A 121,135-nucleotide genomic window follows, 5' to 3' on the forward strand; every position below is an offset into this window, starting at 1 on the left:
AATCTCACGCTAGCTGCTAGCTAAACTAGTCTTAGCAAAAGCTGGCAAATACTGTCGCTGTGTTAGTCTGTTTTTTAAAGAACCTCTGCAGCATTGTAAGGCTTTGTGATTACTCACAGTATAATAAAGTGATTTGGAGGAGAATAAACCCAGATTCCCTAGACTTGTTGCTTTAGTGCTGAGCGAGCAGCAGCTGTTACTGGGTCTGAAGTGCAACACAGCTTCTCTCCTTGCTCTGCTGATCCCCACCTCCCTCCTGGGTGTTGCATCTCCAGACTGGGGGCAGGATTTGTCCCACAGTGCTTGGCTCACTGTGCTCTTCAGTGATGGAAAGGCTTGAGAGCTTCTCTGGTTGACTTGAAGGAAATTAGCAACACATGGCTGTGAAGCAGCAGAGAGCATGTGGTGCAAATTCCCTGCTCAGGACCTGCTCCAAAGCTTGTGGAGCAAGTGGAGATCTCTTTGTGGATTTCACCAATCTGGGGCATGGTCTGCTAGACTGGATTTGCAGCAGGTGGGATGATGTGGGGAGACACCACAAGACCATGGAAGTGTTCAAGAACATGTAGATGTGGTGCTTAGGAAGATGGTTTAAGGGTGGACTTGGCAGTGCTGGCTTAAGGGTTGAACTTGAGGATCTTAGAGGTGTTTTCCATTGCTAAGTGTTCTTTGATTCTGTGGGGGTGGAATGGAGCAAAGGGGTGCAGAAGATGCCACAGCACAGAAAGCTGAACACTGCCAGACCACAGAGCTTCTGGCAGTGGGACACATAATCCAGTCTCAGCACCCTCCTCTGCAGAGCTGGGGCTGCTGCACAGAGGGCTAAGACCATGCAGAGCCATTGCACCTAAAGAATAAATAGAAACCTCTCTGGAGCAGTCTTCCTGCTTTTAAATAGCAAATTTAAAGTCTTCTTGGTGCTGTGTATAAAAGTGGTGCAGAGACCCACTGAGGAAACTGCCTCCAGGAAGTTGCAATGCTCCTGTTCCTCCCAAGCCCAAAAGAACAACGGCATCTTCCACCCAGGCAGGCAGACTTGCAGGCTGCCTGGAAGAGGCTGTTGGTTCTTCATCATTTCCCCAAAATGCCCTGTCCTTCAGGGTGGTGTACAAGGTAGTCAGATGATAGCCTGGGATATGGCCCAAGCAGCCAAGGCCAAATCTTGCTCATAGAACTGTTAGGGACTGAAGGGGAAAAGCCACCACCACCAGCCTTTAGAGATGACTGTTCCTCTGGTATCCACCACAAGGTTGTGACCATGAGGCTACACCACCACACCCCTTTAGGGTGGAGTCACTTCTGCCCTGGGGTGTGGGCTCAGTCAAAGTGATGGAGAATGTCCTCCTCTCCTGGGGAAGGACAATCTCTTGGGGCCCATGGGTCTGAAGCTGTATTCACCTCCTTGTGGATGCCCCACATATGTGATGCTCCAGCACCGTGTTAGATCTTGTCCCTCCCTGTATTTCTTTGCCCCCTTGTCTTAACATCTTATGTTGCAACTACTTTTTATTCATTATTTAATTAATGACAATTTATTATTTCAATTATTGTTAATTGAAATTAACAATAATTTACTAATTGGTGATAATTATAAAAATATGTCTTCAATTATTATTTCTTATTTAAATAGCCTTTCCAAAGTCCTTTGAATGGGAAGAAACAGGCAAGCCTGTACCAGCAACATGAGCCCCCACATTTCCCATGTATGCCCCCTCTGCACCAGCAGGACAAAACCACCTGAAACAGCTCTGATGTCCCCACAGAGGAGGGAGGAGACATTGGGGCTTTCAGGCTTGGGTGAGTTAAGGGGCCCTCATTCAAGCTTTCTGTCAGCTTGATAACACGGTGATGGACGCCTGATGTCAGGCACCAACAGCCACCCGTGCCAGGAAAGCCGCCCAAGGCAGAAAATCCATCCATGCCAGGAAAACCATCCCTGCCAGTAACACCAGCCCAGATTGGTTAGCTGCAAGCTCTGGCTGAATCCACAACCAGCTCAGCTCTGCAGCCACATGTGTTTGCTCTGGCAAGCAAGATGGGCATTTTAATTACAGGCTCAACATTTTTAGAAGCAGGAAAACCTCAGCAGAGGCTCGGCAATAAGGCTAGGCTGCATAAAGGAGGAGGAAGAAGTGAGTGAGCTTGCATTTGCTTGTGGTGTTTTGTCTGCTGGAGAGTTATCAGCATCCCATCCCTCCTTTCCAGCATATGGGGAAAGACAGTGAGGATCACTTCCTCCCATCTGCCTTGTGCCCAGGGCAGCACAGGACAGAAATTCTTCTCTTTATTAGAGAACATGCACCTCTCAGTACCCAAAAACTCACATTTTCTTCTCATCAGTCTGCTGGAACCATTTCTCCTGGCAGTCAGCTGTCAGCCCACAGAAGTCCCTTGTTGACTGATTATGTGGCTGCCTTCATAACAGCAGTAGGTGCTGTCCCTTTTAAAAATAGCTGCTCTTCTGTACATTTTCCATTTTGCAGAAGGTTTTTATTTCCAGCACGTTTGTTTCACACAACCCTGGCTTGGTCAGGCGGGAAAGCATGGATGCACTCTTGCCACGCCAGAAAATAATGCTGCATGGCTGGGCATAACCTCTCTGCCTGTCCTGGGATCTGCCTCCTAGAAAAATTTTGGGGCAGCAAAACCCTCTGACCCATGCATGTTTATAGAGTATTATTCCTGCTTCATCACCCTGAGATTTCCTCTTCCTTCCCTTTACGAGTGGACAAGCAGACCCAGGAACCTGATTAAAAGGTGGAAAATTGGAGCTGAAACTAGGCCATCAGATAAATCCTTTCCTGTAATAAGCAGGGAGCTGGAGTACCAGCCCTTAATCACAGCCTTTGTCTCCCAGCATTTGTATGCCTGTGTGCACCCATCCTCACCGCCAAAACAAACCCACCCCTCCTGCCCCATCCCCACCCCTGCACTCACCGCCTTTCATTAATGGGATTAAAATAAAAATGGTTCGTGCTGCCACAGAGGAACACCCTGGAGAAAGCAGCAGCCCGCTGTGCCAGGCGCTTGCATCCCTCGAAAAGCCCTGCCAGACGCTGAAGGGTTTGGGCAGGGGAATGTGCTGCCACTCTGCCCAGCTCCACCCATCCCACTGGTCTGGCCTCTACTCTGGGTGCACTGCAGAAGGGTAAATCAGCCTGACAAAAATCTTGGTAACTTTCCCACCACCCTGGTGATGTCCTTTAACCCCCGCTGCTGCCTGTCTGGACCTCTGCTCCACATGCTCCCCTCCCTCCTCTTCCTCATTAGTAGTAGAAGTGTCACAGCACTTGCTGATAATTGACTGGGGTCGTGCTGGGAATTTGAACCTACATTTCAAAGAGATTGTTAACCTCTTTTTCCAGCTCTTTGAACTGCTTTCCTTTATCGTAGGTGAAAGGAAACACACGGCTTCCTCCTCTCAGAGCTTCTTTTGATGGGAGCTTGGCACATCAGAGCTGGTGGGTTTTTACCAGAAATTATGTTGGTAGCATGGTGCTGCTAAGTGGCATGTGATGATGTGTTTGGGGACAATCAAGCTGCCCCTTGAATTCCGAGGGGATTAAGCACAAAGAAATGGTCCAGAGGTGGGCAAGAGACTGGCAGAAGTATGTGACATCTTTGTCCTGACATGACATGGAGCCAATGGAGAACCTAGCAAAGGCTACAGGTTATTGTTGCTCATCCAGAAACTAGATTTAAGCACCTCTACCATGCCGGGCTTTCTGGATGGGCATGGATACACAAATGACACTTTTTATAAGGTGTGTTTGAATGGGTGTTTTAAGTTACCCTGTGACTGCAGGGCAGTAGAAAGCGGTTGTCCTGACCTTCCCTACATTACATAAAAGCTGGAATTTGTGTAGCCCTTCAAAGTATCAAAAAAAGATCAAAAACCACCAGTTTTCAGGCAGATCAGTGAGCTAAACCATGCTATCAGGCCATGCAGTCACCAAAAATGTGCACAGCCAGAAGAGGATGGTTGTCTGCAAAATGAGCACTCTTCCCAATAGTCCCTCTTCCCAATAGTAACTGGACTCTAAGACTGATGGCTGCATCCATCTTAGGTTCAAAACAGGTGTTCTGAAGTACCCCTCAGCATCTCCCAAGTACCTCTCAGCATCTTGCCTACTTATAACCTAAAACTTGGCCCTGGCTGGTCTGCTGTGGAGGTAAAGGTGTGTAGGACTGTGAGCTGTTGGACTGTCCTGAAAGACAAGCTCTGTGTCACCAGACTTGTCACCTGCATTGGTGGCACTCCGCTGACCATGGGGGTCAGCCTTAGGCCTGTGGTAATGCTCAAACCTGTTTATCTGCTCTCTGCATCTACAGTAAGAAGCTTTTGAAAAGGGCACAGCTTTTCCTGTGAGATTCACTGCGGGAAACAACTTCTGGTTTGGTGCTCACCTGCAGCCTCCTTTGTGGGAACACAAGGGGCAAGGTTTTCCCCTATTTTGCTCCTAATCCTAATCACTAGTGTAAAAATTCTTCATTTTCCCCAGAAATATCCATCCATGGAATTTTTCGCATTTCAATTTTAAATGAAGTGATTGTTTGCCTTTGAAACCCACCCCCCACAGCTGCCTGTTTGTCGGAGTGCCATCTGGGACCTGCATGCCAGAGACTACAGAGGTGAAAATCCCCTTGAATAAACAGGAAAGGGGGAGGGCACGGAACATATACCTATGATATCCCATGGGAAATGCCTGGATAATCGATGGTGGCAATCATGTCACAATGCTATTTCTATAGCAGTTTGTTAAATGTCCTGTGGCAGCATCCTCAACCTCCCAAGGCAAATGCTACACCATGTCTAAATTGGAAAGGATCCTGCCCCAGGGATCTTGCAAACAAAACCCAAAAAGAATATTGTCACAGAAAATATGAGACTATTAATACTGTGTTTCAGTTAGTTTTCCCCAAAACTAAACACAGTGTTGCACATTTCCCTTGGTCATTATTGGAACCCGCAATGATTGCATCAGGTCCGTATCTATTTGCCTTAAGACTGCCCTAATGGCGTGCCAAGCCTTTTGACAAGTGAAGTGGGCTTCTGCCCTAGGAATTTGTTTCCCAGCTGGGTTTGTATTCCCCAGTGAGACACCTTTTCAGCCTAAAACATTCCCCACAGGAATATTCTTGTCTCTACTTCTGTTCCTCAGCTCCTCAGCACGTAGAAGTCTACATTCATATGCAAATCCCTACTCCTTAGAAAAAGTGCAGACACTTGGTGATGCCAGGGACAGAGATGCTGTTCTGGAACAGAACACTGCCAGACTCACAATGGGTTTGGGTTCATTGTTTTGTGGGAAAAATAGTGCTTTTCCAAGGTGATCCTGCAAATACAGTTTGCTGGGTTTCAGCACCCCAGAAAAGCAGTGGTAGAGTCATAAAATCATAAAAGAATGGTTAGAGTTGAAAGGGCCCTTAAAGATCAACTAATTCCGTGGGCAGGGACAACTTCCATTAGACCAGGCTTTGAGTAAAGCCCCATCCAACCTGGCTTTGAACATTACCATGAGATGTCCACAACTTCTCAGGGCAACTTGTGCCAGTACCTCACACCCTTATATCTTCCCCCTCCCTGAAGATAAAGTCAGAGCTATAAAGTATGCATTTTTCCAGTATCCCAAAGCAGAGTGGAAGCCCCACAGCTGGCAGGGATCCCATCTGAGTGTCACCAAAGTGATATGGAAATTACAGTAACAGCCCCAACAGCATAATGGAAATGAGGTGGCAATTTCTTTCTTTTCTCTCTGCAAGCCACAGCAGAGAAGAAAGTCCTCAGGACACAATTCTTGTGTCCTTGTGTCCATTTCAGTGCCACAGACCCCTGTATTATCTGCTGCAGAGAAGTTGTTAGTAGCCCAGTCTGAAGCAGCAGTTTCACATGGCAGAGCAGCTATGCAGCTTCCAGCAGAGCTCTGGAGTCAGCCAAGCACCATTAGCCTAGTTTTTCAGCCAAGCAAGGAAGTCCTGGCTCCTGGCAGGCTTATTAGCTTTGGCACTGAGCTCCTCTGATACCCAGCCAAGGCATTCTGGCTGCAGCTGGACCCGCCTGGCTTCTGTCCCACAAGCTTGGGTCTCTCCTCATCTACACTCTTGGTTCAGCTTGGGAAGTACAAGATTGTGTTCCTGGCCACCTGAGCAATGGGGATGGCTACAGACTTGGGATTGGAGAGGCTGTTCAGACTCCAAACCTCTTGTATATCCAAAGATCCCTGAGGTTCAAACATTTCAGAGGAAAATACTTGCTTTTCCAAGAACAGAGACTTTCCTTCCATCTTACAAAGGTGGTGCTGAGCATAAGCAGGGATGAATTTGTCATATTTGCTGTTATCATTTTGCTTCTCTCCTTCAAACTCTCAAGACACGATTAAAAGCCTAAATAAAAGCTGCATGGCTCTTCCCAGGGATTGAGCTAATCTCAGAAGCAGTTAGTTGGAAGAAAGGACAAAATCCCTGAAGCTGACAGGCTCTGGAGATCTACTACATACTAGATCTTCCCTGATGATTGTGAAACTCTACACTCAACATTGACTCATAGAGTGATAGAATGGTTTAGAGTGGACTTTTGAGATCACCTAGTTCCAACCTCCCTACCATGGGCAAGGACACCTTCCACTAGACCAGGTTGCTCAGAGCCACATCCAGCCTGACCTTGAGCACTGCAGGGATGGGGCAGCCACAACTTCTCTGGGCACCTCAACACCCCTATAACAAAAAAAAGTTTCCTTATGTCTAATCTAAATCTACTCCCCAGCCTCTAATCTGAATCTTCCCTAGCCTCAACCTGAGCAGGCAACTTCTCATCTTTACCCCTGCAGATGTGGTAAGGAGGTCACAAAATTAATGACTGGCATGGAACGATGCTGAGTTTCAGCTACGTGTGAACTGCTGAGCCCCTGCTGAAGGCTGGTTCCCTCATTAACCACCTTCCAGCCCCAGGCACAGCCTGGGATGCAGCAGATAGCATTTTTCTCAGCTTTGCAGAAATTAACTGGGGGATCTGCTCTTCTCCCAGGCACCTGCTACATGCTGCAGGTAAAACAGGGACCAGACAGCATGCACAGAAAACACAGGGGATGTTCTGCTGGGAAGAGATAAGAACAGAAATTGCTCCATGATGGTGACCTAGGTCACAAGTTGCCCCATCACCAGGTAAATAGTGCTGGCAAGAGTCAGACCTTCTGCTAATCTCCTTGTACTGGGACAGGCAGAGTGAGATTCTGGAGGGTATTAGAGTCTGGTTAGGGTGGCAGCCTCTGGATCAATTCCCTTCACATCAGAAGGGGTGCTGCCACTCAATGAACTGCTAAGAGGGATGTCAGGGTGACACAGGTTGTCACTGCTTTCTCAGAAGTTGCATGCATTCAAGGAGGAAAAAAATTATTAGATATCACTTCTTTTCATAAACAGTGAGACTTCTTCTGTCCTTGAGATGACTTTGTTAGGAAACCATGACACTGCATGTCCTCCTGGTGGTGGGTGCCACTTTGCTGCCAGGAGGAGGGTGCAATGTTAGCATCATCAGGAATGCAAGTCATTGCAAAATACAAAGCATGGCAAGTCTCTGGGCATTCCCAGAGCAAAAGCCTGGAGGTCTCATATGGCTATTTGCATATCACTTGGTCAGGCAGTGCCTATCAATTTCCTTTAATATCTATATTGACAAGAGTCAGCCAGACCTCCAGACAAGTAGCACAGCCACCAAATTCATCCATGCAAAGATATGGCACTGCACCAGAGAAGAACATATCTATCAGAGCTGAAGTCAATGGCACTTGGATGGGAATGGGAAATGAAGGGGATCATCCACATTCTTTCCATCTCAACGACAGGCAAAAGCCCTTTCCTTCTGATCTACCAGTCCAAGGAGGGCTGATTTTGCTGGGGACAGGGGATGATTGCAATGAAGAGTCAGCCTTTGCCTCAGGTTAACTTCTTTCTGGCAGAAAAGTTTAGGTGAGCATGAGTGTAAATAGCTTTAAACCCAAGCTCATTCAGAAGATCCTTGATGGGGCAAGGCTGGCTGGCTCAGGCTCTGAAAGCTCCAGGCCTGAGGTTCAGAGGCATATTTTTAAACCTTTCATACCTACTAAGGGAGCATAAGGTCAGGATTAGGCTGATCACTGGGTGTGCTCTGCAGGATCACAGGCAGTCACTTGGAAATCCCTGACAGACCCCTCTAGTCCTTGCTTGGAAGAAGGCAGCATGACAAGGTGGATGGAGCTGAGAGCTAATGATCTGCAGCAACGGGGAAGTGTCTGCTGTAATGGCATCTGTCAGATCAATAGGCCTGATAACTCACTGCCAGGAGCCATCAATGAGAAATCTAACAAGCTTTGGGGAACCCCAGGGAAAAGGAGTGGGCTGGCACAGGGCTTAGGTCATGGCAGTATTGGCAGTGTAGAAGGGGACAACCAGAATGGTGAGCACCATCAGTTCTTAGCAAAACAGTAGTGTGGTTAGTTAGGGATTTCGTCAAAATATGCTTGCAACCTGGGCATATGGCTATGAACAGTCAGATGGCAGAGCAGGAAACCTTCATCAGCATTCATCACACTTCAGCCCCTGAGCCTCTGCTGATAAAGGCAGCTGTGGCAATGTCATACCCTGCTGTTCCTCCAAGGTATTCTGCTTTTCTCTTCTAAACTGCATTAGATAAGATTAACAAAACATGCATTAAATGGTGTCAGAACTGGCCCCTTGACAGATCTTGAAACGTGTCTGTAAGGGGATGGGGTTGTAAACCTTTTCTTTATAGAGAAGGCTGACTGTGGACAGCCATGGAGAAGCAGACAGAAGCAAGTCCACGCATGGAGGATTAAAGGGTTCAAAGCCCAGAGGCAGACTCAGGAAGATGGGCTGGGAAAGAGGCACAGGAAGGAGGTGCAGAAGGACTTTAAGAGGACTAAGAAGCAGATGGGGTTTGCAGAAGCAGTTCAAAGGTCTGTGGGATAGAAAATGTACTGGGCTGATACACAGGTACATCCAGGGAAGGAGAGAGAGTCAAAGGAGCGTCAACCTGGTAGACAAATATCCTGACAGAAGCTAAAGAGTGAGAAGCTGCCTTGAACTGCAGTGAGTTTGGGATGGATGAGTGCCAGCCAAGCTGACATGCCAGAAGAGGCTGACAAAGATCTTGGGGCATCCAAAACAAAGAAAGGTCTCACAGAAAGGACTCCTTCTTGCCTTAGTAGGCAGCAGGCAAGGGCTGCTGGGAAGTGAAGGATCAATTCTGCTGGCCACACACCAGGGCCTAGGGAAGTCACAGAGGGCCAGAGATTAGCTGTACACATGTCAACATAAAGGTTTAGGAACATAACTTTATTCATCAAAGAGAAGGCTGAAAGGGATCACTACATATGGGTATTTACTCAGGGAAAAGCTGTTTGATAGTGAGGCAGAGAAGGGGAGGTTCTTCAGCCGTGCTGATAACAGGGACAAGACATGATAGGTAGAAGATAGAACTAGATTAATTAGTCTTTGAAGTGGACACCAACTCATTGCCATGAAGGTAATTAAATATTGGAAAAGCTTATCAGGGAGGCTGCCAAGTCACTAGGGCTTCCTGTGTTGAAATAAAGATTAGATATCTTAGATATCTACAAAAGGAGATGCTCTAATCCAATTTCTGGGAAAAGTCTATTTTCTGTATACATAAGGTCAGATAAGATGATCCTTGTGGTGCCTTTTGACAGTGCAGTCTGTGAATTCAGAAAGCAAAATTCCCCTGTGTAAGAACCCATCTTCATCTGGTACATGACGTGTCAGGCCAATCAAGGGGAAATACATAACACAGGCTGAGATTCCAGCACATAAAGCCAAGAGCATACAGCCAACGCTGGGAAGAGAGCTCAGAAATTCCTGGCTCTTTTCCATATCCTACTGGAAGACAGATAAGCCTCCATATTTCTTCAAATCTCATATGAATTGCAGAACTACCTAGAAGGGGATAGTTTTGCCTGGTATATATATTGCAACAGCAACAAAGAGATGCAGTCTGACTGTGCTGAATCGATAAATAGGAAATAAATAGGTCCTCTATCTCAACAAAATTTAAAATCTTTCTGAGGAAATGAGCAAGAAAGGACTCACCTTTGCTACTTGGGAGGGACAGCATCCAAACATAGTCCCCCAACAACTCAGTGGCAAAATGTAGCAGAGGAAGGAACTTCTCAAAGTGTGCATGTTTCTTCTGCCTAACTTTGAAGGGAGTCAGGAGTGGTTGCCACACAGGGTGACATTAATATGTGAGATGTCGAAAGTCAGGTGAGATGAACTCCAAAGAGCCAGACTGAAGCAGTCAGAGAAGACAGATATTTTTTCTAAGGCAAAGAAAATTACAGAGAGAGTGAAACTGCCTGCAAAACCAGGTTGCTGTGTGGCTGTCTACACTGTCTGACTGGAGAGGATCCTAAAACAACCCAGTTCAGCAGTCACAGATGAAGTGTGTTAGCCAGGAGTCCAGACTGGTGTTTTTCCCTTTTTTGTTTATTTCTTTTAATGATATTAAAAGAGAGGGGAAAAAAAAAAAAGGGAGGGGGGAGGCAGGAGTGGGGAAGGTCAAGGCAAGACATGCTAAACAATGCAAATTAAAGCCAAAATGTTTGATTATGGACAGAAAGTAAATACCAAGCATTAAGCCACAATGAAGTCACTTTCAGTGGATTCTATTATTTGGTAGATTTTTTTAATCATATCACTGAAACCCCCTTGGAAGACCCCTCTTGCTTCAAACAGAAGGAGGTTTTTTTAATCTTTTTGATATCAGTCAGTGAAGCACAAAATCCAATTTCAGTTCAGGTCTCTCAGACAGCCCTGGGCACTGGTGGTGCAGAGGCCCCTCTTCACTAGACAGCTCTGTGCAAGCTGGAGCAGGGAGGGGATGGAGCCCTCCCAGTGAACACACACACTCTTACACACTGCAGGAGTGGGTTTGCATGGCTTCAACCTTTCCCTCCTCTTCTGCTGTTTCAGTTCCCTGCTCCCAATGGGAATGGGATTCTTTTAGCCCTCTCCTGCCTGACTCCATGCAGATCCCTCTCCCAGGGGCTGAACCGACAGCAAGGTGACCCTGCTGCCAGTGGGGCCCAATCCAGCTCTGCAGTGACAGGACAAAAGGGACTCTGCAACTGTCAAGGGCTGACCATGACAGACCCCCAGGGTATGGGAGAAAGGACAAATAAGAACATGTATTGGCCAGATCAAAAGCCCCCCCTGCCCACTCAGAAATGCCCAAGAAGAGGATTAGTGCTGTTTCCCGGAGTGATTTCCTTGATTCCAGACACACTCCTGGATTCTCAAGAAGCTCCTAAACTGGGAGTAGTTTCTAGCAGGCCCTAGTGAATTTAGATCCATGAAGCTAACCAGTTTCCCTTGGAATTTATGTGACTTTGTCACGATACCATGGTCCTTCAGCAGGGAATTATTCACTGCATGAAGAACCACCTGTGTATGAGAGAGAGAGAAGTAATGAAGAGACAGGAGAGGGAGGGAGGACAGAAGGGAAGGAGGAAGGGAGGAAGGAAGAGAGAGAAAGAAAGAAAGAAAGAAAGAAAGAAAAAGAAAGAAAGAAAGAAAGAAAGAAGAAAGAAAGAAAGAAAGAAAAAGAAAGAAAGAAGAAAGAAAGAAAGAAAGAAAGAAAGAAAGAAAGAAAGAAAGAAAGAAAGAAAGAAAGAAAGAAAGAAGAAAGAAAGAAAGAAGAAAGAAAGAAAGAAAGAAAAGAAAGAGGGAAAGGAAGGAAGGAAGGAAGGAAGGAAGGAAGGAAGGAAGGAAGGAAGGAAGGAAGGAAGGAAGGAAGGAAGGAAGGAAGGAAGGAAGAAAGAAAGGAAAAAAAAAAAAAAAAGCAAGCCCCTGTCACTCACTTTCTCTGTCCAGGGCTTTCTGCCACAGCAGAGATGAAATTACAGCGCTGGAGGAAACTCAATGAAATAATGATTACCCTTTGGATTTAATTAGCACAGAGCTGAGGCGGTGTTGAACAAGCATGTCTGTACATCAAAACATTCCTCGTGGCGCCAGGGAGCTCAGACCCAAACCACTCATGCCTGCCAGGCTCAAACCAGGAACAGAGGGCAGACCCCTGGCTGTTTGTTCCCTTCTCATGGTGCCAAGCCAAGGCACATGCCTCACCAAGGACATGGGGTCAGGGATGGCCCTTCAGCCATCAGAAGGGTCTGTGGCCAGAGGACCATGGCTAATCCTCCAGGAGCACTTTGTCATGCTGCCCACTGCAAAAACTTACCAAGGGTACCATCCCTTCTCCCAAAAGACTGGGTGGTGCTGAAGGGCAGACCACCTCATCACAGGGCTTCATGTCCCCTATCCTTCAAGCTACAGCTCCCACAGAGAGATAATTCCTCCCCTGCACAAAAAAGCCACCTGTTATTTACACTTCACAGGGAATTAGTAAGTGTGGCAGTAATTCCATGCCTGAGACATGGGAGAACCATCTCTGAGACATCCAACCTTCTCCAACAACTGGGTGGGGAAAGGACAGAGGGACTGGGAGGGCTGGGAGAAAGCCTCAGAAATGGAGCAGGGCTGTAATGGAGGCTCAGGAGTTGATTACAAACTCACCTCCTGTCTGATTTAATTCCAAGAAAGGCACTACTAAGAAACCTGATTTCCCTCTTCTTTTGGCCACAGGCTTTGTTTCTAGTGCAGGAGAAGAGCTCAGGTGAAGAGTGCTCAGGGAGGCTGAGAAAACCCAGCGTGACCAGGGAGTTCACAAAAGCTGCTGTCCCCAGGTGCTTGATAACCCATGTTTTCCAAAGCCAGTATCTTCCTTTTCCCATTGGGGAAACTATGGCAGAAAGCACAGAGGTAGGATCATCATGCACCCATAAGACTTCCCACTGCACCAAACAGCAACAGGAATAAGATCCTGCCTGTTCATGTGCAATGGACACCTTGCAAGATCAGCCCTGCAATTATAAGAGCCAGTGATGGGAAGATGTTGGAGGTGAGTAAATTAAGGCAGGATTGATTCACTTGCAGACAGAATACAAACACTCAGAGGGAATGGCCGATCTGGGGTTTCTCAGCAAGGTTGCTGAGACCAAGAAGAGAAACACAGCTCTTTTAATTTTAATGAACTCTTTTCATTTTAAAATATTCTTTTAATTTTAAAATATTTCATGCTAATAGCTATACTTACACCAAGAACCTCTGCTCAACCACAGTCATTGAGACTTCAGAAATTGCTCCCTTCACACCTGTGGAATAGGAGCTCAGCAGTGATGTGTGAGCAGCACTTTGACACTTCTGTCCTGATTTTCTGTCCAGTCCCAGTATCATAGAATCACAGAATCATAGAATGGTTTGGATTGGAAGGGAGCTTAAAGATCATCTAGTTCCAACACGTCTGCCATGTGCAGGGACACCTTCCACTAGACCAGGTCACTCAGGCCCTCATTCAGCTGAGTGTTCCCTTGAACACTTCCAGGGATGGGTCTTCCACAGCTTCCCTGGGCACCTTCCTCTTCCTTTTTATTACAGCTGCATCTACCCTGCATCTGTTTGGCTTTAACCCTAGAGGTATTTGTGGTGATTTGGGCAGCAGTGTATGAGCACCATCCCCTAAATCCAAAAGTTCCCTGCTCATCCTTCCATCATCTGGACATATTTGTAAACAGCTTGGCAAGGTAATCACAGTATAAATTATTCTGCTTAGCTACATGTGCAGCCCTTGAGATCCTCACACCATGATGACAACACCAGACAAAATCCACAGAATGCTGAAAGACCTCTTCATCCCTCTTACCTAGAATTTTCCTAGGAAACACAGAAAAAGAATTTGGTGGTTCCCACAGCTTATTACCAGGGGGCTTACAGTAACAAGGTGTATACTCTATTAGGTCTAAACGAGTAACATTGTTGGCTACAGGGTCTGCTGAGCATTGGCAGCTGATCTCAGATGGTGTGTAGCTGAGGTCTTAGAAAAGATCATTTAAAAAGTGTGAAAAAAATTACAGCTAATTGCATTGTCACAACATTAGCACTGTAGTTTCCAAACACGTAAAACTAAAGGTTATTGTCACTTCTGGCAGCATTGATCATCATCAGACAGGGCTGAAATTTCCAAATTTTCCTATTTAATGGGGCTCTGTGGAGTGTTTTCCATGGCCTGGCCAAGCATGACTCTTCTGCTGGCTCGAAATAGCCAGGGGCCAAGTGTGATTTCTTGGTTTTTGTTGCCAGGGAAGATATTCAGCCTTATTAGAGGGAAGACAGCCACACTCAGCTCCAGGGAAATTAAATGAGCCAAAAATTACTAACTTTTTTACTGATTTTAAACTAACAGATTAAGGAACACAATTCATTGGCCTCTTACCGGCATGTCCAAGAGTTGAGCCAGTCTATTAAACCCTCCTGTAGAAAGATGATTTTTGCTCTGTCCCATGGTCTGTAAGTGGAGGGATTGGAGCTGGAGCTGCTACTCTTCTTTCAGCCAAGAGAAGGATTTTATTCCTTTAAAACAAACAGCTGTCTGTCTTATTTTCCGGTTTGCTATGCCCCCTCCCCTCTAGAATAAATAGGATTCCACCCTTGTCCAGGATGGATCTCAACATGCCACTCCTAGTCAGAAATGTGTTCAAGAGAAAAGAGAAGGCATTAACTTCCTCATCAATCATTTGCAATGAATGGGGTGGGGAGGCCAACAATTTTAAATGGATACTTTAGCTATTCCTTTAATGAGAAGGAGGAGATAATTATGTTGACCTTGAAGATCACATTCTCCTTGAGCCACAGGAAAGAATTTATGAAGGATTGCCTCAGTTCTTGCTGAGCAAGGGGTGAAGTAACTGAAGACTGACACAGTCAATAGCTAAATAGGTATTTAATGATAGGTAATATCTAAATGAGGAGTTTGCTGTGTTGCCTGACTCATTTCCTACCACTAAATGAAACCTAAAGTCATAGAATATGCTGAGTTGGAAGGGACCCATAAGGATTATCAAGTCCAACTCCTGGCCCTGCACAGGATCACCCCAAGGATCACACCATGTGCCTGAGAGTATTGTCCAAACACTTCTTGAACTCTGGCAGGAAAGTGTTTGTTCTTGTGCCTGGTTTTCCTTGTCTTTTATTTTATGGATAGGTTAGGGGCCCTTTGTTTTGATTGCCATTCCTTCTTGTGAAGGCAACACAATGGATTGGAGGTAGGGATTTGGGTTGTCTTTGCACCCAGAATTTTATCCAGAAGCCAGTGGGCCTTGGTGAGAGCTGCACAGTGCAGAGCCACAGGAGTTATGCCCTCAAACCAAGACGATCCTAGAAATCAGCCTTCTGTATTTTCCCAATGGAGCAAAGTAGAGAGGTCCTCAAGGTTCACATCTGAGTCTGCTCCAATGCCTCATGTAATCCCAAAGCTGAGTTACAGTGAGCAGAAGAGTTTCTGATTTAAAGCCATTCTGAGTTATTTGAGAAGATATCCTGCTATGATGTTGAGGGTCTCTACATCGTGAGAGAGCTGAGCATGTTGGACCAAAAATAGAGATAGCTCAGGAGCTGGGACAAGAAGCAACTGCAGAAAGCAGGGATTTGTTTTATCCTATGTAGGTATCCCCAGTCAAGCTGGCAGCCCAGACTCAAGGGAGGGGACTGCTGTGTGTGAATGAGTTCATCCAGGGTTGAACATCTCAAGAGGGAGGATCATACCAGAGAAATATTTCTTCCCTCCACTGACTATTAAGGAAAGCCATAGTGACCAGCTCCATGATGATCCAGAGAGATGAATCTACTAAGTTCCACCATGGGACTGTTCAGAGAAACAATTTCATAGCAAGTGCTCTGAAAAAAAGAAATCACTCTTATTGTCCTGATTCCACATAGTTTCCAGACATTTTACTGTTCTACCTGTTTTTCCCTATGGAGAAAAGACACAGGCAAAGAGGGAAATGGGAATAAAGCTATGAGCAAACCCAGTCTGTTCTCTCCCAAACTGGTCTCTTTGCAACAGCTACCAAATGAGGCAGACTGGAGAAAGAAAAATTTAAGAATTGAAGAGAAGCTGTGCAGAATCTCACTGTATAATTGACTGTTTCAGAGACTGATGCTCTGGGCAGGCACTGTCAGACGTGTCTGAAAGGTTAGGATGAAATTCTCCTCCAGAAGAGCTGATTTGCAACTTGTCACACTGAGTTCCGCTCTTTCCCCTATCACCTGGAAAAGGAGACACACATCAGCATCATCTGTCACCTCTGCTCATGAAAGTAGCATCCAAATGAGGCGGAATAGTTGGGCAACAGTAAGGTCACATGGTAAAAGGTTGAGGCTCTGATGGAAACAGTATCTGCTACAAGCCCATAGAGCAGGGTCACACACAAGCTTGAATGCCAGATACGCCTGAGCTGTAATAAAGCCTGCTGGGAAAGGTACGTGAGAAGAAGTAGATTCTTGCTCTTCTGCCATTTATTTTCTCCCAGGTTGCCCCATTTATGCCAGAAACTTTCTAGAGAAAAATCCAGTTCAGTCTGGCACAGACAGATGTTATGATAGTCCACCCAACACTTGAGTTTTGTCTAAATTTGCCTGCTGATCCCTCACATCTCCATCCAAAAAACTTCATTCCTTGCTACCCAATATCCCAGTGGGAACCACTGCTTGGCATAAATAAAGCCCAAAGGAAGTTGTTTAAAAACTAGAAAGAGAAGGTTAAATAAAACTATGCCATTTGAAGCTTGTGAAAGAGATTGTGGGTTTGATGGGGTAAGGAGCTGCTGTTCTGTAGTGTAGGTGGAAGAGAAGACTTGGTTCTGTGGGAATGTGAGCTTGCCATTTTTCTCTTTTCTTTTTCATTCACACCAACCAAAGCTCAGCGATGTTGCTGTAGGAAGATCCCACTGCCAGCTGTCAAAATATTGAGCATTGAAGACCCAGTAACACTGTGCTCAGGTCTTTGTCCAAAATATGATCTCTGAGAAGTCTACAGAAGAAAGAGGGGGCAGAAAAACTGTGATAAGCGAAAGCGTAGGAGCCTGAAGCAGAGAGAATTGTAAGCACACAACCAGCTCGTTCATACTGTAACAGCTTCCTTCCTTCTGGGTTGGACATAGTCTGAAGAATGGCTTTGCTGAACCTGGCCATAGTCCAAGGTCATTTAATTGACTGTTAACACAATTGCAACTAATAGCAGAAGGCATTTTTTGGTCTGCCCTTGAAGGTCCTACAGCTCTCACCCATCTTACCCTACCTATCATGGCATCTGGTGGTCACATCAGCCTGCAGCCCCCCTCCAGAGGTCTCTTGCAGCAGAGCTTGGAACAGGGAAATTTCCCCATGAACCTCATTGTTTGCAAGCATTTTGTTGATCAAACTTCATCCTAACAGGAAAAGAGCCCAAATATGAGATGGAGTCGAACAGGAGGGCAGGCTGTGAGCAACAGAACAGACTAGACTCAAGAGTTGTAAGAGAGGAGCAGAAACGGTGTGCAAAGGTGTGATTTGTTCATGATAGGTGGGAAAGATATGTGGGAGAGAAGAGTGAGAGCAAACACACAGCTGTGGGAGGGAACAGCACAGAAGCATGTGTTTGAAGGAAAGCAATCCCCAAACCCCATCCCAATTTGTTTCACACAAATTTCTCCCCACGCTTGTTAGAAGGGAGCTGCCCTCCAGCACGCAGTGGCAACCAGCCACTTATACTGAATCTGTTCAGCAAGCCACCAAACAACTCCCCCAGGGAGGACAATCATTGTGGATCTAATTAAAGCTTGTCACGCTGCTCTGCTCTGCTGACCAGCCTCTGTGTGAATGAGATGACCTCCATTAATTTTATCTGACAGTGATCATTGCCTCAGGGCCAAATCCCTACATGGGACTTGACATCCGCCAAGAGATGGACAAAACAGCCAGAGCTCTGGAGGTTTAGGAGGGAAGAGGGAGATGGAAGCACCAGTTATGCACTGGATGGGTCTGTCTGTCTCCTGTCCCAATGGGCTGAGGACACTCCCTGATGCCACACTGGTGAGACAGCAGGCTTCCAGAGCAGAGCAGGCAGAAATGTCTGGAAAACTGGGCGTCCTCTACACAAAAGCATCATCAGCCCTCTTCTAGGAACATGGGACCAGCTCACACTGTCACCAGAGCACTGTTTCAGAGAGCAGGTGGTTATTATTAAATTATAAATCCATTTAGATGTGGAACAAAAATCTAAAGGTATTACCTACACTTTGTTAATAATCACTAGGCAGATGTTTCTATCTCCCTACCAGCTCTGGGAAAAGATTTTGGGGCAGATCCTCTCCATCCATGCTCCAGGGCCTCAAGGAGTACAGCTGTGTTCCTGCACCTACCCCCTGCACAGAGTTGTGTCAGGACTCAGCACTGTGCTAACCATGTCCTGGTGACAGCTTGGAGCACCAGGAGAATAGCAAAAGGCTGGACTAGGAAGAGCTGTCCAGCATGACAGAGAGATAAAGAGACACCATGCTACAGCCCCTGCATCTCTGCTTGTGCTCCCTAAAGGTCAGCAGATGGGGGGTTGAATATCACTGCCCTCATCTGCCTATTGGGAATGGTTCCTGCCCCATGTTATCCCTTGAAACCTGCTCAGAAACTGAGCAGAGATGTGAGCTAAGCCACTGCCCAATCTGGTAACACAGCAACAGATAATTGAATGGTGCCCCAGGCCCCTGAGAAAGCCCTGGCACTCGTTAATTGATTATCATGGAAAAATGGAAGCAGATCTTTGATCAAATTGTCCTTCATAAGATCTCTGAAGGAATGAGGATTGTGAGAATGAGAGAGGAATCTCATTAAGCAATGTAATTTGTTAGTAACATTTAAATAATCCTTGTGAAGACACATACATCCCTTAGGAACATCAAAGAACTGGGAAACATCTTCAACTTGTGCATTTTCATGTGGCAAACATGGGCTGGAAGACCTCTGGGAGTTTGATAGTTCCACTGTGTATCTAAGGCTGAACCAGTGTGATTGACTTGAAAATTCTGTAAATTCACAGGTAAATAACCAGGAACAAACACACAAAACCACACACATTGCTCTGTGTGGCAGCAAGACCAGAACTGTAAACCTCTAAGTAAACCTCTAAGAGACTCTGACAACATGAGATCTCAGCTTGTTATTCTGTTAAATCAAATTCCATTTTAAATATAAATGCTTTTAAAATAATTTTCTGGTCACAATGTGAAGCCTATGTAACTCTCTCAGGATCAACCTCCACACCAGAATCCACAGGTCTCTCCAATCCAAACAAAAATATGCATTGCCAAAATCCAACATTCTGATTAGCATGAGCAGTTAATCATCACTTATGTCCCTGTGGTTAATTTAACAAGTGTCTGTTGTACAGCAAACATTCCACCTGCTCTGATTCCTCTCTGCTTGCAAAGTCCTGTCTGTGGAGGGGCTGGGCACAGGGGCCAGGAGCTGCTATCCTGGCTCACAGGTTGCTTCTCCCAGCCATTCTGCCAGGAGGGCACTCAGGTGATTTGTGTGACATCCTTGGCCTGGGGATTTACAGCATAACTTTAAGTGTGAGAAACTGCAGCTGAAGCTTGATTAAATTTGCTTGTTTCTTCTCTGTGTCCATCTCTGCCCTCATTGCTGAGGGAAACAGTTTGAAGCTACAGCATATGGGGTCATTACAGATCTCTAGTCTTGGAATTCAAAATCTGTGAAGAAATGTGGGGCTTTTCCTTTTCCTTTGAGCAGACACTCAGAGCAATTTGGTATTGTAATCCAGGTTTCATCTGGTGAAGCAGCAACTGATCTCATCAAGACACATGCATCAAACTGTGGGGTCCTGCCCATCTAGGATGTGAGTGAGTGATTCCTTGAGCTCATTTAAGATGGTACAGAAGATGAGAGCTGTGGGAATCTTTCAGAATTACACGAATAAGACTTTAGAAAACCACAAGGCAAGAGGAAATGTTCAGTTGCTCAATTCAGTCAAAGTCACTTGACTATAGCAAGAGTTTTCTGACTCCTGATAGTCTGTCTGAGAGTCAAATAATGAAATATTTTAGAGTCAACCAGTCTGAGATGATCCTTTTGCAGCCACACAAATCCTGGTGTTTGTGAGGCAGAGAACAACGATTAGTGGGTGCTTTGATGCTTCTGAAAGGCGTTTTAAGAAGACATGAAAAACCTGTTATTGAGGAACGTTTCCTGAGAAGCCAGCTTCCAAGAAGGTAGACTTAAAGCTCATTCCTTGGTGATGGTGATAACCAAGACATAAGACACCTAAGCTGAGTGTTTGATATGAAAACAAGTAAACAATAATTAAAGGAAAGAATTTGTGAGGGAGGCAGAGGGTTGTTTTGTTTTTTTCAGGCTGCTGCCTAGGAGTTGATCTCAGGCAGAAGATTCAGGGTTGCCACATTTTTAGTGTAAAGACTAAGGATTCAGTTAAGTTTCGTCTTTTCTAGTAGCACCACTGAATTTCTGTTTGTCTCCCTGAATCTGAGGAATCTGATTGCTTTTCCTTGGGCTAGTTTTTTTTCCTAGCACCTCTGCATTGTTTATTGCACTAATTGTCACCTGTGTCAGGCAGTTTGATTCTAACACTGATGATGTGCTGCGTCACCTCAAGATAACTTTACCAACAACAGTGGGCTAGATTTTTTTGTTTAATGAGAGCAATAGCCCGTTTAAACCAATAGCTGTAGCTTTCACCTTAGTGATAAATCAACCAACTTACCCCATCTGCAGATCCAACCATATGATGCTAGATGAGGCACCAAGCCACAATACAGCAACGGAAAATCAAGGCCACTTAATACTATCAGGTTTTATTACAGAAAAAAAAAAAGTTCCTTTGAGTTGGAATTACAACAAAGATATTCATGTTCTGATCTGACTCCTCCAGCTCAATGTATTATCTTTGGAAGATACAAAGGTAATAATTCTACGTGTAAAGAATGTCTGGCAAACTGCCAGTGGTTTTTTTGGATTGTTTTTTATTTTCCTTTTAATTGCTGGAAAGTAAGATGGGGAGCTGGCTCCCTACCTAAGAACTGGAGCTAAAAGCATTTAATGATGAGAAATAACTTAAGCAAACATCCTTCCCCTACCTCTCTCAGTTCCTTTAGGCTCATTTTGATTTATTTTTCTTCTTAATACCACATTCTGTATAGTTAATAAGCAGAGTGATAAAAAGAAAGCAATGTTCCGTATCCAAACTGATGTATTTCTGCTCTGAGCACAGTTTTACTAGCTTATCTCCTAAGGCGTCTCTGAACTTATTTCTCTGTTTTTATTTCCTTTGGTAGCTGCACATCAAATAAAAAGGAGAAAAAAGAAAATCAGGCTGAAAGGTGGGATGTCAGATGTGAAGATGTAGAGAAGGAAAGGTACATGATATGGTCCCTGTAGACAGGCTGAGGGAGAGGCAGCAGTGGTCTGCAATTGGCATTGGTTTGACAGTTTAAGAATTTCACTGTCATTGCATTTAGCTCCTATCGCAGTCTTGTCCCAGCATTTAGGGTCTCAACCTGCCATGACTTGCCCTTGGGGTGAAGAGGTGTTTTATATCATTACTGTTGCTATTGATTGAGCCCTGCACATTTCAACTTTGAGTTCCTATGTCTTATCAGTACTTGCATGAATTATACTTCCCCTAGGAGCAGTAAGAGTGTCCAGGCATAAAGGGATGAGCTCCTACATGATGTGAGGAAATCACCCCAGTTTGCTGCTGTCTACCATGAAGGTTCCCACAAAGCAGTTAATGGTCTCAGAGCACATGAACTAGCACATGTCCCTCTACATGGGGACTTGACTCCTTCTTTTCTTTAGCTTTCAACACCCAAATAAACAAGCAGCCACAGATGTCCTGTTCCTAATGCCTAAAGACCTGAGCACAAGGTCACATTACACTGTCTTGAGATACTGCTCATCAGCAGCCTGCAGATAATGAGGGGTAATCTAGTTTAGGCTCATCCTCTCCACTTGTGAGCTAAACTGTGCTTTTGCCTGGCAATGAGTTTACATCCAAGAATTGCTGTGGCTCAGCTGGTTTGTTGTAATCTGCTCATGCAACAAGCACTGACTATTTCCCAGGCTGCTGTAACAGCTTGCTCCAGGGACAGGGGTTACAGCTTGGCTGTGAGACCATTTAGCTTTAAAGCAAAGGCTCCTGGAAGAGCACCACTGCCTTTCAGGCTGGAAGCAATAGGCTCTTGACCTCCATTTGGTTCAACAGCTATTGCTAAGAAGAAATAGGACTCTGCAGCAAGGATGTTTACAAAGCAGGGGGTAACACGTGGAAATGTCACCCCTAGTTTAATTCAGACCATAAAACCAGCAGATTCCTTCTTGTATTTTTGTGAGCAGGCATTCCTGACTCAAGTGAATTAATGAGTTTCATCTTGTTCTCCTGCATATTTGGTATTCCACTGTCCTAGGGCATTTAAAGGAACTAGGTTGGGTGGTTGTTTTTTGCAACCTATGACATTTTCTTTATCTTTCTTTATCTTAGATTTCACCAAAGGTTTCCATTTGTTCAGTCTATTAAACCCACCAAAGAGAGACATTTGAAAATACTGTTGTGCCATGCAGAGCTCAGTCACAATGGATTTCACAGGCCACACTGCCCCTATGAAAAAGGAACGGGATTTGGTCTCACAAGAGCTTGCTGAAATACATCAGTTTAATTAGGGAATATTTTGCAAGGGTGGAATATAATTACTCTGCATGCAAAGTGGAAATGACCAAAACTTGCCTCATTAACATTGATTCACTGTAGCCAGCACACAGTGAGTAGAGGCTGGAGCCCCCTGATGAATGGCACTCCCTTCACACCAATGTACTCTGCATCCATAATGGCTGAACAAAGTTAATTTTATGGAAACAGTAATGTGGAGAGGAAGCAGGACCATGGCCTCACAATCTGTACATAGACCAAGATCTCTGCAACCCCAGAGGCTGGAGCTTTGGTCATCACTAAGGGGATTGCTCTTCCTACTCAATGACCCCAAGACCTTCCTAGATTCTGCTCTGGGAATCAGGCAAGAATGGCAAACTAAGGGGAGGGAAAAATTTGGGATTAAAATTTGGAATCATCTTCAGTGAGGTTTTGGCTGCCCTTTTATTGCCACTGGTCTCAAAGCTTTCCCCTAGGTCAGGTGTCTCCAATCACACTGTGAGTCTTGGCCCCTGGTGCAGGAATGGCACATGATCCATGGCACTTTTCAACAGCAGACACAGGTCACAAGGGAGAGACACAACCCCATCCCACACATGCTTCTCCCAGTGGACAAATCAGTGTGTCCCTGCAATGACAGGGAGAACCAACATAATGGAATCTGAATCCTGAGGAGGATAGGGTTTTCTGTCATCAACTGACTTTGTTGTCAGGGCAGCCCAGAAGAGGACACCTCTGAGAGAGGTACTCAACCTGTACAAGACAAATTCCTTCATGGAGCTACAGACTTGTGTGTAACAGTTGAGATGGCTAAGCCTGTTGTTTCTAGTCTCCAACAGCCCTTTGGGGAGGTCCCATGGACTCACAAACATCAGTAGACCAGATGATTCAACTGTTCTTCTTGTATACCACATACAGGTGTGATCTGCAGAGATAACCAAAATACTGCCTATCACCTCTGGGGTTAATTGTTGTGCTAAACTGATTTTTGTCTACATTCTTAAATACTTGGGAGAAAATCCTCTCGCTGCTTTGGCACATGAGGCTTGGTGAGGTTTTGGTGGACTGTATCTCAGTCCTTTATAACAGGCATAGGCAATGCAAGTCAGCGAGGGGATGTCTCATTTTATTTAGAGCCACGATACATCATCTGACTTATCCTAAGGCAGGCACCTAAAATGTGTTGGGAAATGACATTAGCAGTGGCCATTTCTTTTATGTGACTAAAAATAGGAGCTGAGGGTGGGTCAATCAAATGGAGGGGAGACGCTTATATTTAGATGCGTGAAGGAAAATCAAGTTAATCCCACCTGCTGGTGGATGTGGCTTGCATATAGATGCACAAGGATGCAGGAAAAGGAGAGCCTTGTATTGTATGTATATGTCACAGAAGAAGATGGAGATTGTGTTAAGAAAGCAGAGGAAGAAGCAGGAAAGAAGAAAGGAACAAAGCCTGTGCCCTAAATGACCCAATGAGTCAACAGATCATTTTTGGAGCCCTTTGCCGTTCAAATCATTGCATCAGAAATTCAGTCTTAATAACAACCAGGGCATCCTTATGACCCTTAATCAGTGGTTGTTCCTTCATTGTGTGAAATAGTGTCACCTTCTGCTGCAGCACAGAAGGAAACATCTCTATTGCAAACTGGCTTACTGGGTACCAGTTTTCGTCCCTTCTTTCTCCTGAATTTAATTCAGCAAGAGACATCCCAAATAAAGACCTGCACAAGCCTTGAGGACACCTGAAATAAGCAGTGAACTGTACTCTCCTCTCAGTACTGAAGTTCATCACACTCAGAAAAGGCAAAACTAGAGGGACAATTTTTCCCAGGGACTGAGTGTGATCTGAAAGACTAGATCCTTCATAAACCCAAGGGTTAGTAAATGCCAGTCCATTCTGACATTTAGTAGTAAAATCTTTAGTAGTAAAATAAAATCTTTCCTGAGCAAAATGTTCCCTATCCAAGGAGAGAATGACTAATTTTCAGTCTGGTGGTAATTTTTTTTTTTTTTTTTTTTTTTTTTTTTTAGGAGGAGGAGGGGCTGTTATATGTAATGGAAAAGAAGAAAAGAAGAATAAAAATAGGGAGAGCTTGGGAGCTGCGCTTACAGTTAGAAGTTTCTGATCAGCTCTCTGTCTAGCGGCCTCTTCAGATGGATATGCCTTTTGGATAAAGCTACTTTTTCACTTAACTCCAAGGAATTAATCCGAACAGAAAATCCACTTTAAATCAAGTTCTTTCTAACTTCTTTCCTGTGGAGAAAAGGAAACCAAATTCTTTGTGTAGGCAGTGATTTCTATACACAGAGACATCCAAAGCAGCAAACAGTAACTCGAGCATCTCTAGTTTTCAGGCTCCACATATCACAGTCATGTGTTCAAAGGTATCCATAAAAAATAACAGTTTTCCATCTTAGAAAGGAGCTCTCTTTCTGACCTGTTGGGAACCACGTGTTGCTGGCAGGCCAGCGAGACCCTTTTCATCTCAAACATCTATGTTTCCATCACTTTGCACATGCAATTTTGCACCTCATTGCCCCTAATTGAGTGGTTTTGAAAACCCAGCCCGTAGAGCTATAATTCTCTGCCATGGCCACAGTGTCAGAGAAAATAAGCTCTCAGATACTTCTGTTTATAAATAATTGTGCTGCTATGGGGTTATCCCCAGGGAGTGTTGACAACTATCTCATTACTAGTGTATTTCTCCTTTTGCAATCAAATTGCTTGTTTCTTGCCCCATCCTCTTCCCAAAAGCAACGGTGCAGGATTGCAAGACTTCCTAAACACCATTTTCAGCATCTTTTTCCTCCCATGATGGACACAACAGCTGTTGCAGGAGCTGTCATCTTCAGGGTGAGACTCAGCAATGAGACTCATGTTAACCTGAAATCATTCACAGCAATTTTCTGGAGTGAAAGGATGTCAGGTCTAGGTCTAGTCACAAAGCCAAACTCCAGCTCAGGTAATTATACCCTGCTAACCTGAAGTCCCACTTACAGTTTCAGAAGGACATGAGTCTTCTTGCTAATACTCTGCTCTGGTTTATCTCAGAGACAGATGTATTTTGTTGAGGAAGGTGATTTCTGTAGATCTGGCCATCAAAACCAGTTGTGAGTTTTGGTGCAAATACCATAATGTCTGCTTTTCTCAGGTGAGCACCAACAGCCTGGTTTTCAGCAAGGAAGAGTTGTTACTGAAATGGGAGCTTGGAGCAACAAATAATTCAGGTATTCACAGTGATTTCTGAAGAGGAAGCTGAGAGTGGGTAGATTTGGATTGGATATTAGGAAGAAATTCTTTACTACGAGGGTGGTGAGGCACTGGCACATGTTGTCCAGAGAAGTTTGTGGATGCTCCATCCCTGGGAGTGTTCAAGGTCAGGTTGGATGGGACACTGAGGTCTAGTTGGCAGGATGGTGTCCCTACTGGAGGCAAGGGGGTTGAAATGAGATGATATTTAAGGTCCCTTCCAGACCAAACTGCTCTATAAATCTATGATTCTATGCTTCAAGGTCACAATATTTACTGTCTGACCCAAGCAACCATGCTTCAGGCACTGCAGGCAAACCTTCACCTCTTGCTGTCCCTTCCCCACAAACTATCACCATGAAGCAAATAGTATTGCAGCACAGATGTAAAGGTTCTGCACTGCTTTTGTGCCAAGTCATCAAGTACTTGCATGCTCTGGTTTCTACCACCTTTATATTTAGTCCATAATTAAGCAAGGGACATAAATAGCTGACAGCTTAAAAGCACCATCTTACACTTTCCCTTGCTTTATAAACACAGACCTTACTTCTCCCATAAACTACAGAGCACAGCTATAAGTCACTCTCCCCAGCGCTGCTGGTTTTTGCCTGAGTCCAGCGTATATTATAATCAGCTGAAATGCTTTTAATTTTTTGCCTTGAAATTTGTCTTTTTAAGTCAAAGAAAGTGGCTTTGCCCATCCTGAGGATTGCTGGGTACATCTCTGAGGTGGAACAGAGTCTTATCAAAGCACTGTACTCAGGTCAAGGTAGTACAAGAATTTTTATTCCATATGTGAAATATGGAATAAAAAGGATGTGAGCCAGATTTTTTTATGAGTAAGTTAGAGGAAAGAACTAGTTGACCTTCTCCAGAACAGATCAGCTCTGTTGAAAGAAGTCAGTATGTTTGTCTTAGCTTGGACATCCCCCCTGCCAAGGAAAAAAATCTGCTGATACAAAACGCCCTGGAGGATGGAAGGATAGATGGAAGGAGCTGAAAGATGTGAAAGTGCACATCTAACTTTGAAACTTTGTCTTGAGCATTTGGCCCCACAGAAAATTCAACATGCAGTGCCTAGAGTGGGAAAGGCCTGACTAACCAGGTGCCCCTGCCAAGGTGCCCCTGCCTTGGGATATAGGGCCGAAAACCTAAATTTGGGGTCTTTGAGCACCATCTGCTGGCACATTCCCCAAGAAGAAGCTGGGGCAGGCTCGGAGATTTCACCATGGCCAGGTCTGCGAGCAGAAAAAGGCTGCTGAAGGAACCCCAAGGTCTCCTTTGAGCCTCCATAGGGGAATGGAACAAGGGATTCCAAGATCTAGATATCTAAATTAGGTGCCTACATGTGTTGGCCTTTAGGTGCTTCATAGCAGCTCATTCTCCATGAGGCATTCTCAGTCATTATTAACTCAACCATCTTTTCACTCCTTTGTTGCCTTTCCATACATTTTTCACCTGTATCCTATCTTTAAAATCATGATCCCACAGGCCATATTGGCCTTGAAGAGTAGCTTGGCCCATAAGTCCTAAAATAATCTCCTTTGGGGCAGAATAGATAGGAGAGATCTGTATAGGGGATTCTTGGCTGCTGGATCCCATCTTGTCCCCAGTTGTGGATCTCATCTGTTCCACCACACCTCTAGGACAGAGGTCCTGCAAAACCTTACAGGTGAGCTGTACAGTCAAAATTTGATTCTCTGTAAAGTCATAGAATCATAGAATCATGGAATATCCTGAGTTGAAAGGAAACCACAAGGATCAAGTCCAACTCTTGGCCCTTATACAGGACAACCCCAAGATCACAGCATGTGCCTGAGAGCATTAACCAAGTGCCCCTTGAACTCTGTCAGGCTTGGTGCCACGACCACTTCCCTGGGGAGTCTGTTCCAGTGCCCAGCTGCCCTCTGGATGAAGAACCTTTTCCTAATATCCAACCTAAACTTCCCCTAACACAGCTTGATGCCATTCTCTCTGGTCCCATCACGGTCACCAGAGAGAATAGGTCTGTGGAACTAGAAAGGATATCTTTGTCCATGGGGACCAGTACTATCTTTTCTTTCATAAAACCTTCCCTTGCACCTATAATTTAGATGGAGACACAACATTGGAGCACTTCATATTCATGCAGAAAATAGTGTTTTGCTGGAAGGAGGTAAACTATCTGCATATAATAGCAGAGCAGAAGTGACTGAGATGACAGAGATATGTAAGTAGCATATCGATTTTTACGTGCTGCAAATAGCAAAAGGCAGTTGTCTCTTGACACGCTTGGATTAACAAAGTGCAGCATTTGGCACTGGAACTGTTGCTGCCATAAAGCAGAAGATGGAACCATAGTCTCTAGGACTTAGACACAAAGCAAGCTGAAGGACTTAAATGCCTGCAGTCCCATGGAAAGCTGGCTGTGAGGCATTCATCAAATATGAGTCATCAAATCATCCTCTACTGAGTCTTTCACTGTTTTCTGTTATCTCTGTGCTACCATGAATCTAACACTGTGGGAAAGTGAGGAAGCAGTGCTGGAATTGGGGTGAGTCCCAGCTCTTGAGATTCTTCAGTACAGGGAATTATTAGTCTGAAGTTTTAGCCACATTTCTAACTGTCTTAACTTGGGAAAAAAAATGAATTCAAGAACCTGATGCATCTCTTTCAGGGAAAAGAAAAAAGACGAAAAGTCCCAAATAGTTTATTGGCCCTAAACCAGAAAGGGATAATGACGAGGAGGAATGCATGTTGGAAATCACAGCCTCATCAGAGAATCACAAAATCACAAAAAATGGCTGGGGTTGGAAGGGATGTTTGGAGTCCAACCTTGCTGGTGAAGCACCCAAGAAAAGAAAGCTCTAGAGATGCAGAAGACATCTCAGGATGTGAAAGATGCCCTGAGATGCAGAAGATGCCAGGATTCAAAACCTGATGTCTGAGATGAACCAGCCCTGCTCTAAACTATGCATGCTACAGGGTCCTCCTGCAATATGGATAAGACACTTGGAGTTCCAACATTGAAACGAAAGCCCCATACAATAGGAACCTATTTTCCCGGGTACCAAGCAATAGAACATGAGGAAATGGTTTCAAGTTGTGCCAGGAGAGGTTTAGATTTGATATCAGGAACAATTTCTTCAGTGAAAGGGTTGTCAAGCATTAGAACAGGCTGCTCTGGGATGTGGTGGAGTTAGCATCCCTGGAGGGATTTAAAAGATATGTGGATGTGGCACATTGTTTCATGCTGGGTTAACAGTTGGAGTTGATGATCTCAGAGGTATTTTCCAACTTTAATGATTCTATGGAAATAAGGTCCACTGTGGCAGCTCCTTGTTAGCAATGGCATGTGCAGCAAAAGGAGGAATTTGCAGGGCATTGTTCTTAATTTTAGACACCCATGTGGCACAGAACAGAAGCTTGTCCTAACTACACTTTCAAGAACTTCATGGAGGAACTAGTGATCCTATGAAGAAGCACAAAGACACAGAAGAGCAGATGGAATTGGCAATGCTGGACTAGCAGTTGGAATTGGTAATCTTAAAGGTCTTTCACAACCTAAATGTTTCTATGATGCTATGAATTGAGTCCTCTTTTCAGACAGCAAGCACAGCTTAGAAACTGCTTCAGCCTTGCAGCCAAACTTGTTGAGCACCACTCAGCACAGCTAAAATGAGTGCAATGGTAAGAGAGGTATGAAATAGAGAGGGGCCAGGTTGGGGTGTGATGCACAGTGGTACCTCTTTGGTTTGTACAGTGCTGTCCCACCTTTGAAAAAGAAGTAGGTCTGTTCATCTGGGGCTCTGAGCAACCTGTTCTAATGGAAGGTGTTCCTGTCCATGGCTGTGGGATTGGAATAAGATGATCTTTAAGGTCAATTCCAAGTCAAACCATTCTGCCATTTAGGAGGACATTATCTTTTTGAAGGGGCCATTGCAAACTGCAAGATAATCTATTTTCTAATCTTCCCAGAACCCCTAGAGAATAAATCTTACATCCTAGATTGCTGAAACAGGAGTTTTCCTACCTGCTGGCAGCTATCTCCTTCCTCTTTCCCTCTCTCTCTTGGCCAGTCCCTCTGGTACAATAAGTCAGTCCCACTAAGAAAATCCCCAGACTCTGCTTCCTTGAGTCCTGCTTGGTCGTGTAGGTGGGCCCTAAGTCCCAACCCCCTCCTGCTCAGTTGAGGGCAAACCCTACTGTGTCTGAGCTGAGGCAAAAAGTAAACCCAAGTTTTATGCCATGGTTTTGCCTTTCCCCTGCCTCCCTGTACCCGAGGTTCCTCTCTGCACTTTCAAATTAGGAGGTATGTCAGGCTTGTGGAACCAGGCCCAAACTTTCCTCTGAAAACACACCAGAGTCAAAGGCATGTTTTGAAAATAAATAGCAAAGCTGGCAAGCAAGGCTGATGGAAGATGGAAACAGCATTGTTAGAAGTTGGTAGGAGTAAACTAAGAGGGGGTCTGCATGGTAATTTCACACAGGACTCAGCCTCCTGCCAACAATATCTGGGGAATATTGCTTGATGACCAAAAGAATGAGCTTTGAGTCTTGAGAAGGAAAGAAATCAGAAGTGTCTGTCCTGGCCACCCCAATAACATAAGGAAAAATAGTAAAGTGGGGAAAATAAGTGTGCAGTGAGGGTTAAAAAAATACAAGGAGAAACTGGGCAACAGAAAAGCACATCAGAGTTATAAAAAGAGACAGAGAAGGGAATTTTATTCATGAGCTTTCCAAACATATTTGCCATTATCGCAGGCATGAGAATATTATTCTGCTGCTGTCAGGGGGCATGTGATAGGGCTCCAGCCGTCAGAAAATCACTGCCAGCTGTCAGAGGGCCAAGCCATTAAGGGCCATGGGCCAATACCAATCACGCTGTCAAGAAATACACTTGCTTGTCCAAGGATTAGCAGTCTGGCCTCCAAAGACTTCAGAGTGCATTAGCTTCAAAACTGGAGACGGTCATGTGAATAGCACAGTCCCTGACAATGGAAGCAGTAGGTAGAAATGCCCCTTTTAAGTATGGGAGTAAGGAATGCAAGGAGGAAGGCATTCAGCTGTTTCTGGTTGGCTCTGGTACATAAGGAGCTCTGAGTAATAAAGACCATCTTTGAACTGACAGCATTTAAAAAAACAAATTCATCCAGAAGCACTGCTTAGCCTTTGACCAAATGGGCTGATGCATGACAGTGACCTCTGAGTGCACTGCAGCTTTCTTTGGGAGGACTGGCATGAGAGACCAGAAAATCCGTGCTGGAGTCTCACTGAATTTTATTCCTCTTTCATTCAAGCATCAGCACCACTCTAACCTATGATAGTTGCACCTCTTCATGAACAGGGCACCTGATTTGGGTAGCAAAACTGATGCAGATAATTCAGTCCCCACCGTTGTTCCAGCAATGGTCCCAGAGAAAAGCCAGTCCTAGAACCAGCAGGGCTTATTCTGTGGGTGCTTTTCTTATTTTACAGGTGATGAGACTAGACTTGGCTTTTGAAATCTAGCCTGCAAAGAAGTCACTGTATCAACTTCCTTGAGACAGTCACACTCAAAATTTTACCAGAAACCTACAAAGCTATATTAATATAGATCACAGAAATCACAGTGTTCATGGAGGATGTTCTACGGTTTGTGTTAAGCATATTGGGTCAAATTTAAACCATACATAAGCATTGCCTAACTTTTAGGTCACACCTACTGTGGCATTTGAACTTAACTACTGAGTGATTCAGACTGTCCACAGCTGCCATGCTCAGCAGTCAGTGCAAGGAGAAGTTGTCTGAGACAGAAATTCAGTATGATATTATGTTGACTTTCCATTGCGGTCATAATGCTTTAACACAGGCAGAATTCAGTATATGATTTGTGCCCATTATGTAGCTTCATATCTTATAATCAGGTAATTCACATCACAGTTAAATAATTATATCACACTTGTGGATGAAACTTTTCAGAAAAGCGTGTCATGATGCACCCACTCTCACCTGAAGCTTTGATGTGACATACCTATGAATTTTGATGTGTTATAGAATCAAAAAATCATTTAGGTTGGAAAGACTTCCAACATCGAGTCCAGCCTTTGACCAAACATCACCATAGCCACTAAACCATAGCACTGCATGCCACATCCTGTGGTTTCTTGAACACTCCCAGGGATGATGACCCAACCACATTCCCTGGGCAGTCCATTCCAATGCTTGACAAGCCTTTCAGAGAATAAATTCTTCCTGATGTCCAAAATGAACTTCCTCTGGCACAGCTTAAGGCTATGTCCTCTTATCCTGTCACTAGTTGCCTGGGAGAAAAGGCTGACCCCACCTGGCTACAACCTCTTTCAGATCATTGTAGAGAGCATAAGATCTTCTCTGACCCTCCTTATCTCCAGACTGGACACTCCCAGCTCCCTCAGCCACTCCTCACATGACTCACTCCCTAGACCAAAGGTTCATTGCCCTTCTTTGGACACATTCCAGCATCTCAGTGTCTTATCCCAAGGGGTTCAGGACACAGGATCCAAGGTGTGCACAAGTTCAAGGGGACAATCACTGCCCTGGTCCTGCTGGCCACACTATTTCTGATACAGTCCAAGATGCCATTGCTCTTCTTGGCCAGCCAGGACCCCACTGGCTCATGTTCAGCCAGCTGGTTGTCAAACAGCACCTGCAAGTCCTTTTTTACTGGGCAGTTTTTCAGCCAGTCTGCCCCCAGCCTGTAGCACTGCCAGGGGTTGTTGTGATCCAAGGGCAGGACCCAGCACTTGGCCTGGACCCATGGATCCAGCTGGTCCAGATCCCTCTGCAGAGCCTTCCTGTCTTTCATCAGAACAACATTCCCACCCAACTTGGTGTCATCTGTGAACTGACTGAGGGTGCACTTGATCCCCCTTATCCAGATCATCAATAAATGTATTTAACAGGACTCTCCCCAGCCCTTTCTCCTGGGTTACTGGGGGTCTCTTCTGCTCCCCCTCCCTATCTACCAGGTCAGGGGGCCAGTTGTCCTAAAGATAATTTGCCTTACTGCTAAAGACTGAGGTGAAGAAGGTATTAGGTACCTCAGCTTATCCTCATTCTTGGTGACAATGTCCCTCTTTGCGTCCAGTGAAGAACGGACATTTTCCTTGACCGCCCTTTTGTTGTCAATGTGTTTATAAAAGCACTTCTTATTATCTTTCACAGCAGTGGCCAGATTGAATTCTAGCTGAGGTTTTGCTTTTCTAATCTTCTTTCTACATGACCTAATGGCATTCTTGTACTCTTCCTGAGTAGCCTGCCCCTTCTTCCAAAGGTCATAAACTTTTTTTTTTCCACAGAGTTCCAGTGAAAACTTCTTGTTCAGACAGGCAGGTCTTCTTCCCCAGTTTAGACTGGATATCAGGAAAAATTTCTTCACCAAAATGATTGTCAAGCTTTGGAACAAGCTACTGTGTTCCATCACAGGGAAGTGATGGAGGCACCATCCCTGGAAGGATTTAAAAGACAAATAGGTGTGACACTTAGGGACATGATTTATTGGTGGGCTTGGCAGTACTGGGTTAGTGGTTGGGCTTGGTGATCTTAACAGGTCTTTTTGTTCCTAAATCATTCTGTGATTCTATGACTCACTCCTCTGACTTCAGCTCCTTGATAGTTGATGCCACAATAAAGTAAGGTCCTTGGTAGAAAAGCTCCATAAAATGTCCTTCTTTCCCTGTCTAGTAATGAGCTGTCCTACTGAGGTAGCTCATCAACAATTCACTGTGGAAATGGAGGGACACAAGTCATTCCAGAAGAAAGTGGGAAGTGGAAATGTATTATTGTATTTCTTGTGTTTCTTTTTATCCCCCCTTAGTTTATAGGTCTGAAATATCCAAGCTATGCTAATAAAATAAGTTTGAATTGTCTGAGCAGCCTCTTTTATTAATGACTTGTTAAAGAAAAGAATCTGGCTGAGGTGTAAGTTGATTAACTCACTGGTAATTAACTGATGCCCAGAAAAATAACAAAGGATTTTGTCAAGTAAATAATAACTTGATCTTTTCTTTCATCCTCCTTCCTGCAGTAAATGAAAGAAATATAATGTTATATGAGCAGAATGCACTTTGTTTCCAGGCTGAATAGAAACATTTGCATATGCTTGGTGTAAATATGCCACTTTCCTAGAGATCAAGAAAAATAATAGCAGCTGCCTTCCCCCCTGTTGGTGCAGTACAACTAAAAATATTTCAAATTTTTAAATTTCTTTTAACATTTAACATTTTAACATATGTACATCTGCTTACCACTGAGATTTTGCTTGTTCCTAGTATTTTTCTCCTTTTGTTCCAAAGATTTTTTTGAGGGTAGCAATATAAGGAATTGCTTTTACCATCCATGAGACCAAGTGACAAGCATTGCACAATTGGATGGACAGGGTTTATAGAGTATGATAAATCACCTTCCATGTTCAGACACTAACTGATTAATTACACAAAATACAGTGATGAATGGTTTATGGGTGCTTTCTTCCTTCAATTGAAAGTTACAAGAAAAGGGGAAACACTTGCAACAGCTAATTATTCCAAATCCATTCCTACTGCTGTTTTAGGATAAAGAACGTTTCAGGCTTTCTCCCTCACAGACCAGATTAGCCTGTCTTCCAACCAGTTTCTTGCTTCTTGACAATACTTTTTCCTCAAAATTTGCCTTAAGTAACCCTTATATCATTGGGACTTCCATTCCTGCAGTAGGTTGTCACTGAGCCGTCCTTGACCAATCTCCAGTTGATCACAAGACAGCTGGGCAGGGACTTTTTACAGGGGCATGCAGTGATAGGACAAGGGGAGATGGCTTTAAGCTGGAAGAGGGTAGGCTTAAATGGATAGTAAGAAGAAGTTCTTTAATGCAAGGGTGGTGAGGCACTGGAACAGGTTTCCCAGAGAAGCTGTGGATGCCCCATTCCTGGAAGTGTCCAAGGCCAGCACGGAGTAGGCTTTGAGAAACCTGACCTAGTGGAAGGTGACCCTGTCTCCCATGGCAGGGGGGTTGGAATGAGATGATTTTTAAGGTCCTTCCAACTGTAACCATTCTATGGTTCTATGATTCTGTGATCATACACTCAAACTGATATGCCTGGGAAAGACAGATACACACCAGGAGTTCACACTTGTAAACAGTGATACCAGAAACTTTAGCAGTATGAATGTAGATGGGAGAAGGCCTTGGCTTGAAGAGCCTTGGCAGGACAGGTTAGCAAACTGATGCTGACACCTCAAAGCTTGCTACTGATGGCCACCTGCCTGCACAAGGTGGCCACCTGCCTGCACAAGGTAGCCACTACCACAGGAAATTCCTTCCTAATCCACCCAATGGCTGTGAACACTGTCAAATCACATAAATCATGAACATTCCAAAATATTTCCTGCAAGGTTGAAAACATGTTTGCTGGAAAACAACTCTCTTACCTCTGTGCCACAGCAATATCACAATATTAGGTATAGATTCTTAGCTTAACTGCAAGCTGCCAGTGACCTCCCTTCTCTTTCCCAAAAGGAGCTGATTGCAAGAGAGAACTAGTGATGTGTTTTCCTCCATGCTTTTTCTTGTCTCCATTCATGGGAAGAGAGGTTAGGAACAAAAAGGAGGAGCACTGCTCCTGTTCTCACCATCCAAAAAGTGCTACTGTCATTTTGCATCCCAAATGGATGCAGTGCTGCCTGTTCAAGCACTGTAGAGAGCCCATGTTTCATGGCTCTCATCCTCCAGGATATCTTTCCTCCCAGATTTCAAATAGGGAATTCATAATTTGTCCTAAGGACAGATGACTCCAATGAATGGTGTAATATATAGAAGCTACAGGCTGCCCAGGGGAGTGATGGAATCACCATCTCTGGAAGCGTTCAAAAAACCTGTGGATGGGGCACTGGGGGACATGGCTTAGTGGTGAGCATGGTGGTGGTAGATTAAGAGTTAGACTCAGCAATCTTAGAGGTTCTTTCCAACCCAAATGATTCCAGGATTCTATAATTCTAAGTGAGACTGCTTTCCTTAAATGCCTCAATTCCAGCCATCTCAGGTCAAAACAAGTCCAAGAGCCAATTAGGTATGCACCTTCCAATGGTGCTGTGAGTACATAAAACCTAACTGGAGCTTCATTGACCTCAAACCAAAGCAGAGCTCCTTTTCAGAAGAGAGTAAGGACCTGGGGGTCATGACCGTACCTAACCTCAACCACCCAAAAAGCCAGACATCCAAACTTAATTCAGTTCATAAAATCATAGACATTTAGTGCCCTTGGAGACAAAGCAGCTGAGCACATACAGAGTATGACACTGGATGTAGACAAGTTCCAGTGATCCCAGGGCATCCTGCCTGGCCTTCAGCTGTTGCTCTGAAAGAATCTCCAATGGCACAAGATGCCAGCATTTAAGAAAGTGAACTGAGCCTGTAAAGCAGGATTCAAACTGAAGTAACACACTTAAATATTGTTACAAACTTTGTGTGAGTCTCTTCATTTTGAGATCTGGGTATGTAAATTAGCAGGCAGGAAAAGACAGCTTGCTATGTTTTTTTCCTAAAGAAAAAGCTGTTTACAAGTGTAAACAATGAACTGTTATGGCATTTGCTTTTGCTATTTTAAAGCACAAGAAGAATTCCAAAGCACAAAGGCAAACCAATTCCCAGACTCCTTTGAGAGTCAATGAGATAGAGGCACATGCCATTCGTGCTTTTGAAAATTCTCCTTCCCTTGACAGATTTTCATTTGATGTTTCAGCTTAAACCAATGTACATTTATCGTAGACATTTTGCAGCTGGTAAGGGCTCTGATTCACATACAAAGGTGAATTAAGCTCTGATAAGTGGAGAAGAGCTCTCCTTCCCCAATTCTCTCTGCGTCAAGTGCTTCTCCTTTGGGAATGGATGAACAGCAGGTTTATCTCCTCCCTTACCAATTTCAACCCTGAAAATTAGTTCAAAGTGACATGAATTTTAGTTCAGGCTAGTACAATGGGTTGAAAGCTACAGGGGCTTGGAGAGCAGAAACTACCAGGTGCAGAAAAGCTTCAGCTTAATCCACTGCTACAAGAAAGCAACATCCTTATTTTGGTAAAAGAGGGCCTGCTGTGGATGATATCACCTGTCTCAGCTTTTGATTTTAAAGGGTTTGGGATACATCTTGATAGATCTGAGCAGACAGGCTAAGAAAAAGGGTGGAGAGGAGAAAATACCTCCCTAAAATCTGCTTTGAGGATCAATTGTAGGACTGAACCATCCTCTGAGTGAGGGACTGTTCTGTCCCTAGCAAGTCACACCTCCTTCCCTAAATATCTGCACTCAGGAGCCCCTGTTTCCACCAGCCCTTTATAACACTTTTCAGGTGGTTGTATTCATATCTGAGGCCATCAGTGCTGGGTGCTCACAGCATCCACAGAGCTGCAACTCGTGATGCTGTCATTCACCACTGCAATCAGTTGCCAAAATGCAACAATAGCCTTCAAAATATGACTAAGAACATTGGGGAAATTATGAATATTTATATGGCTCTAGGACATGAGTCCCCTTGATGATAATTTACAAATGCCTGACTCCATTTAACTCCAGCACAGGCATTTCTGCTTTACCTAGCAATGAGCAGGCAATCAGATCTGTTAAAGTCCATTAAAGTTTCTTGTATCAGATCCTTCTTCACATCAGGATACAACTTCTCTTTTTTACTCATTCAGGTGCCAATAACTTACCATGATAATACTCCAGGTGTAATTATCATTATCTCAGCACCAGTGCTCATAAAGAGCCCTCAAACTTCAGGACACATTACAGAGTCTGATTCAATCTCTTATAAACCTACTTCTGGCATCTTACTCATGATATTTGCATATAAATCAACGGGATAAATTACATGTTACACAGGATTGGGCTTGCAGAATCTAGAGGTGTTGATGCCCTTTTCCTGTAGCCAGTATAGACTTGGCAATTCAGAAAGCTTAAAATAATGACATTTGGATCTGCAGTATTTTGAAACCAACCTTATTTTGGAAAGACTTTAGAGCTGAGAGTCAAGACTCGGGATTCCACACCTAAGATGGTGTAAATATTATGACCCAATTTAAAAAAGGCCTTAGAAGAGGAACAAGTTAATAAGATGCTTAGAGGGCTGGAGCACCTCTTCTGTGGACACAGATTGAGAGAGTTGGGATTGTTCAGGCTGGAGAAGGCTCCAAGGAGAGTTTATTGCTCCTTTCAGTACTTAAAAGGGGTCCAAGAGAGCTGGAGAGGGATTTTTGACAAGGGCACAGAGTCTTAGGAAAAGGTGAAATGGTTTTGAACTGGATTAGAAGAAATTAGGAAGAAATTCTTTTATGTGAGGATGGTGAGGCACAACCTGAGGTGGATCAGGTTGTCCAGTTAAACTGTGGATGTCCATCCCTGGAATTGTTCAAGGCTTTGAGCAGTTTGGTCTTTTAAAAGAAAAACCTACCTACGGTGTCCCTGCCTACAGTGGGGATGGGGGGGTGGAACTAAAGGATACTTAAGATCCTTTCCAATCCAAACCATTCTGGGATAATTACCTGTATAATTTGAACAGCCAATATGTAGGACAAAATTCAGTTTTATGTTTGTGATGATATCTTTAACATTATAAGAACCAAGCAGTGAAAAATCTTCAAGATTTTCTATCAATTTTATCTTCCCCTTTACACACATACACTGAGGAGAGGGAATAAGTACAATTTTCCCTCAACATACGTCTCCATAATGAGTTCTAAACAATCTGCTTATTGGGTCTCATTTTATGCACAAATAAAACAACCAGAAGCACAAGCCATGACAAAGTGTTTGCACAGAGCGGAGGGAGATAAAATTTTTCCTCAGGTGTCATTCCCTGAATTTACCTGATCACAAGGAGCTGAACACGTGCCATTCTTGCACAGCAGTTCTCTCCCATTCCCAAGAAAAAATTACTGGATCCACACACTAAAGTGACAGGACATATCCCTCTAGTGGTGTAAACTGACATGATTCAATTACCCACTGATCAGTTAAGCCATAAGGTTTCAGGGCAACATTAAACTGTATGGAAAGAGGATCCTTTGCCACATGCAACCTGAGGCCACAGGAAACTGCTCCATTGGCATGACAAGCACATTTTTTTAGTAATACTGAAAAATAAGCATTTCGGTAGCTCTGTTTGGTTTTTGCTATTTCAGAAACAAGATATTCCCTCCATAGGTTGTACAGATCAGACAAAGAAAACCCAGCACCTGGACAGAGGTAGATTTGATCCTTTAATCAGACAGACTACATTTAGATGCAAAGAACTTCAGGCTGTCACATTATATCCAGTGCAGTAATGGACTGAACAAGGCACAGCTTGTTCATACTTACAGAGGAAAAGTAGTGATTTTAATATGTATTCTTGTAACAGCTGAAGCAGTCAAAGTTAGTTTTGTGGAAGTGAAGTTTACGTCTACAAAACATTTTCAGGAAAAAAGCATCTAATATAATAGTTTGGGGCTGCCTCTTCAATACTAACCTTCTGAGTGTAGCAACTGAAAGTTTTGTCAGACTTCGAAAGCAGAGAACCGAGCCACAGAATGTCAGCAGTAAATGCATATTGTAATGGAGAATACTCCAGAAGCATGCCAAATAAATAAAAATTCCCTAGTGAATGAAATTAAGGCCTAGTCATTAATTTTTTTTTGTATTTCTCCAGAAATCAGAATGGATGACAACCTACATTATTGGTATCTACCACATAAAACCCTTCATTAATTTATCTTCCCCAGTTTTAAAGCTAGTTTCATGTCTGACTTCTTTTTCTAGTGTGGTGGCAAATCTTCTCGTGGCTAGCATGCGCATGATGAAAAAAGAAACAAGCACCAGTATTTAAAATTATTTATTTAAAGCCAACTGTAATTCAATATTATAAAAATTACCTACATTTTCCACGTTTTTGCCATCTTTGCTCCCGGTGAGTAAATATTTATTATTTAATATTTAACTATTAGTAAATATTTAAAATAATTCATAGTTCTCTCCTTAGTTTCTAAACAACTGCAGTTTCAAAATTTTAATTCTTTTTCTGCCAAGAACTTCTAATAATTATTTAATAATTAAAATGGTTTATCCTGAGAACAAAAATTCAGAGCCCTACAAGCTTCCTTATTACATAAACTGAACCTTCAAAAGTCTGAAAAGCTAAAGTGCATCAAGCATCCCAGAATCCTCTGCATTCTTTACAGCCAGTTTTATGCATCTTGATCAGTCTGGTACTCTTCCAGACCCCAATCTTTAAAGTCTAAATCTGTGGAAGTAATCTAGGACTGAAAAATACAGGAAGACAGGTCTGCATATAAAACTCCAGAGGGATTTTGATGAGGTTTTAGCAATTTAGGTGTATTGTCATCGCCATCACTAAAATAAATTTTATTTTAGTGCTTTATAGCGTGATGAAAAGTAGTGATATATGTTAAATACATCTGTACCTGACGCTGGAAGCAATTATATACAAACTGAACTTCAGAAGCCAAGATAGTCTTCAAGATAGATGTATATATTCTGAAACAGCAGTATTTACAGCAGGCAAGGTCTGGGGTAGACAAGGTGTTTAGACTGGCATTTCTCAGCTTACACAGGGAAAGGTGAGAAGAAATAAGATGTGGAAAAAGAAGTCTGTGTGTTTATATGCAGGTATAATAAATTCTGCTGGCCAGCAGGGTGTAAACTTTGTGTACAGCCCCCAAGGTCTGCCCAAAGCTTCTCCTCAAGTCTTTGGATCGCCTTCTGAAGCACAAAACACACAGTAATATCAGGCCTTTGCTGGTACACTTTATTCTTTTTCCTTGTGTCTCAAGTCTTTCCATTTTTAGATTGCACTTGCCTCTGGATACCAGCTCTGCTGGAGAAGCACTTTGCATATTATGGTGTAAGTATAGTACGCGTAGTAAGCACTGAGGAAACTAAATACGGCATCGGAGGAGAGGAAAACCCCCATTTAGCAGGCAGTGCTATAAAAAGCCTCCTTCCTTCTCCCAGCCCACGGGTATGAGGAACACTTGCCTCTTCATTGCGAAGAAATGAAGAAATTCTTCAGGAAGAAATTCTTCAATGCGAAGAGGGCGAGGCACGGGCACAGGCTGCCCGGAGAAGCTGTGCCTGCCCCATCCCTGGCAGCGTTAAAGGCCACGTTGGATGGGGCTCTGAGCAACCTGGTCTAATGGAAGGTGTCCCTGCCCAAGGCAGGGGGAGGGAACTGGATGGTCTTTAAGGTCCCTTCCAACCCAAAGCATTCTGCGATGCTGTGAAGCTGTGTTTTAACAATATGAAGGCAGCACGCTGCCTCGCTCGCCTTACAAACACTCCATGACGTCTATAAGTAAAACCAGAGTGGAAAGCTGAGGGGGGAAAGCTCTTCACTGCCCCCAGACTGGCTTGAAAAGCGGGTGACGAGAGCGCCGTGATGATGCACGTCCCACCTCATCCTCACAGCAGCATCGCGCGGCCTCCCTGAGAACCGAGAGTGCCCCGCGCCGATATTTCCCCACACTTTCCCCACATCCGCGTTTTTCACCACAACGCAGCTCTCCGTCCCCGTTGGCTCCGTCCGACAGGCCGCAGCCCGTCCCCATGGCGACGGCGGCTCCGCCCCGCCGGGCGGGCCCAGCGCCGGCACCGCCCTCCTTCCCGCCGCCGCGCTCCGGGCCCGGAGCCCTTCTCCCTGCGCTTCCCGGTGCCCTGGCTCCGCTCTAGCCTGGAGCGGCCGCCGCAATGGCTCCGGCCGCCGACCGGGAGGGTTACTGGGGTACGCCGACCTCCACCCTGGAGTGGTGCGAGGAGAACTACGCCGTCTCCTACTACATCGCCGAGTTCTGTGAGTGGCCGCTCCGGCCCCGGTTCCTGCCCCGGCCCCGGGGGCCGCGTCCCACCGCCGCCTCCTTCTCCCTCTCCGCAGCCCTTCGTGCTCTCTCCCCGAGCGGGGGAATCCCTCCTCCTCCTCCTCGGCCCCTCTTTCCTGCGGGATAACCGTGCCGCTGCCCCTCAGCCAACCCTGGTGGGTGGGAGAATGGGTGTTTTCTACCGCCTTCCCCCCGGACCCCTGTCGGAAGCACGGGGTGGTGTGGCCCCTCTGTCCCCAGCGTGTTGTTCGGGTCCCCATCCCAAGCGTGTCCCCTCGGCCTGTGTCCATAGGGATGGCAGGGCTGGAGCGGGGCTGGCTGGGATGGGGTGGCCGCTGAGGTGGGTCCTGGGGGTTCTCAGGGGAGCCGGGCGGGATGTGTGGCACCATGGGCATGAGTGAACAGAGGGGTTTTCGCTGGGGTCGTGCTCGGGGTGCCAAGCCGTGAAGCCGCACGGGTCTGCTGCTCTGCTCCCCTTGAGGTGGAACCAACTGCCCGCCTGGACGGTCAAACCAAGCGAAACTGCCCAGGGAGAGAAAAGGTATCTTCCTATGGAAGATATGTCTTCATGCAGGGCAGACACCTTGCCCCGGCTGTGGTGCCTCGTGCTGGCCACCATCAGTCAGGTGGCTCTGCTGCAGGTGGTGGGAGTTCAGCGAGGCTTGAAGAGCCGCTCTGTTGCCCGTGGTTGTCTTTTAGGATGGCTCAGAGCACTGGCAAGAGAGCAGGCCATTGGTTTGACCTCGAAACTCTGTTATTCAGAAACAGTCAGGATTTAACATGTTTCAGGGGAAGAAAGAAGGGGCTTCAACTACAGGGTCATGCATCATGTGCTTGAGAAAGGAGTGTCTTGCAGGTGATAAAAGATCAAGCCCTACGTCGCTGAGGTTTTGTTGAAAAACTAAATATTTTTGTGTCCTGGGCAGTGACTTTAAAGGGTGTAGTAGTTATAATTATGTGCTGCTGCCTGGCAGACGCCCTGTACTACAAAAAACTTTCACACGCATAAGGTAGGTGGCTGCCTTTGAAGTGCTAGGGCTCTGGGTGCTAAAGTGACCGGGCTCACCTTCCCTGAAGTGCTTGAAGTGGGCAGTCTGCAGAGGCCTTTGACATAGCTGGGATGCTTCTAGAGCTTGGCATGCAGAAGATGAAGGGTTCTGGGTATCCATGCCAAGCTGTTGCTCCTGGTTGCAAACACTGACATGGGTGAGGATCCAAAATGAATAATTGTGAAAGAGGCTTCACGAGGAATAGGAAGGAGAACAGGATCTGAAATGAACAACGGCAGCATAAGCAGCTTAGAAGCTCAGAGGAGAAAGGAAGTTGGTGTGTAGATTTATGGCTGAGACGAGGCAGGCTGGCTGAAAAGGAAACAAAATTAAATACTCTTAAAAAGGGACAAACTTAGAAGTTTAAATAGAATGAGGCTTTTGCAGAGTGTGTTATTTTTGTGTCTTCCTTGTTGTCAAGCATAATTTGAGAGATAATTCTCATAAGGAAGAGGAAGTTCTGTTGTTTCGCTAATGTAAAAATAAATTTGACTAGCATGTAAATTTTTTTAATAATCCCTGCATTGTTGGCCTTGTTAACTGATACTTTTTGTCTGCTTTTGGATTATTCAGGAGAAGGAAGAGGAGGATGAGAGTAATGGGAGGCAGAAAGGCTTGTGTTCTGAAGAAAAAGGGAGTAATTATACAAGGTCTGGTCCCTCCTTACAGTTGTGGTGGTGTTTGGGACCACGGTTTGTTCATCTGTCAGTTGCACTGAAAAAAACTGTATGTAAGAGCTGTGCTGTAAGATAAAGCATTTAAATGGTCGAAGTTTAAAATGCAAAACAGTGAGTAAGGTGTAGGGTTAGCTTAACAGCAGCTAATTTCAGTCCAGATGCCAAGATGGGCTAGATTTTCTTCAGCTGTGGTTCTCTAACACTGCTTTCAGGGTCTGAGGCAATAAATATTGTGGGGATACCATCTGAAGTTTTACCTTACAGAAGAGTTAAAATCAGTTTCTGACTTGGTACCACTCAGGTAAAGCTGATTGTATGTAAAAATTTCTGCATTAAGTATTCGTTATTAATAATTGATAAGAAACTTTGGAGGCTCAGAGATGGAATAATACTGGCAGGTCCAACCCAAATAGATTGCAGACTGAAGAACCAAAGAGAAAGCTTGTTGTGCAAATTACATTTTTGTGCCATTTAGCAATTTGGTTTTAACGTGCTACTTTTAGTACAAAATTGCTACGTTGTGTTCCAAAAGCCCACATGCAGTTCCTTGCCATTCACGCCTTAAAGAACTCCTGTAAATGATGGCAACTTATCAATTGTATGTAGTGAGAGATGTGGAAGTGAGGTGAAGTGGTGGTGTAGCACTTCATACTTGCATTTCTTTGATGTATCCCAGATGCAATGACATGTGTTCAGAAGTTCTTTTTCTTTAATAATGAAAAATGCTTTTTCTTGCCTTTCTGAATCTGCACCTCGTCAGTTTTTCTTCCCTGTGGAGGTGGATGACTAACTGCTCTACATCTGTCTGTAGAATACTAAACCAATTCAAATGGAAAACCAGTTGAAAAGAATTGTTTTGCAAGCTGTTAAGCTTTAAAATGAGTCTTATATCCCTCACTGATTAAACCTGTGTATGGTGTAGTACTTCCTTTTCCAGGGTTTCTCATTGATTGACTCCTGTGAGCTGGAGGGCAAGTAGCAGACATGATTTTTTATTTATTTTTTCCTTCTTAAAAACTAAACCTTTCCAGGACCCAGTGCTTGAAAGCTGAATTATCCAAACTTTTGTACACTTGATTAAGAATAGTAAAGGATAAACATACCATCATCCCACATAAGCAGATAGAAAAGGGTAAATATAAGTTCTGGTTTTTAACTTATCACTCAAATGTTGCAGCTTACTCCTTGTTTTAGCAGGGTTGATGTTTCAGGCCAGTTTAGCCCATGTTGCATTGAGTTTTGGGGGTCTGTTTTGATGTGAATCTCTATGACAGGAGCCTTACCCTTCTTGCATTCAGCCATCCCTGTAAGAAGAGTTTCTCTTGTAGAATATGATGAGTGAATATTACTAATCTTCGCATATTCCCTTTGCTGATAGCATGTCGAGTAGTATACCAATTCAAAACAATATTTTAGATTCAAAGGAGCCCTGTGTGGTACATGAAGACTTAGAATTCTCAGTCAGGAGAATCACAGGGGTGAATTTGTTGTTATCAACAGAATGCTGCATTCCAGTTTGGATCAAACTAGAGTCATGTTTCCAGTTACATTGCCTTGAGCTGTCGTTGTCCACAAGCAATATGCATCATCTCCAACATGACTGGTTTAGAGATACTATATCCTTATGCTGGCATTTACAGCAGCAAGCATCTAGAACATTGCTTCAGGCTTGTCAAGGAATTGGTGAAAATGGTTTCTTTCTTGGCTTCTGGTCTTGTCTCAGCATGTTCTGGTATCGTCGTATAAGAAAATATTTTTTATTATTATTATCATTACCAGAGTTAAATCCGTTAGTTTTTGTTTTCATTAGAGATCTGATAAGCGACTTCTTGTAACTGGGATTTCCTTATGGGACTCTTATTTAGGAGAAAAACCCACCCATGTCATGAGAATATGCCCGTGTTTCTAGCTATTTTGTTCTGCTTCCTTAAAGCCTTCTGATTTTTGCCTCAGACAAGTGATGGAGATAAGATTACTGTTGCTTGTGTTGTTCGATGTGAAATATCTCATTATCTCACATCTTGGATGGCATGGAGTGCAATCCAGGCATTCTCTGCATTGTCAATGAAAACAGTGACACAAAAATACTGTTGTTTCTTTTTAGGCACTGCTCGAGAAGACAGCTGCCAAAGATGCACGGATCTCTATTTTCCATGGCGATCACTTTAAAACTTGCAAAATTTACTTGAACTTAGAAAAATGTCATTAATGTTGAATTTGTATTGCCACGTATGAATTGTCACTTGTTCCTCATGGGTGTCCTGTTGCATTTTGCCTCTTTTGCCAGAGGCTTTGGAAAGCAGCCAGAGACTGTTGGGCTAGGTGCTCTCTATGTGAGAGTAAGAAAACTAAAACTAAGTCAACTATCTGCCTTCCAGAGCTCTGTCTGTTCTTTCGGTGATAAAGTGGCAGATGAAGGAAACATCCTCAGGTTTAATTGGGTGTGATCCGCCCAACTGCCTGGCTGAGATGGAGCGATTTAAGGATGACATGACACAGATGAGTTCTAAAGAGTGGCTTAACAGAAGACAACGTCACAGGCCTGTAGACTTTAAGACTGAAAGGGATTTGAGTGTGTAAATTTAATGACCTCATTGGAGGAAACCACATCAAATCTTTCTTCTGGAAATTTATCTGGCTTCTTGAGGGAGCTCCCTCAACTGAGGTGACACTGCAAGTAAAAAGATAAAGGAAGCATTAAACTAATTGACGGTGAGTGTAAAGTCAAGTGGAGTGTGCAGAACAGTGCTCAGCTTTGTGGTGCACAGGATGAACATTCTAGCTTGCTTTTTATGCTGCAGACAAAAAGAAGCTGAAAGAGGGATTCCTTTCTCCAAAGAATAATATAGCAAAAGCAAAATCATAAGCCAGATGGTCTCCGCTGTCATGGGTTTTTTTATTTCTTTCTGTTTGATTTTGAATCAGTGGCAAATACTGTTGCATTAATTTATTTCCTTGCCTAGGCTGTAAAAGTACATTCTTGGCTTAAGTCTACAGATAGTCCTGTCACACTGTTTTGATGCATTTTGCCACCGCTAATGATTTGTATATTATTTTTAATGCTTCCTTGCTTTTTATCTTTCATCCATGATGCAACTCTACCTTTTATGTCATGACAGCTTAATTTTCAGTTTTCCCACCAGCCTTTGTTGAAAGATGGGGTCAAAGGCTCTTGGAAAGTTGATTTCTCCAATCATCAGTTATTGTTTATCCATCAAGTTATGGATATGCTTAAAACCTGGCAGATGCTGTGCTAATGGACCACATGTGTGTTTATCTGCTAGTATGTGTGTAGTAATTAAGCGGCAATAAAATTCTTAAATATGGTTTAACAAAGCATTTGATTACTCTGTAATTAGTGCTTCATGTTCAATACTTGTACAGCTGGCAATTGGACATCTGCCACTCCAAATGGTAACAGAGCAGTGACATTTGTACAATTTAATTTTTCTTATGTGCAAACTGAGGCAGACAGGTTTATGAACTGCATGATATGAATTTTCAGAATCCATACTTGTAGCTAGAAATAGGACAATTAATATAAAATAAATGATTGTAAAGGAGCACTGCTGACTTTAAGTTACTTTTAATGAGCTTTTAATCACAGATTAAAAACTTTTGTCATAATTGAAAGACAAAAAGTCTTCAGCCCGTGGTTTTTTGTGTCTTGTGTGTGTGAAACTGCTGTTTATTTAATGCATTTTCTGTATTTGTATTTTCTGTATTTCTGTATTGACTTTCACAGATAAGTGGGAAAGTTGTGTTTTTTGGTTTTTTTTAAAGAAGAAAGATTTAATTATTGATGCAAAAATGTTCAGAGGAAGTCTGGGAATTGTCTCCAGTCCCAACAGCTCAGCAGTGTATAGTTATTTTATCTTGCAACACGTGCAAGTGCAACGCACTTGGCTGTTTCTTTGGCTCCCAAGAGGATCATGGAAAGGTTTGTGGCTCGTGGAAGGTTAATAAAATCCAAAGAGTTCTTTTAATTCAAAATGTGTATCGAAACATGACATTATAATGCTAGAAGAGAACCCACTTGCAAGTGGTTATCAGGGCAGAGTTACTTACCTTAGATTGTCTTCTAGCTGGGGGGGAGGGGGGTTGTCTTTGCACCTGCCTCATTTATTATACTCATTCTTCCATCCATCAGCAGAGAAGCTGAGCTGCTGCATGAATTAAAGGTGCTTGGTTATTCTGTCTCTGTGGAAGTACTACAAAGAGCAAAAGAATGCATCAGGAGGAGAGAAATTGTAGAGAAGGTTGCAGTAACAAAAACCCCAGAGCAACACTACTTCAGTGTCAATCATTTACCATTAATTGATCTGAATATGCCCATATAGGCAAGCTCAGGGTAGAGGCTCAGTGATTTTGCTGGGTACTGTTTAGATTTAAGGTACAGACCTTTCTTTGTACTTGAAAATGCAATTATGAATTTTCAGGAGTTTTGTGCTAGCTCACAAAAATGGAGTGTCTAACCATGATATTTTTTTTCTGTTTCTAAAAATTAATTTCCTTGAAGAAATATGCTGCATATGCACTGTGACCAGTACTGCAAAACTGATATTTCTAAATGATCATTGCAGTCAGCATCTCCAATAAAGAATCATTATGTCCTTTACAGTTAGGTCCATTATCCTCTGGCAGAGTAAGTACTTCAGTGTGTCTGGAGTTTGGGAGGCAGAAGTTGTTCTCTGTCAGTTACAGTGGAGAGATTGCGCCCTTTGTGCCCCTTCCTCAGCCTTACAAGATTCCTCTTCAGTTCTTTGCCTCTTCGCCAACTGGTGAATTGGCCTGTCCTGCGCATTGCAGTCCTTTCCTGAAGGAAATTCCAAACTTTATTTCAGATATGAGATTAGTGTCCAGCAGCATGTCTATTTCCCAGCTGTGTCCTGGGGCTTTAGTTTCTTATATTTGGTTTTGCATTGTTCCTTGGTTCCTTTGGACATGTTTTCTGAGTGCAGTGTCCTTGGAGTGACCCTGAAATGGTATGTGCAGAGCATGTGTCTCTTCAAGATCTCTGGCTGGCTTTGTGAACAGGAGGGTATTTCCCCTTAGCCAAGTCCAGGTAATACTGCATTTCTACTCTCTAACCAGAGGGACTGGGGAAGGGGACAAGAGTGTAGCCTGATTAAGCTGGGCAAAGTTCAGGATATTAGTTTGAGACTTGACTTTTGTATTTGAAATGGCAAGATTTAGACTTCTTCAGGCAGGAAAGCAGACAAGCAGAACTAAGAAAAAATGTGGTGTTAGGAATGAGCTGAACATCTGTATGTTTTGTATGAATTTGGTATGAATTTTATATGTATTCCAACTAGTAGGATTTCAAGATATCAACTTAATGGTCATAAGGCATGAGCCTAGAAGCTCTTGATTTGTACAATGCTTTAATGAGCACATTATTTGCAGGAAGCTCATGATGCTACTGCTCTGTAGGCTGGAGTTTTAGCAATTGCTAATTCCAGTTGTATAAGGATTTTCATTTGAACAAGAATCGACATCTGGGAAACAGGTACAGTATTAGCTCAAAGAAGTCCTTTTGAGCACTGAGCATTAATATTAGTCTGAACACTTTCAATCTTGGGACAGAGATATTTCTGTGTTAACCTGATGAGCAAATGACAGCTCTTTCTTCATCTTGCCTGGTCATCACTATTTGTTCAGGCAAAGACCTGCTTCCTGACTGGAAAGCATGCTATTGTGATCCCTTCAAAAGAGTATTTTAAGCTTCATTGAGGAAACCCAGGGATAATTGAAAACTTACTTGTATATCTTTGAGAAGGAGGATCTGGTTATCTGGCTTGCTCTGAAATCAAATGGGTCATCTGCAACAGGAAGCTAAAATGACCAGCAGAACTGATGAACTGATCTTGTCACAGATGAGAGTTTACATTTCTTCTCGGTAAAACAAATGTATTTTTCTTCTACAAGTACTTTCCCTTTCTTGCACAGCAAACCTTTTCATGTTTGTGTGAGTCTCATTACAGATTTGATTGTTCTTGGAGGGAGTTTGTAGTGTTGCCCTCCTGCCAGAGGCTTCCAGGTCTGGTGCTGACCTGCTGATTGCAGCAGCCAAGCTGCTCTGGGGCTTACTGCATGCAGCTGCAAGGGTGTATTACTTCTACTGATATTCCTGCATTCCTTCCACAGGCTACAGATTTTTTTTTTTTTTTTTTTAAGATTTTACATCCTATAGACTTAAGAAAACCCCCCACAAATATATGAACTCAGGGTTGCTCCAGGTAATATTTTGATCATGAATGAAAATGGATGTATTTGTCTTTTTTTTTCTTTTCTTTTTTTCTAAGTCTTTTTCACAGTTTTTAAAATGAGTAGTATAAGCTGAAAGAATAGATTATACACAATGTGTTGACCCCAGTGTATGACTAAACTGCCTGGAAAATCAGAGAAACCAAACTTTTTGCTTTATTTTTTTATTTTTTCAATTTAGTAGCAAAAATGTAGGAAAAAGATTGGCAATGCACTTCTGTTTGTACCAATTTAATGCCATCTCCATAAGCTGCTGCTAGCAGCAGCAGTGTGGAAGTTCAGGGCTTCCTTTAGATGTAGCAGAGCAAAAACCAGAAGATCATTGCTGGTTTGTGCTACTGGTGAACACAGCGTCTCTCTAAGAATCAGTTCAATATAATTGTGTCAATGCCTTGGAAAGCAGCAGAGAAATGCACTGTGGTAGTGAAATCATAGAGCAGATGTTGTTTTCATTCACTTAAACAAACTGCTATGCCTTTGTGATCTATGATACCACAGTTGCTTTTCACTCAGGGTTTTGGTGGCTGTTAAATCTTTCAAGGCCTAAGTTTTATAATACTGCAAGGCTCCTCAGAATACATTCTTCTCCACAATACATAACATCAGTGCAGTACTGAAATGCTGAAACTCTTGAGTCTAGCCCAGTTTAATTTTTTGTCGTCTTTTCCCCTCTCTGTTCTCGGTTGCACAGAAATATTGTAAAACAATTTCCGTTTCTTAAATACACTTCCTTCCAAGCTCTTCCATGCTGATTTCACTTGGCTTTTGTATTTTTTTTCTACAATTGTCTCAAACGTTTCCTCTGAAAGATTTCCTCTGCCAGCCTTTGGGCCACCATTTGTGTTGGGAACATGGGTAATTTGTATATGGTTTTCAACTATTTTGTATCTTATTCAGCAAAACAGACTTTTGCCCAAATTCCTGCCACTTACCTTATGAACTATTATTATGTAGGTACTATTTTAATTTATATTTATAACAAAAAAATAGCATTTAAAGCTTGAACCTTCAGTGTATTTTATATCTCTTCCTTTATCCGCTTTAGGCTTAGAGATACTTAAGATATGGACTTTGATCCTACTGTCTCTGTGGAAAAGTTTCATTCTCCCTCCAGATTAATAGCTTTAGCCGAGGTTTGTGGATGTTAGATGATTGCCAATCTTTTTCTTTTCATTTTTTCAAGCACGAACAAGAGGGTTGTCTTGAAATTAAAATTGGACAGTCACTGAAGAATACAGTTGGAGTTAGTTGTAGACTAAGGAGTGACAACCTTTGAGTCTTGCATTATTGAATTAATAGGGTACTGTTGAAAGTTCTTGCTGGAGGTTGTTATATTAACTGGAAAAAGTTATGAAGACTTTGGAGGAATGAAGTACCTACATAAAAGAGATAAAGTTAGATATTTAGGAGTGAAGATGATGACTCCGGGTCATTTCTGTGATGAGTTGCCTGTTATCACATGTTCCAAGTAGCTGTAGGGTTTTTATTTAAGGCAGCCTTGGAAAAAAAAAAAAAAAGTCATTTGTAGAAGGGTTCTTTAAAATTAATACTGATGACAAGAGGGCGAATGCCATGCCACCAGTCAGTGTTTGAGTGACTGCTGTGTGTCTGAATCAGGCTGTGGTTGCTGACCAGTTTCATTATCCTCATGTGTTCCACTACAGTTGTCACGTAGTATCTCACCTTTAATTTCCTGCCATCCGAGTAGGATAAAAGAATGGCATGAGTAATTAGTAGGAGGCTTTAATTGTTCTGGACACCCGGGGGAATCCATATTGATAGTGAGAAAGGGAAGAAAGCTGGATAATTTGGATTTTGAAGATAGGCTGTTAAAGCTAAAGCTACAAATACCCGGACAGGAGCAGTGCCACATTTTGTACTCTGCTGCTCACCATCCAGTGGACATATTGGGCTCCCCTAAGACACAGCTCTCCTCTGTCACTGCATAGTGCCTGGGACAGTCCTGCCAGAGCCTCTGGGCTGATACGCACAGCTTCCATGCCTCAAGTTGCTTTTTCCTTTGTACTGAGGACTGACAGTCCTGGGTTGGATGTACTTGATGGCTCAAAGCTGTCAGAGCAGTGCCTTCTGCTCTGGACAGACTCTTAGACTTCAAGGAGTGGGTGCAGACGCTGAACAGGAAGCCAGGCTGCTGACATCAGCATAGGAGAAGAATGGCTGGAAGGAGTTAAGAATGAGGAAAATTAAATGGATGATCAGTGTAATACATGGGTCACTGCTTAGTTTTTGTGGGGGCTGAACAGTAATCTCCATGTCTGTTATTTCCTTCCAGTTTGACATCATCAACCTGCCTTAAAATAACATTTAAAATACGCTTTATTTTGTTTTCCAGTAAAGGATATAAAAGAAGCAAATCTGCCCTTCAGCAACAAGCTTATTGCATGTAATATTCTAACTTTACATCATCTCAGCCTAATCTCTTTAGACTTTGATTGCATTTTCCAGATGTAAGCACTTGCTTTTAGGGAGCTTTCTGGATTGGTATTTCAAATGATCTGCTTATGTCAACTGTTTTTACTTTAAATTTGCTTTCAAAATCCTTTCAGGTGTATTTCAAAGTAATTGGTGTGCTTGCTATCATCTTAGATTCACGTTTATTAGGGAAATTATGCTGTCGTTTCCATGTGGTTTCCCATATCCTAGGAAAGCAATATTAAAATATGACAGGATGACATAGCAGCTGGCTGTAATGCAAATTTATTCCTTGCAGTCTGGTTAATTGTGAATTTCTTGGTTTGAGAATAAAATATTCTGTAAAGAAAGTGTGTACTATCATATTTGTCCAAGCTGCTTCCTGCCGTCTCAAAAAAAAAAAAAAAAAAAGGCCAGAAATAGATTCTAGCATCTTTATTATTACATTTCTAAATACAGTTATTTTTCATGTAATGGTGCATTCAAAATATAAAAACCATTTGTTAATGTTCCACAATGCCCTGTACTTGTGACTGGCATTGGTGTGATAAACACACAACTACAGTAAGATAATAGGCTTCGAAAGAGAGACAGTGCTTCGCTTTTTAATTTTGGTGTTGTAGCTGTCTTTATTCTGGCCTATCACCTCAGAATATTCTCATTGCAATTGCTTTCATAATTGCCTGTTAAACTTCACAGCTTGTCCTCCACATTTTTAATCTGCCCTTTTAATGCACTTCTGGGGAAGAGCAGTTCATGCTGATCTCAGTCTTCACTCGTGAAAAGTTTTGAGACAGATCCCTCTGAAAAAATCAGCAGTCATCCTTCCTCAAAAAAAAGAAAAAAAAAAACAAAAAACAATACAAGTTCTGGGGCTTTAAGCACTTTTTATTCACTTGTGCCTTTAAAAATTCCAGGAGAAGAAGTTCATTATGCTAAACATGAGAATTAGTTACAAAAACAATGCTTCTGGAAAGTACCCAGCTGTTACTGTGACTGTGCTTTCTACTTGGAAGCTCTACTTATGAGAAGTGGTGTGGTGAACTCATTCATTTTTATTGGGGCACCTAAGGATGGTCAAGTGGCTAGAGGAACACTTTGGTGTTTCAAAGTCCTGGCTGCGGTTTTATGCAGGTTTCTTTGTGACTCAGGCGGCTTCATCCAGCCTGTCTTGCAGGGATATTGAAACAAAAGACTGAGGTTGCTTACACCCTGCAGTAGAGGAGACTAAATAGGTGACCAAAGTGTTTTAGATTTGAGGGGAAAGAGCAAAAATTTCTTTGCCCCCGCAATAGATATTTCACTGTCTAAATTTAAATTTGCACTATAAACACAGTTGTTGTATTTCTGGGATTGCAAGGGTATTGGTTTCTTATGAGGAAGCAAGTGGAGCTTTGAAATGCGAATTTGTTAAGTATTAGCTTTCTCTCATTTTCAGTATAATTTACATAAGAAATAAGGTCAGTGTTAGTATAGTCTTCTGTAAGGTTGTCATTTTCAAATGCTATTACTATACAGTAGCAAAACAGTTTGCAGAGATGAGGGTAAGGAAGAGGATAGCTTAGTTGTAACCTAGGGCAATTCAGAAAGAGTTTATAATGGCTTTTGTAGGACGTGCATACCAAAGAGGCTTGTGCATAAGAAAATACACCCACACTTTACAGGTTTGAACTGAGCTTACTTGTGTGTATTTTGTTAGTCAGCAGTGTCGAGAGCTTTCTCTTCTAAATACCTTTTGATTGTTTTGAAGAACACAAATGTAACATGAAATAGTGTAATCAGACTAAAACCATCTAAAAATATCAGCTGGACCAGTATGATGAATGCCAAGAGAATGAGTTCTACAGCTGGAATATAAAGTGTGTAAAACCATAAATCAGAATGTATCACTTGACACAGCATGTTGGAACCACTTATAAATGTGCACTGGAGATAAAAATCAAATTGTGTTGTTAATAATTAATATTTTTTCTAAAATTGCCTCTTTACCCCTCCCCAATCCAATATATCACTGAAATGGTTTACCTCTTCAGAAGGATGTCAACTTGCATATCCTGGAGAAATGGAGGCCCAGCAAGGGAGAAGCAGCCTAGAAGGACTGGAAGCACTGCCCTGCATGCTGACTTTAAACACATAAACCTTCCAGCTGGCCACCAGCTCTGCAGCAGCAATGTTGCCTTCAGATTTTTTGGCCTTGTCCCAGCACTTGGACTTAGTGGAAGCAGCTCTGCTGCTGCTGGGGCTGAGACGCTTGTGGCTGGAACGCGGTGTGCTCACACCAGTGGTATGCATGTGAGCTGGTGCTGGCTTTGGGAAGGAGCCTGTGTTCCTGCCTCGTTTGTCACCTTTCTTCACCCATGGTGCCCTGTTTGCTTCATGTATCCTGCAGGGTGTTGTCCATCTTGTTTGAAACTCTTCCAGGATTCATGGTTTCTTTTGGGCGATGTTGCTGCTGCCAGGTCTAGATTTCTAGATGTCCTACTGAAACATCCCTTTTCCTCAGTTCAGCATGTTAGTGCTCATCAGAACGCTCTTCTTTAGTAACGCAAATAATATTTTTTTTCAATCCTTCCCCCATGTAAATCCTTTGGATTCCACATTGCTTTCTTGTAGCTTCTGCCTGGCTGGCATTCAGTTAGCTGTTCTTTCCCTTTTCAGATCTTTCTTTTCCTGCGTAGTGCTCCTAGTTGTTGTATCTACTCCCTCCCTCTCATTTGTGCCTTACAATTTTTCTCATAGTAGTATGAGAACTTCTATACAGGGCTAGATTAATGCAGCGTTCCTTTGTAATGAACTTCATTACGTTTTCCTGTGCTGTTTTATCAGTCTTTTAATTTTATGATTCCTATGATCTATGTGAACTTGCTCTATAGATTTCTGATACTATTTTAAATACCTAGGAAGACCTAGTAGTCTCAGTAAAGATACATTGATTTGAGTTGTTATTTATGCGTGCTCATTTTTATAGTGCCTCAGGAAGCTTTCATACACAGCTCATACAGTTCAGTAGTTCCTTCAATATTTGTGTCCTTCAGTATTTTTCCTATTTTATTATTAGAAGTGTGCTAGCCAATACAAGTTTCAGCTGAACTGCTGAAGTTGTAGCTTCAATTAATGTCCCAGTGAACAAAATTTGGAGAGGAGAATTATACAATGTAAGGAAATGGATCTTGTAGCGTAAAAAGAAACAACCCCACACTCCTATTTTTTATTTTATAATTTCATTTTTTAAGCCAGCATTGGTACTGTGTTCCAGCCTGAAGTAACGCTGTGTTGTATTTCACTGAGTGACAGGATGTTTATATTGATCCTTCATGCACATTAGTAAGTAGGGAGTCCAGTAATTACATATTGGCAAAATTCCTGTTGGGATGACTTGGTTTTCTCCCCTTGAGGTCCTTCTGAAATATCAAATGGAAACAGGAGTTTTCATTTCCTGGCACTCTGAAGTGCAGTTATTGTAGACTTTGAAGTGAAATATATTAAAACTGGCTGGTGGAAGTGAAAATCTAATTGCTGCTCTGCCCTCCTGGTGATAAGCCGTAAGCGAAAACAGAGCGAGGTTGAAGTTAGTGGCCAAACTAGGTGATTCTGTGTAGTTGGGTCTTCTGAACAAGAGAGCATACTTAATGGTAGATGGTTATGCTCTCAAATGTGCCTGAATTGCATTGCTTTGCAATTTCTTGAAACTTGATAAACTCTCTAATAATGAGCTGTAGTTTGCACCAGTACTGTGTGAGATGATTCCAGAAACAAAACCATGAAACAGAATTCTTTGTATCTGAAAGCAGATAGAAGGATGAATCAAGTTCTGCATGATGACATCTGACAGGCTTTGGTTTTTGTAATTATTTTTAATTTCTTTCTGCAGTGATGGAAAAAAATAAAGATACATGATCCAGGAGCTGACTGTGCAGAGCACCATGATATCCAGGCAATGAAATGGATGTTTTCAGCCTAAAAACCTTGTTTGTGTGTTTTACTTAAAGGGATACTTTGACTCTATTACAACTTAGGAAAGTGGTTCCTATTTTCTAAAATATATACCTTTCTCCTGTTTCACAGTGGCATGCAACAATCTTACTATAATAAAAAATCTTACTGCTGAAAAATCTTACTGTGGTGAATGTTGTGTTTGTTAGTCCTGATATTAAATGAGCTCTTTATGTATAGTCAACTTTTTAAACAGCAAATGTTTTCTTTCCTCTCTAAGGGTAACTTTTATTTGTATTGGTTTTGAGTCTTGTAAAAACCATAAGAAAGTGAAAAGTCTTCATTTGTTTGACAGAGAGAGCAAGAACATTTTAAAATTTGAAAAGATCGTTGTGCTTGGTAAATCTTGCTGTCATTCTGTGTACAAACATGGGAGAAAGCATCTCTTAATACAAGTTAAATCACACTGATCACCCTGTCAAAAGTTTTACATGATAATTTTTGCTTCTTTTCTTCCCTCAGCAAAAACAGCATCTTTATTCTAACTCACTTTTTTTTTTTCCTTATCTTTTTTTATTCTATTTATTATTCCTCTGTGACCATGTTATTTTACAACTTATTTAAAACTTTACTTTTTTTTCTGTTTTGACTCTTCATCCAAATTTATTGTAGCAATTACTTTCTAATGTGGAATTAACTACACATTTGGAAAACTGGAAATTTTATGATAGTTACTTCAAATTTGTGTCCTTCCCAACTGTGTGCACAATGTCTGTGCGACAGTAAGCTGTATACTGTATCTGTGTTTGCTTGTAGAAATGATTTCTCCTTTTAAGTTATTTTTCTTTATCTTTGTGGTCAGTCTTTGTACAGATCTTTGTGTGTTAATGATAGTACGTGTATTTTTTAGGGCCTCAAGATGACTGTGAATGTACATGCCTTAGAAAAAAACTTGTCAGGTTTTGCCGCTGTATTTGTAGAACGGAAAGCAGATGTGGTTTAACACTCCTACTGTTCTTCTTCCTACAGACAGAAGCTTGTTAAAAAGATGTTTTGCATAAATTTGATGTTGTTCTGGTACCTTATGGCGTTCTCTCAATGAATAAAACATTACTTTGAAACAATGATTTGCATTAAAACTGTCTTGAAAGACTTGTATGGAAATTTGTGCAGTCAGTCACATTATCATGATTAGACATTAATTTAGCCCTGTACTTATGTATATTTAGCCCTATACCATGTATAATCTTCGTGGACGTGGTCTGGTTTAGTACTCTGATAGGCTACCACATCACGTAACGTGATTGTGGACCTTCCTGAGCTCCACCCTGAAAGCAGGTTCATCGTGTTGCTCGTTTCTGTTGGGAAGCAGTTGTAAATATTTCCTCTCTAATGGGAAGCTTTCCTCTTTATCCTAACCTGCATTTATTTAGGGTTGGTTTATATCTGTTTAGTCGTTGTCAGTATTATCCTTCAGTTCAAACAGCTCCTTTTTGTCTTTGGCATTGACCCACATTGTCTTTACAGAGCAGAGTTTTGTTCTGTCCAGCCGTTGTTTTGTTCAGTGAGCTGAGCAATTTTTGACCTTTCTGAAATTGTAGGCTCCCATTTATCACTCCCATCTGAGTGGAGCTTCTCTGCACCTAATGGGCTTTCTCTTTTCTTTTATCAATAACTAGAGAACAGTATATCCTACTGTTGACATGCATGAAGACATAACTATCTTCACTACCACTGTTGGAAATAAATTTAAGGGGTTTGGTGCATGCACTGATGGTTTATGGTCAGTTACCATACAGTTTAAATTCACTTCTCTGCCTCTTCAAATAGATTAATTCTACATATGGAGTAAGGATTCATATTCACATTGAAAGGCGTGTTCGTGGTCATCATATTTAATCCCATTCTTGTCATTTCAGTCTGCAAGTCTATTCATTTCTCCCTCAGATATTATAGTTTGCCTTTTTGTTGATGGGCATGTTGAAGATAAAATGTTAAGCACCAGTCTTTGGTCACTGAAGAAAACTTAGGTCACTCCCTGGACCAGTATTCAAGGAATCCAGTACTGAAATACAAGAATGCTGTACAGAGTTAAGCCCAGGTCTATCCATGTGCATTCATCAAATTTTTGATGTACCCTATTTCTTACAGGCATAGCCAATAATTTCTTTAGTTATTTTACACGTCTTCTGCCTCGTGCCTTAATTGCAATTTCTCCATTCTCTGGTTTTCCCATGGAGTTCTGCTGCAATATTTCCCCCCCATTTCAAAAAAAGGAAATGAAGTGAAAAAAGATGAGATGATTTTTTTGACAGTTTGAACTGTTTTTCTCATTTTCAACTTCTATATTTATTTCCTTCAAAGCTTGTTTCACTTCCTTGTTTGTTAAATAACTTTAGAGTTATGGGTCTGCATTGTGTCACCTTTGTCTTCTTTCTTGGTATTCTTTGCTAATTTCTGTGCATATCCCACTGCCACATTTTGATGGAATTAGTAAAAATCCCTTTTAATGACTTTATAATCTATTCTGTGTGATGATAATCCTGTAAAGGCTAGCTAGACTTTTATGAAATATGCATTCCTGAGGACCTTGGGTTTGCAAGAGGCCTTGGAGTTTTTGTTCTTGAAAGAAGTAATTTTCCTAGCAGCATGCCAGAGGACTTTATTGTTCCCCTGCCCCCATTTCCCCTTTTAAAAAAATGTACAGAATTGTCAATAATTATGTTTGCAGATAGACTTGCCTAAGCCATGCTGGAAATGTTCTGTATAATACAGGCCAAAAACTGCAGAGAAGGAGTGGCAGGAATGTACAGCTAGATTAGGTCTACGGTATTTCCTCTGTCAGCAAGATGGTCCCAGATTAAATGCTCGTAAATTTTCAATAATTTAACATAATTATAGCTTACAGGAAGTGTGGAAACCTTCCCTTCCCTTTCCTACAGAAGGATCTGTTTTCTGCATTCTTACTCCCATCCGAAGTCTGTTATCCTACAGCAATTCTCTTCCACAGTCATGTGCCTTCTCAATTGTGGATAAACATCATGGTATTTCTTTTGTTTGGCATTTTCATATTTGAATTTTTGCCAGGCTTTTGACAGTTTCATAACTAAGTGACCTTGAACAGTGACATTATATAAAATGTCTGCTGACTTCTCTTCAAAATGGGCATAGTTGAGCACTGCTTTAGAAAGCAGAAGTTTCGCTATCCAGAGTATGTAACCTTTATTCTACTTTTCAAGGCTCAATTACATATTTTCATGATTTACAGGAGGACATGGCAGTGGTCAGTGTGTCACACAACAGCATTTGAGTGAATTTCTTCCAAACCTGGTCTCTGTTGAAAGTGAATCACTACCCATTGCAACACTGTGGGAATGTGGTAAAAGGGTAGTGATTCCACAAAGAATTTAAACATGAAAAAGGCCTTTTATATCCTTGCAGACAGTTTTTTGTTTTCATCTGGGCTTCTTTTACATGCACTACTTACTTCAGAGCTGACTAGAGGAGTGAGATCTCTGGCACATCCAATTTGGCTGATTAAACTTGGTGAAATTCGTGGTTGAGCAGGATATGATGTTAGATCAGTAAGGAAGTGATTTAAAGAAGTTGTGATAAAAATCAGATGAGATTTTTAACTGCTTGAGAAGACTGTCTCAAAGTGAGATTTGTATCTCCTTTGGGAGAATATAGAAAAACTACCTTGCTCAAGGGAACTAGGTACACTTCTGCTACATGTGTTCTGAAATAACCTTTTTTCCATTTGAGTATGAATTTTACTTAAAATGTGAAGTATAGGGTTTTGATTTTAGAGGTGCTGTAATACCTTAGGGTTATGTGAACATGGTTTGGTATGTTTTGCCTTTTTTTTTTTTGGATGGATCTTGGCAAGTAGAACTCCTGAAAAATAGCTGCTTGAGTTAGGGGTGTGATTCAGAAAGGACCTGCTCACTCTTGTTCTTTGTTATAGAATGTGAAATGCTTCTGGGATTTTCTGCTGAATAAAAAATACAGAAATAGGGCAGAGGGGTTTGGTGTCTTCATAGCCTCATAAATTGTGTATTTCACTGGGATATTTGCAAATTAGATTTCAGTTTTATATATATTTAACTGATGATGTGTGAAAATGTACAGTTTTATATTCGCCTTTTTTAACAGATTTGCTCATTTTCCCTAATTGTGTGGCGTTCCCATAACATAACCTCTATTCTCAAAATTATGATTTGTGGTTAAGCTAAAAAGCTGAATCTGCATCCCTTCTGTTGAGAGATGCACCATTTCCCTTTGTTTCACTTAAACTTTGCAGGATTTCATTGCACTTTTGCTTAAGTAAGCACAGTTTGGAAAAGAAAAACAAACCAAATCTAAATCAATGTACAAGAGCTGGGCTCTTGGCTTTTATTGCTTTCTTAGATCTCTGCAACACATGTAATTTCTTTGCATTGGGTAGAATGTAAGATAGAGTCTTAGAAAGGTTTGGGTTGGAAGGAGCCTTCAAGACCATCTAGTTCCAAGCCCCTTGCTGGGGGCAGGGACACCTTCTACTAGACGAGGGATGGAGAGCAGTGGTGTCTTGCTGAGTCACTTTCTGGAGGAAAACTGTTGAACCTGTCTCTAATGAGTGAATGTAATTTTGTTAGATTTAGTTAAAGTGCGTAGTACCCAATTCTAAATCTCTGCTTTGTGTTTCTGTCCTACAGGGAACACAGTGAGTAACCTGATTTTCATTCTACCTCCAATCTATGGTGCGATTCAGACCTATAAAGATGGCCTTGAAAAACGGTATTTAGCTGCATATTTGTGTCTTACAGGTATGTGTAAAACTTAATTTGCTCTTTCATTATAAAGAGAGCTCAGATATGCAATGGAAAATATATTGAGATATTAATAAACCCAGAAGTTAAATCCAAATACTATATGTGTGGAAAGTTGACCTCAATTTGCTACACTTGTTAATGTTTACAGAAAACTTAAATGTGTTGGAGGAACATGAAATTAGAATTCACTAAATAAACCAATCAGATTTTAAAGAGATCTTTTTCCGGGTTTTGGTCCTGCTCAGTTTGCTCTGTACTTTCCTGATGATTTACAGGAGGTGTCCTGTGTATTCTACTTATAAACAGTTTCACACTACATTAAATTTTTTTTTTTTTTATATTTGTATGGGAGAGTAGTATAAGAAGTGGGCAAGATGTAGAGGGAACTGGAAAGGCATCCTTTCATAACTTCGAATTTGTTTCCAGTTCCTCTTTGGCATATATCATTCAGCCATCGTGTCTGGAAGTTTTGCAAGAATGGAAGAACATTACATTCATGTTTAGGTCAACTCAAGAGAAGTCCATTCTAAAATAACAAAATTCAGAAAAGAACCAACTTCCTTTTAAATGTTAATTGTGTGAATTTGTTCCTTATGAGAAAAAGATGTTTGAAGATGATTCAGATTTGGCAGTTTGGTCTCAAAACTAGATATCATAGAATTTCTGTGTTTCACGGGATTTCTGTGTTTGCTATAGCTCCTGTCTTTATGGAGATTTTCCCAATCTTTGGAGTGGTAAGAGATTGATAAATGCAACTTTAAGATTGGCATGTTATGTATTTAGGCAGATGCTGTTGAAAAACATATCCTTATGCTAAATGTATTCTTGATACCAGTTAGACTGTAACATATACAAGGTGCAAATTCACAAATTTTCAGTTCAGTCAGCTTTGTTGGTCTATGTGAAAGGCAGCAACAGTGCACTGCTTTGCATATGGTCTGAGCACTTTCTAATTAGTCATTTGTAGGCTTTCTGTGGTTTCAAGTAATTACTAACTTTAGTCTCATATGAAACAGAGAGAATTCTTAAAGGTCAGGGTTTGCTTTTAAAGACATGGTAGGAAACGGTGTGTGAATGTTGGCTGAAGTTAACTTTGGGTGTTCTTGAATGAAAGTGTCCCATACTGCCATTCCTTTAAACTATGAAAAGGAGTCCCTTAAATTAAAACTCAGTATGAAACTATCTTCACCGTGATTTGTGGCTACCTCTGTCAGTGACTGTTTATGATGGACAGTGTGCTGCTATCTGACCAGAATGTCAGGCTGTCACACTGGCATTGCTCATATCCCATTTAATGTCTAAAATATAAAAAAAAAAAAAAACACAAAAAAACCCTTGTCTTTGATCACAGTAAATACCTTAGACTTGATTTTTTCCTCTCTCCTGCGTTGCTGAAGGGGAGTTCAGCCTGCATTTGGACAGCAGTGCTGGAAGGCAGTCTGGAGTTCCATCTAGGCCCTGCTCATCTTTGACTGAGTTGGCTTTGATTCCTAACTGAAATGATAAATGGCTTGATTTTTATCTCATATTTTGGAACCTAACATTAAGGGTCTCTCCATTTCCCTTCTGCTTTCTGTCTGCTTCAGTTTTTGTAACCCTATTTTACAGCAGTTGAAAGAAATGTAGAAGACTTTATAGAGTCTCGGTGAAAAACAGAAACAAGATGATTTTGAATCACAAACCACTTAACATTTGCTCTACTACAGAATAAAAGCAGTGAATGAGAACACAGAAAGAATTTTAAATATGGTTGAAATGTGTCAGGAACATTGGCATTCTCTCTGTGCATGTGACTGAGCAAGGAGCTTACTGAAGTGGAGATAGAATAAGTGTACAGAAAATTTCTTTTTGTAAAAAAGTACCAGACAGAATTTTTTTCCATTGTATGAATTTTATGTATTAGCAGGTTTCATACTATTTATTTAATTTGTAACAAATAAATGTAGGCTTAATCTGTGAAAAGATGGTGAATTTAACACCAGCTTGTGAGTTCACTTGAGGCAGCGTGCTTCATTAAAGACCATGCAGCAGAGCTTCTAACTGAGAGGTGTTTTGTCAAAGTAGAAATTCTCTAACAATTCTGCTGTGAAGATGGGGGTGGAAGGGAGGGTGCTTTAGTTAGATTTTAACAATTTTGAATAGGCACTGAGGTTTTACAAGATACTAAAAGACAGCTGTCAAAGCCAACATTAAAATTAAATCTGTTAGCATTTGAGAACATAAGAGGTGTTGTTTCTAGACATTATTTTGATCCAAATCAGCTGTTTCTTTTGCATGCTTTCAGACATTTAGCTGATTGTCAGTTCCTTTGTGTTTTACCATGCCGTGTTCAGTGCTTGACTTTCATACCCACAGTTTCTTTGGTTGACATGTATTTCCTTTTTTAAGTAAATGCATTTTGAATTATGGAAGCACTGTTTGTTTCACATACATGGTAAGATCTTGGCAACACAAGAAGGCACGTTTCTAAATAATTGTTCAAATAAATTTCCTGTTCATACTGGTGCCAAGACTGAGTTACACTTTTCTGCAAGGCTTTTGAGATACAGCACACTGTTCTCAGCTCTTTTTTCTGCTGCCTTTCAGCATAAAGTGCATGTTCTCAATTATCTCAGTAGGAACTGGATATGATTTTTAAGCTATAGAGAACCATTTAATCTACGTATAAACGATGAAGAGTAATCTTAAGGCCTTATTTCAGTATATTGCATCACCTGAAGTAGGTGGAACAAATCATTCCACCATTACTACCTCAAGGAATTAGCAGCTGGTTTTGAGTAGTTCCTTATGATTCTGGGGTATTGTATCAGGTTCTAAACAGGCCAGTTCCTCATGCATCCTGGGGAACTGTGATTCTGAAATGTTCATATTCTAGAAGTGTCTTGATTTTTTTAAAAATGATATGTGTGTATATATAGATAGATAAATATATGTAAAGTGTAACTTCGTAACCTAAGGAAATAAGAAGGCATTCAGGGAAGTAATGCTTGTTAGATACTTCACTTGAAAATTGGAAGGATTGTTCTGGTTCGTATTTCTTTGGCCTGTTTAATGGGGCTCAGTCATTCAAGCAGTGCCAAAATGGAGGAAAGAAAAAAAGTGCAAATTTTTTTTTCTGTATCAGGCATAGCCCTAGGAACTCTTAAGCAACTTACAAAATTTAATTTCTGGTGAAACTCTGTGCCTGTGAAAATGGTTGTCAGAACCTCTTCAGTCAGAGTTAATTCCCTTCCTCTTACCTAACACCTGTAGAGAGGCTCCCAGGGCTGTGTCAGTGTTGGTAAATCAGCTGTGGTTGGGAGCATTCCTGAGTGCTGAAGCCAAGCAGCGTGGAACAGCCCATGTCTGTTCACCTCAGCCTCCAAAACAAGGTGACTGCATGCAGATTCCCTGCTGAGTGCCTGGACCCTGCCGGCTGCTGGGCTGTGCCTGGAAGCTGCTTGGGGAAAGTGCTCCTTGGCACAGGCCAGATTCATACCACAGACTCTTCCAACAACTCACTGGTGCAGACACTTGTACCACAATGGCTGGGTATAGTACCAGCCAAACTGGAGTTTAATTGTAGAGTTGTACCTCTGGAGTAACCAGTGTCTCTCATGTCTCTTATGCTGTGGAGGGAAACCATTGCAACACAAAACAATCCATTAGAAATAGATAATTTGATTCTACTTTTTCATCTTGTTTCTTCTTTAACGTTTAATGATGCAATGTGTTGTTGTTACCTTTAATTAAGTTCTATCATTGTAAAAAAATAAAATGGAATTCAGCTCCGAATTAAAACGTATGTGTCTACCTGTGCAGTCAGTAAAGCCAGGAGAATCATTTGACTTTTCCTAAAATACCTGTTTGGCTAGCTGCATTGCTCTTAATAATAACATTCTCTGAGTGGAAGCTTTGATGCCTAGTTCATGTATAGCTACCTGAATAAAAGTGTGAAATCCTAAAAAGCAGCTTTTTCTGTAGAGGATTTAGCTCATAATGAGAATTTTGAGTGCTGATGGATAGTCACATCAAACTGAATTATCAGTGGTTATGTGATGCTTCTGATGCTTACTAAAACTATTGAAAAAATCCCTCCAGCTTTCAAATCCTGGACGTCTATAGGGTTCATATATAGAGCTGGATCTTTTGTATAATATTAGGTTATTTCTAGCCATAGGTATTGCCCTTAAGTTTTTTGACAATATGTGTATGAAGTAAAGTTTATAGATGCATTGTTTTTACGTCATCATAACACCACTGTTTTATTCACTGGAAGTAACCACACAGAGTGTTTGCTGCAGTACAGAAAAAGACCCTGTTAGTCTACATGGAGCAGCAACCCTGACTTTGCATTTCTGGTCTTCTAAAGTGCCATTTTGATCTCATAATATTGTGACTTAATGTGTATTCTGTGCTTAGTCCATAATTTATATATATATATATATATATATATATATATATATATATATATCCCCTGTAACTTGGGAGGTTCGTGGATGTAGAAAATGCCAAGTGACTTGTAGTATTTATGAAAACAGAGTTACAGTAGTTAGAGAGGAAATGATGTTTACTGCTGCAGATGGCGTTAAAGCTTCCCGAGCAATATTCAGCTCTTAGTGAGTTAAGCTCCTTTGCAAAAGGAAACACCTAAAATAGGAAAACTGTAACCCCTGCTTACAAGGTAAGGAGCAAATTTATTGTTCAGTGTGTCTGTGGCTGTATGGGAGAGTTGCTTCTCTTGAAAACTTGTGTCATTGCAGTGATCATGATCACTCATATCTTGAAAAGTACAAAGCTGGCAGAATGTCTCATTGCAGATGGTGTTTGTGATGTAGACATTTCTTAGAAAGGTCTCAAGCCTGGAACCATAAGATTTGTCCCTGTAAGCTTTTCTTGTTTCAGATATCTATTTTATATAGGTAGATACTATAACTAAAACATTGTTCTACAATGCGTAGTAAAATTTCATAATCGGAGAAACTCCAGATGTGATTATTGCACAGAAGCAAGAGGGATTCTATTCATTTTAACTGTAGAAATTAACTATAGTAATGGGATTAATTACTTCAAACACTAATATCTGCAGCATTCTTGATTTTTTTTCAGACTGAAGAAGAAAAATTAATCTAGAAATAATTGCTTCTTATCATGTAAGAGGAAGGGAAGGAGTTCAGTTGCTGATTGTTGAGATTTATTAACCCAAATAACACTAACAGAAACAAACAAGAAAGCCCCTGCAACATGTTTTGTTAATTTAAAATCTGTTGAAATTTCTTATGCAATGATTTTGCCCATACTTGATAATGACATTTGTTACAAATTGTAAGAGTTTGTATTCTGTGACAGCCAGGATAATGGATGGCACTGTTTTAATGATGATCTTAATGGGTTTTTTCCTCCAGAATGAACAGTTGTTGTCATATATTCTGTATACATAGAAAAATGGCTATGAGAATTTCTCACTAGAATCTTAATGAAGGTGAAAGCAGTTGTTGCTTATCGTTTGGAAAGATTTTTCAAAAGCCAACCAATGTAATCAGTTTACAGAAGCGCATGTGGTTGTTTATTTTCTGGTAGGAGCTGTGCTTAATTTTCCCAGAGAAATAATGACATTGAGGTGTTTGGTAATACATTTTGAAATGTTTCTGTATTACAGTTTTGTGTTTCAATAAAGCTACATGCTTAGGTATTTAATTTCATTGAGTAAGTGTAATAATCACAGTTCTAGTTAATAACATCTAAGGAAGCATCTCCAGACATGTCTCTTGACTGTTTGGCAATCCTTTACAGAGTGCACAGAAATAGAATTCTTGTTTATGCATCAGTGAAACTTGACTGGTGTGTGTAGGCAAGGGGATACTCTGCTCACAAAATATGGCAGCACTACTCAGTAGTCAAGGCTTGGGTGCAAATTACTTGGCTTTCTCTGAAACTACAGTCTGAGGTAAAACATAATTTCTTGAAGGAAGACAAGACATCGCATTAGCGTACTTGTTCTTGCAAAACAAAACTGAGCTGGTGCTTAATGAGTGCTTTACTGATAATATTTCTAAGTAGTGAATGATGCATTAAATACTGTACCAGCTTTGCTCTAAACAGAGAACTCAAACTTCCAAGAAGCATTATTCACACCTTACTGAAAAAAGTATATAGGCAAAAAGTAATAGAAGTAATTTCAGAAGTAAATTCAAAATGTGTAGAGACACATTTATTTTTTTCAAATAAATAGAAATTATTTCTTTGAAGCTCATCTTTCTATAAAGAAGGCCTGGAAACAATGATCTCATTTCACAAAACTAATACATTCTATGCAGGATTGGTTTGTTTACCTTGAATTTCTACTTCTGAGTTCTAGTAGCAATTCACCTATGCTTTTGGACCACAGAATAGCCTTGAGTTGGAAGGGAGCCACAAGAATCATCAAGTCTAGCCCTTAAAAGAGCAGCCTCTGTGGATATCAAACCCCAGACCTTAGTGTTATTAGTACCATGTTTTATGGAGACGACAAAAAGCTTTTGATAGAATACATGTTTTAAAACTGGACAGTAAGCAGAAATACTGAGAGGCTTCCAGGAGTACTAATTAGTGAACCAAGCTTTGCCTCATAGAGGGGTTGGAACAGAGAAATTTTAATTTACTTAAAATTTAAAAAAATAATAGGAAAAATATAAATTGATATGTAATATTCCATTCATTCTGGATTCCCTCTGCTCCTCTCCTCTTTGAGATTACACTCAGCTCATAGGATACAGTATTGAGAGGAGATAAAGAGGACACTCACAGCCATGGCCCCTAAATTCAGGGTTTTCACTGGTGACTAATATATGAAGTGGAAGGCTGTAGAAAAATTGGAGTTTGTCCCTGCAGATGAATGCTGATATTCTGATTTCTTTTTCAGTGTTAAGCATGCATTTATAAGTTAATGTACCTGAAAATTTTCTCTGTGTACTATTATGCTGATGATAGTTTTGATTTGTTTTCAGCTGTGGGATTGGGATCTTGGTGCTTCCACATGACCCTGAAGTATGAAATGCAGGTGAGTACTGATAAGTAGCTGTGAATCATTTTCTGTGTGTATCTCACTGTATAGCCTTATTGCCATTTCTTGGCTAGATGAAACTTGTAAAATTAGTTAATCTACCTTAAGTGTCATTGTACATGACTCCTGCTCTCAACAAGCCAGTAATGCAGGACTTGTTTCAATAGGTATTTTCCCCTGATTATATACAGAAATATATACTTGCATCTAAAATAAGAGCTATCATCAATTGCTTATGTTGATAGAGGACACTTTATCCTTTAGGAAATCATGTTGTCTTTTTGAACAATATGTTATTTTAAAATAGTTCCCGCAGCTTTGGCATAATAGTAAGCAGTGTAAAGCAGAGCTATTGCTATTTATTGTAACTTTTCTCATCTTTATGTTTCTACGTTTTCTATGTTTTTATCTAGGTGTACCTGTAGCATTAATACTGAAATCAGTATCTTCTGAGTAGTGGTAATTGAGTCATCTCTCTTATTTTTGAGTAGACAGCATTCTATAACAAGTCACAGGACAAAGGGATTATCCTGGTATTTCCTGTTTTCTAAAGGGACACAGGAATTCTTGTCCTGTTGTCCTCTTTTAGGTCTGCAAAGATTAAGGAAATGCATATTTGAATGAAAGTCAGGGTGAAGTGGGATTTTGTTCAAAATTAAGAAACCTACATTTAAAAATCTGTTCTGGAAGTCTTTGTTCCCACCACAGTCAATGAAAATACAGTTAAATCAGTGGAGTGTTGAAAGGCCGTTGGCTGGGCTGAATCGTTCTCCAGACTCTGCTGCCAATCTTTACTCAAAAAAGATTAATTTGTCTAAACAGATATGTTTAGTGTTAATTTAGACCCTGTGAGTGTTCTCTCAAGCTTCCAGCTTCCATCCTACAGACGTGCAGATTTCTTAGACTCTCACCCCATCTGCCAGTCTTGGATGGGTGTATTGGAGGTGACAGAGCATCTCACGTGGCATCAGGCAACTCTGCTGAGCAGCTGAATTGAGTCCTGCATTTCTGCTGATCACAGTGGGACCTACATATTGCTGATTGTTTGATGTTTGCTTCCATAATGCTCTGGTTTGTGTCTCTGGCATGTGGTGGAGACTGTCAGCTTCCATAGGGCATACCATGGTCACCATGCAACAATATTTGGTGCTTTTCTTGGAATGAAAAAGGTGATTTGTAGAGCCATTTCACCACTCCCTCCCAAGTTAAGGTGCCATTGACCTGTATTCGATGGTGATACTGCCTCAAATTTCCACCTTTTTCATATTACTTCCCTCAGCTGCTTGTTCTTATCATGGTCAGTATTTCAGATCCTCTTTCTCACACTGATGCTGAGGTGAGCAAGGGCACCCTGAAATTGTGATCATTAAAATGATCCAAACTTAAAACCTTTTATGAAGGGGAGATTGTGGGTTTTTGTTTCATTTCAGGTGGGGGGAGTTTTGGGTGTTTTTTGGTTTTGGTTGGGGTTATTTTTCAGTTGTTGTTGGAGGTTTTGTGTGTGTGTAGGGGCTTTATTTTTGTCCAAGTCACTTTGCTGCTACTTGCCCAATAGTTCTGGTGTTGCATCAGAGCAACTAAGGGGCCTATGAACTGTGGTAAATAAAGGGGGGCAGAAGCAGATGAGAGGGAAGCAGGAATGTCTTGCATCATCTTGTCAACTGATGTAAAAGGCTTCGTGTGAGGCAGAGAAAGTACATTTATTTTGGCAGCCAAGTGAAATCCACAAGTGGTCCATAATTATTCCGATTGTTTGCTTACTGATCACCATGGAGGAAACAGTTTAACCAGGAAATAAACTTTTCTCATTCATTTTATCTCTTGTTAAAGAGATAAAAATCAGCATAGCTATTTCAAGGAAATTTTTTTCACTTTTGTTTTGCAGTCTTAATACTGGAAATGATATATTGAGTTTGCTTATTTAAAAAAAATTTGAAAGTTTCTGTTCCTGAAAGCAGTTGTTTAGAATACTTAAGAGGAGATCACCCCTTTTTCTGTATTTTTAAAGGGAATCTGCTTGATTGGATTCTTGAAGAATGCACAAAATGCTTGTTTGGCCAGTGAAATCAGCTCCCTGAGTTCCCTTCTTTCCATGGCTCTTCATTGCCACGCATGCCTTTGACAGTACTCCTAGAAGCATTAATCTCTTTGGATACAGAAGTCATTGTCTTCTGCATGCAAATTCTAGTTAAGATCTTTTGAGAGGCTCTTCATTGCTACTGTAATGTCCCTGAGATGCTGCCAGCATATGAACTTAAGAGTGTAATCATCTGTCCAAATTCGAAAAATTTTCCTGTATTGTATTTCTTGTTCTTCCCCCGCCTTTTTCTTTTATTAGGCGTTAAGTGACTCACACTCTTTAACAGCCACATGAATTAATCCTGTAGCTACTTCATATCAGACTTGGAAAAGCACATCTCTGAATTTGCAAAATACTGATACTATAAAGCTGAATTCAGCTATTGGTTCTATTTTGTTCCCTCTAAAGCATCACAGGAATGATAAACTACTGTGATGGCAAGGTGTCACCGAACATGCCTGTTAGCTTCAGCTGCTACCAATGTTCCTGATACTGTCCTTATGCTGCCTTTTGTGGTCCCTGACCCTGTAATGCACAGATCCTGGGATTTAAACCTTGCTCTGCAAGCTTGGTTGTGTGCTGGCTCACCACCTGGACCTGGCTCCCTTTAAGCTGGACCAGACTGATTCCTTTCCCCTTCCTTTCCCCTTCCTTTCCCCTTCCTTTCCCCTTCCTTTCCCCTTCCTTTCCCCTTCCTTTCCCCTTCCTTTCCCCTTCCTTTCCCCTTCCTTTCCCCTTCCTTTCCCCTTCCTTTCCCCTTCCTTTCCCCTTCCTTTCCCCTTCCTTTCCCCTTCCTTTCCCCTTCCTTTCCCCTTCCTTTCCCCTTCCTTTCCCCTTCCTTTCCCCTTCCTTTCCCCTTCCTTTCCCCTTCCTTTCCCCTTCCTTTCCCCTTCCTTTCCCCTTCCTTTCCCCTTCCTTTCCCCTTCCTTTCCCCTTCCTTTCCCCTTCCTTTCCCCTTCCTTTCCCCTTCCTTTCCCCTTCCTTTCCCCTTCCTTTCCCCTTCCTTTCCCCTTCCTTTCCCCTTCCTTTCCCCTTCCTTTCCCCTTCCTTTCCCCTTCCTTTCCCCTTCCTTTCCCCTTCCTTTCCCCCCCCCCCCCTTTTTTTTTTTTTTTTTTTTCCCCAGGGTAGGAAATTTCAAAGCTAAAATGAAGTTTTTGACTGTGCAGTTAGAAAATTATCCCAAACCAAACAGAATCAGGCTGGCTTTATAAAAGGGTTTGTGTAAGCTGCTTACTGCTCTTAACAAGCCTCATTGTTTAGAATCATATGGTTATGAACTGGTAAAGTATCCTGTAGCATTAGTAGTAAAGCAATTTCTTTACAGGCATAGCCATCAAGAACTCTGAGTGATGATGGAAAAAGGTCAAAATCTTTTTTGCATCTAATTCTTGTTTTGCTTAAAAGTCACGTTCTAAAAGTTCTAAAAGCCCTTACTATTAATGTTCGTTTAACATATTAGAAATCAGGGGCTGTGGATCTTCATTGATCCATTTGTATCCTTTTTCATTTCCATGATTTTCAGTCCTTCTTAAGAGAAGACGAGTTTAACTGCATATTTATATGCAGAAATTCATGAAAGTTCTTTGATGAGAAGTTTTACCAGAAAATGATGCTATGATTCTTTTTCCTACTAATGTTAAATGGAAATTTGAGTGTACCTTCTATTGAGAAATCAACTCTTTTGTGATTAGAACTTTAATTTCATTCTATTAAGGTGGCAAGTTCCTGGACAAGTAACTGATTTAGCTCTAACACACCAGTCTTCTAAAATATAAAAATTATTTAGGACAATAAAACATTATTTGCAGCCATAATTTCTGGGGGAAGACCCCAACAAAACAGCCCACAAGAACCCCACATCAAATAAACAAAAAACACCGTCTCTGAATTAAAACAAAGTAAGAAATTTCTAAAATTAGGAAGTAAACATGCAAGTATATTCCCCATCCTAATAGGCTAAAATAGTACTTTATGCTATGGAAAAATCAGGCTTCAATTTCTCTGTCAAGTAAGAAAGATACTTCTGACTCTGAGGCCATAGATGGGATGGTCTTCTTCAGCCTGGCTTTACAGAACTAATTCCTACTAATATTTTAAGAGGTATGAGCAGCAAAAATGTCAAGATTCTTTGAAGGCGTGGGTGTTTATGAAGCATAAATTCAAAAGATTCACAGTAATAAGCTTTTTAATGCAGCAGTTTGGGTAGGTGAGCAGGGCTTGACAGTGCTGCATGTTAGGGTACAGTCAAGAAGATAGATATCCAAATGACTTAAAAGCTCCTTTTTGCTTAAGACTTACCTATCCTTAATTAACTTAGACAAGCTTCTGAGTTAAAAGTAGCTTTCATGTTTTGATGTCTTTGCTTTTTTAGCTGTTGGATGAACTGCCAATGATATACAGTTGTTGTGTGTTTGTCTACTGCCTGTAAGTATTTGTTAATTTTTTTTCCTTGAATATTTATGAAATGTTAACTTTTGAAATGTAGAGTCTCTGAAGCCCAATTTAGCATATATATAGAGAAAGCTTCTGCCGCTTTCAGTGAGACCTGTTTTTGTACAGCATTATGATATTAAAGTACCAGGCTGGCTTTAGTCCTAGTTTTTGCTAATTTAGATACATTTTACCAGTGTTTTTTAAAGTAGGGAAAAAACCCTACTCATTAAAGACTTAGTGTAGTATACAATCAGAGCTCAGTGCTACTTGTATAAAAACAACAGACATAATAAAATCAACTTCAGTAATGCCTACAAAATTAGCAACATAAAAATTCATTTGAGCTGGATTTCTGTGATGTAGTTTGGCTCGAAATGAAAATTTCAGGTTTCTGGCTAAGCCTGCTTTTCAATCATCTGGAAAATTAAAGGGACATTGTAAGGAGTTGAATGTATATTTTGGGGAACATGCATGACAGCTGAATGTGATGCCAGGATGTGTTCTCCCATTTAATTTTGGGAGCAATGTAGCATTTGACAGCTGTAAAGATACCTTAAGTTGGCTTTTTCTTGCCTGTTGCTGCAAGGTCTGGATTTAATATGATTTGTTCTGTCACTTGGCAAATCCAAATGACAAATCAACTTTTCGCAGACAAAAAGGGAAAAACCCCATCTTTTTGCTTTTGAACATATCAAATATACAGCTGTTGAAAATTGTGATGTCTTGGTGAAGATTACTGGTAGCTTGCAATGGAGATGGGATGCTTTAAGACTAAACCCCTATCTATGGAAATTGCCCTCAGTTTGTGACTCGTACACTAGTGCAATTTGTACAAACTCAGGACCAGAATCATAATGCCTCTTTTAGTGAAAATATTTCCATTGTAGCTCCTTCTCTCCTTGAAATTGCTGTTGCATTTGTCCGATTTGAATGTGATTGGAAAAAAGGTTGAGAAATGGCTATAAAAATATATCTGAATTTTTTTTTTTTTGGTTCTGAGGTTACTTTATTATCTTCAAAAGCAATGAAGTCTGTTACTGCAGACTTCATTTATAGCTACAATAAGATTCTGTGTATGTATGTCTGTTAGCAATTAAAATGCTCAAAAAAATGAGCTAATGTGTAGTTTAGGAGGCCTTTAATAATTGTTTTGGTTTGTTTGAAGGTAGGCTGCAGGTGATTATGCACAGGACATTCCCTTATACCTCATTCAGTCCTGCGGATTCTCAAACTGTATAATTACTTCATCAAGCCATTTTGCAATGTAGCACATTGTGATGCCTTTAGACTTTTTGTTTTCCAAATGTGATTTTATTTCCTTTTATCAATTCATGGTGGTGTCTATTTCTCCAAGTTTATAAACAAAGGAACTAGACAGATGTAACTTGGAATTATATAGACAACTTCTTCCAGCCTTGATGATAATGGGCTTCTCAAAATTCGTTTTTATTGGATATTTTGGACCTTTTTTCTGATGGAGATGCAGTCTGGCATGTGTGTGTATTTCTACCACAACTGAGGTGAAGTGTAGAGATTGTCAAGGTAATTTTAATTGGTAGTTTTACATACTGGTAGCAGTCAGGTGGTTTTACCTTCCACTTCTACCAGTACCCAATCTAGCAAATTTGCTGCGCTGCAAATTTGTAGTGAAGCCATAAACAATTACATTTTAACAGATCTGAGCTGACTGTTTTGTAAGGCAGTCCTTTTCCTACACTGCTGTTTCCTTAGTAAGGTTTTTGACAGCTGTGTTGCATTTTAAACTAATTTTTACTTTGCCATCCATTATCACCCTGTTGTAAGAACCTTCTGAAAACACTTCTGCTTCACAAACTCTTTTCTTAGAGTGAGTTACTTCTTAGCATATGCTTGAGCTTATTGCTGTTAGAGGTTTTTTTGCCTCTATTTTTTTTTTTGATTCTTAAAAAAACATTTATTGTTAAGAGTATAATTTTTTTTCTTAAAATAATGTATCTTTATTGAAAGAGTTAGAATTTCTTGACAGGCCTAAGACTAATTTGGATCAATTTTCTCACAAATTTTTAAATGTTATACCTTGGAAATTGCATCCATTATAGGTAAGTGATGAATGGTATCTCTCTCCCTTATCCTCTCTTCCAGGTATGAATGTTTCAAGTACAAGAATACAGTCAATTATGCACTCCTTTTCTTGTTAATAACATACAGCGTCGTAGTCAGCATAGTAAGTAACTTTTTCTAATATGGCATTTTCACCCTTAGATTGGCAGTTTTTCTGACAGTGGAGGAATGTTATAGATGCAATACTAAATCTCCATCACTTCCAGTCAAGAAACAAAAATTATTCTTTTGTTGGGAAAATTATGTTGCTGGCCAGAGAAACCTGGAACCTTTCTATCTAAACTACTGTATAGAATAAATAAGGAAAAAAAAAATAATAATCCAGTTGCTAGAATAGGAATGTGAGAAAAACAGTTGTCATTGACTTGATATGAGACCTTGGATAAGGTCTCATATCAAGTCCTCACCTGTGTTCCTCACCTTCTCTCACATTAATTCATCTGTAGAAATAAGAATCATTCTATTTGATTGCAAAAAAGTGAACTGTGATACCCAGTCCAGGATGCAGACTGGTGTTTTAAAATAGGCAGAATAAGAGAAGAACTTAGCTGTTAGTTAAAATGCTTCTAAATTTTTTGTGTCACAGCTAACATGACTCCCTTTGTCAGTGGAGTGTTCTTCCTTTATGAATAAATTCAGTTTCATGCTGGCTGTCAACCACAGATGGAATTTCCTATGTAATTTTTATTGATAACCATTTCTTTAAAAATTAAAGTATTATTAAAAGTCATCTTCAGCTGCCAAAACACTTGCCTCTTCTCTTCTGTTTCTCCTAAAATTTTTTGCACTTGTGGAACACCATGCTTAAGGTCTGGTGCCCTTCCTTCTTCTAAAACGTAAATAAAATTAACTGTATTACAAATAGGAAGAGCTACTAGCTTTTTGTAAAGTTAATTGAATTGTTAAATTATTGTCAAAAACGATAGTAGCAAATCAAAGCTGAGTATGTTTTCTTCTTGCAATGCATATTGAGAACATCTGGTAACTTCAGCATCTTAATTGGTTTTTTATACGTTCAACTCTACCAAATTATGTTAGATGCCTTATGCTTGATGTTAATGTTTCTATTTGTGCCTCTTAGTTTAAAATAATTTCACAGTTAAAACCTCATATTCTGCCAGAGGAAACTTCAAATGTTTGATCAACTTTAACGGTGCATGGATAGGCACTCATGGCTTGATTCTAACAGGAAAAGCCTTGGCAATATTTAGGTGAATAATAAGATGATGATTCTGTTGCAAATGATTTCTCTTTTTTAATCTTGGCAGGTTTACCTAGATTTGAAAGAGCCTGTATTCCATCAGGTAAGTGTTGCTCTATTGGAACAGCTAATTTTGGTTTTTAATTATGCTGTTTTAATAGAATGTGCTACGGTATTTTACTGCTAGAAGAAAGATGGAAGGAAAGCGCAATTTCCTGTTTGCTTTTTCTTTACTATTGCTGCCTGTCACGCCACCATCCTCTTACTTAGTGACCTGAAAAACTAGAATGCTTCAATGTGTGTTGTGTTTTAGCCTTTGACCTAATATTTCCCATGGTTTTCATCAGTGGCAAGTGAAATGAGGTGACCCTAAGGTGTATTGTGAGAGAAGAACAGCTAAATGAGTCTTTTTCTGCTGCTTTCCATTAGCAGCTGCTTTGAAACTATGACCTTACATCATAAGATGGCTTGATTGACTTAGTGCCACGTTCTTCTTCCTGCTTGAGTTTTTTAACCACTCATTTTTACTTTGTGGAAATTCAAGGTGACTTTAAGCACAGATGCCTTCTGGGGTTATGTAGCAGACTGCTTTGTACAGGCTTAATGGCATATTTGGTATAGGCTGCTTTTGTAGCAGCCCAAGAATATTAATATGCGTTCCCTGCCTGTGGGGATAGAACTTGCATCGCATACCTCTTCACAGGAGGTTAGAAATAATGCTCATTTCTGTATGCCATGGGTAGCTTGCCTCATTTATGATTTTTTTGATTGGGGATAACAGCTGAAAAATGGCCACGCAAAAAGCACCGAGCTCTCTGCAGGAGGAAGCTTTGAAGCCTTAATTTTTGAAATTGGTACTGCCACTGCTTGTCAAAATGTGCCTGCTGCATCAGCAGTTGTAAAAATGATATGTGGCTCCTGTTGGTGGATTACTGAAGTGCTGATCAAGAGAATAAATCTTCAGCTGCTTCAAATAATCTCCCCTAGAAACATGAATTGTTTGTTACCCTACCTGTAGATAAAAGAGAAAATTGCAGCGTGGAGTTTTTTGGTGATACTAATTAAATCCTTTCTTTATTTCCCCTACTTACATTTCCAGCAGAAAGATACTGGCTGGGATGAAAGTGACAATTTCTGGTGCTTTTACTGAGCTTGTCATAACTGGTTTTGAATGAAGTGATTTAGAGTAGCTTTGTTAACAACAGTGGCAAAATTTACTATTTATAATAAACTTTTATTTCTTTAATCAATTATTTGCCCAAGCTGCATTTACTGCAATAAATACATCACAGCTTCACTGTAGTCTGGTTTGATGCATTGGCATAGGTATTGCCCCATGTCACAAAAACTAAAACAGTAGATATTATAACGTTTTGGGAAAAAGGGAAATAGGGAAACTTTAAACTGTTGTCCCAGACCTTTAATTTTTGGCATCTGGTTTCTCTTAGGTTCAGAATATGAATTCCCTATTATAATTTATACACAAGGAATCAATGTAGAAAATATTTGGATCTCATAAAAGTGTTGGACTTTTTACAAAAACTCTTTGCAAATTGATTTTTATGGAGAACATATAGTTATGGCCAAATTCCAATTGTTTAAGTACTGTACTCATTTTTTCACAGTCTCTACCAAATATGTTGTAAATCCTGAGGAAGTATTTCCCTGACTGCACAGCTAAGCAATGTTATTTTCTTAATACTTATGCATTATTTTAGAGTGCATTAAAAAAAAAGTTGAATTATTTCTGTAAGCATTTTCAAACTGCATTGGTCACAGACTTGAAGTAAAATTAAATATGTTCATGCAATCATAGTTTAAATCACGATCTTTCTAACTGGGTTAGAAAGCAGCATCAGGAGATAAAGCAGCATTTGGTTCCTCTAGGTGTTTGTGTGTGATCATTTTAAGGTTGTCAGCCTAGCAAAAAGAGGAAGAACTACAAGGACAGCTTTTTATTGTTCATTGTTTCAGTATGAATTGTGGGGGTTTTCCCTCTGGAAGGAGGCCAGTAAGAATGGAAAAAAGGATCCTGTTATATTTAGCAACCAGGATCCAAGCCTCATTTTCCCCCAAATCACTTTCTACTTGTCTTTCCAATTTAGGCTCATAAATTGCCAGCTGCCAGCAGAGCAGAAAGGTGATATCAGTTTGTTATCCATGGCACAGAGCAACAGAGCCCAACTTTTTTTTTCTGCATCCACATATTAAGAGAGATCTTTAAAGGTTTTAGTGCTTCAACTGAAGGAGAGATGAGATGTTTTGGGCAGTTTGAGGCAGCACGTAATTAGAGGGCAAAAAACAATTCCTGCTTGACAACTGATGTAGCATTTTTCCCACCTCATCAATTAAATGAAATATATTAATGGTCTTTACAGGCGTATATTGTCTTGTTTATGTTCAAATCTCTACGGCTAGAACACTCTTAGTCCTAATTTTCATGGTGCTAAACTACCTTATATCCCAGCTGCCTGGTTGTTTTAAAGGCAGCATCATTGTCACAGAAAACAGCTGTGCCTCCCCTCTCTTTTCCATCTGGCACACAAATTTATTTTCTGATGGGAATTTGATTGAGGAACTCAACAGGTTGAAACTCTCCTCAGAATTAATTTTAAATCAGATTAGTTGTTCATCCCTGTTTACCACATGTATACAAGGAAAGGACAGGGGAGGAATGGCTGCTGTGTGAAGTGATCCACAGGCATACAGAGACAGCCCTGGAAGTAGTAGTTATTCTGGAAGTTAAACTTTCAACTCAAGTCTTAAAAGTAGCCTTCTTTCTAATATGATGAGGCCTAGGAAGCTGTCACATACAAAGCAACATGTTTCGTCCTGATTTTTCTGCTTGCTGCATACCATATCTGATCATTTGCAGTGATCAAAAACCTCCTTCAGCTAGTGGGCCAAGCTATGTGAATAGTGAAATAGTTCTAAAAACCTGTTTTATTTGTGTAGTCATCTGCTGAGACAGTGTGAGGCAAATTTTATCAAACAAATAATTAAAAGGTTAATGGAAAATTAGATTAAATAGCTCTTTCTTCTACATTAAGAAATGTGATGTGAAAAATAGGCATTCTAGAATGTTCTTGTGGTGTCCCATGAGAAACCAAGCCAGCTGGAGAAGCAGATCAGAAGGAGAGTTGCAAATAGGGTAAGGTAGTGACTAGTGAAAAATGACTAAAAGATTATGAAAAAGCCTGAATTTTCTCAGAATCAGTAGCAGGACTGTTTTGTTTGGGTGGTTTCCTTTCTAACAATCTGTAGCAGGAAAAAGAAGATTGTACTTCTGGTATTTGTGATGATACAAAGTTCAGAGATATCACTGAGCACTGGGGAGGAAATGAAGAGATAACTGGGAGACCTTGAGGACGAGGATGAGGACTGACTCAAAACGGAAGAGATGCACTGATGAACAAATACAAACTATTCTTGTTGTAAACTGTTCACAGATCACCAAAGGAGGGGAGGGAGTGCCTGGATGTGTTCACTGTTTACAGCATAACAACATGACCAGGATTTTATTTTTTTTAACTTATGATAGATGTAAAATAGACATGTATTGACTTCTTCAGATTACTTTGAGTAAGAGGAAGAAAGTAAGGTTGTCAGGAAAAGGTATTTCATTTGCCTGAATTAAAAAGTTACTAGATTTTTTCTCTAGGTGTGTTTTAAATATACAAGTGCAAAGAAGAAACTGAATCAAGGTGAAATGTATATATAGAAGTATGCAAGGGAGCTTGAAACTGCATGAAGGAATGTGTTATATCCGGCACAACCTGTTCAGACTCGCAGGATTCACCATTTTGGGGAATCTATGTGGACCCACTGGATGCCTTACAGCTCTCCAGAGTCCCTCCTGCCACTAAGGCAATAGTTAATTGTAGGCTTGTGGCTAATTTATTGTGCCTTTTAGCAGAATATGTTCTTACTTTCTGTATGTTCATGTTCCCTGGTATTCTGTTCAAAATTACTTTTTCAGGCATGTCTTCACCACAGAGCTCTTTCTGTTCTGTCATTGTCCTGCTGATGAGCATGTATAAAACTAACTTGAGTGACATTTCACTCTTACACAGTTCACTGGAGGATGTCTTCCCAAGCGAGAACAGCTTTCATTCTGGCTGATGCCTCTACCAGCACAGTACTTAGGGAATGAGGAAGGATGTTCTGACTCTCCAAAGACTTGGCTCTACAAGTCTTTGGAGGGAAAGCTTGACTTTTCTGTGGCAGTGTCCCAGAAGCTCTACAGCAGCAGTGACTTGTGTGTCATTTTGCCATCACAAACATGCATCTAAACAGGACCAAACCCAGTGAATCTGAATTAGTTCATTTGGGAGCTGTCAAGGCAGCCTGTGGTACTACACAGCTGTAATTGTGTCAATGTGTTTCAATGTGTTTCAATGTCATCTTGGGGTTGTCCTTCCTTTTTTTTTAGCTCAGATTTCTTCTCCAGAAATCTAAATCCCTGTAGAACTCAGTTTTCTTTTTGCAAATCACAAATACAGTTTCCACATTCAAGTACTTAAATAACTATCTTTTGATGGCTGATTGGGGTATTAGATTATCTGGTTGCCAAGAACCCAAAATCTCTCTCAAAATCTCATGTGTGCCCAACATGTTTACCAATATTTGGGGCTGATAAATTGACTTTATTAACCAAGGATGGGTAGAAGGTCAAGAGCAGAGGGAACAGAAGTGGAAATAGCAGGCTACTGCTGCTTTCTGTACTAGAAGGGTAGATGAAGAACCAGTTTTGTATGCTGCCCCTCTTAGTGTCGAATACCGTCCTCTGACTGATATAAGTGAATTTATGTATGATTTGCTTAATTGCGTCTACATTTAAAATGCTGCCAGACATTGAGCCCTGAAGTGATTAGTTCCCATTTTTGAATTAGGAAGTTCTTCATATTTGGCCTTCTTATGAGGTAATCCACAGTATATTCATCAGACTTTGGGTTTTTCCCTCAATTGCAAAGATACCTTCAAAGCTGAAATATGCACAACTTTATTTGCATCTGAAACAGCAAAGAGGGAACTGTCTAGTGGTAACAGAAGACTGAGATTCTGATCTTTCCTTTTGTTTCAATTGCAGTACGATGATGTTCTTTGGCTTACAGTTTAATGGCAGTGTGAGACAAAATAGCAGACAACTTGCTTGGTTTGTCATCTGTCACTTAAGTTATGTGTTAGCTAAAGAAAAGGAGGACAAAGGAATGGAAAAATTTGAGTTAGCTTGAATAAGGCAAATTTTTCTTTTTTAATGTAATATTGTACTTTGTCCTTCTTTGGCTGGATGGGTAATACCTAATAAAGTTTTACCACGATAAAAATAGTAAAGCCAAAGATGGTAAAGGAGATAAAGAAAGAACTGCTGCCTGACACCTGAACCAAGTTGTGCAGCTTGGTGTGTAGCCCTCTGGTAAGGAACAGCTGAGGGAGGCATGCAGCTACAGTCTCTGCATATCACAGCAGCACCTCCTGAGTGCTCACCTTCAGTGAGGAAGATTAGAGCATGCAGAGCAGAACAGTTTGTTGTTCCAGTCTTTCACAGGCTTTTAAACACAAATGTGTTTTACTGCAAACAACCTGTTTGGGTGGGGAAGCAGAAAAGACAAGAAATTGAAGTGTCAGCTATGGACATATTTTTCTTTAGTCACTGCAAGGTTCTTTTTTTTTTTTTTTTTTTTTTTTTTTTTTTTTCCTTCCTCCCTCCGTTGATACTGTCCTCTTCTGCAAGCCATTAATTCACTAGGAAATACCAAGCTGAAAACTCTGCAAAGAAAGCTTTTCTTAGCTTTTGCTTGCTTTTAGCAGCTGCTGGAAAAGGTAGCATTTTACCTGGGCTTTGGGCCGCCTGTGAGATCTGTTTCTCTAGGCATAGTCTGACAGTATTGTATTCTGTGTACAAAGAATCCAAAAGCAATTTGGGTACAAACATAAGGCTAGCCACAACTCCTAATGTGTATGACATAAGTTGCTCTTAATGGATAGCTTTTTTCCCCCTATCGCTGCTGCAAAGGAGTATTTTAACGATAGAAATTTTAAGGAGAAGACCAGCAAAGAAAGAGAGATCAGCAAATCAAACTGTAATTTGAATTTTGGAAGAGCCTTTTGATGAGTATCTTCCTCTCTACCATCCTTCTCTTAGTATAAATTGCTGGATTTGATTAGAAAAAAACGAAAAGGGCTGTTTTAAATGAGGCTGATAATGTATTTATGTGGTGGGATCTTTCTAGGCAAAATGTCAGCAATGAAGAATCATACCAGCAGGCAGCATCTAGCACACCTGAGCACTCTCCTTCTTACCTTAGCTTGGGACTGATAAGCACTTTGATACTTAGGCTATGTCTAGCAGGTTTTGTTGGTTTTCTTTCTTTCCTGGTTTACGTGCTGTACCCCAACAAGGGGACTGGAATTAACTAACAGCTCTGTATAAATTACAAACCAGAACCAATTAGCCTTTCAAATAGTTTTGCTTTGTTTAGCTCTACAGAGCAGAACACACAGTAGTAGTAGTTTATTTACTGAAGTTCTTTAATCTTGTTCTGAATGCAAATGAAGAGTTGCTGTGCTGACTGACTTTGAATAGTCAGTATTGGAGCTTACTTTTACCTGTTGTCAAACATAAGGGCTCTGTTGTCTGGCTCGTTCTGTCTACGTGCACTGATAATACACTGTGTGCTACTAACCTCATCCTTGAAGCTAAAAGGAGTTCACAAATTTGCCTTTATGGACTTTAGGAAGGCAGGTTTCACTTTGCATTATTACAGTAACCTATTTTGTGGGATGACTAGGCATGCTTACAGGATAGCAGGATCTGAACACCCCAGTTACAGCAGAGTGAGAGGCAGTCCCTGTCTCAAAGACAGTCAAAAAGAATGAGGGGTGTGAGGACGTCAATAGAATACGGCAAGGACAACGGTTTGTAAGCACATTTCTTTGTGTGAGGTTTAGCAGCTTTTAAAAATAGACAGCAAAGGTTTATAATTTTTCTGTTTCACGTAAAACAAATACAATTAGATAGTATCTAACTAGAAGCAAGATGAGAAAGTCAAGTCAGTGAAGAACAAAGAGAAAAATACTAGGAGGCTTGTGGGCCCCTGGAGAGAGGCAAAAAGAGCAAGGCACAGCTGCTTGGAACAAACTGCCTTTTGGCAGGGGGAAACCAGTGTTCAGAATAAAAAATATAGAAAGTAATTGAATGTCACCAGTGTCTAAAAATCCTCCCTGGTGCAGTGACTTCTGCATCACTCTCAGGCATGACTGGCCACATTTTTTCTCTTCTTTGGAGGAGCAAAAATGTCTTGGAGGTGGTGTTACATGGATTTTAAGTTTGTGAATAAAAAAGGAGAGTGATTTAAAGATCACAAGGCAAGAAATAAATGATTGCTTTGACTTTTTATAAGTCAGGCGATTGCATTCAAATTCATCAAGCCTACAGTGAGTCAGATTTTGCTCATGGGTCTTTTCAGAGTGTGCAGCCTTCCCACTATATAATTAGATTGACTCCAAACAATCTGTAATAGTTGTTTGAAATGCTTCCTGGAAAGTTTTTCCCTATAGTGATGCTCAGTGTGGGAACAGCACATAGTCTATTCAGGTGTTTGTTTTCAGGAAAACATATTAATCAAGTATAAATGAAAGAACAGTTTTAGCTGATGCATGTACAATCTTGGGCTAAAATGCACAGAGAGAGAAGAAATAATAGGGGTGAGTTACCGATTTTGATTTCAGCATGCTTTCTGAGTGCCATCTAGTGTTTGCTTTCAGATTCAGAACAGTGGAACATTTGGTTTACTCAACTGACTTTTCCTGCAAGTGTATAAAGGTCATGCTTTATAATCATACTTGTATTTTAAACTTTAACAGAAAGCTTTCCTTTCTGGAGATGAAGTTAGAAGGAATGCTATTTTCCTGAGACTTTAAAATTAAAAAAAACAACAGAGGTTTCAAAAAATTTTTACTTCTGTAGTATTTTATAAGGTCTCTTGAATCCAGCTGCTGAATTTTCTCTCTTTTTCTGTTTTCAGATCATGTATGGAACGCTAGTTTCCATCATAGTTCTAAGATCTGTTTATATAGTATTATGGTAAGTAACCATTTAATTCAGCGTTGTAAGTTACAATATAGAATTTGCAGCTTTTATTTTTGGTCAGCTTAACATGAGAAATTGGCAATGGGAGAATTTCTTTAACTAGGTGCATAATGTTAGTTCCTGGGCTCCCCTGGGTTGAAAGGGAGTGGGTCGTCACCTTGAACTTTTTGAAGCCACTGGGAGAACATTGAACTAAACTGAGATTTCTACACTTATGATCAGTATTTTCTGTCAGGTGTTCTGCTGGTGGCTTCAGGTGTTAGCCTGGGATTTAAACAAAAATTGAGTTTGTCTTCATATTGCTGGGTAGTGTGAAATCTGTTGCTAGTGTCCAAACTCCAATGACAATACTAGGTGAGTGGTAAGAGTAAGACTGCAGAGTGGAACCATCATTTAGTCATTTCCTTTCCTCTTCCCCGCTCAAGTATTTAAAAAATAGTAACACATGATAGTTTTTCTTACAGTTTTGGTTGGATAAAGTTAGGCATAATATTATTGAAATTTAACCTGTAACAAGCAAAAGGTATTAAAAGCATTAGGAGACACTGAGAAGAATTAGAAACATCAGAGCAGAGACTTGGTAAGTAAAAGGGAGGAAAATGGATTTTAATCAGTATTGGAGTAAACACATACCTTTAGCTCTCCAGGGGCTCAGTTGGTTGTCCATTTCTGTCTGTCCCCTGTGGGTATTTGGTGTTCTCATGTGTTTGGGGATTGCTTTTGAAAATTACTTATTTCTTTCTTCTGTCATAATTTTAAATGTGCTTTATGTTAAACTTTGTTTCAAGTTCCACATGTGTCTGTTCAGGAACACAAGGAAGAATTTAATAAAATGTGAATTTGAAGTATTATAAAATTCTCAAATATTCTGAGTTGGAAGAGACCCACAAGGATCAAGTACATTAATTGAATCACCTTCCAATGGCCATTTCACATGGTTCGGCTTTCCCCAAGAAATTCCCACAGACCAAGCGCAAATGTTCACAGACTTTTTGTTAAGGAAAAAGAACTTAAAACTGGTAGTGTGTTGCAGCTTTAGAAACAATCATCAATTTAAAGGCACTTTTCAAACCTATAGACTGGAAATTTTAATCCTCACCTGGAGATCTGAAGTGATACTACATTAATTCACCTCCAAGGAGAACTAAATTTAATCAAATTGAAGTAATTTTAATTTTGTACTTATTCAAGGATTTAGCACAATTCTGGTCTCTTAGATTAAATTTCCTTCTGTCTGTGTAGACAAACTCTTGGGCCTGCTATTTTTCTACTTCTGCAAATTCCACACAGTTATGTGTTCTCATTATTTCTGAAGCATTTCATAGTCTTCTGTCTTTATCAATAACATCACCACCTTCGCTCCCAAAGTATCACTCATTGTTTTGCTCCAGCAAAGTCTGTCTCTGAAGTTCCACCTACTTTTCGCTTCAGTTTTAGGGGCTTGGAATTATATTCTTAATTAGCTTGATCACTTCATTGCAACAGGGCCTTACAAAGACTTATTTCCCCTGCTGGTGTTATAATGCAAACTGGGTAGAAATTTGGGATGGGAAGAGATGTAGGTTTAAACTACTTCTAAATTTTAACTAAACTACTACTAATTTTAAATTAGTTCTGCTAGAGAAGCTCTGCCAACCTGAAGGTACCCTTTTTTTTTTTTCTCTAAAATTCACCCCCAAGCACACTTTTGGGTTTACTTTCTCTGCACTAGAACGTATTCCTGTATTTCCATCAGTAGTGCTAGCACTTGGCCAAGCCTCTTCCATCTTACATACTGACCCTGATTTCTGCTTGTTTTTTTCTTACTTCACTTCCTCTCACTCATATTTCTTCATGTGGGCCTTGAAGTCATTCTGAGATTAGAGTGAAAATCCCAAAGAACAACATGTTATTCCTTCCAGGCTGCTACCTCATCCTATCCTCACCAGTTGTTCTTCTTCCTGCCTGTTCCCTCGCCACTCTCCATCTCTTTCTTAGGTCTGCATCCTTCCCAAGATTACAACTGGGCAAATAATATCCTCTTGCTCCCAAAGCATGTTCCCCGTTAATAAGTAATGCCAGTTGATTCTTTCACAAAATGCCACTGTTTATACCTCAACAATTCTAGCTATAATTACTTAATTACCAGCATGTTTAATATACTATTTAGTGCTATGTCATGGTCATGCCTATGTCTCTGGAGCACTGTGGGGGTAATATTACAACCATGTACTGCACATGTTTATTAAACTAAACAAATAATAATTTTGCTAGTTTATATTGGCAGTCAATTTGTGATTATGTAAAGGTTGTATCTAATTAGAGCTTCCTCCACAGGGCAAGCTACCTGTCGTGTTTTGCACATTTTGATTCCCAGTGCTCACAGCTCTGAAATGTGCTGTAACACACACAGTGGAGGAAAAAGCAGCTCAGGAATGTGTTTTAACCCAGAATCTCAACTGTGCTTTCATAATGCTTAAAAATAACTTAAACAGTATTTCATGGCAGCCGTTCAGGGCTGGATTTGGGTTTGCTTTTGAACTTCTCTTATTAGTGGGAAAGGAGCCTTCCATGTAGGAAGTTTACAATTTCATGGTCCATGATAGAGAAAGTAAATTTATTAATGATGCACTTTCTTGCATCTGATTCTTCTGTGTGGGTTTGCCATATCTTAAAGAAGATTTTTTTCTGCCAAAATTAAATTGACATATTTCTATTCCCAGCAGCATTCAACTCAAAGATAAACATGAAAGTACTGGGGTTTAATACCATTAATTTGATTAGTTATTGGTCATGGTGGTCGACATTCATAAAAGAGTAATTTTGAAAGACCATATTTATACAAATTCCCTAGAAAAGGGATACAATCTCTTGGCAAAGACCCTCTTCTTTTGGGAGAGTGAGCCCTAGTTAGTAACAGGGCTGCTGCTTTTTTTTTTTTTTTTCTTCTCCTAATGAAAGAATATACGTGGGACTAAAGAATTAGTACCTTTTAGCCAACTTTAGTTTTCCCACTTTTTGGTTTTTCTTGGAGAGTGCAGTATTTTGGAAAACGATTATAACTATAGAATTAAAAGAACAGTCTCTAAGAATAAGAGATCAGGAGAGAGAAGTAAAATACAATATTTAACCAGATTCAATTTTAAGTTAGTATTTTTTTATTTTGGGGGAAAAAATAATGGATAAAGAATTTTATTTACATATACAGCATTTCTGTATGTTACACATATTTAGTGTAGTATATATTAGTATATTTCTGTATCTTAAAGCATTCTGAAGTAAACTTTGTGTTATTTCTCTCTCTAGGGTGTACCCATGGCTTAGAGGTCTAGGCTATACATCTTTAACTGTATTTTTAATGGGATTTTTTCTCTGGAATGTGGACAACATTTTCTGTGATAAATTGCGGTGAGTGTTTTCACTTGTCTGGATAGCTCTTAATCATAGCCTTTAAGTATAAAGATTGGATTATTTCTGAGATGCATATTCAAGTCCATCTCACTGTATGTATGGCATGCTACCTATAAAACATCCATGAGATTTTCTGCTGATTGCTCATTACTAGAGTCAGCAGTCAACATAGGTATTTTTAAACTTTTTTTAACCATTTATAGCTTCTTGTTGTTGTTATTTCTCTTTAGCTTCAGATTAAATTGAGAGAAATAATGTCACTGAAGTAATTTTGAGTATCTGTGGCTGACTAAAGCCTGCTATTCACACTTGATTTCATCTGTTTTTATCCTGCTCATTTGGGTTTTTTGGGTTTCTGCTTTTCCATTTCCCAGGAAAATATCAAAAACAGTAGTTCTGCAGACTTAAGAACTACTGCTACTACTGTTCAAGAAATGCCTAGTACAATATCCATGTTGCCAATAAGTGACACTTAATTGCAATTCATGTGTTGCTCAGCAAGCTGGAGGAGATGGAAAGGTTAATTCCAGCATCCAGAAAAATACATTTTTGACAATTTGAAACACTGTTATGCCATGGAGTCTATGTTGTGCAGTTGTCCTAGTAGGCTGGTTTGTCAGAGCCAAATAACAGTTTGCTGTAAAAAAGTCTAAAGTTTTCCAACTCTTCTGACTTTTCAATCCCTGTGCTAGGTTGAGCCAACTGAAAATTAATTCCAGCAAAGTATTCTTGAAACTTTTTTAAAATTAATATAATAGATGATCCTCATCCCTAGGAGCACTTGATACAGATGGAATAGAGTAGTTATTTGACAGCACAAGTGGCTGGGTTTACAGTTACTTTGTAAATACTGGAATCAGGTTGATTTTTGCAGCTGCCTCACATCACTGGTGAGATCATAACCCCCAGTTCACCAAACCTGCTGAGCTGCTCTGGGTCCGTGGGGCTTTTGAACTGGTTCCTAGGCCCAAAAACGACACCAGCTGCTGAGGCACTTTTTTCCATCCTCATTTCATAAGGGGAAAAAATGTCAGTGTCTTTCCTGTAATACTTGGCTTTGGGGCTAGAAAAAAAAAAAAAAAAAAGCTTGTTTACTAGCTTTAATCAGACATCTGCAGAGCCTTGGATTTCTGCAGGAGGTATTATAATTTGAACCTTTGGAGAAAATACATTTCAGTTCCTTGAAATTCTTTATTCTCTGAAGGTCTAACTTGTGAATCATCCACCTACCTGCTCTGTTTAGTTTTAAAGTTCAAAACTGAGTTTTGATTCAGGGTTTTTTGTTCCATATTTCAAATCTGCAGCTTATTAAGAAAAATTAAAATAACAAAAAATCCATACCACTCAGTTTCTCTGGTTGGAATGACACACTTTTGAATTTGAGCTTACAAATTTCCTGCCATCCAAAAGCTTGGAAGTTGTGCCAGGCTGCCAGTCTGTGTTCCACTGCTGGGCTGACTCAATTGAAGCTCTGTGCTAATATTTGTGACTGAGCAGCTTTGGACCAAGCACTTTAATATCAAGCAGTAAGGACATATTCCAAGAGCTGCCGATTTTTCTTCCTTAACACATGCAATCATTGTTTTCCTTTTATTGTTTTGATAAGTGAAATTAAAGTGTAAAAAAATGACCAGCAGATACAAACAGTTCCTCCACCGTCAACCAAAATACATATTATCTGCAGAAGCCTAGTGAGCATGAGAAATAAGAGCAATGTAGTTCCTTCTCTTTATTTCTTTATCTCCATCCCTTAGCCCCTTCCGAAGTTGCTCACACCCCATAACTACAAAATACAAAGCATGTTGGTGGAGTGATTCAGACCCTCTACTTTAATTGCTTCCTCACTAAACACCCATTTTGTCCCTGTTTTAGAGTCCAGCAGAGAAAGGCAAGTTGAGCTTCCATGGATCTGCAGAATAGGTGTTGTGATTGCCAGATTTAAAGTGATGATGTCTGATAAACCTCATTTCCTCTCTTGGACCTTAAACTTAGCATTTCATCCTATGGACAGTAGTTCACAGGATTTTGGGGAGGAGAATGGTAGAATTCATTTGGGACTGTGGGATGCCATAAATTTATTTCCTGAAATTTGAATCCAGAAGTAATTGGTCAGTCATATGAAGAAATGTCTGTTTTCTTTAAAAGTATAAGAAAGTCAGTTTGCTGATATCTCTCTGTACTGGCAGCGTAAGGTATAACTGCTGCTCCTCCTCGCCTGCTGAAAGCCTGACTCCGGGAATCCTCACCAGTCAAGCACATGCCCGAGATATGGAAACAATAATGTGTGATCTGACAAGCCAACATTGTGATTTGAGATTGCTTAGCTGGGAAAAAATATTCCATTGCCTGGTATTTCTTTCTTTCAGAGCATTACGAGAGAAGCTGCCTCCTGTGGTGGGTGCTGTGACACAGTTTCATGCATGGTGGCATATTCTCACAGGCCTTGGTTCTTACCTTCATATCCTGCTAAGGTAGGAAATTTGTCCAAACTGGATGTTGACAAAGATCTTATGACTTTTCTTAGGTTCAGATGTACTTGAGAATGTTGTATCATCCAGAAGAGTAGGAAAATTACTTACTAAACTGGTGTTGGGTTTTCTTTCCTCTTTGTAACTGATCTAAAAACTTTCTAAAACTAGTCTATATTTTTCTTAATGTAATCGCTAGTCTTTAAATAGTCACGGTTTTTCAAGAAAACTTAATTCAGAAATGGGAATCCTGTGGCAGTTGAACCAAAACTATTTGACAGTATATTAATTTCAGAATGTAAGCCATTAATACCTGTCTGTTCTTGAGCAGCAATCCTGAAGTACTGAAACATGTTTAAAATTAGGAGCTTAACTAATCTTTTGATAGGCACTGTCACTTCTGAAAACCAGCAGGCATCCTGCTGTAGTGCAGAAGGGTGGTGGCTGAAGAAATTGTAGTGGAGCTGTTCCCAAAGGGCAGGGTATTAGTTTGAGGAAGAGACTTAAACAGCCTGGAGCCAGCAGATCTTTGTCTCTTTTTTTGCTCTGTACCACCATCTAGTGGAACCAGGGGCAAGAATAGAATGTAAGCAGAGATCTGTGAAGAATTTCCACAGGTTGATCATCATCTAGTGAAATAATACTTTACCACTTAACCAATAACCAAGAGAATGTCTGGTTTTTGTGCACATCCTATGTAGTTGAGAAAACTTGATTACATATAAATTTTTCTACATCTAACATGGTATTCACCTTTTTTGTCAGCTGTTTAAATACCTAATAATGCAAGGAAAATAAGTACATTTCCATTTGATAGCTTACACATATACATTGATGTGTATATTTATGCAAGCATATTTACCTACACATATGTAAATTTATATATACATACATACATTATTAAATATGTCAAGGTATATGGAAAACAGTTACTCTGTTTCGGTTTGCAGGTTGTCTGCTACCCTAAAGAGCTTGAGGTAATATTTTAAAGAAAATTCCTTGCAGGAATCAAGCATAGGCAAGGTTTTCCCAGCATGCCACAGAGTGGCATTACTACTTAAAAAAAATGTGAGGTCATTCACAGGAAAAGATCTACTGAGAGGAGAAAGTGTCTAAGAACAAAAATAAGATGTAGGATCAAGCTATGCTGCTTCTTCCCCCCTTTAAGATCTGCTGTATTTTGTGGTACCCTGATTTAATTTCATCCTTCTAAAATGAAAGACTCCAGTCAAGGTTAATTTTTTTTCTTAACCTCTCAGTGTTTCTCTCTTTCTCCTCACATAGGTGATAGGGTAAATTATTTTGCTAATTAGTCTGCTACAGAGGGATTTACTGGAAGTTAATGTCTCCTGTATTGACTAAATCTAGGCAGAATGGCTAGCTCTGCAAAAGAAACAGTTCTTTTCTATTTGGAAAATAAAACTGAGATCAGGACATACTTACTTCATATGCTGTCTTATACTTGAAATTTTAAGCATGCTTTTTTCCTTCTCCTCAGTTTATATACAAGGACACTTTTCCTGAAGCACAGGCCAAAGGTGAAGGTAAGCAAACAGTATTTTGTGTTTATTATTGTACACTTGGATATCATGTGCTTTGAACTTTTGGTGGGACTCAATAATTATGCCTGTTAGGGTACTGTCTTTGACTTCTGCTTACAGCCCAAGAAATGCAGTTGAAATTTTCCTAGAATCACAGAATGGTTTGGGTTGGGAGGGACCTCAACGATTATCTAGTTTCATTCCCCCCAGCTATGGGAAAGGACACCTTCCACTAGACCAGGTTACTCAGAGCCCCCAGTTTACTCCAGCATGGCATTGAACATTTCCTGGGGTGGAACATCCACAACATCTCTGGGCAGCCTGTGCCAGTGCTTCACCACTCTCAAATTAAAGAATTCCTTCTTAATATCCAATATGAACTTGTTCTCTTTCATTTTAAAGCCATTCCCCTTTTTGTCCTATCATTAGATTATGTTTAATAATGTTTGGTTTCTGTTCCAAGAAACATAATATTCCAAAGAATCTTTCCCCTATTCCTTTTTTTTTCTTTCGACAGTTTGTTTTTGGAATATGGCCTGTTCTTCTTGTGGAGCCACCCAAGAACCTTTGACTGAACCCTGGGCAGCCGCACACGATCACCTGGTCTGGCTGAATAAAGCATTTCAACAGTTACTCTGGCTGAAGTGTCAAAATTATGGATCAGTCCCAGTACCATTGCTATTAAAGGACTTCTCTGTGCTACGAGGCCGGTCGGCCAGAACAGAGCAAAGAGCTGGCACACTAGGGAAATAGCACTTAGTACAGCTTTATTCTAAGTTGTTAAAACAAAGATTAAGACACAAGGGTTTTATGTATATATTGTATAGCTGATGATATTGAGGTAATATTTCGTGCTGGTCACAGAAAACTAACCATTTTTTGAAGTGGATTGCATATGTTTTTTCATTCAGTTTTTTGTTCTTTCTGTGGTCAAAACTAATATTCATAACTGAACGACAAGACCAGGCCATTGATGGCCAAGCTAAGCTATTTGTGTGACCTATAGTGAACTGAATGCTTAACCCAAACTACTTTAACCTTGCACTTTTATACAATTAATGAAGTATGTAATGGTTGATTTAGGCCTTTATTTTACCTTGCTTTTCCACAGCCTCCTTTGCAATTTATATTTTAAGCAAAATGGCTGGGATACCTGTGCCATTTAGTTCATTTTGTACCAAGCTTCCATTTTCTCTTTAGTCCAACTGAGAGGTTCATCATGGAGATTGTTCCAAAGTGTGACCAGCAGAAGACACTAAAACAGTGAAGCCTTATAGGTGTTCCTGTTTGTGTTTGGAAACTCAATTCCTAATTTTTTTGACTGGTGATTCATCACAACACTGTAGAGTAACTGTAGAAACATAAGAAACACTGGGGTTTTTTTTTCTTTTTTAATTGTTATTTACATACCTTCCTTTTCTATCTCTTTCTTTAACTTCCCATTTTCCATTCCTACTACAGATTGACAAACACCTTAGATGTGCTCTAGTTCAGCTTTGAATTCATCTTTCTCTTATTTTACAAGTCTTAAATATTGGTCTGACTTTCAGAAGCATCTTCTTATTCAGAAACTTTGAAGGAAGAGTAAAGAACAAGACTGAAGTTGAGAATATTCTCAAATACAAGTGGCAGTGCTTTGCTTGCTTTTAAGACGTGCTTAGTCTGTGAGAAAACTGACCACCTTTTAAAACCAGACTTAGGGGATTAAGGGGAAAGACAAACCCTGTTTTCTGCAATTTTTATCTACCCAGCTGATGAAAGTTAATAATAAAATGTAAAGAAAACATTAAACTAACACAGTTTTTCAAAATATACCTCATATGAAGGCTGTGGTTTTGACGCTCTTGATTTTGGGGCAACTGACAGCTCTGTGCCTGCTTGCTCCCATTCTATGCAATTTTTGTCTATTTTTAATGCACTGAGGGATGTAGCCTTCCTGCTATGAAGAAAAAAAAGGAAAACGCTCAGAGTGATCCAAAATCCCATTTTGTATTGATTTACAACGCGCTCACAGCAGCAAAGCATGGTAATGTAGCTATAAAGCTATCTCCCAGGTCTCAGAGTCCTTACTATTGAACAATCAGTGCTGACTAAAATGGTTTCCTCCCTTTGATGTCTTTTTCTCTGTTTGCAGTTTCTCTGCATCTTTCACATCCACCAGTAACTCTCCTTATGATGTGAACCTCCAAATAAAAATGTGGCTTCTGTTATGTGACAACCCTGGACCCTTGAGATCAAATAACCCCAAACTCTTGGGCTGGCAAAAGATACTTAACCTTGAGTGAGTTCAATGAGGTTTAAGTATGTGCTGATTAGCCGTGCATTTCAACCTGTACACCCCTATAGTGACACCTGAAGGGTAATTTTAGAACATCTTTGGTATCACTAGGCTCGAGTTCCATAGACAAGGTCAGCATCTCTGTTGGGAAATATAAGTGCTCTTCAGACTGAAAGAAGTTAGCAGGACTAGCACAGAGGTAGGAAAAAAGCTGTTATGGATCAGGTGTCTTTAATTATCCAGAAGGCATATTTTTTGTAAAGAGATTTGAGAACTGTTTCAAAAATGTAGCTTGAAAATAAGTGCCTGCCTGTTCACCTCCAGCCTTTCTGAAGCATTTTTCTGCACACTGTATCCCATTTTCTTATTTTCTTATTCTTGTTTACACGTGTTCATAAGTTAAGGAAGGAGTCTTGTAAGAGAAGCAGTGCAGCAGCAAGACATATCAACAGTCACTTGTGACATCTGCTAGGTATGATACTATTTTTATGGAGATTGATTTTAGTGGCCTTAGAGCCACTAATCCTTGTGTTACTGAAGGATCTGGGGGCTCTGTTTATTTTAGTAATTGGAAGAACCAGAGTGTCTTGAGAAGCTACTTTCTTATTTATCAAGCATCTCTACAATGCTATATTTTAAAGAAATTTGTTGATTCTTCCACAGATTTGCAACAAGGAAGTCTATGATGGGGGTTCAGATCTTGTTGAATTGTCAGGATTTTTAAAAAAGTTGGAAAAGCTCATGGTTGAATTTTATACTGCTGTTAGTTTTTCATTCATGTATTATTTGTCACTGATGGGTTTTTTCTTTTTGAAAAAATATGCAAATTGGCTTCTTCCTACATTCCAAATGACCAAAAACATGCACACCTCTACCACCCTGCCAGCAGCCTTTCTTTTAACAGGTTATATTAGACCCTGAAGAATGTAATTTACCTGTGTATCCTTCTTAGCATAAGTAATCTAAAATCATGGGTGCTTTGGTTTGACTGCCTTACTGATCTTATGAGTGATATTGAGAATGACAAGCCAGTTTTAACTGTGTCACTGAAATTCAGACTGCCTTTTCTAGTGCCTGGGAAGACACACACTCTTACTCCTGTAATGTATTAAATGTCTGTTAATTGCTTTTTATTTATATCGCTTGTATGACAATGTTGATTTTTTTTTTTTTCTACAGACCTTAGAGCAGTATATCCCAAATTTTTCTTGCACTACATCAGAACAGGTCACGTGTGATCCTATTTTTTTGATAGGATTCAGACAGCAGCTACTTTAAAGAGAATTATGGAAGTAGCAGGTGTTATTTGATATGAATTCTACAGGATATGTTGGACAGATTTGATAGCGATGAACTCTTTTATTCCTTATATCTATGAAGAACCAGGAAATCTGCCACCATATTACCATCAAATTGACACAGGTGAGCAGCAAGTAGCTCTGCAGTCTGAGCTGGAAAATTCTTTATTGGAAATATGAGGAAAAACTTCAAAATTACTCTCGCATCAAACCCATATCTTATTCTGGGAAATTAGATTTTTTTGGATACAGCTCAAGACATGCATTTTACAGAACTAAAGATGTGAAGAGGAATCTCATCCATGTTTCAAAGGCAGTGTTGTTGGCTAGCAGTATTAGTCGTGTCCAGACATGATCTTAATGGTTTTTCTGTTAGCACAGGCTGATGTGCTGCCCATGAGTGTTTAAAAACTTCCCCCCTAGCCAGAGTTGGAATATGCAGTGTTACCACTAGCCAGTCTACCTCTGTCATGTATTGTACCATACCTGTGCCCTTAATTACATTTGGCTGAATGTGTGCACATCAGAGCAGCCTGACTTAGACCGTGCAGCCCCTGGGAGTGTTGTATTGATTGGTGGCTGACTCTGTTCACTCCCTGTAAACATCCTCGCTTGTTTGGTGTCTGTCACTTACAGCTTGTGCTCAGTCTGCTGCTCATGTTTGTGCCAGTCTGGCCGCTTTAGAGAGAGATTCGAGTAGGAGGACTTCAATTCACACAGGTGTAGCCAAATCTTTTGGGAGGGATATAGTGGAAAATATTGCTCTGTAATTAGTTTTAATTATCTTTTAATCCTGTCTTGCCTCGCTAAAGCTGAATTGTATGATTTGAAATGCAGTTGATTCTTTCGGCCATCGTGGATTTGCTTTTAACACCTCATTTCAAGCAGCTGAATGTCTTTTTCTGCCAACACTTCCATGTGAATCTCAGCAACAGAAAAGCCTCTCAATACCACCAGTGTTTCTCACAGTCGGTATCACCTTGTCTAATCTGCATTCAAGAATTACAGTAATACCATTTTTTTAAAAACCTGTTTCTCTCTGTGAATATTTTACAGCATTTTAATAGCAGGTGGTAAAACAGTTCAGTACAGCACTGCTCAGTCCGAGGAGCTGGAACGGAGCAGCACTGCTGTTTTCTTTAGCAGACATCAGAATTGAGGAACACACATCCATTTTGGGGGAATGTGTGCCCCGTAATTTAGATTAACATATTCAGGTAAAACTTTCAGTTTACTTTAAACCCCATCTGCACTTTATAAGTAGGCAGTGGGAGGCTTTAACTGCAAAGTGCTGTTTGACTGTGAGACTTTATCGTGAAGAGGGATAAATGATGGAGTCTTTATTACACATGAGCAGAGCAAAGCCAGAAGGAGATTAAGAAATCTTACATGAAAAGAGAATAACAAAAGATTAAGCACAGAATCCTGTAGTATTACGTCAACCACCCTCCTGGTATCTGCACTTTAGATACTTGAATGTTTTGCTATTTATGCATTTAACTTTCCATGTTGACTCTGCTCTCTTCACCACAGATATGATGTAGTTTCTGTTACATTCAGTTCATTGTAGATGACTTAGGCGCTGTTATATGAGGATGGACATGAAATGGACTGTTTTGTACATGAATGAATGCATTTCTGACCTATCTGGAATGTCCACTGCAAGCTTTGTTAAAGAGTCTGTAACCTAAAGACAGAGAACATCCCATGCAACTGTTAAAACTGGTTTGGGGTTTCTTGTTCAGTTTCTCACGCACAACTGCTTACAGCTGCCAAGTGCCTGATCTCGTTGTTGCAAGGATTTTCGGAGAGCTGGGGTTGTGCTTTCTTCTGAGGTCTGTAAGACAGAGTCTTTGGTAGGTGGGGGTCAAATTTCTTTAAAATTCTCCTTCTCCAAGAGTCACAGCATTATTTTTAGTGGCTTTCCAGTTAGTTATCCAATACAGGTCTGCCTCTGACTCGTACTTGAGCCTGACTACCTACCTTCTTGATGCTGTTGCATCTTTGCAGGCTTTGAAAGCTGGGTGAGGGATTTAGCCACATAGGAGGTGTTTATTTTGGGTTGTGTAGTTCAGTGACAGGCAGTGTGAGGGCGCAGCAGTCAAGCAGGCACTTTATGTGAAGCCCCGTTATTGGAGCTCCCAGCCAGATGCTCTAGATAGGGCTGGGGACAGGGGGGGTTGTATGCGCAGTTTGAGAGGCAGGTTTGATGCCTGAGCCTATTTACTGCAGAACTCTCCCATTTTACTTGTTGAAATCGTTTAGGTTTGACTAAATATATAATTGTAGATTTAAGAAGAACCAAGTTCAGAGTTTATATGTGAGACCCTAAACCAGTGCCTGCAATTTTGGGGTGGTGTGTTTTTGGGTTGGGTTGGGTTGGGTTTTTTTGCACATATAGCACACAGATTGAATCTGCCTGATGCTTAAAAGGAGCAGATTGTTATGATTTTTTAAAATGCAAAGATAAAGAGTCTTTACTTATTTGTCCACAGGAATGGCTATAAGCACAATCTGAGATTCCTCCTGCCCCCAAAGCTCTTGGAACATATATATTTCTCCAAAGACAGTGCTGAATAAAATGGCTCATAGCAAGTTATGTACCAAAATGTTTCCTTATTAAAGCTGTGGATGAGCTTTGTGTATCCTATTGCTACCTGGATTTTGGAAAAGTGGGTTTCAAATAGTATAAGCAGTAGTTACTCCTTAGACTGAACAGAAACTAATTTTTGTCTTAATTTTCCAAATTGATGTTGACTGTTTCATGTTGATTGTTGATCTCAGCTTAATGCACAGATGATGTTACAGTCTGGTCAAACACCATCTGTCCACCTGGAGTGGACATGAAATCTTCTGTTCATTACCTGACCAGACTTTCTGACCTTGACACTATGAGTTCTAACATGTGGGTTTCTCTTCCTGAAATTCAGTACACTGTTGCAGATAGATAACAACGCTGTGACAGATGAGTAGCAGTTGACTTGTAGAACACAGCTGCATTGAGAAATGCTTATTGACAATTTTGATACACTGAACTGGCTCTTCCTACCTAACCAGCTGGTAACTAATATTAGGCTTATATGTATCAGCGTATCTTGTTTTCCAAAGCACAGTAGCTTTGAAATATTTAATATGTCTCATTTGTTATTCATGCTGCAGTCAAGCACTAATTTGTGTCTTTATAGTACAAACTATTAAAGAATTTTGTTTTAAATACAACTTTTCCCAGGTGGTTCTTGGCTTATGTGTTGCACAGGGCTGGCTGGTTCATCTGGATGCATCATCAGTGGGTGGGTGGTTGTACTTCTTGGCCCGTGGCGTGCAAGTATAACAGCAGGATATGTGTGTCCTGCATGAATGGGGAAGCTGCCTGCCTGCAGCCAGGAGCCTCCATGGCAGTACTGTTCCCAGTCTTTCTGCCTTGTGCTGGGGCCCTTTGAGCACTGGGCCTTGCTTGGAGGTGCAGTGTTGGCTGTAAGTACCGCAGGATCATCTTCCCTTCAAAGGCCTTCCCCGGCACACACCAGTTAGAAGGGACTGCGGACAGGAGAGGAGAAGGCAGGAGTCAGGTGAATGTGCAGGCAGCCCAGGGCCTGTGATTTGCACACCCTTTGCTTCAGGCTTTTCCTGTTCCTTTCAGTGAGAGAGGGGGATAATCACTGCAGGGCAGAACCTTTTCAGGCAGGAATTGTGGACAACCAGGTGCTAATCCAGCAAGTCTCATCACACCCCAGCAGCCAGTCTGGTAATGACCATAAGATGTTTTCCCCATTTCCGTCTGCTCTCCCAGGTGCTCACAGACCCCATTTTCTCCTGCTTGTCTCTCAAAGCTGTGTCTCTGCAGGGGCAAACTGGAGCTGACTGTTCAGGGGCCAAGCCACAGGGCACAAAACCTCTGAGCCAGTGGTGTAAATGGCTGGGGCAAGCTGTACCACCTCCCCTCAGTGGTGCTGCATACAGAGACACATCCACATGCCACAGACAAGCGTTGCCAGAATCTGGGGCTGGGTGAAATCCAGCTTTGCACTTTGAGCTTGTGGCTGGTCTAGAACTGAGTAATACTTTGAAATTTCCCTGGGGATAAAAACAGTGTGGTTCTGTCAAAGCTCTCCTCCCAAACAGAAAACTGAATTTGAGCTTGATGATTCCCTTTCAAGACTGCAAATTTACATGCAGCTTTATTGATTTCTCTCTTCTCCCCCACTTCAACTCCTCCCTTGGTTTTTTGGGGTTTTGTTTGTTTGGTTTTTATTCTGCTTGTTCAAAGGCTAAAAGTGAAGGTCTGTACTTGCACCACTTAAATCCCACTGACTCTAATCATAGATTCAGCTGTTCATGGTGCTGTATGGAGGAGAGAGTTACTGCCAGTTAGCAGAGGAGCTGACTATCCAGCCTGGATATTTCTTGCTGAGTTCATGGAGATGGATGAGTTACTAATGAAGCTGTGGTGGGTCTGTCTCTTCTGTGGGTCATTTTTGAGGGGTCCTCTGATGGGTCCCCATGGGGACATGGACCATGTTTGTGCTGGCATGGGGAAAGGATCAACAGAAGCAGGACAAGGACAAATGTCTGGATTCAAACTCAGTGACCCAAGAGGAGATAGTGTGATGAGCTCAAGAAGAGGTCCCTTCTTGCACCCTCAGCAGGAAGAGAGCTGGGAGGATGTCCTCATTCACCTTTTGTGTGTGAGGGGTACATAAAACTCTGTATTTGCCAAGACAAGACTAATGTTCTGTGAAGCACTGTGTGCGATGGATAAAACATCCCAACCTACAAGCAGAAACGTTGTGGATTTTACTTTAGAATTTTGCAATCACCACAGTTAATTTAGCATCCTGGCTCCTAAACTCTTTTCCAAGGTGAGTCACCCCCAAGCTGGATATCTCACCTTGCTCACAAGCAATACCCAAGGCTTTCAGTGCATGACACTTTCCAGCTGCTACAGCAATACAAATAGCCACTAAAAACATCCAACCTCATTAATCATCTTCGCTCAGACTGACTTTATAATTAGCATGCAAGAGGCACACACCAGCTTAATGAAATTAGCAGTAATTAGTGGCCCTGACACACACGTAGAGCCAACACAGGGTCCAGCTGGAGCATGCGGGTCCTGTGGACATCATGCCCACAGCACAGCACCCAGCAACACCTTGGGACATCGAGAGTGCTGACTCGAGGGACTGATCTCTTGTCCTGGAGATCAGGTAGGTGAATGCTAATCAACAGCAGCTTGCATGATCCCACAGAAATGGAATTAAAGAAGTTACTCTGCTGATGTAAACTGATGTCAAGGCCCTAATATTTATAGGCTGGCTGAGTATCAAGCCGCAGTGATTTATGGGGATGTCTAACCTTAGCACTGCTTTTTTCCTCATAGCTGGTGTGTTGACTCAGTGCCGAAGAGTGGAACCGAGTACATTTGTTAAAATATTGCAGCATTGTGGAAGCCTGGGGATAAATCCAACTTTTCAGGTAGGAGAAGTGATGAACAGAACAACCAGATCTCCTCTGCAGCCAGGCAAACCTGTCCAGGCAGCTGTGAGTCATTGCTTCACAGGGTTTTATTGCTTAACAGGGTTTTGTTCATTTAGAGTCCTCTGAGGGTTGATTTGTTTGGGTTTTATTTTTTTCTTCTATTTGTTTGGGATTTTTTCTTTAATCATTTCATTTTTAACATCCCACCTCAGCTGAAATGAAAGCAAGATTAAGTGCTAGTTACAAAATGAAAAACAACAATGAAGTGGCAACCCACAGCATGAAAACAGAGCTTCTACAGAAGGGATATTTTTATACAGGTTATCTGAAAAGCAAACAAACTCCAGCTGTTTTCTTGCTGCTGACATTAATTAAAGCAGGAGGGCTGATTAACACTGTGGACGTGTTTCTGCTGAAAATCTCTCTGCCACATCCCTCTGGATTTGACAGTTCACTATCAATTTGCTTTGCAACCAAGGCCCACATGCACATCCCTCCAGAGTGGTTGTGGCTCTTCTGTGACACCCAGGACATGTAATACTAAGTGTCTTTGTCCATATGCTCACATCATGTAGTGTTCATGTTCAGGGTGGAGTAAAAAGCCTTTTTCCCATGTCATGAGCTGTGTTACATCCCAGCAGATCCCTTCCTCTCCAGTAAGCATCACAGGGCTCATCAGCCACCCCTTGTAAGTTTTGTACAACCATGAGAGAAAAAAACCCAGGTCAAACTTGTGATCATCAGGCTGTAGGGGAAATCATTGTTTAAACATACTCAGGGCAGAACCCTAAATCAAAATAAAATATTGGCCTTTCTTGACTTAATTAGATTCAACTTTGCGAAACTCAGTGCTGGAGGCAATTACCTCCAGCAACGGTGGTAATTTATATCTGCAGTAGAAACATCCTCACGTGGGAAGCCTGAAGGTAAAGAACATCTCTTTACAACCTCTGATTTCAAATGAAACCTTGGTGTTAATCTGCCTAAATCCATGCCCAGCTTGCCTGTCTCTGCTTAGAGAACCAGAGTTTAATCGTATTATATATACTGTCTGATAATATCAGAGATGTCAGCTTGAAGCTTCAAGCTCCTAAAGCTTGAAGTTGGAAGTCAGCAAATTAGAGAGGGCAGAAAGAGTCTCGTTTTATTCATTAAGGTGTGACAGTAGTTTTAAGTCTCGTACATGGGTCCTGGGAAGGAACATATATCTCTATGAGCTGTGAAGGTATGGTTCATGTCAACGTGAAGACTAAGACTCTACTGCTCTTGCATTAGAAGATATTCTTTTTTCCTTGGCTTGGCTAATGAGAAGTGACTGATGTGATTCCTGCAATCACTTGCACTCACCCAGATATGAGGCTGTGGGACCCCTGCTGACAGAGACCTCAGGCTGACAACATTAATCTGTGGGTTTGACTGGAGCAATGCCTCTTCAATTAAGGTGCTCAGAGGAAGGGACAAGCCCTGTGTCCCTGGCTGAAATATCTCACTGGTTAATCCAGATCAAAACTGGTACACAGCCATGCTGTGGCAGTGGGAGCTGTACCAAAAGCATAGGGGCGTTTGTGCCTTGGACTTACTCTGGTTCCCCTTTGGGGACAAGATGGGCCAGTGAGGGCTGGCACAATCCTCTGTCCCTACAGCTGCCCTGCCCTAGCACAGCCTCTTTGAAACTTCTGGGGACAGGGATCCTACAGCCTCCTCTGCCTCCCACTCCAAAGCTAGACTTGGAAAGTTTTCCCCAATAGTTCAATTAGATACAAGCCTTGTCCCTCCTTTGGGCTTTTTTACCATGTAAGAAGCTGAACATGAAGAGGAATTTCATCTTCCTTTTTTTCTCTAAATTATTGATGTCACTAAGCTGAATTTTTTTTTTTTTTTTTTAGATTTTTTTCCAGTCTTCAGAGTTGAAATAGAAACTTTTCAAGCACTTTTCCCTCTATCTCTTTTTGGCTTCAATGCCTTCTTTCTGGGAAAGACATCTAACAATGAAAAGACATTTCACTGGCTGTGTGTATCATCAGCCATTAAAACACCATATGCAAAGATGAAGTAATGTGCATGCTTTGAGATGGACTTACATCCTTGGGCAGTAAGATTTCCTAGCCTCATACATGGTAATTGGTCTTTCTGTGCTATATGACTACTGTTGGGTCTGTTTTTTCTCTCTTTTTTGCTTTTAAAATACAGAGATGTGCATGTGAGACAGTGCTGTCCCCCAGGGAAATCTTTGATCAAGATCAGGGGCTCTCAAAGGATACAAACCCCGGGTCAGGCATCCCAAACCCCTCCCACCAGCCCCATGCTGCAGAAAATATCTCCTTCCACAGCTCAAACTACCTGAGGTCCACATTAAGCACTGTGGCAAGTCCTGGGCTTTTAGGTTTCAAACACCTGCCCAGGTGAAACAAGAGGCTGCACTGAGAATTAAAGGAAAAGCTAATAATTTTGTCTTTGCTTTTCCTCACCAAATCCTTATCACAATTGTTTGCTAATTAACACAAATGGGAAGTCAGTAAAATTACCTGAGTTACTGAAAAATAAGGAGGACTTCAGATTCTAAGGAAGACTGCTGGCTGCTGTCTCCTCTTGCTAGCCTGTATATTAATTATTTTCCTGCTGATTCAGAGGGAAGATAGCCAAGGTGTGAATCAGCCCTACCTCTTCTTGCAACACCTATCATTTCCTTAGATCTCCTCTCCAAATCCCTGCCAGGTCTGGCAGCGCTTTGTTAATGAGATCAGTAATTGCAGCATGAGCCGTACAGTTGCAGAATCAGGAGGGAATTGGAGTAACTCTGCTTTCTTCCACATTGCAAGGAAAATGCTAACTGTGAGCTGGATATAATCTTCTCCAGAAGATGGATTGATACTTATTTTTTGCAGGATCAGAGGGTTCCTGATTTCTTTGCCATTGCATCCAACAGAGTGTGCAACATCGACTCCTTTAAAAAAAAGCCACTGAGAATCCGAAACACAAAACAAGCCCAAATTCCCAGCTCCTGACCACTGTCCAGCAGCCAAGACATGCCTCCTTGTGTGAAAGTAGATATGACACAGATTTAATGAGGCAACTGCTTCTTGGCAGCACCACAGCTCTCCTCAGAAACTGTATTGTCATTCGTTTACTTGACTAATGCTGTTCTGTTGTGCAAAAAAATGGGAGACAGCTATTTAGAGGGCCAAGTAAATAAGCTTGGGGAAAAAAAACCCCATAGCTAAATCAGCAGGGTTTGCTGAAATTTAGGCAGGCCTTGGACATATCATAGTTTGGGGATTGCGGAGAAGCATTTCTGAGAACCCTCTGAAAACTTAGAGGGTCTGGCCACCCTAAGTTTGAGCAACGCTTGAGGCTGCACTGGTGATACAGAGCATCTAAAATTAGAATCATGGAATGGTTTGGGTGTAAGGGACCTTCAAGATCATCTAGTTCCAACCCTAATGCCATGGGCAGGGACACCTCCCACTACACTAAGGTTCCTCAGAGCCCCATCCAACCTGGCCTTGAACACTTCCAGGGATGGGGCAGCCACAGCTTCTCTGGGCAAATATTATCATATCTTCCTCAAGACTGAAATATTCCCATTCTGTAAAACTTTGTAAAAAAAGGGAAATTGAGGCATATAAGATGCCATTGGTTTAATTAGCATCCAGATTACTGGTGTGTGAGGGGACTGTCTGTTGGTAAGTGCCAGTCTCATCAGCTGTGCTGGATAATTGCTGCTTTCCCCAGTGCATTTTAAAAAAGCATATCCGGAGCTTTTAAAATTATGCTTGAGTTCGTTTCTCAGACTGGCAGTAATGAAAAACTAGTGGTGTCAAAGATCTCTGAAAAAAGTACATTTGGGAACATCTCCTTCTCCTACATAGTCTTTTTGGCTACAGTACAGTATTTTTCCCCTAAAACATAAAGCTTGGAGAGGAGGAAGCGGCAGAAGTCAATCACCAGACACTGCAAGAAGTGAGGATGATTTTTGAGCAAACGTTGAGCTCCGAGGCCAAGGCTCCCAAGCACAGTATCACAGCCACAGTTCAGGGCCTAGATGAGGATGTTAAGAGGCGCCATTCTCCTGGGGTTTTCACAAAGAATTACATCACTGTTGTTTTTCCCCCCACAGCCTACCTTTCAGCCTGTCTGTACTGCAGCAAATAAATCTTGACTGTGCTGATGGTTTTATGCTTGCCTTGTGTTTGAAGCTCAGCCCGGGTGAAGCTGAGGTGTGGAGGTGACCTCTCCAATTAATACCCAAGCAATTTCCCCTGAGCTCTGTAATCAGAGACACCTGGGAGAAGATTTTGGAGTTGGTTTCCTCACCAACTGCAGGAGTCAGCACAAGGGCTAGAGTTGGCTGCACACTGATGGTAGGTCAAGGTTAGGCTGATAGACAATACATAGAAGAAAGTACCCTACAAGCCTCCAGGACATGTCTTAGAGATGTTCTTGGCTGAAGAAGAGAAAGTTGTAGAATGAAAATATCTGCTTTGGAAGTGGTGGGGAGATGCACAGGTGTCATGGGGGGATAGTGATGAAAAGATGAGGCCATGGTTCCTGGTGCAGGGGAAAAACGGGACTGTTGGAACACCTGGCCACCGTGACAAAGTATCCTCAGCCCCTTCAAAACATCCATTTCCCTAAAGTGCAATGGATGTGAGTGGCCAATCCATGGCTCCTGCAGTAGGTTGGAGGTAGCTGAGTAAGAAATATACTGCACAAAATTAATTAATTCCTGGGGAAATTTGCCCTTTCAGATCCATTGGCTACTCATCTTACTGTCTTGTTTTGCAGAGAATCATCTGAGTCACATTTGTCTTCTTCTGGGAGCTTTGTTCTACATTAGTGGTAGCATGGACTTGGTCAAAGGTGTTCCCATGAGGTCCAACATTTGCCTGCTCCTCCTCCCCAGGTATGGCTACTCCAAAAGCCAAGGAGGGCAGTCCAGAAGTAACATCTGAGGATCACTGGCCTGGAAGGACAAAGCCTTCTGCCACAGGAACCAGGCAGTGCTTTGATGTATCTACACATTATAAATGGGCAATATTGCTAGGCAACTGGGAAACAAAGGGAAACTCAAAACACAGCAGAGTTTTCCAAAATTTGCTTGGGGAAAGCTAATTCTGCCCTCAGGAGCAAGCCACTGCTTTTGCATAGAGAGCATGTCTGGTCGGAGAGGGAAGCTTTTATAAAGCAAAACTAGGTCTCTGTTATACCAGTGAAAATCCAAAGTAATTCAAGTGATCCCAGGGATGATTTAGGCTTGTCAAGCCAAGATCTTATATCACAATATGCTACTTATCTGCGAGAAGAGTTTTGTGGAAGAGCCTTAATATGCAGCTCTGCCTTGCCCAGCTCAGGAGCTTCTGGAATGAGGAGTTTCCATGTCTCTCTGCTGGAAGGGGAAGACAAAAATGGTGGCAGAAGGGGGAAAAAAAACCTTCTGTTGTTTTTTGGGGGTTTTTGTGTGTGTGTGAAGAATAGGATCAGCAGGCAAATTGCCTGAAAAATGCTTGTCAGGACTATTTGGAGTCAGCATTTGTTAGGGTGGCTTCTGACCTGTCATCAACAAAGAGCAGTTGAGAGGACAGTGGTGCCGTTTGCTCCTTTCATTCCTTTTCACTCCAGGGAATGTAGGATTGCAGGCAATCTGCTCATTTTCCAAACAGTCTTGCTTCTCACTGTGGAAAATCCTGTGTAAAAATCAAGGTCATTGACAGAACATCTCTAACACTGTCTGCTCTCAGGCAGAGGTGCAGTCCTGCCAAAGCTGCTGAGCCCTGGCCCGCTCCAGGAGGGTGGTCATGGCTGAATGATGACCAAAGTCCTGAAGGGTTTGTGGCCAGTAATTGTAGAATGGTTTTTGTTGGCAGGGAACTACATGGCCATTTAGTTCCAAACCCCATGCCATGGACAGAACACTTTTCACAAGACCAGGTTGCTCCAGGCCCTCACCCAAGCAGGTCTTGAACACTTTCAGGGATGGAGCAGCTGCAGCTTCTCTGGGCAACCTGTGCCAGTGCCTCAGCATCCTCACAGGAATGAAGTTCTTGCTAATATCTCATCTAAACCTTCCCTGTCACTTTAAAGCCATTCCCCCTTGTCCTATCACACCATGTCCTTGTCAAAAGTCCCTCTCCAGCTCTCTTGTGGCCCCTTTAGGCACTGGAATGTGCTCTAAAGTCTCTCTGGAGCCTTCTCTTCTCCAGGCTGAAGAACCCCAACTCTCCCAGCCCACCTCTGTAACAGAGGTCCTACCCATCCCTGGGTGTGTACAAGGGCAGGTTGGATGGGGCTTGGAGCAACCTGGTCTAGCAAAAGGTGTTCCTGTCAATGGTAGAGGGGGCTGTTATTAGGTGATCTTCAAGGTCCCTTCCAACCCAAACCATTCTGTAGTTCTGTGAAGCACTCATGTAGGAGAAAAGAGCAATGCAGGGTAGGAAAGGTGTTGGAGAAAGTCCAGCTCTCTTCTGATTATGCAGTGCTGAGCAAAAGGCTGCTCACAAGCCCATGGGACTGGGGACCTCAGCCTCCTTTCACATGCTGGTGTCACCCATAAGGAGAAGGATTCAAGGAGGATTCAGGATAGAGAAGAATAAATGCCAGGTGCTGCCAGAGCTTGGTTTGTGATACCTGAGTTACTTTCTGTAGATACAATCCCAGATGACCTTTCCTCTGCTGATTTACCTAGATAGATATTCAGGCCAAGGCTAGTCTCAGCATCTCTCAGGGCCACAGCTCCCACCCTGATCTCAGGTGCAGCATCAGCCCTCTCCTCCAGTACAAACCCTGATGCCATCATTTCATTCCTCTAATTAAGGAGCTTTTTGCCTTCCATGTTGCTTTACTAGCAGACAGCCCATGAGAGAGCTGCTTGATTTGTGACCATGCAGAAGTGAGTGCTGATAAAGACAATTAATTAATGGTATAGATTTCCCAGCAGAGTTCTCAATTAGTGTGAGCTGTTTGCCAGCCAGCCACGGTGCAGATCAGAGTGCGTGTGCACCTCAAACCGTGGCCAATGTATTCATTTAGGCAGAGGCTGGGTATCATCAGGCCTTATACACTGGCATTGTATGCAGAAATTGGGAATAAAGGGGTCTTTTCATGATGAACAGTTACAATATGGATCTTTAGGTAGAAATGCCATTGCTGCCATTTAATACTTGGCTGTCATGTTCATGGGGCTCTCCTGGGGATGGTCGGGCAGCAAGCTACAAAGTGAGGATCCTCAGGCTGCCAGTGATCCCAGGTTATTCCTACCTAGTTTATGAACTAAAATTCTTACTTAGACTGGTCAAAGACTTTCTGAAGTTGGGAAAGTACTCTAAGGTCACTGAGCCCAGCATTAAGCCAGCATTGCCAGTCCACCACTAAATCATGTCCCTGGCAGTGCATGGTAGAGGAGAGTCCTGACCCTAGACAGTCTTAAACTAGGAGGAAAAGGGTATTACAGCATCTCATAGTAGCAAGAAGATGTGATGAAGTTCAAATGGGAAATGAAATACAAGTATTAGCAGAATGGATATGCAGCTTCTGAACTGTCTGCCAAGAGAGGCGGCAAAGTCTCAGGAAAGGGCCTTGTCTGCATGAGTGACTGAAGTTATCCTCAACTATCTCAGGTGCCCTCTGAGATCTGCCTCCTCCTAAGCACCACCCCAGCCTCTGGCAAAGGTTTTTTGTGGAAGTGTTGCTGAGTTCAGCCCTGAGACAGGCTGTGAAAGGGGAAAGCCCCCACCCATGCTTTGTGGAGCTCCACGGGATCTTGCTGAACATCACAACTGCCTTTCAACAGCCTCAGCTTCTCCATCGTGGTCAAGGGCAGCATTTGTCTTCTCATCCAAGAGCTGCTTCTGCCAAAAATAGGAGGAGCTGCTACACTGTGCCTTTTTGTTACAACTGCTGGTCCTTTGGTCATGATGACCCCATAAATAAAAGCTAATCAATGCCCATCTCCTCCCACTGGTGATTGACTATGACCTTGAGTGACCTTGCTTAATTTAACTTTCTCAACCAGCTATTTTTGACAGCGAATAATTTAACATCCTTGTGACCCCAGTCTTGCGTCTCTCCTGCCAACTGGCTCTGCAGTTTAAATGAACAGCAATAAATAAATACATATCTGCAGAGGGACCTAAATGACTCCCATTACTGGAGCATCTGAAGGCCTGCTTAAATAAATCAAGTGAGTAGGAGATTATGCTGCAATCATGTGGAGAGGGAAAGGAGAGAATACATTACTGGCATTCCAGAGGCTACAACTCAGGGGTGAAAAACTTTGCAGAATTCAGAACAATGAGGTTTAATTCAAGTGCGCATGGACAACCAGAGGCTCATTTTGTGATGTCTTCAAAGAGGAGCAGCAGATTGCAGCCTGATGGGACCACGAGTGCTAAAACTCTCACCAGGCAGCTGCTGCCTTGGGGCTGGGGCTGTAGGAGGTTGCTCCCTGAATCTCCATGGCATGAAAGCGAGGATACAGGCACCAACCACCCACCTGCAGCCATCGTCTCACTTTTCTCACTCAAACATGCCCTCAGGAGGGGAAAGCTGGCCTTGTAGGAACAGGGATGGCAGGATTGAGCAGTCCTTCAACTCTCACTGCTTTGGGCAGGCAGACACTCAGTTCAAACCATCCCGGGATTAAATCTCACCTTGAGGGTCCCCTGCATGAGAAGGAACAACAAATATTCCTGTGAGGAAGGAAAACCTCATTAAGTCATCTGCTTTGAAATCCAAGAGTGAATAATGTTTTATTTGTTGGAGGAAGCACCAGCTGCAGCTTTCCTCATCCACTTTACCTTTTACCTTATTCCTACTTATTTTTGGGGTCTGGTTTTAAACACTGTTATTTCTTCCTTTGCCCCGCACAGCTTTTGTGTCAGCCCTGTCACTGTGGCTTCATTTGCATGACACTGAGGAGACGTGAAAGTGTCGTGATAAATCCTATTTACATAATTGCCGAGGCTGAAATCGAAAATGCAACTAAGTTAATCATGAATATCTCGGCCTGCCACGAGTGCAGGCTGGGGCTCCACGTCCCTGTGGGACAAGAGGAACGTCTGGGGACCCACTTGCTGCTTAAATGCGCTGGAAGAGCTTCTCCCTAATGTTTTCCAGCTTTTCCCTAGTGCTTTCCAGCCTGCTAACAAAATAAAAGCCAGACTCCTGCTGTTGATTTGTCTGAAGGGTGAGTCCTTTTTCTCTTCTTATTTTAACTCTTTTTAATGCTTTCATCCAGCTCTGCACAGAATCACCCGTCACCCCTGTGGGTGACAAACTCCATCCTGTGCCCCTCTGTCCCCTCTATCCCCAGCAGCTCTGGGGTCAAAGTGGTGAAACAGCTCAGCAGGAAAATATTTTTTATTAAAGCAAGCCCACAGTGGCTAACTGGGCAAGAGGTACCTCTACTTGTGAGAGGCAGGATGGATAATCATATTATTTAATTTACACTGATGGAGTGTCTCTCAATTAAAGCATGTCACAAATCAAAAGAAGCTCTATGCTCTCCTTGCCCTCCCAGGGGGCAGCACCACCATCCATCCATCCCTGCCCTAGTCTGCCCGGCAGCTGGTTTTTAAGGCTGTTACAGGGATTCTGGGGTTGGAGACCTGTTTAGGGTCTAGTCTTCCCCCTTAAAAATCTCCAGAGACTGAGGGTTTGTCTTTTATTTTGGTCTTTGCCTTTTGCTGCTGGAGTTTCCCGCCGTGGAGGGGTGATGGTTCAGCCCTGCTGAACATGGACAGGCTAGAGACCCAAATATAGCAGGGGTTAGGGTTATTTTCTTGGGTGATTTTGATGAGGGGAGAGAAGAGGGTGTATGAAACACCTGGTTTTGAGCAGCCCTGAGATCTGTGGGGGAGAGAGGAAAATAAGCAAAGAGAAGGAACATGTTAGAAAACAGCTTTTGCTGCCAAACAAAGCCTTCGTGGAACTACAGATTTTTGGCTTTCCTATTCATTTAACTAATAAATGAATTAAAATAATTGTAGCACACATATTGCATGAATTGGATAAGTAATGAAATTACAAAACTAACAGGAAAATACCTTAATATTAAAAGTTCAGGAGGGTTTCAGATAATGAGAAACTGGAGGAAATGGCTGGTCCTAGAGGAGGTGAATCACTCATGTGATTCGTGGTGACCACGTACAGCTGCAGGTGACACCTCCATGGGAACAGAAGCCTGTGCCAGGCCAGTGCTGCTCTGGGCACGGCCTCCTTTCTAATTTTATCACCAAAATTTCACTGCATTACTGCTAATGTGGCAAGCAGATGTCCTTAAGCAGTCACACTGTTGCTGGCAGGCAGCAGCTAACCCTTAGCTCTTTTTCTTTGTTGTTTAGAAGAGTCTGATCACCCATGGTTTTAAATGTGAGAAGTTTATTCTTGTCACTTTCAAATGTTTTTTTTTAATTGTTCTTTCTTTGCCATCTATTTTTGGCTTAAATTATGATCAACCATGAACACTACCAAATAAAGCTTGTGTGTCAAGCCAGCACATCAGATCAGAGCTGCCCCTGACAGAGGGTCTGTAAAACATCACTGGTTCCTTTCCATCGAGGGGGATGCACTTTTGTTTGGTTTTCCCCTCTTGAATGTCTTTTTGTGAGCTGGGAAAGCTTTCCAGCAGTCTGGACACTGTGGCCTCATCATCAGCCCCATGATGCCTGTTGCATGTGGACCTCCATGGATGTGCAGGTGGGCCAAGTGCATGCCCAGCCTTTGATACCCCCCTTCCCAGTGCCTCAGCTTCCCTCTTACAAAAGAGAAAAGGGGATTAACTTTGGTCTTGGGCTGGAAAACACATCTCCTCAACCTCTGTGATCATGCCCCATGCTATCCCTTATGGGAGATGTGCTTTTTGCACCCAAGTCCTGCAACCTCTGATGATTTTTCCGTTCACTTTCCATGGGTTATGTCCCAATGCCTCCCAGCTCCCTGGTGTGTAGGTGGCCCAGCTGGTGGTGGCACATGGTGCTCCAATTTATCCAAGTTGCCAGTGCCAGGGCAAGGTCCCAGAGAGTGACAGTGGGACCTTATCCTATTATCTGGTGCCAGGGCAATGCTGGGCCAAGTGCCAGTGGCTGGAAGGTCTCAGTGGCTAGTGCCAGTGTCCAGGTGTGCAGGTGCTGGTCCCAGTTCCAGTTCCCAGATGGTGCTGCTGGTGTCAGGGTAGCCCCAGTTCCCCAATCCTGTTCCACACCCAGAACGGTGCCAGCTCCTGTTCCCACTGATGGGCCCATTTTCTGGATGATCCCAGATCTTGGTGCCCAGGCCATGCTGGACCTGGATCCCGGTTCCCAGCAGGGTTCCCAGTTCACCAGACTGGTCCCCAGCTCCTGGGCCAGCGCCAGCTGGCGCCGTTCCCATTTCCCACTACCGGGTGATGCCGGTCCCCATTCCCAGTAGTGACCACAGTTCCCAGCAGTGGGGAGTGCCGGTTTCCGGTGCCGGTTCCCATTCCCAGTGAGAGCTCCCGGTGCCGTTTCGCTGTCCGGTTGCCGATCCCGTTCCCGGTTCCCAGGGCCGGTTCCCACTCCCGATCCCGGTGCCGGTTCCCATTCCCGGCGCGGGCCGGCGTTCCGGGCTCCAGCGGCAGTACCGGCGGCGGGCTCGGTGCCGTGTCCCGGTGCCGGCTCCCTGGGCGCTGTGTCCCGGCGGTGCCGGGCGCAGGCGCGGTCCCGGCCCGCCCGTCGGGGCGGTGCTTGCGGGAGGCGAAGCGCTGCGGGCAGCGGCGCGCCCGGAGCGGCGGCACCGGCACCGGCACCGGGCAGGTAAGGCGGCCCGGCTCCGGGAGGGGCTGGCTCGTCCCTGCAGCCCCGCCGCTGCTCCCTCCGCGGGAGTCGGCTCCGCGCCCCGCCCGGGGTCCCGCCGCGTCCTCGGGGGATGCTCGGGGGCACCTGTGGCTGTGGGAACCGGGCAGTAGCTGCATGCCGGGATGGGAGGCAGTGTGCGTTTGTATGTGGGCGTCTGTGTGCGTAAAGGGGTTTTGGGGCAGAGGAGCCCGAAGCGGACACCCTCCTCCTCCCCTGCGCGGAGCTCGCTGCTGTCCTTGCCTTCAGCAAGCGCCCGTGTGAGCGCTGCTGTTTGGGGGTGCTGGAAGTCGGCGTGCTGCATAGGAAAGTTGCATCCCGGATGGTTAAAACCCCACAGCTGCCTTCCCCCAGTTCAGCTTGTGGAAGCAGGATGGACAGAAACTTTGAGCACCGAGGCCTCGGTGCTGGCTGGAGAGCAGGATTTCTGCGCTTAGAAAAAAATCTTTAGGTTTCCTTCCGTATTGTTCTTTGTTCCGTTTTTGTGGGACAAACGCGGGGGCTTTTAGAAAGTCTCCTGGAAAGTTAAGGCGAGAGAGAGCTCCTGCTCTCAAGAAAGGCTAACTCGCTGCTGGCGTGCAGGAGACTGATGGCTTTTGGGGTTTCCAAGCAGAGATATGAATCTGGATTTCCCAAATCTCAGCCTTTTCTCCCTTCTCTGCAAAACGTTATTTTGAGCTTGAGACAGCAGCTTGGTGCTTTCTAACAGAGGGTGTCCCATTGGTTGTGGCTCTGGTCTTCTATCCCCCACCTCCTGCTCTGGTAGCGGCAGGTGAGCGTGGGCTTCACACCTAAATCTGCAGATCCACTCTGTGTTCTGCTTGGATATATCACAGTTATTTATCACCAGTTACCATTTCTGCCTGGATGCTGTGTTAGCTCTGAGCTGATGGGGAGTGCAGCCACAGCAAATGGAGCTGGAAGCAGAGCAGCCGGCTCAGTGTGTGGCAGAGAATGCTCTTAAATCCTCAGCTGCCTGTCTTCTGCATCCAGCAAGGAGCATGCTGCAGGCTTTCCCCAGGGCACCTTTTATCTCCATCCCATCTCCTATCTTTGAGGAATCCTCCTGCCAGGGTCAGCCTGGGTTCCAAGCATCCTGTACCAGTGTTATACTGGATGGAAGGCAGCACGGGGTGCCTGGAGCTGCATCTCTCACCCCTTGCTCTGCACAGGGATAATGGGTAGCCCAAGGCACAGGGAGCTTGGCTGGCCCTGCTGCTCAGGGTAGCAGTGAATTGAGGAGGGAACGGATTTTGGGATACAGGTGAGATCAGGTATCACCTGCTGGCCCCATCTTTGGAGCAGCAAGGACTAAGGCAGGGGAAAAGCAGCAGAGTCAGGCATGGATGGAGGTGCAGAGCCTGATCCAAGTGCTCACCACTTAGCTCCTGCTTGGTGCAACATATTGCTACGGGCACATCTGTCCTGATGGTATCTGTTTCCCCCCACCCTTCCCAGGAACATCAGCTGCCTCCTACTTATTTAAGCAACCCTTTCATGTGAATCACCTGGGGCTCAGCTTCAGCCCATGACCCAGGGAGCGAGGCTGTAAAACCCAAGAGGGAGTGAGGGATGCTCTTTCAGAAACCCTTTCTCTACCCTTAGGAGTGGGATGTGAGCTCTAAGCCCCTCCTGCAATGGGTGTGTGTGCACAGGTGCTGCTGCAAGCGTGAGGGCAGGTGCTTGCCAGCAGCCATGTGCCAGGACTGGCTGGGAAAAAACTTTCTTGCTGGCACCAGAATTAAGGATCAAGTCATGAGCAAAAGGAAAAGCAGGTTTTGAGGAAGCCAGCAGGGCTTGCTCTAGCAGGCCCTGCTCAGAGTAGAAATCAAGTGCCTTTGTCATGTTGTAAGGACACCGTGGTGACACGCAGGAGGAATAATGCCATCTGCAAAGCAGCGACACATGAAATAGGGGCAAAGTGACATGACCAAGCCACTCAGGAGGTGGCAGACTCAAGTCCACCCTTCCATCAGCATCCCAGTCCTTGTATGAAATGACTTAGGTGTGGCTTTGACATGGCCACACGCCCAGGAAAATCCCTGCCCAGCTGCTGTGTCCACCACAGCATTTTCTGTTGAAGGGAGCTTTCAGCTGGTGATGGACAACTACTGTGGGTGTTCTCAAGCCTCTGAGGTGGTGGGAGATGGAAATCCAGAACTATTACTGAAGGGACAGATAAGTACCTGTAGCTGTTCTCTCATTTTTAGGGAAAGGGGATGCTCCAGGTCTCCTTTACCTGGACGCAGTTTACACAGTGCTTGTGTGAGAGTATGTTAGTGGAGAAGATTTCTACCAGGGGTGGGGCTGGGGGAGGTGACAAAGGGCACTGCTGGACAGATTAAGCCCACGCCGGAGGGCTTAAATCTGCTTAAAGCCTTTAAGGGAGGATCTGAGCTCATTCTCATTTTTCATGCCAAGATTTGCCTGCGAAATCAAGCTGAGAGGTGGATGAGGTGCTCAGCCAGAGGGGAACAGCTGACCTAAGGAGGGGTTTCAGGCTATGGGGAGGTCCCCTAAGTTTTCTACCAGCCTGTACCGTGGGGCAAACTCTGTCTGGACTTTGTGCCATGTTTAGAGATTGAATCATATTGGGATAGCCGAGACTGGGGGTTCAGGACTGATTTGGTCCTGGATGCCCCCAGGAGCATTGCAAAAAGGCAAAGGGAATCAGGCAAAGGGTGTTTGTGGGACGTGGGTACGGAAGAGTTAACATGGAAGGACCAGGCTCTTCGATCTGGTGCTTGAGAGGGATTAACTCAGCCTGGAGCAGGTGCAGGCAAAAGGGCTCTGAAGCTGCTCAGAGGCATGGAGAGCTATTATAGGAGGCTATAAAAGCCCAGTGAAACAAAGGCAGAGAGGGGATGTGCTTGCTGACTCCAAATACATCCAAGGGGTGAACTCTAGGCAGGCAGAAAAGTGATTTAAACTGAGGGTAGTGTCGGTGCTGGGATGTGAATTCATTCAGTTCAGCTTAGGAGGCTTATCTAGAGGCTCTGCAACTGTGTCACATCAGAAGAGAGTAGGAGAGTGTGAATTAGAGCACATCACCTCTCTTGCAAGGTGCTTGGCTGTGATATAAGGAGGTCTTAGCATTTGTCAGTGTAGGAGGCTGGGACTCTGTGGTCCTGACACCCTGTCCCGGTGTCTCCTTTGGGAAGGGCTGTGTTAGCCAAGCAGGTCTCACCATCTTCCTGGTGTGGGACCAGACCAGCCATGAAGCAGATGAAGCCCAGCTGAGATAATTTTTTGTCTTTGATTATGCCTCAAAAAAATGAATCCATCTCTCCCTTTCCCGGTTGCTGCACGGATTAATAACAAAGCATCCATGCTTTAAAGAAGGCTTTGGCTCTGATCCCGAGAGGAGATTTAGGCAGCATTCCTGCTGGGGTATGGTGATACGAAGAAGGGGTGCATCCTCTAAATCTGCTCACGTTTGTGCATTAATTATTGGATGTTTTTGGCTGTCCAGGGATGCCGAGATTCTTCTCCTAATGCCTTCTCCAAGCAGGGCAGCATCAGGTTAATACAGAGAGGAGAAGGATGCAGCTGTGCTTTGAAGGCTGGGATCAGGCACATTCTCTCTTCCTCCTCACTAACCTCTAGAGGCATCGACTCCTTTCTCTGCAGATGTCCAGAGGTGAAACCCCTTCTGCAGAGAAGCCCCCTCAGCCCACACAGAGGTGTTTGTGCCCTCTGCTCGTGCTGTGGTGGTGCAGGGCACATTTGGGCACCATTTACTTACGTCTTCATGCCTTCACCCTCGCCTGCTCTTCTGAGGGGCTGTGGGGCACAAAGCCTTGACAGTGGGCCTGTGCTGACCTGCTCCAGGCAGGACAGTGCTCCTGCATCTCCCAGCCCTGCGGGCAGTGTCACGGGTGGGGAATGAGGGGCACTGATTACTCCGGCTCTGCTCACTTCCAGTTGATTACCCAGGGAGAAAGGGCTGGGCTCTGGGCACTGCAGAAAACGGACACAGACCCAGTGGCTTCATAGAAGCTACGTTTTTTCACTGGTCGAGCATCTGTCTGGCTGCATTAACCCTTTACCTGCTCTGAGCTCTCCCTTTCACACTTTTCATCCATAGATTATTCCTACTAAATTGTCTTACACTGTAGGAGGCATCCCTTTGACATAGGGGTGAATTCTTGAGATCGTGGAGGGAAATAGGAATGGTTGCCATTGAGTTTTTCACCCTCTCTGGGAAAAAAATCTTTTCTGCTCCACACTCTGTGGCCAAGGAGACTTCATAGTTTTTGCCTTTCTGCAGGATGCATTGGCTTTTCAGCCAATACTGCAGATCCTCATGCTTTGGGGATCTTCCTGGACTGGAGATGTGACAGATGATAGCCCTGCAAAGCCGTGCTGGGAGCCCGCGGGGTTTGCAGCATCTAGGTCAGAGACTGGCTCCTTTGGGCCTGGTCCAGCCCTTCAGAGGGGCTGGACTGTGCTCCTCAGCCCCTGCCTGCAGCTTTTGTGTCCCAGTTCAATAACACTTTGATGCATTTTGCCTTAAAATACTCCTCTGGCAGAGAAAAGCTCTCCCCGCCCCTTGCTTTGCCCTTGTGCAGAAATGTCCAGTTTTAGTCCTTCCACCATCCATCTGAGCATCAGCTCTGTTCCCTCCTGTCCTGTGACTTCCATCCATTGGGAATGAAGGTTGAAGGGAGAGGGGACTATAAAGCATCCCAACCACCTTAAGTCTGTCCCATGCTGGGAGGCTGGAAATCTTAATGTGGAGATCTGAAAGGATTTGGGGGAGAGGGCTCCTTCTCCATACCAAGCAGGTACTTTCTCAGCTCATCGTGGCCCCCAGCAGAAGACAGATGTGTTGGAAAAACACCAGAAGAGGCCATGAGGATGGTCAGAGGGCTGGAGCACTTCCACTATGAAAACAGGCTGAGGGAGTTGGAATTATTCAGCCCATAGAAGAGAAAGCTTCAAGAAGACCTTAGAGCACATTCCAGAACATAAGTGGGCTGCAAGAGAGTTGAGACTTTTTACAAGGGCATGGAAAGATAGGACAAGGGGGAATGGCTTCAAACTGACAGAGGGCAGGTTTAGATTAGATGGTCGGAAGAAATTCTTTCCTGTGAGGATGTTGAGGCACAGGCTGCCCAGAAAAGCTCTGGATGCCCCATCCTTGGCAGAGTTCAAGGTCAGGTTTGATGGGACTTTGAACAACCTGATCTAATGAAAAACGTCTCATGGCAGGGGGGTTGGAACTAGATAATCTATAAGGTCTTTTCTGACCTAAACCATTCTGTGGTTCTCTGAGTCTATGAAATTTTCTCCTTACCTGGCTGCAGCTCATCCTTACATGGGGGAGACTGCAGCCCTGGTTGATTCCTTCAGGGTTTATCCTGTAACCTGGACATAGCTACCAAACAAAGCTGCAGCAGACCAGGGCAGGGCCATGCTTTTACCATCAGGAAGGGTACACAGAATATTGCTTCCTATGTAGCTGCAGCATGGCAGGCAGCAGCGGGTCTCTCTGAGCTCTGGGTAAAGCTCCAGCTCTGCTTCCCTTAAACCATGATGCACTGTGCTTTTGTGGTTGCTGCCGGAGTGTTTTTGTTACCTCTCCAAGTAATCCATACAGTGATTTCTCTGGGTGACAAAAGGCATCCCCTCCCTTGCAGTGAGCACCCTCAGTCCCAGTTTTCATCACATTTCCATTGGTTTGAGCTGCCCTGACACCATGATGCAGGATGCAAGTGGCTCTGGTTGACTCCATTCCTCCACAGCCCCTCCTGGGCTGTCCCACCATTTCCTCCAGTCCTGTATAGAGATGAAAGATGCATGTCTGTTTGTCTCTCAGGGTTTGGTGTTCATTTGTTTTATTTTTTCTGAGGCACACCCTGATAATCAAAAGCTTCCTATGAAATGTTTGCAGGCTCATTGCTCCCAGATCCTTGAAGAGCTGGTCCTACCAGTTGTCTGAGCATGTGTAAATATTGTGAAGATTGCTTAGGGGTGGTTAAGGGAGGTGATTTCTCTGCTGAGCAAAGGGAAGCTTTGATTTGATAACAGCTGCAGCTGCAAACTCTACTTTTTCAGAGCCAGACCACCCTACCCTGGATGAGTGCAGGATGGGGATGGTGGCCACTGGCTGCTTGCCCAGCAAGTGTTGCCTTTGAATCCTGGCAGGTCTTCATGCAGGAGAAGGAGAGTGGTGATTTATTGCATCTAACACGGGGCTGTGTCAGGTCCCTGTCCCATGCAGGGGAGTGAAAAACTCTTCCCTGTGTCACAGGGTACATCTCATACAATACTCTGCGATTCGCTGCTCCAGCTCAGAGCTGCTGCAACATGAGTGTGTCTGAAGAGATAGAGAGCAGGGCCTTCATGGCAGGGTAATGTCTGTGAGAGGAGGAAGGGGCTTAATCCTGATCCCAGAGCACTCTGCTCAGCCCACACTCTCCTGCTTGCTGCTCAGTGTGGGTTAGGAACATGCTCTGAGCCACCTCCTGAAGACAAGCCATGCCATGCAGAGAATCCAGACAGACATCAGGGCAGTGATGGGCATTTTTGCCTGGGTGAGAGCAGGGTGGTGGATCTGGCTGGCAGCCATGGTAGCAGGAGCAGCCCCAGCCATGCTGGGCTGCAGCAAAGCAATAAGTCTTCATAAGAGGGAGGAATCCTCATCTGAAAAGTGAGAGGTGTACCTGTCCGTGGCAGAAGGTGTTGGACTTCATGACCTTTAAGTTATCTTCCCACCCAAACCATTACATTACTCTGTGATCTGGAACACTGAGTGGAGAAAACATGCAGTGCTCAGCATTGTGACCTGTATCCATCTCCCTGGAGGAGGAGGAAAACTTATGTCCAGTCCCTGGAGAAAGCAGCAGCCTTTCTGCTCCAAGGGTTGTATGGCAAACTCTTACCTCTGTGTTTAGAGAGGGAGGCAGTACTGCTGAAATGAAGGAATAATGGAGGGAAAAGCTGGCTGGAGGTTGGGGGAGTTGCAGCATCCAAGGCAGAAACAGTTTGAAGAGCTCAAATTAAGATAGGGGGAACTTATATTTGGATGTTCCAGGCTGTATGAGCTGAGTAGACCCAGTAACAATGATTTATAATAAATCTCACAGGTCTGAGGTGGTCCAGTCTGTCTAAGAGAGGCCTGTTCAAAAGCACTAGCACTGTCAGTTGCTGCAAGCCTTTAAATATTACTTTCATGCTCATGATGCTTTAGAATAGTCCCAGAAAGAAAAATCCATTTAAGACAGAGAGAGAAAAGGAGGTAAATTAAACTTAAATTAATTTAAAACTAGCAAATCTTGGTGGGCGATCCTGAAAGTTTTACAGACAAGGAGAATGTTCTTATCAATCAGTACTCAGGTGAGGTCTGATATTTGCTGTTTTGGCTTTGGAATTTATAGGATGTGGGTTTCAGGAAGCAACTGGCAAGGGGGTTGAGGGCCTGTCAAAGAGAAAACTGAGCATGGAAGACCCAAGTCAGAAGTGTACCAGAGTGCCTTGGTGCTTTTATTCAGGTTTAGGTCAGGCAAAGAGAAAATCCTAAAATGGTTTATTAGGAAAAGTTGGGAGTCTTGGCAGAGGTTTGAGATGTGACTTGGGCCAGCAGCTGTAGGGCTGGGGCAAAGCCTGTGGTGTGGAGCCTGTTGTCAGAAGCAGTGGGGTGCCCCCATCAGCTGGAATTGCAGGAGATGATCCTATCCTGCCTGAAGTGGAGCAGGTCAAAGGATACATTTCTGGAATGGCCAGGAGCCTCTCAAGAGGAGACCTGAAGGACTTGGTTGTACCTCCAGGCCTCTGTTGGGACAGAGTTGTGGGCTCTGCCTGCAGCAAGGGATGAAGGTGATGGAGAGACAAGAAACCCATTGCCTTGGGAATGCTGTTGTTATAGAAGCACAGAATGGTTTGGGTTGGAAGGATCCTTGAAGACCATCTCATTCCAGCACTCTGCCATGAGCAGGGACACATCCCACCTGACCACCTTGCTCAGGACTCCATCCATCCTCACCTTGAACTCTCCCAGAGAGAGACAGGGTATGTTACGAAGTGATCAGTGCAGAGGCTGCGGGGAGGATGCTCTGAATCAGCCAGAAGGACAAACATCACAGCTAGCCTGGGAGGGATGATCTTGAAGGGCCCAGCTGCTTCTCCTCACTCTCCTCCAGAGTAGCTGCAGCCCCGTTATCTCTGCTGCTCCTCCCGCACACGTCTCTGTGCATCGCTCAGAGTTCAATTGCTTTAATCATCCCAGAGGCTGCGGAAGCTATTGAAAGCTGAGCATTTGCATGGAGACGTGCTGCATTTTATCTGCACTAATGATGAGTTTTCTGAATGAATTTTCCAGTTCCACACTCTCTCAAATAAGCACCTCTGTGACCCATAATGCCCGAGAAATAGGCTCACATGGCTACGTCAAGCAATGCCCTGTGACTCTTTTGTCCTTCCCTCTGTCCACCTCAGAAAGGTACAGGCCTGCCTTTAGACCATAATTTTTTTGCCCAGCTGGCAAGAAAACCAGTGTGAGTGTATTAATGTGGTGCAAGGTTTCCAATGGAGTAAGTGTGACTGGATTTAAAAGGAGCTGGACTGGCTGTTCAATTAGAAACACTGAATAAATAATAAAACTACATTCTCAGTCCAATCCTGCAAAGATAGCATCCTCTCCTCTCCCCACCCCACCCCACCCAAACAGATGCTGAGAAAGGCACAGCAGCTCTGTAACCTCATGGGATGTATGGTTTGTGTTCAACATGATCCTCAGGTGGGGTGACAGCCCTCCTGGGCTAAGTAGGAGCTGTGTGGTTGGATGACCATAGGTGCAGGTGGCTCCATTCTGTATGTGTGAGCCTGCTCTTCCTTGGTTGTATTTTTCCAGTGCCTGAAAACCTGCTCTGCATGAGCAGTGTCATGTGCTGGAGAAGGTTCCTGCCTTCTCCTGCACAAAGGTGTTCTTTTGGAAGCTGCACTGGCTGCTGAGTGAGCTTGGGAATTCTTTGGTGTTGCTGGTGCTCTGTGCTGCTCCTTACAATTATTAACCAGGGTCAGGGTGTGCTGAGACATGAGGGGTTAGTGAAGTCATGGCTGTCTCC

The 121,135-nt window shown here is 42.2% G+C and overlaps 1 protein-coding gene across 1 annotated transcript; it reads left to right on the forward strand.

Moving 5' to 3' along the window:
* Positions 1-41,511: 41,511 nt before the first annotated feature.
* ACER3 (alkaline ceramidase 3) lies at positions 41,512-98,001 on the forward strand. The gene is made up of 11 exons (XM_066341220.1): positions 41,512-41,682; positions 60,764-60,874; positions 67,846-67,898; positions 72,353-72,405; positions 74,536-74,617; positions 75,783-75,818; positions 83,743-83,801; positions 87,093-87,194; positions 89,564-89,668; positions 91,164-91,209; positions 91,724-98,001. The coding sequence occupies exons 1-11, from the start codon at positions 41,580-41,582 to the stop codon at positions 91,775-91,777; spliced, it is 804 nt and encodes a 267-aa protein (XP_066197317.1). The 5' UTR covers positions 41,512-41,579; the 3' UTR covers positions 91,778-98,001.
* The last annotated feature ends 23,134 nt before the right edge of the window (positions 98,002-121,135 follow it).

The sequence above is a fragment of the Sylvia atricapilla genome, chromosome 2, assembly GCF_009819655.1.
Source record: "Sylvia atricapilla isolate bSylAtr1 chromosome 2, bSylAtr1.pri, whole genome shotgun sequence".
NCBI classification, from domain to species: domain Eukaryota; kingdom Metazoa; phylum Chordata; class Aves; order Passeriformes; family Sylviidae; genus Sylvia; species Sylvia atricapilla.

Bases quoted from the DNA above. Each gene is read 5' to 3' on its own strand.
- ACER3 (XM_066341220.1), top strand. From the start codon at position 41,580: ATGGCTCCGGCCGCCGACCGGGAGGGTTACTGGGGTACGCCGACCTCC. The intron at 75,819-83,742 runs GTAAGTGTTGCT...TTCTGTTTTCAG, and splicing joins AAGAGCCTGTATTCCATCAG to ATCATGTATGGAACGCTAGT. The intron at 87,195-89,563 runs GTGAGTGTTTTC...TCTTTCTTTCAG, and splicing joins ATTTTCTGTGATAAATTGCG to AGCATTACGAGAGAAGCTGC.